The 121,896-nt window shown below is 35.8% G+C and overlaps 2 protein-coding genes and 1 pseudogene across 2 annotated transcripts; 1 reads left to right on the forward strand and 2 right to left on the reverse strand.

The window, feature by feature from the left end:
* Nucleotides 1–19,041: 19,041 nt before the first annotated feature.
* LOC109088360 (von Willebrand factor C domain-containing protein 2-like) lies at nucleotides 19,042–42,651 on the forward strand. The gene is made up of 4 exons (XM_019102512.2): nucleotides 19,042–20,026; nucleotides 21,699–22,170; nucleotides 34,723–34,852; nucleotides 42,143–42,651. The coding sequence occupies exons 2-4, from the start codon at nucleotides 21,781–21,783 to the stop codon at nucleotides 42,292–42,294; spliced, it is 672 nt and encodes a 223-aa protein (XP_018958057.1). The 5' UTR covers nucleotides 19,042–20,026; nucleotides 21,699–21,780; the 3' UTR covers nucleotides 42,295–42,651.
* A 9,563-nt stretch (nucleotides 42,652–52,214) lies between these two features.
* LOC109091153 lies at nucleotides 52,215–79,510 on the reverse strand (annotated as a pseudogene).
* Nucleotides 79,511–80,108: 598 nt separating this feature from the next.
* Nucleotides 80,109–121,394, reverse strand: LOC109091152 (glucosylceramide transporter ABCA12-like). The gene is made up of 52 exons (XM_042764162.1): nucleotides 121,322–121,394; nucleotides 121,110–121,177; nucleotides 120,801–120,922; nucleotides 120,024–120,154; nucleotides 119,754–119,896; nucleotides 117,218–117,382; nucleotides 116,863–117,083; nucleotides 113,062–115,485; nucleotides 112,671–112,774; nucleotides 111,318–111,424; nucleotides 110,897–111,105; nucleotides 110,411–110,487; nucleotides 110,134–110,264; nucleotides 109,581–109,748; nucleotides 109,129–109,293; nucleotides 108,857–109,052; nucleotides 108,573–108,712; nucleotides 107,802–107,921; nucleotides 107,601–107,691; nucleotides 105,956–106,135; nucleotides 105,406–105,694; nucleotides 104,309–104,423; nucleotides 103,895–104,224; nucleotides 102,908–102,977; nucleotides 102,683–102,817; nucleotides 102,400–102,555; nucleotides 101,284–101,467; nucleotides 100,946–101,164; nucleotides 100,256–100,452; nucleotides 99,673–99,830; nucleotides 98,719–98,955; nucleotides 97,786–97,933; nucleotides 97,346–97,592; nucleotides 96,390–96,479; nucleotides 95,622–95,721; nucleotides 94,974–95,101; nucleotides 94,295–94,382; nucleotides 93,659–93,764; nucleotides 92,576–92,630; nucleotides 89,983–90,160; nucleotides 89,475–89,590; nucleotides 88,433–88,592; nucleotides 87,771–88,024; nucleotides 87,483–87,678; nucleotides 86,566–86,675; nucleotides 86,261–86,411; nucleotides 83,303–83,437; nucleotides 82,865–82,968; nucleotides 82,070–82,162; nucleotides 81,792–81,897; nucleotides 81,291–81,428; nucleotides 80,109–80,888 (listed from the first exon to the last, which is right to left on the reverse strand). Exons 2-52 carry the CDS (start codon nucleotides 121,164–121,166, stop codon nucleotides 80,784–80,786), a joined length of 9,849 nt encoding a protein of 3,282 aa, XP_042620096.1. The 5' UTR covers nucleotides 121,167–121,177; nucleotides 121,322–121,394; the 3' UTR covers nucleotides 80,109–80,783.
* Nucleotides 121,395–121,896: the final 502 nt, after the last annotated feature.

The following is a 121,896-nucleotide window of genomic DNA, read 5'->3' on the forward strand; positions in this document are numbered from 1 at the left end:
CTAGATTCTACAAACTGACAGATGAACTTGTGCCAGAATACCTATTAAACCCTTCCTATAGCTCAAATCTTAGAGCATTGCACTAGCAATGCCAACATCATGAGTCTGATTACCAAGGAAAGCAAGAAATGATAAGTACAACCTAAGTACAATAAAAGTTACTTTGGATAAAAGTGTGATAATGTTTCATTTGGCTATAAATTACTTTTAAAACTTCATACATTCCAGGGGAATCAGTCCTACAACTGTTTGAGCTACAGGAAGGATATTTACATTTAGCATTCTTTTTTCCTTACTGTCTGTGACCCTAACAGCTGATGTGTAATTGCTCTAGGCATCAGCAAACAAAACACAGCTCATCGGAACCTCTTAATTAAATTGCTTCCCATACATTAGAGATATGTCACGCCAGCGGGTATACAGTACACTCTGTGCCCCAATACTAGCACCATATGGCTATCAGAAAAGATAGTAAGTGAACACATTTACATTCATATTTCTAAACCTAGAGGCCTGAATAAGTGCATGGACCCTCATTACGTAAATCACATTTAGCTGCTCACTAAAAAACGCACTAATTATGTTACAAAGTTATTATTATTTTTTATTTTTTTGTATATGTAAAAATAATAAAATTATTATTATTATTATTATTATTATTATTATTATTATTATTATTATTATTATTATTATTATTAATAAAGTTAAATTAAATTGAAAAATAAGTAAATATTATTGTTATTTTTGTTGTTATTATTTTTAAAGTTTTTTAATTTATAATAGCAGAAAAGATACCAGGTGAACACATTTACACCTACTCCTATTGTACTTTATAATCCCAGAGGCCTGAATAAGTGCGTGGACCCTTATTGTTACTTTTTACCCTTATTATAAAAAAAAAAAAAAAAAAAAAAAAAAACCTGTGTTATTGTTTGTATTTGAACCAAAGGAATTTTTTTATTTTGATTTTATTTATTTTTTAAATCGTAACTGGGGTATACAATTAATGTACTTATCTGTTTATATAATATATTATATATTATGTAACACATTAACCCAAAAACTGATGGTGGAGAATAAATGTCTGCCATTTGTTACAGGAATATGTTCAGCATATATTTACCCATGGGATTTATTTTATTTATTATTATTTTATTTTTATTTTTTGTCTGTGTAAAGAACATCCGATTTTAGATTAATGAATATCACACAGTGTGCATGTAATAATCAGCACCAGGCATTGTGATTCACATTGTGTTGAACGTATTACTACATTCTACTTACCATAATCTCTTCAAAGGCTGGGTGTGTATAAGATCAAATCTAGAGGCTCATTTTAGCTGGCTGGCCTCACAATTCAGTGTCGGCTGGCAGTTCAGTCAGGACTCCTCCAGATGTGATGTTATCAGGAGGAATGACTTTATCTGATTAAGCAAATCTAAAGAATAACCCAGAGCACAAAAGAGCTTATGTTTCTGTTCCTCCTAAAGGATGTATGGCAACAGAAGGGACATTAGACAGGCTGATCATATTGTGGATATTTTGTTAACTGCTATTATAAATCTTATTTAATGTTTTAGAGGCTTCATTAGCTCACAGTCCACAATGTCTACTTTCATAATGACATTGATTTTTGATACCAGCATTGGGATTTGCATTATTTCAAATCGAAATGTGGTACATTTTTGATACGTGACTTGATTTCTCAAATGCTCAGTGTTATGGCAGTGTCTTACTTAACGCTTGTTCTAAAATTCATAATGACAAGTAATTTATCAGTTCAGAATTTAATACTCAGGTCATAAAATTTAAGCAGTAGCCTACAGAATAAAACCGTTTTAGTACTGCTGTATATACCTACCAGTGCTATACAAATGTATTATGAACAGATGCCGAGATTTTATGGGCTTTATAGAATACGTCATTGGATTTGGATAATAAAATGAATATACCTATGGCTACAAAAATCAATTTCCATATACTATCAAGTTCTATGTACAAAGCTATAAAGCCGTAAACTATCAAAACACAGCTGAATGCAAGATAATTTAAGAAAATGCTTATTGTTTGGGGGGGGGGGGCTTAAAGAATGAAAATAATACATCCCCCTTGTGAAAAGAAAAATGTGAATATACTGGAAAATAAAATGTGAATGATGTGCAACATGACGACAAAAACTGCACTATATTTTTTGCATGCATTAGCTTGACTGAAAAACTATACATTTCTCTTTCATGAGTTGACGCATGGGTTTACATAAAGCTGAACACTTGATCATAAACTTTTCTCACTTTATTATTTGTAAATTTACACATTTAATATATGAAAAGATGTGTGAGTATATGAGAAAAATGTAATTTAATATATTTATTGTTATATAGGGAAAATATAGGAAAATTGATTTTTTTATTTTGTTATTTATTTTTTTGCATAAGGGCATGCACTACTGAATTGTGCATAATACAACCAGTAACATACATTAAGATTAAGAAATATTGTTAATTTATTAACTTTATCCTTAACCTAACGTACACTCTTACAATCGCAGAGACAGTTGGATCATCATGATAAAAGTTCTGTAAAGCAAAAAATAAATCACCTTTGCATTTTAAATATCTAAGAATTCCACTGTCAATGTCACGCCTACTAAAGCTTTACTAGAAGTAAGATGTGGGTGGAGCGCTAAACTAAAACACGCACAATTAAACAAAGCATGAAACTCAAGTTATTATTAGGGCAGACATGACATGACAGTGCATGAAGTAGTGAGCAGAATATCAAAACATTTTCAATTATCCATCTTTACAGAAAATTTTTCAGCTTGCATTATCAAAAGCTTTCCCACTGTGTAAATCTGCATCTTTTTTTTTTTTTTTTTTGCAAAAATAAGTTCTATGACGCTTGGAGGGAGGAACCACTGTGAGCATGTTCTGCTTGAAACCCGCTGCAGGTATTACTATGAGCATGGAGAGAGAGTGCATGCAATACAGTAGGTTTGAATGATTGAGAGTTATGGTCAAATGCACCTGTTGCAATTCTGCAAACTGAGAGAGTGGAGAAAATGTATGAATTAATCTAGTGGGCTTTGAATTGAATCCATGTAGAATTAATCCATCCTATTCTGCCATGTGCTTAACAGAATCCTTCCTATGAGGATAAAGTCTCTCTTGAAAAATTCACTGCATGTAAGATATTTGGCATTTTTGAAAGCAGAAAGTATTTGTACAGTGGGTATCTAGGTTATTATGAAGAGAGAGAAAACAGGATGCCCTCTTTAAAGGAATAGTTTACCAACAAATAAACAAATTCCGCCATTTACTCACCCATGTGACTCATGTTGTTCCTCTGAGATTTTCTCTCTTCTGTGGCACACAAAAGGCAATATTTTGAAAGGGGATTGGGTCAGTCAAGCTTCAAAATGACAAAAAGCACCATTGTTATTTTTTACCAAACCTCTATGACTCAAACAAACAAACAAAACAGATCTTTGAAGAATGAAAAACTGGGGGTATATCTACAGTATATATCTATATATCTGTCACATGTTCAGTTTGTTTTGTTATAGTTTTCCTTGTGTTTCCTGTTTGGTTCCTGTTTTTCCTTATTTGGTCATGTTACTGTGTTCATTAGTTCCTTTACTCATTGCTTTATTATTAGTTAACCTGTATCACCTGTGTCAAGTTTATCACCTTCGTTTGTCCTGTATTTAGGCACCAGTCTGTCCAGTCTTTGGTTGTCCAGTCACAGTTATATCACATTGTGTTTTCTGTCATCTGGGCAGCCCTTTTATTATTTAAACAGAGCTTGGTTTGCACCAGCTGTCTCCTTCACCTTTCTCCTGACACAACCGTAACAGATGATCAGACCTAAAAAGTAAGCGACGCCCCCCTCCCCATTTTAGTTCTGTATTTGAAACTTTTTTAGTTTTTTTTCCTTGTTTTGCCGCATGGAATCTGCTGCGAACGGTTGTTCGTATGGCAAGCCTGCTAGCCCCAAAGCTCACTACAGTGCCTGCTCCTCTAGAGCACCCTCTAGTGCCAGCACCTCATAAGCGCTTTCCTGACTCCTCGTTTACCCCGGGGAGGGCTCCTGACTCCTCGTTTAGCCCAGGGAGGGCTCCAGCCCCAGAGCTCGCTCCAGTGTCAGCTCATCCAGAGTGCCCTCCAGGATTCCTAGTTTTCCCCAAGAAGATTTTTTTTTTTTTTATGGGCATATACCCGTGGCCGAGCTAGCCAAGGCCACGGAGGATCCGCCATGGCCACCTGAGTCCCCTGATCTGCCCTGGCAACCTGAAATGTCTGCTCTGCCATGGACTTCTGAACTCCCTGATCTGCCCTGGAGGCCTCCCGTGTCTCTGTCCTATACCAGCCTCCAGGGCACCCCCCAAACCCCAAAGATTTTTGGATGAACTATGCCTTTTAAGTATTTACTTTAAAAATAAATTAAAAAATAATAATCTGCTCCCATAATCAGCAAATAAGTAAACACGAGTGTATTTAGCGTGAAAGCCTGTAATGCAATTGACCATATGTACTATTACTTCCTGGTTTTAGATAAGCCAGGGCTGCTTTCACCCCAGGCAAAACGGTGCCAAACTTATTTTTTTAAACTGAAATGGTGGTGCGTTGAACACCTTGTTCTGATGACGCGAGAATTGCAACTATGGCAGCTGAGAAGGCCATTCTTTGTGTTCTTTTAGAAATATTTTCGGAGCCTGATAAAATTGGTATAGATATGTATTTCATAAAAAGATGTTACAGTCACTGCCTTTGCCTTACAGAATAAAAAAGAACATCCCAATCAAGTAAAAGGATTTGTGGAAATTGTGGTTCCTAATTATTGTGATCCAACATTTGCCTCGCATTTCAGGATGAAAAGACAAACATTTCAGGTGAAGGATAATCCACCTATTACCTTAGAGACTGTATTATGATCTACCGTTTATGACCTTATTATTTTTATGTGAGTGTTAGGTTTATTATTGCTGATCACTGTTGTTGTGCTATGATATTGTAATATTTACCATTATATAATCGGAGTATAGAAAAGTTTATGAAAGTGTCACTCAACAAGACAATAGCAAAATATATAAATATGTATAGTATTTTTGTTGCATTATTAATCAGTGTCTAGCACACCTTCCTAAGGAAAGGATATGGACCAGAAGACATTGCAATTACTAAATGATATTTAGACAGACTTAATGAAGTTCCAGATCTATACTTGTGCTCTTATTTCAGTTATTTTGCCTTTAATGTAAATAAACATGTGCAAACAATATACTTGCGCTTGTGAATTTATTTTGATGTTAATTACATTGTGCAAGCTGTCTCTTTAATATTGCATAGTTTATATACATATTGCTGCTGATTGGGCTGACATTTTTGAAACACCCACCAAACAAGAGAAAACGCTCTCGAAGTAGCAGTGTTTGACATGGTGATAACCATAGCAATAGACGGGACAAAATATGTGAAAATGTAAATTAAGACTAGAGCACCCTCATTAATTTCAGAAGCATCCTCAGTGATTATTTCTGGAACCTGGTTGATACGCTTTTATTGCATAATTATATACAAAAACAACAAAATACAAATGCACTAAATAAAATTATTTAAAACATGCATATTTACAAATTAAGCACTTAACTAAAATAAGCATTAATAAAATAACTAGAAAATGCTGACTATTCAGCTTCCTTCCATTTAGTGAGAAAAAAAAAAAAAGGTCCTGTTCTTCAGTTATGTGTGGACAAAGTTTGAGCGTGCATACGTAATATCTGAGCGAGAGCAGAGCCAATTCACAAAAGAGCAATGTAAGTATATTTAAAAGCACACGTCCAGTTTTGTGTGAGTGAAGGAAATCTGCTTGCGAGTGGAGATTCGTGCTCGCGCATTAACATGGCTAAAATCAAGTATAAAGAGGAGAAGAAAGCGGCCCTAGGCAGCTGTTTATATGCAAGGATCCGCCCCTGCCAGATGCAGTTAGAAATACTAAAAACAAGCCTATCGCAAGACATCTGGTAGGGGGGGCACCTGGGGTGGCCAGCAAAATTTCAGGAGGGACGGTGCCAACCCTGGCTACCACGTAGAAATGCCCCTGTGCATATGGTCAATTGTACAGCTGATTGAAAGCTTCAACCATCATAATATGCAGATGCAGACTTTGTTTCTCTGAATTTCACTGTAAAAATTACTTTCTTTCACAACCTGAGTATGTTAAATCTCATTTCTGCCAATGTAATATTTCTTTGGACAGTGTTCGAAAATTCATGCCATGGGCCACGGGTAAGTTTTCATTAGCTGAACCTAAATCCCATGTATTATTAATGTGTAAAAAGAGCCTCTTCAATTGAGAGAGGGATTCAAGATGTTGTATTCAATCTGCCTTAATATGTTTTGTACAAGACTGTGGTATTAGCATCACAAAAAAACAGGAGGTTATCTCTATTTTTAACCCAAATAAACAACATCCTCAGATTTAGCGCACTGATGGAAACTAACAGGGAATGGCAGTGAAAGTTGTTTCTAGCATTTTACCAGCACATAAACAGCCCCTACCGAATGCAACTGTTCCAGCTTGTAATTGATTTTCAGAATGTTAAGTATTCAATCTGTCTCATTAGCCAAGTATGATACATTTGTATGACAGCATGGCTGTTTACCAAATCTAAATGAGGGTAGCAATGATTAAAATGAGTAGGATTATTTTAGGTGGAAAATTTTTCATATGCTTTGTTTGTTAAATGAAATGCATCATGGCTGTGGAATTATTCATGTTTCCGGATGTCTTCCAGATCTCAAACAGAGTTTATACCACCTGAACATTTAGTCGGTCGACACACGTTGTGCTTACATGGTTTTGCAATACAATGCCTGGTTCGACTTACAAGCTTTGTGCAAGTCCATCTACTCAAACATCCGGTAACCATGAAATACTTCAGTTTCCCCATCACTGAGTCAAAGAATTAAGCACGGTTTAGAGGTTGGTGAAAATGAAAAGCCATTTATGAATAACCCATAGCCACTCAAACTAACATGCATGCACTTCATCTTACATGCAAGTATGCTTTTGGTCTGGCAAGCAGCAGGCGGAAGCCTTTACAAGAGCAAAACAAGACAGATGCTGAGCACTTTGCAGGCCTTAATGAGAGGAGGCAGTGGACCATGAGGAGTAAAGGACAGGCCCCCTGAGAAAGAGCAGAGTGGGCTTATGAAGAACTGCTTAATGCCTGCAGGTCTCAGTTTAGCACAGAAGATTGCAGGATCATCTGCCAAGCTCTAGTGGTGAACAATGTAACAATATGATCTCAGGGGTGAGGTGGCCGAGGGTTGTCACATTTAGTGTATTAACATGGAATAAGATGAGAAACTTCATACTGTAAACAGCTTCTTGGTCAAGAGTTTTTGTTGTTGTTGTTGTTGTTGTTGTTGTTGTTGTTGTTGTTGTTGTTTTTTTGCCAACAAATTATTCCAGTCAACATGAAACAGTTTTCATAACCCATGTTATTTACATGTATTAGGGATTGATACTGGATATTCAATGAGAAATAAAAAGTACACTCATAAAAAAAAAGTTCCAAAAGAGGATTTTTGCAGCAATACCACAGAAGAGCCATTTTTGGTTTCCCAAAGAACCTTTCAGTTATATAATAATAATAATAATAATAATAATACAATTCTTTTTTTACAATAAAGAACCTTGTGTGTAATGTAAAGGTTACATAGATGTTGCAGGTTCTTCATGGAACATCAATGCTAATATAGAACCTTTATTTTTAAATAGGATGAGAAATTCCATATTGTAAATACCTTTTTGGTCATGGGGTTTTCTTCAACAACAAATTATCATTGAATAAATATTCAAAGAATTATTTGATTTGGATTATTTCAATTTGGAATAATGTTTCTGGTTTATTAATTCTACATTCTACTGACAAGACAAAACAGTTTTCACAAGCCATATTATTTGCATGACCTAACATATTTCTAATTGAAATAATTGAAATTGGATATTCAATGAGAAATAAAATTTAATCAAATGTACACTAAAGTTTTCAAAAGGTTTTTGTAGCATTCTGGGATCCCCTTAAACATTTTCAGAGAAAACTTGTTCGAACAACATAAATAAAAATCGAAAGAACCTTTTTTCACTGTAAAGAACCTTCTGTGGAATAGAAAGGTTCCGTGGATGTTGAAGATTCTTCATGGAAGCATCAATGCCAATGAAGAACCTTTATTTACTTTGGGAACAGATTAAATTGTGAAAAAGTTAAAAGGTCTTCATGGCATCCAAAGCATCATGGCTAGCTTTAGCAGTTAGCCTCTGGTAGATGCCATCACTATACCATTTTCTAGAAACATGCACCAGTGAATCATTTGCAATCAGGCCAGGAACATGTATTATAAAAGCAACAAAGCATTTGATTTCACGTTGACTTTAAATTCTCCTAAATGGCCTCATGTTTGAAACCATGTCTATTACATGCTTCACACTAGCAACTGGCATGGGTACTATGATGCTAATGGACAGGGAGGCCACATGGTTCTCAAGGTCTCCTGCTGTCAGGTCGACTCATACCAAGCCAGTCTGTCCCTGAGGTTAGCCTGACTCACAGTCAACCGTGAAGAAACAGATAGCTGAGAAGAGAACACTGTAAGTGAAGAGCAGATGAAAGGTTAATGTCCAGTGAATGATCTCAGCTGGAGTAAGAGATGGATGGAGAAGCAGAGGGACACATCACAATGTTTTAGCAGAAACAAACAAAAAAATATCGCAAAACGCCTATGACTTCCATAGTGTGGCGCAAAAAACAAACAGTCAAGCCAACGGGGACCATCAACTGTTTGATTACTCACATTCAAAATATCTTCCTTTATTCTCAACAGAAAAAAGAAATGCATATATTTGTAACAACTTGAGCATGAGTAACTAATGCCCAAATTGTTTTTGTTTTTTTTAACTATCCATTTAATAAACACTTTTGGTACTATGTTGGGTCACCACTTGAGAAAATTCGAGAGCCACTGCTACAGACCAGTTAAGTGTTTAGAGAATGCTATTTTGAAAGATACAGATAAACACAGAGAGTGTGTTGCTATGGGGAGAGATCACATGGCACAGTGCTAGACACAAGAAAGAGAGATTATTTTGACAACAAATTAAAGAGCCACATATGTTGAGAGTCCCCTGCAGTATTTGCATCTCTGTTACATTATTTTCTTTTGGTCAACATTAAAATGTAATTCTGCAGTCAGGGCCACGTCAGGGTAGTGCACATGCTCACAGCACATGAACTGTGCCCTCACAGGGGCAAAGGATTGAAAATAACCTGTGAAATATTCATCATCTCAAACCTTCTGTTCTGACAATATTTTGATTATTAAATAAAGTCAAAATCAGCATGAAAAGATATTTCCAACCCTATGTACTTCCTAAAATGTTATTTCCCATAATATATATATATATATATATATATATATATATATATATATATATATATATATATATATATATATATATATATATATATATATATATATATATATATATTCATCTTTCCACATGGTGAATATAAAATTATACATAGATTCAGTTGACTGTGCCAAGCATCATTTAGAGCAGTACTTTGAAACGTATTTATTAGAATAAATTCATTAGTTTATTAATTAGAATAGTTCACCTGAAAATGACATTTAGTTAAATTTACTCACCCTCGGGTCATCCAAGATGTAGATGAGTTTGTTTGTTTCTTCACCTGAAGAAATTTTGAGAAATTTTCCATAACATAATTTGCTCACCAATAGATCCTTTGCAGTGAATGGGTGCCGTCAGAATGAGAGTTCAAACAGCTGATAAAAACATCACAGTAATCCACAAGTAATCCACACACGATGGACTGGAATTGTGACGATTACTTGTGGATCATTGTGATGTTTTTATCAGCTGTTTGTACTCTTATTCTGACGGCACCCATTCACTGCAGAGGATCCACTGAAGTGATGTAATGCTACATTTCTCCAAACCTGTTCCAATGAAGAAAAAACTGACACTTATCTATATCTTGTATGGCCTGAGGGGGAATAAATTTTAATTTTGGGGTGAACTATTCCTTTAAGAACATGTTGTCAATTCCCCATGTCTTATCAGCTAAAAAAAAAAAAAAAATTCACCATCTCTGAGAGAGAACTTCTCCTTAATCATAGATTCAGCCCTTTTTTTCAACAGATTTTCATTCTGTGCCTTTGTAGGAGAAGAATGGGAAGGGTGCTCAGCTATATTTCACTCGGTAATCACAGGGCCTTTTGAGGCAGACTGCGTCACCGTATCCACGGTAACCTTCCTCCATCAGATCTATCTCTGACAGGTTTTAATGAGGTCATCGGGTCCGCCTCAGCATGCAAAACATCACTTGGAATGTACTCTGCCGTTGCACTAAGAAAATCACATCTCCAGCCGGAACTACGACTCCATAAATTATCGCTCTGTATGCTCGCCCCATTACGGCTGTGGCAGTCAGGCAGTCTGATAGTACATTATTGGAGAGGAAGGTTGGACTCACTGTCTGCAAGCTGGATTTGCTGAAAACAGAAATTAGTTGATACGTTTGTCCCCATTAGACCTCTTTTAGGGTCTGGGCTATGAGTGACTAAAATTGGATATAAAGTGCTCTTTTAAACCCAGCCTATAAAAAAAAGAGCACTGTGTATGATCTGGGGAAAAACAGGAATACATGCAAATTATGTAGATGACGTCAAATTGACATTTGAAGGGTACAGCTGAGCTGAAGTTCCCCCTTAAGTAAGAGCTAGTCTCCGGTCCCAAATATAGAAATACATATATCACCTACCAGTCAAAAGTTTGGAGTCAGTGTTTTTTTTTTTTTTTTTTTTTTTTTTTTTTTTTTTATAAATTGTTACTTTTATGCATTAACTTTAACTAACTAAAAAAATAAATTATATATTACACCATTGTGGTTTCCACTCTTAATTAAGGAGTACAAGCTTTTTCTACCGTGAAAAACATGAAATGTTTCTTGAGTAGTAAAGGATAATGTGACACTGAAGACTGGAATAATGGCTGCTTAAAATGATGGAAGGGAAAAATGTCCAGGTGCAGCTTCACTTCAAAGGTCTCAGATGTTCTGGAAGCACATGATCATTTGTGCTGTTAATCTAACACAATATCCATAGAGTAAAGGGGGTTCAAATGGCAGAAGCCTCCAGTGTAATTGCAATCACCAGTCACTCGCCTTCACAATCGTTTGTAAAATACTGACGTTCAACAAGGGGATAATTAAAGTGAAGATGCTGAATTATAAGACCTTTGACACAGGAACATACCTGGCATCATTTAGTATAGCACCCTGTGGTTTCTGTCAGTAAAACGCTGCTTTTTGCAGGTTTGGCAATGTGCCGACAGCAGGAGGCCTGTTGTCAGGGGAGGGTCTAGACAGCTTTCTGTGCATATCCACCAGGAGGGCTGTAATTGGAGCTGATTACATTGAATACATTATACCCATAACAAATGACCTTCAGTACTGGCTTTATGAATCTAACTGATTGAGTGCATTCTCTCTCTGCCCTGCTTGCTATATTTTGTACAGTGCACTTTAGACCACAATTCCAAAGAACAGTTTTCCTAAAAATAAACATTTGGTCACAATTTACTTACCTTCATGACATTACAAACCCAAATAGTGTGATCCTTTCTGTGGAACACAAAAACAAACTTCATGAAAGAATCATAAATGTACTGTAGGCTATATACTGTATAAAAGAAAGTTATTTAAAAAAAAACTTTAGCGTTATAATTTCATATTTGCATTAAATGTCAAAAATGCCATTCCATACTAACCAAATGCAAAGCACATGTCGAAATATGCAGAATGGAGAATGAGATTTTTGCCTGCAACAGATGGAGGATTTTCAGTAATGATTTAAATTCCTAACAAAAACATGGTATGGCTTCAAAAATATAGATTAACATAGCACAAGAGTCAAATAGACTAATATTTTATGATTTTTTTTCTTAATCACTAAAGTTGACAATCTTGCTCACAAAAAGAGCAAGAACGGAAATAATAACAGTATACAAGTTTGGAAGGACATAAGGGTGAGTAAATAATGACATATTTCATTTAAGTGATTTCTTTGAATGCTTTATTCAGAGTGTGTTACCTTACAGTGAACCTGTTTCCTTCACAGCACCAGAACCACAATATATGTCCAGGACTTGAGTGAGAGAGAGAGATTCTCACTTAACCCAATGGAAAAATGCCTACTCTTGCAAGGGGATGATTCCACAAAGACTGGAGGAAGCCTCTGATACCCTGCTGAGCCCAGTCATTGGATTTGGCTTCCATACACATCAATACAACAGTGGCATCTCCAAGAGCTGCTGGAGCATGTGTGTGTCCTGAGAAATGGAAGAAGAACGGGGTCTTTATTTAACTTTATCAGAAAAAGCTGTGTGACATGCTGACTATATCAAAGTGGACAGGACAGATAGGGTTGATCATGAGTCATATGGGAATTTAACAATATACTGTAGTATGCAATTTACAATCTATTGAAAAGTACTTTGTATTTAGACTTTCGAAGTAATAATAAAAAGGGCAACTATTTTGAACATACACACTATTTACATTTTTTTTTTTTTTAAATACCCTGATGAATGGTTTTTAGCTAAAATGCTTTTGCCAAATAACAACTTTGTTATAAATGTTTAAGCCCTGGAGAATAAAGTCTTTTATCATGAGTATATATTTATCTCTTCTGTAATAAATATAAGTAATAATAATAGTAATAATAATTGTGTGTATGTTTAAAAAAAATCACACAAAATGTCATTTGGTTTGATAAAAAACATTGGAATGAAACAAGTGGCACTGAACCAATTCTTTCAAAAACACAAACATTGAAAACTAACAAAGTGACTCAATTTAACTGATTCACTGAATTATTGTCTGATTTGTTCAAAACAGATTCTCACTGCTGTGGCTTTTGGAGCTATTTTCGTTAGTGTCACAAGTAAATATTGTGTCTACAATGTATGTTTCTCATTAATTACCTCTGATTTAATAAACTGTTGTATAAGTTTCACTTGTAAATTTATATTTACATTATATGAATCTAAGTTATGCACATTAGTCATTCGTTAATTGATTAAACATTATCAGTTTAATTGTTTTTCATATTTTTCTTTTAATTGTTTTACTATTATTAAGCTTAAAATAAATAAATGCATGTTATAATTGCAATCATGTAAGTAAATGTCCATATTCTAAAGTATACACAGTAAAGTATACTGTACACATGTAGTGTGTAGAGTACACTGCACTAAAGAATACACATTATGCTGCACATTTGGTGCATTGGTGAATGTTTTACACATTACAGTGTAAATTAAAGTGCATAATGTCTCATTTCTATGAATCTTTTCCAAGCTAGAACAAGCAGTCAACAGAAGGTGAACTTCGACTGAAGCAAAAAAAAAAAAAAAAAAAATGTACTCCCAGAAAACGAGTGAATAATGGAGAGTGTGATGAATTCATTTTATTGCTCTCCAGGGGAGTCCACACCTCTGATGCTGGATTGGATTTGCTACTGAAGGGAAACATGGGACTGTGGCATTTTTGGAGAGGCCATATTTTTCTCTCAACAGTGAGTATCCTTCTATTCTCCTTTGATTAAAAAAGGTCGAGCTACAATTCCACATAAGACATGCAAGACAACAGCCACGTATATACAAATGAGACAATGCATAGCTATTTTTGAGGTGGCCTTGTCCCCGGGCATCTCTTGCTGTGCCATTTATATTGTGGAACTATGAACCAAATCATAACCAAATATAATGCTGAGAAGTTGTGAGTAGTCTATTAATGGAGCCCTAATGGCTAAACCATTATAACGATGTTGAAGTCCTCACTGTGAAATGCATTGCCAAGGCAAAAAGGGCTTTAGGAAATACGCTGCTCTTCCATTAGCTAATTGAATCTGAATGGTTTCTGTGGATGGTCCCTGATGATTTTCCCAGTGATTTGATAAGATCAAAATAGTCTCTGTTTAGCACTCTGATGACAGCAAACAAGAGAAGAGTCTAAACTCTCCTGAGCCTCAGATATACATATGAAAGTTGAATTTGAAAACACCCTAATGGATGATATGCCTTTGTTTTGTTTTTTTGTTTTTTTTAGTGTTTGTTGTTCTGTGAATACAGTCATTTCTAATTTTCTAGGGTTTGGAAGCAAAGCTAATGGATCAGTCAGAAATAGTTGCAGAGCTAATGGATCAGTTGGAGTCATAGTGGTTTGAAATGGCTGTGATGTTACTATTGCAGTGGGAAAGCAACAGAAAACTGGCAAAATTACAGTACACGATTATCCTTTTGTTCCTTTTCTTGTTTCTGAACCTTTTGTTACTCTAAAGCTAGAAAAGACACACATTCACAAGGTAAAGTTGCTCCACAAATTTTTTAGTTTTACAACTGCTTGTATTCTCTGTGTCTGCCTTATTTTTCATTTCTCAATCTTCAACATTGATTTGCCGCCAAAATGGACCACTGCAGTACATGACAGGGAATTGAAGTGAAATGTCAGTCGCAGTCCTTCAGTCTGTCACCCCTCTCCCATCCTTAATTGGTGAGTGTGATGACCTTTCAGGCTGTGCAAGATCTCAGGATAAACAGTATGTGTGACGTACCCTACAAAAATCAAGTTGTTCTGAGTTGGTGAGTGGAATGCAGTGGACATGGAGAAAGTACGGCCATTCATACAATTTGTCATGTATTTAGGATCAGGCCAAATATAAAGTTAATTACACGTGAAGTATACAATAGTGATGGGAGAAATTAACCTTTCGAAACTTTGAATCAGTTGCTTTGTAAAAAGTTTCATTATTTCGAAGCTTCGATACACCAGACACTGGTGACACCTGCAAGTCAAAACTGTGTAAATACAACACAAAACTCAGGTCATGCATGCATATAAACACCTCTTGCAATTAACAAATCATCAAACACTATTAATTTTGAAGTGTTTGTATAGTATGTGTACTTTTATTAATTTGCAGTGCTTGTTTTGTTTGTTTAATAGAGAGCTTAACAGGCCAATAAGAGACTATAACTACAATGCTTCCTTTTTATTATACAAATGTGTCATTCAGAATGTCTACAAATTATTAAAACCGATCTGAGATCAGGTAAAAGAACCCATAGACAAAATTATTTGCAAAGGTTTCGAAGTTTCAAGTCTAGTCAAGTCACCTTTATTTATATAGCGCTTTATACAATACAGATTGTCAAAGCAGCTTTCCAGTGTTAAACAAGTACTTCGAAAGCCCCCCATTTACACTATGCGCTACAAGCGGAATTATAAAAATAAAGCATTCACTGTTTTAATTAGACAGTAAAGAGCCAACATGTGTGGCAAAAACTTCAGGTAAGCTTACCTGTCGAGAAGAAACTCTGTAGAAGCACAGCTCAACTTTTACACTTATTCTACCCCATTGTCATTCTCTGTGTATTTTGGGAAGTTTTTGAATTTTAGCTTGCACTTCTGTAATTGAATCTGAATGTCCTTTTCCCTGCAACACATCAGAAATCATCCCACACCAGCTAAACACCCTTCAGTAGCCACGCCCCAATCTCTTGCTATTGGTTGAGCTGGAAAGAGACTGATGGATCTGATTGAACCGTTCTAAATGATTTGATGGAATCTGGGTGGTTCGATTTTTATTTTTTGTTTTAAAAAAAATCTTACACACTTCATCTTTAAAGGGGTCATGAATTGCCTTGTTTATTATTTTGTGTTTTTTTATTTTGTACTGTTATTTTGTTGTCATTTTTTTTGTTTATAATATTTTTAATAATTTAGAAGTAATAGGCTATTTTCTATCCTGTTTTGACCCCCTCATCTGAACGCTCTGTTTGAATAGGCATGGCGGACTGTAGTCTCGGAAGTAAAGGCCCACTGCTATGATTTGGTTTCTGCGTTTGCCTATCTCCTTATACTTAAAAAACTTACAAAAAACTTGAAACTTACAGGATGTTTTTATAGTACAGTGACCCCTTATATGTCAAAAGATCAAGGGAATTTTGATTTCTCAGTTCATGACCCCTTTAAGGTAAAGGTAAATACTGTTACACACATATTGTAGTTAAATGAATAGTTTATGCAAAAGTGAAAATTTTTCCATCATTTACTCACCCCCACATTGCTTCACTGAAAGTCAATGGGGACAAAAGCCACACTGTACCCCGCTGACTTTAATTGTATGGACAAATGCATTTGAAATACTCTTCAAAATATCTTCTGTTCTGATGAAGAAAAAAATAATGCATACAGGTTAGGAACAACATTGGGGTGAGTAAATGATGACAAATGTTTATTTTTATATTGAGTAATATTATTGTTTTGATGACACTGACACAAAACTTTAACTGACTTGAGCTGAATAATGACACTACTCTTTTCTGCTTATCACTGAATTGAACTTCATAATTGATAAACTTTACACAATTATTTAACTGAATTGAATCAACATTGAAATAACTGAATTACAACACTGGATAGAGCTGCACAATTTGTATTTGCCTCATATTTGATGAAGTTTGCATCATTCATTTGGTTACGGTTCTGTTAATACTGTGAAGCTGCTTTGAAACAATCTCTATTGTAAAGCTCTATATACAGTAAATAAAGGTGACTTGAAATTAAGTACTGCCTTATCAAATCGTTTTCATTTTTCGCAAAGATCAGGTTCAATGGAGACACGCAAATGTCTTCAAAGTCTCTCCAGTAGTTATGTCCTTGCTAAATTGCTGTGTCTGCATGAATCCGCTCTAACAAACTGTGAACTCATACAGCCTCTGCACTGACAAGTGCAATTGTGAAAACCTGGTTTCTTTTATCTCACCATTATAGCTTGAAGACGTTAGATTCTCACACTTGGTTTCACAAACATCAGTTGTATTAAAATCACATAATATCTCAGCAGCTCCTGGCAGACTGTTTAATAAGAGCTTATGCACTAGTGTTATGATTTCTGTAATGAGAGTGTTGACCCTGACCCTGTCTGTGAACCCTTCATAAGTCAGGAAAGGCTGAAGCCAATTAGGGTGCGATCGTTTACAGGGGATGACACCCTCTGAACAAGAAAGTGAGAAAACATGCCCCAATTACCAGCCAGTGATGTCATCACTCGCGGTCAGACACACTTGATTCCTACATGATGTGACGGATGCGCTGAGAGCCCCGGTGCTTCTGTGAGAAACATGCAGAGCAAGTTCATAACAGGGAGGAGGCATAAGCTTCATGACACAACACTCATTCACTGGCTCTGACCAATGATTTCCACACTGCATTTCATATATAGATATGGATAAAGTATTTCCCTTTATTCATTAGCCATCAGCGTAGCCGACTTGTATTTTCTCCAAAGAGAGATTTAGCAAAGGAAGAGAGAGTGAAGGTTAAGCCAAAGGCACACTAGACTCCGTCTCCCCCTGAGGTATGCTTATTTGATTAGAGTCACACTGGGATGAAGACTTTAAGTGATAGTTTCTCATGTTTGGCTTTGCCCATACATACTCTCCTGAAACAGGACTAATGTATCTTCAGGGGCAGATAACCTAGCTGAAATTTCACATTTAAAATCAAAGCGTGTGTCCTTGCTTTTAGATACCTTTCTATTGATTTGTTCTGCTATGTGAACAGCATGTATCTAAGATGGGCTGCCATCTGCGGGTTTAGAAGATGTTTGTATTCAAGGGTGAAACCCACAGAACCCAATCTCACCAAGTTCACCTGTTGATCTACAAGATGATGTTACATAACCCACTGGTATTGTTTTGTCAGTTGCTATGGGTATGTCAATAGCTAATCCTACAATGTTATTGTTTGTTTTGTTTGGACCCATTTTATGGCCCTTGGAAATTATATTGAATGTTCCATTCATTAACAAAATTAGGTGATTGAGCAGGCCCATGGGAGTGCTTTTGCAACAGACTGAATTTAACTGCAGAACTTGGGTGCTTAGTGGTTTCAGTGTCGGAGGTAAACCCAAACTGAGTGTGATTATTCAATAACAGCTGCCAGTGTCACCATTTTTTTGCTGTGTTACCATGAGAACAATAATAATGCAGAAGCTGTATTTTTTATTTATTTTTTGGCCATTGATGTATGAAACAGTGAAAGAAAAAAGAAAAAAAAGGCATAAGCAAACTGAAGTTGCTTGTATTATGCAGTTCTGTGTTCGAAGTCCATTTGTATAATTTGTGCTTTAGTTCGGAGCACATACACTTAATGAGGCATTCCATAAAATGGGTGCCTCTTCTATTATGAAAAGGCAGTTTTAAAATATTTTTAGAGTTTCAAATGTTCTATCAGACAAAGAATGTCTTGAAATAAATTGCATAATAATAAATTGCACTTTGCCATTTTTTGCCAAATTTAATATAAGTTGGGATATAGCTATGCCTTTTAAAAAATAACAAGGTTAAAAGTTTTGCAGTTCATTTCGCTATTGCTAGATAATGAAACTACAAGGTGTTTATTAGAAAGACAATTTAATGCTGATATTTCTACCAATATCCAGTTTTCAATTATCAGTCCTTTGCTGTCCTGGTAACATAGTGGATATTTTAAGATCGCCCCCTACTGATTTTTTTTTATTTATTTATTTATTTATTTATTTATTTATTTATTTATTTATTTATTTATTTATTTTTTTATAAAAGATAAAGTTATAAAAAAGAGAAAACATTTTCTTGTCCTTATTATATGCTGAAAATATGTACAATTTTGAATCAATTTAATTTGTGGGGGCTATGACACATAACCTGAACTGGAAACACAATTTCTAGTCTATATATATGTAGAGAGAGAGAGAGAGAGAGAGAGAGAGAGAGATTTTTTCATCCTAGTGGGAAAGAACACACATACACACACTCAAAAATAAATAAATATCCTGCATTTATGTGTAAAGAAAATAGGTCTATGATAACACAGTTGAAGTTAGTATCAGCTTTTCATTGTTTACACGTGTTCACAAAGGACACAGAAGGCACTATAAACAATGCATGCTTTGTCCACCCTCAGCTCGCTATCAAATACAGTAATGCAGTGGCCCCTATAGGTTACCATCTGCACAACAATTATGCATATTTCTACCCTCTCAGTTTACAATTACCATTCAAGTGTTGCTGAGATCCGCTGTTAGTGACTGGTCTCGATTTAATGACTTCTTTCGATTTACGAATGAAAACGCTGAGAAGAGTAGTAAAAGATTTCCCATGGTCGCAAAATCGTTCATGATTAGAGAAGCAACGAGACGATTGGACCTTGATTCTGTGCAGAATCAAGTGCTGTCCGTGGTGCTGAACTCCGGATCCGGCGCTGTCCGCTCAACGGTGCTGAACTCACTGAGGCGACCTATTGAAGATGAAACGCTCCTCTGTTCTCATTCCTCTCCGCACTCAACTTAGTAACGCTGTCTCAGACGATGCTTTTCTCTCTGCTCCGGCGGCGCGAGCATCTCCAGTGTAGATAAACTTACTTTCGCACTGGGGAAACGTAATGATATCGAATCTATTCTCGTTTACTAACTTGACATCAAATTGTTTTCTCGGCGGATGTGCCGAAGACCAAATGGCGTTATACTGTTCCACCTGCAGTATTTGGGAGTTGATATAAATGCCGCGGATGACTAAATGATCACGAGAAGGAAGTACATTTGTACAGATGTTTTGGATCTTTTTTTCCCCTAACCCTTCCTTTTTCATATTCTGAGAGGTCACTTAATGATCGAGGAAGGATAACTGCGTTTCTGGATATGTCATTTCTGAAGTGGGCATGATCAGCTTTAATTTGTAAATATTATAGACATTTGGATTATCTGTTCTGTTGGAGTAAGCAAATATTTGGAACAACTCGAATTGGAATGGTTGTTCTGGTCTTATTATCACGAAGGTGCACTTGCTCGCTTGATTACGATTCCAACAAAGTGGAACCAGACATTTCAACGCGGTAAGTCTAGTACAGCCGCTAGGTTAAAATGTATTCATGCTCATTGCAATACTTCAATGCAATAATAATTATGACCATGATAATATTAATTATTTAAAATGCATTCTCTTTACATTCAAGGCAGGCTGTCTCTGCACAGATGCATTCAGCAAGCCAGAGGCAGTCATTTTATTATAGACTAGACGTATTTTCAATACTAGACTATCTTTCAGTGTAAAAGAAACTCTTTCTTAAGTGCTTTCTTCTGGCAGCTAGTTTTTTTTTTTTTTTTTTTTTTTTTTTATAAGTGCAGAATCTCACACTACCGTGCCGTTTTATGGTTAATTTCTCATGCTTTCACAAGTGAAGAAGCATTTGGACCGAAGCCCATTACGCACTTGTTAATAACACAGAAACCGTGTCGTTTCTTCAGGCTCTTGGAGTAGGTGAAATTCAGAGCGTACGGACATGGTCAATGCACACCTATCTGCAGTGCTATGAGGGTTTATAAGGTGGAGACCTGTTGTCTTTGATAAACAGATATCCTGGGTAACTTTGTTGAGCACTGTCTATGATGCCTGTGATTAACTGGGTTTTTTGTTTGTGTTGATTTACTGACTTTGTTTTTCGGGGATTGTTTTCCTGTACACACGCCTTTCTTTTGAAGTAATATCCTCACCAGCTCCTGATCCAGAGCTTACTAATACCAGAGCCAACACATACTGTAGGTGGAAAACACACCTCGTTTATATGAACTGACTCTTCATGGGTATCGTCGGTGCATTCTGTATGGGAACAAATGGCAGATCTTTATCAGAGATTAATCTGTATGGGAGACAGGGGAGTGCTGTAACATTGGGTGCGTTTTAACACCATCAGCTTAACCAATTAGAAATGAGTAACAAGAATGAAATCACTAACATACAGTACATGATCACCATTCACACAGCAGCAAGGGGGAAAAATAGTTGGAAAACAAAATTTCTTGACAGGTTTACAAATTGCTTCGCAAATTGTTTGTAACCCTGAACCAGCTTACTCAGATTATTTAATTTAATACACAACATGTCTATTTTGCTTTCTACATGTTTATATCGCGACTGACCAGATGTTTAACCATATATATACATATATATATATATATATATATATATATATATATATATATATATATAGAGATATATATATATATATATATGTATATACACACATACACACACACACACACACACACACACACACACACACACATACATACATTCAGATCTTTGAGAAATGTTAGTATTTTATATTTGTAAATAAAATATTTTGTATAAAAAGTATTTATATTTGTAAAACCAGCATTCCAATATTATTCTGTTATGTAATTCCTATACTTAACATTTGCAATAGAAATGCTTATGACTAAAAGTAAGTTTGACTACCACAACAAATTCATACAGAACATTTAAAACTCACATCAGTGTGAGTTTGTTTATACAGTTTACTGTAGGTTTGTCATATATTTCTAAACTACTCAATTATAGAATAAACACATTTTTACAACACTCCCCATTCATCCCTATACATGGTTACTTCTCTCAGCAAAATGTACGTTGATCATTAACGTATAGTGTGAGGATCTTTTTATTAATTAAGATAAAGAAAATGCATGTCCAGTTATTAAGCTACGGGTTGTTTACATTTCTTTCAGTGTCATATTTGCAGCATGGAGACTTACAACTTAAGGGACCTGAGACACTCTCCTTGAATGCGTCAGATTGCCGCGGCGAAGGATGGGCCCTTTTTTCCCGGCGATTTGCGTCGTGCTGCTCGCCCTGAACGCCGCTGTCTGGCTGGCCTCTGTCGGCCCTGAGGACTATCCCGCCGCGGACGAGGCCGAGAGAACTGCCAACAATGACATCATTTTCGATGACTACCGAGGGAAAGGTTGCGTGGATGACAGTGGCTTTGTGTACAAGCTCGGGGAACGCTTCTTCCCGGGCCACTCGAACTGCCCGTGCGTGTGCACGGAGGACGGACCTGTCTGTGACCAACCCGAGTGCCCTAAAATACACCCCAAGTGCACCAAGGTGGAACATAACGGGTGTTGCCCCGAATGCAAGGAGGTCAAAAACTTTTGTGAATACAAAGGGAAGACTTATAAAATCCTGGAGGAGTTCAAGGTAGGATCACTCTGCCTCCCAATTACCAGAATAACTAAGTCTATGCAAGTATATTAGGCTGCTTTATGAATTTAGCATTGCATTGAGTATCCCACATGCCTGTGGTTAATTAGTAGGCATGTCTTGCACTCCAACTGAAATATCAGCCATGTACAGTGGAAAATCACAAGGATATAACAGAGAATAAGCCTTCCATTATTCTCAAATTGTGGGTGGATTGTACTTTACAATGTTTGAATTTAATAATTAAGCCAGCAAGTTACACACATCAGCCTCAAGACAGCATACATGACAACATATTTCAAATCCTCGCATCATATGTCAAAATCATGAGTGAGATAGACAGTTTCAAGACCACATATAGACTATTGCACCACTATGTCCTCAAATATATGCAAGAAAATTAGGCAGTTTTATGTGTTTGTGTGGGTGGGTCCCTGCATGAGTGGAGTATGTGATATTGTGGGATAGTTTTGTGCTTGTTTTACTTTTAGAGGCTCATCATGATAAGCCCTATCCATCACTATCAACTGTAATTTGATTAGAGCTGTGCTACTGAAACAATCTACTTGACAAAGCAATCCATTTAAAACTAGTGTGCATTTTCTCTTGATTTTAGATTCAAGTTATTTATATTGATCGGAGGAAGAAAGCAAACCCATCAATCATACAACAAAGCACTAAAGCATTCTTAAAAAGACCCATCAGCTATAGATAGATACATGAATGTTGTGCTGCATGATGAACCATTTGGCCAACTTGAGATTCATAAGACGTAGGACTGACAAATAAATTTGATATTTGGTATTTCATGACTGCTTTATCAGATCTAACATGTTGTAAGCTCTTTGGTATTATGCCTCATATCAGCAGAGCACATATTTAACATAAGTATTCTATTAAGCAGTTGCAAATACTAGATATTTATCTAATAATATGTAATGTACTGAAAATAATTCATAACTAACATCAGCAGGACCCTTGTTTACTTTGGTCCATTTCCACTGGCAGGGTTGCAAATAGCAGGTCATACATATTTAATTTTCACATAACAGAAAGACTCTCAGAAGTATTCATTCTCTTAACTCACATAATGATTTTAAGATACGATGTCAGAGAATTGAATCTGCAACACCAGGAAAGCGATTGATGAGATAACAACAGTAAAAATGTTTTACTTTCACCCACAAAGCTCATTTCCAGGATTAACGTGGGCTGTTTCAGCAAGTGCAAACTCTAATATAAGTTTTAGATATCAACGAAGGGCAAAGCAATAAATCATTACACACAAAATTAGTCTTTGGACTCCACCAAGTGCACCTTGTGAGGTGGAAGTGGGCAGGATTGTTTCCTGCACTTGTAAGCACCATTTATGGATTTCATCTCTCTTGAGAACTCGAATTCTGTACCCTTCAGAGTTTTCAGATTCTGTCACAGTAATTTAAATAATCTTAATATAAATATTCATGTTTAAAATTGTATTAATTTAATCCATTGTGACATTTATATTTATTTATTTTTTTGTATTAAAAATGCGATATTTAGTTGTAAAGATTGATGACTGAGCAAAATCCTATTTTCAAAAAGATATTTTAAGATAAACATAAGATATTAAGGAGAAAGAACAGACCACAGGAAATGTTCTTTGATGTTTCTGATATTTTATACTTCACTCACCACATTGGTAATTATGTATTTAATCTTAACTGTAATGCTTTGGATCTTTTTCTCTCTCTCTCCAAAAAACTAAATATAATTAATATAATTTCATCTCATCTTTACATCTGATCAGGCCTTTTTAGGCAACCTGTCTCCCGACATTAAATGTATTGCAAACATTATTATCTTAAACTATATTACCAGTAGATCAAAACCAGAACAATGTTTAATATCAGGATTACAGTGGGGTGGAAAGTCTATGTAATTCACTTTCATCACTCTCTGGGTGATGAATTTCCCATCCGGCAACATCTGCTACATTATCACTCACCAGTTCTGTTGTATCAACATGGGGCTGGCAAGCTTCAGAGCTGCTTTTTGACAAAATCAGCATTTTATTGCAGTACACAGTGTTTTCTTTGAGGTGTCAAGCTATATTCAGTTCCACATAAGTTGGCCATGTCTCTCAGTAAACAAAGACTGAGTATTTAATTTTTTAGAAGCCCAACTAGTGCCAATCAAATTAGAATCTAAAGCTGGCAAGGTTAGAGCACATAATTTAGGCACCAACATCTAAGGAAACTTTTTGTGACTAACAAGAAGGTTAAATTGCATAATTGGCATTAAGGTCTCAGAGACTTTTAATCAAATCCATCTTTGTTAGGTGCCTGATTACCCGACTAATGCATGCTTCAGCTAGACATATTTGCCCATGTAAGTCTGTTGATAAAAAGATCAGGTCCATCAATACAGCAAGTTCTCCCCAACCTTGAGTGGAAGGACAACTTACGATCTTTTATTACCTCTAAAATGGTTTATCTGGCTCTGCTGATTACCTCCCGTCAAAAGAGACCCTGGTTGAAAACCCATAAACAAAGCCAAGCTAATCTTAACTAGCAGAAACCCCTTTTTGATCAGTTCTCTGCTCTGAATTTGACGTGCGCATTAAGCAAACAAGGCATCATCGCTCAATAGTGTCCAGTGAGGTCTCTTTGAATTAAAAAGCAAGTACAGCGGTCCAGCTGCGAATGGGAATCAAAGGGCATCACGGCGCTTGATAGCTGATCCAATTAAGAGAAGCTGACAGGGTAACCTTTTGTGTGGGCTACATTGGCATTTCCTCAGCCGTTCTTTAGCGAGGACTGTATTTACTTGACTCGGCAGGAGTGGGAGGAGCCCCACAGAGATATAAATCTTACACGTGGAGAAGGCTTTTCACTGTAGAATGAGGCAGATCAATCAGTCAGCAGAGCTTTTTTTGTTTCTAATTGCTGAAAATGACAGCCGAGTAACGGATTTTGAAGTGAAATACTTGAAGTGCATTATCAAAGCCATGCATGCTGACCGATGTGTAACCCGGCTTGACCCGGACAGTTATGTGGCTTTTTTAATGTCACGATTTCCAGACTCAGGGTGATTGAAAGAGCTATAGGATTTACACCAACACAACAGAGTTAATCACATCACTTCTAAAGCATGGCAATAGATACTAATACATGTCTTGATTTTTGCAATGTTCCAATGAAAGCTCAGAAAGAGCATGTTCTTATAAGCCTGTCAATCCAAACCTTGAGAGAATAAACTATAATAGCCAATTACTTCACTGCTCTGGTCCTGCACCTTTTCTTTCTGTGCTTTCTGGAGTAACAGTGTATTAGGATGCCAAACCAGCTATTTTAGATCATATTAAAAGGATTTTTTTAATAATTTAATAAATGTAATATTTTTTATAATATAAGAAATGCAAGCACAGTGGTTACAAAAAGTATTTGGACATTTATGCATCACTTAAAAGTGTATATCATTGGAATAGATCATTAATTTTTTTTAAAAAACAAGCAAGCACAAGCGCATACACATACACACACACACATTATGGGTCAGTAAGATGTGACTGTCTTAAGAAGTTAGCCAAGAGATATTCAGTCTTACTTTTTGGATTAAAATGAGACCAATCTACCTTTTAGTCACTGACTTTAAAAAGTTATGACCAGTCTTGAAGAAAAAAAAATATATGACTAACTTTTCAAAATTAGTCTAAAATGATGGTTTACACAAAAGTATTAGGCAGCACAGCTGTTTTCTACATTGATAATAATGTTATTTTGAACATTCTGTTAATTTAGGATTATTAGAATGATTTCTGAAGGATCATGATGACTGAAGTAATGGCTGCTGAAAATTCAGTTTTGCCATCATAGGAATACATTTTTATAGTATTACTGTTTTTACTGTATTTTTGATCAATTGAATGAAGCCTCTGTGAGCATCTTTTTCTTTTTTCTTTATGTTACCGACCCCAAACTTTTGAAAAGTAGTGGGACCAGTTGGTTAATAACTGCATACAATTTAGTTAGTTCTGAAAAAAATGTTTACAGATACTAATTGGTTTATGGTTTAATGCAGAGAAACTGTAAGTGTTCAAATACATTTTGGGGCCACTTTACACAAGAACAACATATATTGTACTGGCAGTGTAAGGATATATAAAACATATGGTTAAGTGGTAAATTTAGCTAATTTTAGGAGCAGTGGGTGCTTGGAGGTAGTGGTTCCTTTTCTGCTATTGTGTTATAATCCCTAAGAGCTCTGAAACTTACCCTCAGTAGGTGTTTCACCTACAGGGTTCCCCAGCAGCCGTGGAAGGGAGCCACTTCACCGCTGCACCCCCAGTCACTGCTCAGCTGCAAGTAAGAGGCCGGAGCTATAGGGTGAGTTCAGATCCCAGGCAGAAAGACTAGGGCCGGGATATGAGCTCTGAACGATCCCATCTGTGAACCTGGGATCACCAGAGTAGGGAATACCTTTGAGAGACGGTGAGCAAATTAAGATCTGAGGAAATGGCTTGTAGATAATAAAATACGCAAAATGAAATTAGACATATAAAGGTCTCATATGTGGGCAGTTTCATTGGATTTTTCTTGCTGAATCCTCCAGCATTCCGAGAAAACATTGTTTTATAAATGAATCAGATAACACTCTTGGCTGTTCAAGGTTTAGAATTGTCTAGTCACAAATATCACTCAAAGCTCAACAAAACAACAGTGCACCGGCATCTCAGAAAAGGCGGCGGTGCATTTTTCATGCTGAATATTCAATGAGGAAATGTCAATTTAAATTCTGTCAAATACAAGGCAGTGTCTATCACTGTCGAGAGGCTGCAACTTTATTAAAACAGATATGTAGAGTAATCAGTTTAGTATGGAAGCTTGTTTTCACCACAGGACAGAAGAATGAAAAAGGTAATTGTGACTTTTCATCTCACAATTTAGACTTTTTTTCTTGCAATTCTGAGAAGAAAAGTCTGAATGGCGAGATACAAACACAAAATAGCGAGAAAAAGTCAGAATTATGAGATAAAAAGTCAGAATTACATTTTTTTTTTTTTCATTCCATGGTCAAAAATAAATAAATAAATAAAATAAAAAATCTGTAGAAAAAAAGTCAGAATTACAAGAAATACATTGTGAGATCTAAACTTGGGATTGTGAGAAAAGTAAGAGTTTACATCTTGCAATTCTATGTTATGTCCACTGATCTATATATTATAGATCAGTGGTTATGTCTCACAATTCTCACTTTTTGTCCTCAGAATTGCAAGAAACATAGTAAGAATTGTGAGATATGAATTCAGAATTGCATGAAAAATTCGGAATTGTAGAATAAAAAGTCATAATTAACCTTATTTATTTATTCTGTGGCGAAAACAGGCTTCTATAGTTTATTGCTTAGAAATCTTTCAACTATAATAAGTATCTCTCTCACATGCACATACATACACACAAAGTAAGTTGCCCTCTCATCTGCATATGCTACAGTGAGCAGTAATTAGTGACTGTACTTGCAAACTCTGACACCTGTGAGAGGAAATAGCTATAAAAAGCACCTGAAATAAATTGCTTAAATTGATTTTCCGATCCAACTGCCTGAGGAACAGCATGGTTTTAATTTAAAACACTGATTAAAAGCTAACAAGTAGGCCGGCAGAAACTGGAACTATGAAATGGTTTCACCAAGTTTAATCTCATATTCCAGTTGCTTCAAATTAAAATCAGTGGTCACTTCAGTATCTTCATTTTCCCACCATCCTCTCTGTCTTGTATTCCCTGATCCTTGTGTTGTTTTAACATATTCACATAGGAATGACCTTTGCAACCCACCATGATCTTTAACATTTTCTGAAAGCATTTTGCATGAGCCTTTTAGTCACCCCTATGTCTGGAACTACATTTCCCAGAATGCTGTCAGAAAGATGCAGCTCAGCATCTGTGCTTTATATCATGAGTATCTGATGACTCAAGCTTAGTGCATACCTGTGGCACCATTAGTGAATATAAACCGTTTTAACATCTTTTTAACACTTTAGAGCCAGCATGCCCACACAATTCTGTGGTGAGGCCCCATAGAGGAAATCCTGCCATTATTTACTCACCCTCATGGTGTTCCAAACCCATAGTTTGGAATGTTTCCCAGATAATAATTTGTCTGTGGGAAACAAAATGAGAATTTCTGTTGAACAAAACAGAAGTGACCATGTCTGTCAAAGTCCAATAAGGACCCAAAACACCATAACAGAATGATAAAAGTGATTGTTCTTATGACTTGTGTTGTGAGTTATGTCTTCTTAAGCCATATGATAGATTTTTGTGACTAGTGTTATCAGTTAATAACTACTTCTAGCCATTGGCCATGAGTCGTATAGTGCCTTTATTTAAGGTTTTTTTTTTTTTTTTTTTTTTTTTTTTGGTGAGGGGGGGTGTCTAATTTTGAACTTGACACTCATGATCACTGTAAAAGTGTTATTATATGTAGACAGGCTGCATAAACAACTATTAAATCTTCTATTTTTTTGTTATACACTAGTATACACTAGTAACAATATATACACTTATGTCATAAATGAAATAATGTGTTTTTATTTATGCTTTTAATTTCCACAGATTTTGTCACACAGACTGATTAAACAAACTAACAAGCATTTTAGACATTTAACTTCTCATGCTTCACAACCATTCATGTAAAAGTCACATACACTACCGCTCAAAAGTTTGGGGCCAGTAAGATTTAAAAAAAAAAAAACAAAGAAAGAAAGAAAGAAATTAATACTTTTATTCAAAAGGGACGCAATAAATTGTTCAAACGCTATCTTAAAAAAATATATAATGGTACAAGATTTCAAATAAATGCTGTTCTTTTGAACTTTCTATTAATCAAAGAATCCTGTAAAAAAATGTATCACAGTTTCCACAAAAATATTAAGCAGCATGTTTCTTGAGCACCAAATCAGCATTTTAAGAATGATTTCTGAAGGCTCATGTGACACTGAAGACTGGAGTAATGGCTGCTGAAAAGCTCTTGAATCTTGGGTGATTCTGAAACAGTGCAGGCCCAGGCTGAAGTCGTCATTGTCCGCTGGAATAGAAAAGAGTATGCTTCCTCATTCTCTGCAGCGTGACTGATTCATACAGCATTGATGAATCTAAATGTAACTGGTCAGGTGTAAAATTAGCTAACTCGTCCTAATACTAGAGGCGTTTCCTCAGAAATGAAATCTTTTTTATCATATGAGCCATGAAGTAATCAATGTAATCGGACAACAGACCAAAAATGTCACAGACGTCCTTTTACACGTGTAACCCTGTGTGGTTACAGAATATTGTGCTCATACAGTCATCTGCCTTTCAATAAATGTTCAGACTGAGATCGCTACCTGCAGAATGCCAAATGCATCATTCAACACTCTCTCTACACCAGTAGCAACTGCTTTAAGACTACATGGGAAGCATGACTTCTCATATATCTTTTTCCTGTAAGTGAACTGCTCTATGTATATACACACACACCCACAGTATATAATGTATTAGATTGATGCATGTAGCAATGTTATAATCGCTAGAACAGGGACCTCATCACCATATGCAGGATTTGCTTGCTTTGGTTTGCATGTTAATGAGACAATAAATAAAGTAAATGAAACCACTATTGGTTACACATCAAAACGAATCGCCAGTTGCCTTGGAAGCAGTACAAAGGAAGTGAACGGAAACATTTTGAATAATTAGTGCTAAGAACTACGAGTCAGTGATCTATTTGAGAATAAATGGAGCCATTCTATGAACAGAAAATAATAATACAAATAATAATAATAGTATACACACACATTAAAATGTTTTTGAGTGAGGAAGCATTATTTGTGGATATTTCACTCAAAAACTGAGGTGTATAAGTCAACAAGGCTAATGATCAATCAGTTCCAAAAGTAAACACAAAACCTGTGCTAATTAAAAGAAAACAATTTGATAAAAAGATTGAATCCGATATTTTTTATGAAAAAAGCTATTTTTTGTAGAATACAGGGAAATGACTGGGAATACCACCAGTGTAACAAGCTGTGGGGGAAAAAATCCACAAAAAGTACAATGATCAAAACTTTTTTTCAATTCCAATGCAATTATATTATAGGCATTATATACAATAGCTACTCTACACTATACACAAAAGTAATAATTCATTTTGAATTAATGTATTTAAGCTTGACTTTTGTGTTTAGTGCATTTGAAATCCTTTTGAAGAAACAACTTAAACCAGTCTGATCCTGGTCTGGTTTGCTGGTTTTGAGATATTTTAGGCATGTGTCAGCTTATCAGTTTAAGAAACCTATATCTAGCAGGTACACCAGCTGAACATCAGCTTGGCCTGGCTTTGAGACCAGCTAGCCCAGCCAAGCCAGCTAAGACCAGTGAGCATTCTTATTCTGCTTAAACTGTATTTTTCAGCAGGAAAATGGTACTCCTTTCATGAAATGACTCTTCATTTTCCTTTCAGTTGTTTTGATTACATTTTTGTTGGATCCATGTAGCAGAATAATATATAATACTATAAGTAGATAATTCTGAGAAGAGTAAAGCCTTTACAATTAGAGTGATCTAGGCCTAGCTACACAAAGAGTCTTTTCAATCTTTTTTGTGACCATCTTGTCCTGTACCGAATGAATGCAATGAATACATTGTAAGGATGGTTTTTCAGTAGTACTGCATGTACACTTTGAATCTCATAATACCCATTTAAGACTTTTCTCAAGTGTCTTTATCAAAGTAAAAGGTTCAAATTCATTGTCAGTTTTTGAGCGAGAATGTAAATCTCAGCATTCTCTACAGTACAAGCTATGAAAACCAGATGCTTATACCCACTGCTGCCCATTGTATCCTTTTTTTGCCTTGTGTTGGCTCTACTAGGAGTTTGGCACAATTACAAATGATTCGTATGGGCAAGTACACAAGCTCCTGCCCCAATGGACCAGATGCTGTTATCAATGGAGAACAGAGGATTATTAGTGTCCGTGCCACTTACACAGTGTGGAGAGACTAAAGGGCATGACCGCTGCCAGGACAGGGGTCCTGATCTCTTGTCTGTCCTTGAGACCTTCAGTCATGATCCACACTGGCATTTACATGAGTCAGTGTTACCTCTGTGAATACAAGAAGTTCATGAATGAAACATTAGTGTGCTACAATATAATACATCACAATGTGTACATTCAAAAACAAGGTTCAAGATCTGAAGATTTTAATTTAGTACATACATAATTGTATTAATAGTAATAATTATGTAATAATTAGTTACATGTTGTTGAAATAAGTCTCTTGCTCACCAGTGTTGAATTTATTCAATCAAAAATACTTAACACTTTTCTACAATAATATATTGTAAAATGTAATTTATTTCTGTGATGGCAAAGCTGAATTTTCCAGCCATTACTCCAGTGTCACATGATCCTTCAAAATCATTTTAATATGCTGATTTGGTGCTTAAGAAACATTTCTTACTATTATCAGTGTTAAAAACTGTTGTGCTGCCTAATATTTTTGTTTGTAACAATGTAAAAATCTCAAAAAAAAAAAAAAGTCTGTAGTAACTTTTGACCAGTTTAGATAATCCTTGTTGAATAAAAGTATTAATTAAAAAAAAAAAAAAAAAAAAATCTCACTGACCCCAAATTTTAGATGGTAGTCTGTGTTGAGTTCATTGGATATACCGGAAAAGCAATGACCATTTTAGTTTGTATTATGTGCTATTTAGAGGCAGTTTTATCTGAAAATAAAATAAATAAATAAATAATTAAATAAATAAATGTGTATCATATTTGTGATCATATTTTGCCATTCCAAAATTAATAAATTCTAATTATTGACATAATATACAAAGTAAAATATACAGGTCTGTTTATATTAAGTTAAGATTTATTTTGATTGTTACTAAGTGCCACAAACTAAACAATTTGATAAAAAAAATTAAAACACATCTAGTGTTTAGATCCTGCTCACAAGCACTCATCCCAATACTTTGTAAACACAACTTGGTTTCCAAGCAGACTGATGAAAAAAACATGTTTCTGCCCACTCACAGAGTATGTGTAAAGTCAGCCAATCATATAAGAGCTTAAAGTCAGATCAAATCACAAAAAGTGCTTTTCCAGTTCTTTGTGCAATATATATCAGATAAGCGGACTATGGCATAGTCATATATATCCTATTTATTAGAACTGTCTAATTTTAACTACTGAAATTCAAAATTAGATATGTTTTATGTTATACAAACACATATATATGCTGTTTGCATAAATTTTCAATCCCCATGCTGCATAATTTCTACATTTGCATAATGATGACAAAGTTGCCTCACAATTGGCCTCTACCTGTGAATCATTAAAATAACTTCCACACTCTCTGGAGAGGAACCCCACAGTTGAGGAACCATTATTCTAAAGGACTTCTGTGAAAATAAAAACTTGAGAATATTTCAAAAATACTACTTGTTGGAGTTTAAATAAGTGCATTAATTAGAATAAAATTGTGCAATATAATAGCTGAGAGTCTGAATGTGCCAGTGGACAGTGCTGATTCAATTATCAGGATGTGGAAGATATAGTACATCAAATCACCTAGACACTTCCTTGAAAAGGTCATACCTCAAAACTCTCTGTGCGTACATAAAGGAGACCGGTGAGAATAACCAGAGAGAGCATATCGATTACTTTGAAGAGGCTGTAGAGTTCAGGAGTTTGAGAATGGAGTAAAGGTGCATTAGTCAACCAAATCGGCACAACACTGGTGTAAACTGTGACACAAATGGGAAAGAAGTACCCATTAAGCAAAAAAAAAAAAAAAAAAAAAAAAGATGTGGAGTTCATGGATGAACAAAGAATAGTTCACCCACAAAATGAACATTTTCTTAACATTTACCCTCAGGCCATCTAAGATGTAGGTGAGTTTGTTTTTGTAATTTAGCATTTTATCACTTGCTCACCAATGGATCCTCTGTAGTGAATGGGTGCCGTCATAATAAGAGTCCAAACAGTTGATAAAAACATTACTATAATCCAGAAGTAATCCATATAACTCCAATCCATCAATTAATGTCTTATTAAGGGCTGTGTGTTTGTAAGAAACAATTAAATCATGGGTGAACTACAGTATTCCTTTAACTGATAGTAATGCTAGAACACATGATTTTGTGGCAAGATTTCAGCCAAATTACAAAACTATTTGGGAAATGCAAATTTAACACTGCCCACCACTAAACATAATTTTACCAGCTGTGAAGTAGCATCGTTTGACTCAACAGCCAAAAAGAATAGACTAAAAGCATACCTGAACTGTGTGGGAAGCTGGTACATACTTACTCCAAAAGAATTAAAGCTGGCTCTGCTGCAAAAGATGCCTCTGCAGAATATTAAAATTTGTGGAATGTTAAAGTAAAACATCTAGAGTTTTTTAAATTATCACATAAAACCAAATTTCAGTGTAGGATTTGCAATTCTGCAAGACAGAACTGGTTAAGGGTCTAAATAGTTCAAAGCACAGTGTGCTATATGGGTTTAAAACTTAGTATATAGTGTATTTTAATACAGACATTCATTGTAGGACTAATCACATATTAATCTGGGCTATCTTCACCAAGAAGAATGCCCTGAACAGGATGGTCTCCGCTTACATCTGTTGTTGTTCACTGGTTAGATACTGCATCTATTTTTAAATCTGGTTTTAAAACTGGATGAATGATTAAATTTAGAGCAGAATGTAAGGGTGCATTAAATTGATCAAAAGTGACAGACATACTAAAGTTACAAAATATTTCTACTTCAAAACAACACTGTTCTTTTGAACTTTCTATTCATCAAAGAATCCTGAAAAATATTTAGCAGCACAACTGTTTTCAACATTGAGAGATTTCTTGAGCATTGAATCTTAATAATCGAGTGATGTTAAAGACTGAAGTACTGGCTGCCGGAAATTCAGCTTTGCAGGAATAAATTACATTTTAAAATGGTAAATTGCAATAATATTTTGATCAAATAAATAAGCATAAGAGAGTAACTGAGGCATCTTTACACAGCCAAGTTAAGGCTACTCTGTGCCTGCTCAAAATTCTGTGTAAAGATCTAATGCTTCATAAAAGCCAGACTAAATTATGCCTGCTCTACTCACCTCAGTCCCTAGTATTAGAGTACTGTATAAAGGTGCAATTGCTGTGTAAATGCATTTATGCTGCACTTCAGTAGCATTAAACAGTCTGTGTACAGCACCTAAATGCCAGTTCAGAAGTGCTTCTGTGCCATCTTTGCAGTGTAAATTTGGCATAAGAGATTTCTTTCAAAAGCATTAAAAATTCTTACCAACCCCAAACTTTTGAACGGTAGTGTAGCCAGAAGGTTGGAGGGATGAGTTGAAAAGGGAGACATGGAGCAGGTACTGTACTTTCATACAGTTTTTATTCAGAATAACATGCATTTATGTATATAAAAATAGGGTATTTTGAATTTCATGTTGACTTTAACTGTGATGTCTTACCTGTAACAGTCTCTCACAGTATCGTATTTCTCTGTCTCCCTAGCCTTCGCCCTGTGAATGGTGCCGCTGTGAGCCAAATAACGAGGTGCATTGTGTGGTCGCTGACTGTGCAGTACCGGAGTGCGTCAACCCAGTGTACGAGCCAGAACAGTGCTGCCCCATCTGTAAAAGCGGTAAGAACGGCCTATTTCCTATTATAGCTTTATGGAGAAGACGAAAATACCTGCAAGGTGTACTTTAGAGAATTCCTTAGACGACTCTCTCCACAATCCCAAAGGAAAGGGAATTATTCCGCTGACTGGCATGTATCAGGGTTCAAGAAATAGCAGTGAGGTGGATGTGACAGTGTGATATAAACAGACAGCTCTATGCACAGGTTGTTTAAAAAACACTAAAACTTTCTATTAGATTTTAGTATCACCAGCTAGCGAGTTCTGATTACCAATCCTCTGCTCAATTACAGGGGAAATTTGGTTCAGATAAACAGTGTCCCATTGATTAAGACCATGCTAAGAAGGATTAATTGGCCAATGGGGACTCCTCTATCTCCTGTGTCTTGATGCTCTAGTCAGCAAGGCCCGATTCCAAAATTACAATTATTGGATTCCAATGGCTCACTGGATGCCAAGGGCAAGAGATATCCCTGAGTCAGTCCGATACAGAGACACAAACACACAAAGTGTAAGCTCAGTGAATGAAAAAAAAAAATCCTTTACTTAATTTTGTTGTACCAGGTCAAAAATTACCAGCCTTTTAAAAATTACTTCTAAATCTCTCATTATGCCAAATCTCGGATTCAATCTTTTATCAACTTTTCTTTCAGTTAGCACAGGTTTTGTATTGGAACTGACTGTAGGCCTCACTGATATGAGCTTATGAACAGTACCTCAGTTTTTGAGGTAAAAAAAGTTTGGATAATTTTCACTCAAAAACTGAGCATAATGAGAACTTTATAAGCAGAATTCCAAAAAGAAAAAAAATTTTTTTAGTCCAATGCAATAATATTAAATAGCATTTTTTGAAAAAGGAAAATCCATAACATGAGGGCTAAATCAACAACCTAAAATAATAATAATAATAATACTTGTGAATTTGTGAACGTTAAAATGTCAAAATTGTTTTTCTTCACTGATATAATAGAAAATATTGTCTTTAATTACAGTAAGTGTTGGTTTTGAAAGGAACATCTGATTTTACTTAAGAAAACTTTAGAGGCATAAAAATAAGAGAGTATCTGACAGCTGTTGTTGACAAAAATAGATTTTAACAAGATAAAACTACATCAAGTTTGCAAACTGCAGCAGAGTCGTCAGTTTTAAAGAAATCTTGCCACTCTTTAGAGCGCCTCAGGAGACATGTTTGAAAATAGATTTGTAAAGAAAAATCTAATCTTCTAAGTGCAACTTTAAAATCTATGAAATTCCCTCCTTTTTCCCTTCTGGCACACATTGACCTACATTCTCCAGGATCCACATTACAATTAGAAGTATGGTGTAGGTATAGTTGCTAAATAGAGACCGGCTGTGACTTTCTGCTTTACTAGCGCAGAAAGACAGCCAGAGATATGCACACACGGATACACAAACCTCGCCTACAGCCTGAAAGAGAACTAATTCAGGCAGACAAGGCACGGTGACGAGCTTGTGGTGCTGGCATTTTAGGGAGGCTGTGGTGGAGCCCGTCCCCTGGAGGAAATAACTAAGTCTGCTTCCAAGATCTTTAAAGGGGTCATATCAGGAGGATTCAAATTTTACTTAATACTTTGAGATAAAAGTACGTATTAAATATATACAGTATATATATATATATATATATATAATATATATATATATATATATATATATATATATATATATATATATATATATATATATATATATATACCTTCTGCCCCAGTTCTGTATTTAAGTAATGTGTTTCTCACTCAAAGATACAGTATACATCAGGGTCAGGCAATATGCAGAACTGAAGATTTGGTTTCAGTTCATAAGCTGGAATTTAAATTGAATTGGCTACATACTACAGGAAGCTAAGATTGAATAACATGAAAAGGAATATAGTAAACTGTAAATCAAATAAATATAAAAGTAATGCATTCTGGAAAAGAAGCATTTTTGCAATCGGTTAAGTTAATAAAAAATATGTATATACCTTTATTCATCAGGGATGCATTAAATATTTGAATGATTTCTGAAGGATCAAGTGACACTTAAGGAATAATGGCTGTTGAATACTCAGCTTTGCACATGAATAAATTACATTTTTAAAAATGATAAACAAGGAAAACAGGTATATTAAACTGTAACAATATTACTATTTTTACTGTTTTCTGGATCAAATAAATGCAGCCTTATTTAGCATAAGAGACTTTCAAAATCATTTAAAAATGTTTTACCGACCCCAAAGTTTTGTATGGTAATGTAAATCAAATACAAACATTGGCAAACTTTTCTAGTTAGAAATGAAAGTTCTTTTAAATTACTTTCTTTTTAAATGTACCTGTTTGCTACCTCAATATAATGCAATTCAATGCAATTAAAAAACATTTTCAATTAAATTCTGGATGGCACAACAACTACTATTTAATTTTAATGGTCACAAAAACTATATTCTGACTGCTTTTGGCACAAACAACTTTACTAATTGTTTTAAGTGGGCCTCAGGGAGAAAAAATAAATAAGAATAGCAATAACAAAATCAATATGAGCACTTTAAAGTAAAACTTTTCAGAGTATTTGCACCATAATGTTAATGACTGTCCTCAAAATTCATAAGAGATTGTTCTATTCCTGTTAATTTTATCAAGGCTTTGGTTTGAAATTACATCATAAAGAGAATATATTATCTAAGAACGCGCTTGGCTATATTTGGTTGCAATTGTAGGAGGAAGAAAATAATTAGTTTGAGAGACTTTATCTCAGTTCAATCAATTCTAATAGCGTTGGTCAAGTGCTGTTCTAAACAGTCTGTCATGTAATCTCCCTCAGATTGTTCCACATGGACAAACTGAGACGGTAAATGTCAAGAGACACTTATCCCAGCACTGACGGAGCTGGCAGAGGATCAACAATGACACTGGGAATGCCAAGTCTCAGTCAATCAAAATTCAGACATGACTGTATCATTTTTTATAGCACAATTCTCAACTTCCATAAACATATAGCTCACATCTGACTCTGTCACATGGCATGTCAAAACAAAAGAAGACTGGGAGGTATCACTTTGTTTCGGATTCTCTCTTAATGAACCTCACAGGAATGCAGTACTTTTTTGCTGAAGTGAATTTGAACCGCAAAAACTCAAAAATAGCCTCAAGGAAAAGTGTGCTGGCTTGCTCCTGATTGCTAATTACCAAATTATGCATCTAAACCTTGGCACTTGAAGCAGCCTTTAAAAACCCATTTTAACAAAAACTTTGACCATCAATACCTAGCTCAGTTGCACTGCTGGAAAGTCAACTGGCCATGTTTCTATGTGGGTGAGCCAATCGTGGGCAACCATCTCTCAGTAGCTTCAGTTGTTACCATAGTAACTGCTTACTTGTAGGTTGCAGGCTAATCTGAGGGCAATGACGTGGGCCTCCACTGCAACAGAGTAACTTCACCTATGATGATGACTATGATCTGAAAATTTAAAGGTGCACAATTAATCAAAATAAAATCTCAATTGCATAAACTACAATATATTTACTACTGTAACTATACAGTTTGTATGCATCGCATGCCTGGATGAAGGAGCTACAGCACACTGTTATGTCTGTATTCATATACTAAACCATGCATTGTTTGAAATGAATAAATCTCCATGCAGAATCCATTTTAGGAAGTGCTCTGAGATTTGTTCACTTTAAGCCCATTGTTTGGTCTCTTCTTCTGTGCATTGTCAAAGCAAAGCACTCCAGGTTCACTTTATTTTCACACTTTTGCCAATATTAGTTACTATAAAAAGACTCAAGAGTTTAACTGGACTGCATTGCAGTGTGAAAGTGAAAATATTTGTCAATTACACCTTAAATGAACCATGGCCAACTGCAAATAGAACTGGCCTTTTTCACTCAGTTCACTTTTGGGACCTTCTGTGAAGAACCGTAAGAGTCTTTGTTTAGAGACAGAAGTAATCACTTGGTGGTTTTAGCACTCCCTGTTCAACATTAGATCTGTGGTTTCAAAGTAGTCAAGGTTTTCCACAGTCTGTACTGTTATTGGACCAGTTTTATTATTGTAAACTAAAACTATTGAAAATCATTTTTATATAAACAAATGCATCAGGACATTTTAAACTTCAACCCATCGCTTCTGGCTAAAATATGAGTACTCTATCCATAATATTGCTTTCTCATTCTAATCCTTTTACTGGCAGTTGTGAATTAATAAAAAAAAACTGCATCTTACAACCTTGTCGCTTACACGATGTGAAATTATATTGTAATCAAGGACTTGATCTTCTTAATAAACCAGTAGTCTTAAAACAGATGTCTGGGCCATTAAGCAATGGCATTGAGCACGATCTTATCCGTTTGGTACCTGTCCACCTGGCCAAGGTGTCCTTGCACTAGTGATGCTCTTTTCTATAGGATGATGAATAACTGCCGTTGGCTAGGCTAGTAGTCACGCATCTCTGTTTCACCCCCCTTGAACGGTTGCTTTTGCACTTTTGCCAACAACTCATAATTTTTACTGATGGAAATCAAATATTTGAGTGCATGTAAGACTCCTTGAGGTCTCTTAGGAGCATGCAGAATATTGTAGGTAGTAAAGCAATTTGTGCACCGCTAACCCTGCCGCCCTATTGCAAGTCTATTAACATGTCTGTGATGTGGTTAAAAGGCAGTCTAGTTGTTTTCCCCCACAGTAAAAGGGAGGTCATGAAGCTTGAACTCTTTTTGAAATGTGCAGCACCACATACTTATACTGACATAAAGTGAGGACTATATTTTAAGGTATACTGCCACATCAAACCAGAAGTACTTTTCAAGGACTTGCTTGTCATCAAGAATGGCCTTACATATATGCTGAAACCTTGCTTCTGTAAATGATGATTTTTAACAGGTGAATACACTTCTTCAGAGCTGATGGTTAACTTATTCAGATCCCATTATCAAATAATCATAAATAGTGCATATGTTAAAAAAAAATGCTGTCTGGCCCATATATGTAGATGAAATTGCTGTTTACAAAGAAATGGTTAACAGTAGCACTTTAAAATCCTCCAGGCTCCACAGAAAAGATGTTTTGAAGTAGTACTTCACTGAGATTGAGTTGACAATTATTACAAAGTGTGAGGGGCTTAAATAATTAGTTTCCAAAAGATTCAATATGAAATATGGGCTCTTGTAGATCATTATTGATGACCAAGATCACAGTCATTATAGTAATCTTTAGTAATATGACCTAATTAATCAGTGTGTGACTTAAACTGGACTATAGTAGATTCCACTGATTGAATAAGCAGATATTCTTTACACATACCTTGACTTTTGTTATAGGTTTTGTTTTATAGTAACCACTGATTGCAGCTTCAGTCCCCCTTGAGGTCACCAGAGGTCAAGTGCTGTAACAGAGACTGTAGGCTATAAAGACAAAGAAATGCACTACTCGCAGATCAATATTAGAATTGCATTGTGCAAGTTATACAAGTCCAGCCTTTAAGAAATCCAAGCTTGTATTTTATAAATGCACACCCTGCTTTTTTACATTTGACCTATTCACATTAGCTTTACCTGCTTTCAATATTTTTTGGTTTTGGTAACACTTTATTTTAGTAACCTTATTACATGTTACATATACATACTGTAGTTATAACAGTAAATTATGCATTATTACATTCAATACCTTAAAAATAAATAACCTGATGCCTTCTTGTCAATTCCTTGCAAGGCACAAATAAAATAATCTTGAGAAACATTCAGAAAATGGTGGCTGTGCTCAGCTTTTAATGTCATGGTTAAAAAAGGCATTACAGGAATCTACACAGAGTCAGCCTATTCCACTTTTGATTTGCTGTCATTTAGGAATGATCATTGCCAATTTACATGGGTAAATATGGGCATAAATGCACAGATATTTGCTAAGCAATTATACCAATCGCTTCAGGTTTAATCCACAGCAGGCCACTAATATCTGCTCATCGGGTAAAGGAAGTGAGGAATTGCATAAAAATTAAAGTGTTCTTGTAAATTATGCTCATAGTAGACCCTTGTAATTGAAGAACACTGTGTGTTTAGTCACAATGACTTTTTTTTAAAACAGTGCTGTTGACTGAATGAAAATCTGCAGAGTTTTATAGAATCGCATTACACGGCTATTTGGAATACTGATTCTGACTGATCAGTCACAGCATCATGTGGTCGAATATTGTTTAATGACTGCTAATCTGTATATTTGACAGTCTCAGCGAACCAGACCAAACAATATAAGTAAAAGCAGCAGTTTTAGCTTGATAGAGCACAAGTCCATGGAACAGAAAACATATTTTTTAAAATTGAATTGTATTTACACAATATTAGCATACAATCTTTAAAAAGTGGAATTCATGACTTGAGAGACTGAAGAAACCATAAGATGCTACAGCCAAACATGTCCATTGTACTATTTTACATACCATATGCCAATAATTAAAAGCTTTAATTTCTTTTTGCGGGCTTTTCTCAATTAATATTAAGTGCAAAATAAAGTTTTATTTACTTGGACTAAAGAAATAATTTGTTTTTAACATCATGTGAACGCAGCAAGGTTTCAGACTAACAGAAGTTTGGGGTCTGTGAGATTTTTTCTTTTCTTTTTTTATTCTCTAATGCTTACAGAGGTTGCATTTATTTGATTGAAACACTGTAAAAACAGTAATTTGGTGAAATATTATTAAATTTAAAATACCATTTTCTATTTTAATATTATTATATGACCCCACATTTTTAAAACGTTTCTGACTACAGCTGGCCTTAACATGCTTTGTTTGAAAGAGATTATCTTAATTATAAGTGCACATATGAGTGATAAATAAAAGTGATTATTTGAAATCAGTTTGGTTTCTTAATCAGTGTACCATGTAATAAGTTCAATGTATTTATAACGGACTGTATTCTGCATAGCTCATGGTCTGCTTCAAGGCCACAATAGAAGAGAATGAGTGTAGTGTGTTTAGATCACGCATAGTGCCAGCATGACTGTTCAGCAGCCCCTGCAGCCTGTGGTGCATTAGAATGCAAAGCATCCCAGTGAGAGAATGGGTGTGTGAGGGAGAGAATTAGAGAGAAAGAAAAAGAGAGAAAGAAAGAGGAGCAAAAGAGATTTAGTGTTACAAAAACAAGCCCATCGGTGCATGGCCGTGAAAATCATCCAAACGTCTGTTCTGCCTACAGAAATCCCGCGAGTCACACTGGCTTCCCCCCCACCCCAAAGGAAGCTACTGTGAGCTCTCGCTCATTCCTGCTTCCTTAAAATCTCCTCCTTTTTCCCATGTGACAGGTCCAAATTGCTTCGCTGGAACGACGATCATCCCAGCTGGCATTGAAGTGAAGGTGGACGACTGCACCATCTGTCGGTGCCACAGCGGGGACTGGTGGAAGCCTGCGCAGTGCTTGCGCCGGGAGTGTCTCAACGGCCAGACGTCATCATAGAAACCCTCCGGAGCTGAAGGAAGGGACACAATGAGATGTGTGGCACTGCTGTCGGCGCAGGGGACGGCCCACCTTATGACAGCGAGGGACTGATTGGCAGGAGCACAATTCCTCTGGCAAACTGAGATGGCTGGACATGCTGAGATACATGGGACATACTGTACACTCAAACACATACACACATAAAAGTCCTTGGCAGAATCATAACAAGTGTCTTTAACTGAGGCCACATTTTTCTCCCGTGATGAGTTCATACTTGGGTGAACCTCATGAAAACATTTCACTCCAAAATCAAGAGAATACAATTAGAAATTATATTTAAAATAAATCCATTAGTTGTGTGTGTGTGTGTGTGTATATATATATATATATATATATATATATATATATATATATATATATATATATATAATTCTCATTTTTCATAAAAATTAACCCAAATTCACATTTTAAATCTGCCTCAAAATTATTTGAGGTTTTATTTGAGTTTTTTGTTTGCTTGTTTGTTTGTAACTCCACATTATTCACAAGGTTTCATTAGTGAAAATATTTTTAATTTATTAAATACAAGAATGTTAAATTATTAAATTATTAAAATATCAAAATAATTTATTATAAATGATAAAATAAACGAATTATATATTTTATGATATATTTATAAATGTAATCATTATAAAAGTACACATACTAATTAACTAAAATTAACCCAAATTTACATTTTACATTTCCCTCAAAATTATGGTGTTTCTATCTCTTTTATTTTTCTCTCTGTAATTGCTATTGTTCATTGTCAAAATGTCTTAATGGTCCTAAAACAGGCTTCATTGTCTTTAGGTAAAATAGTACTACTTTTGTTCGTTTGATTTTGACATCTGGACATGTTCTTGATTGAGATTCACCCACTCGTTTCATTAGTTGCTTATCCCGCTTAAACAGTGCTTGTATATTTCACGTGAAAAAATACCACCTCAGTTCTCTAAAGATAACACTGATCATTTTAGTCTGAGCTTACAGTGAGATATTTTAGCATAGCACACATTACAACATTACGTACACAAAACCACACCTCCATTAGCCCTGTACATACCTCTGTGTTCCCACATTTGTTGAGTATTGATGAGTTATATTTAGTGGTAGTATTACTAGGTGGTATGAACTTGTTCATTAAGGAACAGAATTAATGACAAGTTTGACTTTTTAATGGTTTAATTAGTGGAACAAGAGGGAATAAGGTAGATCTACACAACATGATTGGAAAATGGCCCAAGAGAAACACAGCTGAGAAGCGAAGATGATTCAGTGATTGTTCTGGATAAAGATTCTATTGCATCACTCATGTAAGAAAACTCATATGAGGATGGATTCAGCATTACAGGTGGTAAACACCTTCCATGAATAGGGTACACTACTAAAACTAATTATTATTATTTATTTTTTTTATAAGATATTCAATTTCAAATGAGAATTTTCTTCTTGAATAAATTAATATTTAAAATACATTAAAATAAATTGTAATAAAATTTTGACAAAAATAATACAGCAGTTTTTATCAATTAAATGCAGCCTTAGTCAGCATGAGATATTATTTTCAAAAACAACAATATAAAAATTACCGACTGTAAAATTTTTAACTAATATAATAACAGTTTAAACTGGTTTAGGATTTACTTTGTAATTATTTTAGAGTGAAAACTCTTTCAAAGAAATGTCAAGTAACACAATTTTTAAGTAGAAAGACTGAAACATAATTTTATTGTAAAATGTACTTCAATAATCGTTATATTAACAACTTCGAAAATTTATTTTGTGTACTTGGACAGATCCCAAATGGCAAAAATTATAAATTTCACAGAAAATAAATCCAATAAATAAATAAATAAAACCGCCCATCAATATTTATTTTGGCCTCCATTTATAGTATTGTTCAATATAGGCCATATATTGTACCCTATTCATGGAAAGTGTCACTGAACGTTAAACCTGTGCATCCTATAAATCACTACCCTACTGCAGAGTTTTCTGTTTGTAATACCCTTGTTTTTCTCTCCCAAGCCCAAACAAACATGCTTTCCTAAAGTCTAGCAGCTTGAACTTGTTATCTAAGCAATTAGCTAGCCCACAGCAGTCTACTTTAATTTTCTTTAATCAGGCAATATGCAGTGATAAATTATCCGCCTCTGCCCTCTGTGGTACTGCCCGGAAGACACACAGCCCAGCATGCAGAGGGCTAAAACAAAGGAAGGAATCTGCATACAGTCTGGCGCTTCAAAGCGATGCTCAAACCATTTCTTTTGATCTTCAGCGCATCCGTAACCTCGGCTCACGGCAATTTCGCTCACAGCTTAGAAGGAAGATGATGATCAACTGCACTTTGAGAAGTACTTAAACCAATAAGAACCTCTAAACAGACTCCAAGCCACTTTCAGCCCACATCTGCTGTAGATTTTCCTGTATCGCAACACATCTGTGCAGAGACTCATTACAGCACAATGTTAGCAATGACCATCGTTCAGGTTTAACTAATGCAAAGCTTATAGATCCTTTTTAAAACAGGTGCCTACGTGCCTGATTTCCTTTTTTTTTCATTTCTCAATGATGAATACCAGTCATTAATTCAATGGGAACTTCACCAAGCACCTGCGATTTATCATAGGTATTTTTTCCCATCCAGCAGCATTCATTCCCTTTACCCTTTTGGACTTTGTTTCTAAGCACTGATGGATGAGCTACTTAATAACAGATCTGCAGATTTGGTAATGAGACGACACTGAATGCAACAGCATGACCCGCAAAGGTGCTAGAATGTATATATCTATATATACACATTCACTCACTGCCTTTACTTCATCTTCAGGGTCTCTTGCCTCTCTATATCTCAATGTAGAAACAAAGGCTTGTCCAATAAGTCAACAAATTATTAGGTCTCGATTGAAATAATGAACTGTAAAAGTCCATAAATGACATATAGCAGAAGACAAACGATTATTATACAGTCCCTAAAGTCTTGTTCACACCGGACATTTATTACAGTTCTTAGCATAAAAAAAACCAGATGTTGTGTAGCATCATCTAACACAGAGACAGGGCGATACTAAAGGAAGAGAGCGTGCAGATGAGTACACAAGCTGTCATAGGCGAGAATGTGAAGCACTAAGCACCAAACATGACCCAGAGCTACAAGCAAAGCTCAGGCTTATGCGAGCAGGCGATCTTTTTGTTTCCATGGCTTCTGTTTCTCTTTTTGTCCTAAGCCTTACCATCCCAATGGGTGCAGGGTGCTTGGCTTTCCAAAATCACAGACTTGAGGAGGATTTCTGAGTTAATCAGTTCTAGACTGACACATCTACTGTAGCACCAAAACTTGACCTTTCATGCCCTTGAGAAATTTATTTATTATAATAATTCATTAAATATATCAAATATTATTAATATATTTAATAATTAATTTACTAACTTGTTTAATTGCTATAGCTAGTCTCAGATTTATCATTTACGGCTTATGGCTCTAAAAACTAAACAAAACAACAACAAAATTACGTTAGTGGTAAATCTCAAAAAAATATGTCCTGTTCATATTTCAACCTAAACATTAAAAATTGCACAATGGAAATGATGCCTATTTTGGTATCAGTGTTTGTTGTTGTTGTTTTTTTTTTTTGTTGTTTTTTTTAATTATTTTAAATTATTACTTTAGTTATTTTTTATGAAAATTCAAGGAAATTTTACATGAAATTGTCCTTAAAGCATTGGAACATATATGTGTGTGTGTGTGTGTGTGTGTGTGTGTGTGTGTGTGTGTGTGTGTGTGTGTGTGTGTGTGTGTGTGTGTGTGTGTGTGTGTGTGTGAAAATAAGTCACATTCAAAACATTTAAAAAATAATATAAAACACTGGTAAAGAAAACAAAAGGTTTAGAAACATTATAAACACTTTAAACATGTCCTTTAGTTCCCCCTTACTCCAAAACAAATCCTTTAAATTTAGAAATGTATCAGTAATTTAAGTATGGGATAAATTTTCTGCCAAAAGTATTAAAAAAAATAATAATAATAATATAACAATAAGTGTGAAACCAAAATTTACAAATGCAAGTAAAATATATTGCAAAAAAATTCTAAATGAAAGCAAAGTTTGCAGAATAGCAAACAACAGTCACAGATCAGAAAATAATAAACGTAAATCAAAATAAAAATAAAATATAAATAAATAAAAATGAACCCAAACTTTAAACACATTTAAAATCATATTGCACAAAACTGCAAAATAATCAGACTTGCAAACAAAATCATGTTTTTCTTGATTATATTTCTCTGTTTTTGTGCTCTGCTCATATTGTTATTTTTTGTATACTTGTGCTGTTTTTCCCTTCGCTCGTTTCCATGTTCTGCGCTTGCTTTTCCAAATGTTGTGGTTAGATTTTCATGTAAATCAGGGTGGGCTTAAGCATCATCATTGGTCCACTAGTTCTAGATTGACATTAATGTGCCTCATTAGCTGCAGATGCTCAGTGTTCACTTGTACAGGTGAAAATGGATAACCGTCAGCTGGGGTAACATCTTTCCATACAGGACACTGTTATGTGCCTGCCTTTCACTGCTGTACACCTACCTGGCGAACCATAACCGTTAAATGAGAAAACTGTTAAATGAATTATGAATGAATGCAATATTTTTGCATTGATAGGCTAGATTTGACTACTGATTAACGGGTCCCCTTCGGTAGAAATCACAGAGCGAAAGGGCACTTTAAGGTCAGTGATTAAAGGGATAGGGGCTCAAGCCCCACGGCCCCCTGTGCACGCTACTGGGTGAATTTAACGGCGGTGGGTCGCTAGGATGGCTCATTTAATGGTAACAGATCGCCAGGTAGGTGTACAGCAGGCAGACACATATAACGGTGTCCTGTATGGAAAGATGTTACCCCAGCTGACTGTTATCCATTTTCACCTGTACAAGTGAACACTGAGCATCTGCAGCTAATGAGGAGCATTGGCGTGACGACAACTCTCCTCTTTGACTGACTGGCTAAAGGAGGAGCTGTCAATCTAGAACTAGTGGACCAATGATGACGCTTAAGCCCACCCTGATTTACATGAAACTCTAACAGTAACATTTGGAAAAGCAAGCGCAGAACATGGAATACAAAAAATTAAAATATGAGCAGAAAATGTCTGAGAGCACAAAAAACAGAAATGTAACCAAGGAAAACATGATTTTGTGTGCAAGTTGGGTAATTTTGCATTAATATTTCAGTATTGTGCATCAGGATTTTAAATGTGCTTATTGTTTTTATTGATGCTTTTTGTTTTTAAAAAATGCATTATCAAATTTTTTGATTCACGCTTATTGTTTTTCCATTGTTTGCTATTCTGAAAACATCGCTTTCATTTTTAAATGTTGTGCAATTTATTTTTACTTGGGTTTTAAAATTTTGGATTCAAGCTCATTTTTTTATCCGTGACTGCAATATTTTTGGCAGAAAACTGATCCCATAATTTAATACATGCATGACACATAGTAAATATACTTTTTATTCATAATCATTATAAATAAATATTTATATTTATATTAAATATTTCCTTTTTACATTTAGGAAAGGAAATTGCTTAATTGACAAAATGTATAAAATGACAATACAACATCTAATTGTGCTAAAAATAGATTTAATGTCCTTTAAGCAAAATCTTTCTCTTGATTTTAGGGTGAAACATGACCTGGACTTGCTCTTTTCACAATTTTTGTGAGATTCGCCCTAAAGTAATCAAAGTCTCAGCCTGTATTGAAAGAAAATGTGTCCTGGAATTGTTGTATGAGATAAAACACAGTGTTTGTTTTTTATATTAACCCTAAATGTTCATTAAACTGGACAGCTGTTTATTGTTTTGGCAGCATATTGCACATCATTGGACATCATGAGAGATATTAGTGAAACTGTCATTTATTGATTATTTATTGACAGAAAGTCAGCTGTGGCACTTAAAACTCCCATCTGTCCTCATTTATGATTTTTCCCCCACTGTTCTCTTTTGACAATCACATGGAATTCACAATAGCCAGGCCTGATGACGTGGAATACAACTCATTTGTACTTTTTCACAGAGTCCTGAATCATAACGAGTTACAGTATGTCCACTGAAAGAAGGACCAGGTTCACCTGTGAAGAAATTGTGTTCTGCATCATGCTTCTAAAAAGACCTGATTTTTTGTGCACATGGCCTTCAATGTAAAATGTCAGTTTTGTAAAATAGAACCATTGCTCTTTTTTGAGACACTGACTAACTGTAGCTGGAAGCTGTGAAAGATTGTTCTTTTTTCTAATCAAAACTGTTATATGAACTTGTGCCTGAAAACAAACAAACTACATCTTTAATGGAAGAGGAAAAAAATACTGTTAAACAATCAGCTTTTCTTAATGATGGCACTGAGGGTCAGTACACTTAAAAACAATGATTCTGGCATCTTTTACTCACCCTCGTGTTGTTGCAAAGCCAAAGGACTTGTTTCTATAGGACGTAAATGGAAAAATGTTGAAGAATTGTATTCATTTTCAAATTGTGAATTTCAATGCTCTTACAATGAATGAGAAACTGTAGCTTGTCAAGCTTCAAAAGGAACCCAAAACAGGATAAAACTGAGCCATGATTCATGCGCTACATTCCAAGTCTTTTGAAGCCATACAATAAATAGCTAGAAACAGCCCAAAATATATACAAGAGGTTTTATGAGAGAAGTAGATGTCCAATTAGTGAACAAATTATTCTTTTATGTTGGATCTTTTAACTGTTTTTTTTTTTTTTTTTCAATTAGTTGGTCACGTTAACAAAATATTTCTGAATGATTAATTCACAAAACAGATGCATATTAAGTTCAACTCAGTGTCTCGATTTTGCTTGCAACAGGAAACATCTTACTGGAAGGGAAGATAATAAGTAAATAAAAACAGAAGAAACAAGTTTGTCTTACAAGTCTGAAACAACATAGGGTGAGTAAATGACAGAATTTCCATTTTTCTGTGAACTATTAATTTAAAACAAATTTTACTTACTTATATGCATCATTTAACAGTGCTTTTATTTAAGGTGATAATTATTATTGTTATAATTATAATATTTGTGTTTTATTTTTATGGGACAATACAAAGCCCAGGTGCCCTTCCTAATGTATAAACATGTAAATATCTTGAAGCGTTTAATGTGCATTCTGAATTCAGAGTTAGAAAGAGGATTAAAAACGTGTATTATTTATGAAGACAAAACTATTTTGTTAAATAGACCAAAAAAGTGTTATACAGTAAAAAGAAAAGAAAAGAAAAAAAGAAAGTCAGTGTTTGTATTTATTTATTTTTTTTACCTTCCTATCTTTTGTAAGCATATCCAACTAGCTCATCTTCAGCCAGATGCACAGGGCATCTGATACTGCAGACATGAGCAGTTCCTAAATGCTGACAAAGCAGTGTTTTATAACCAGCCATTCATTTACAGTGTGCAAACATCACATTCCCTCTGTCACAGGGAGAGCCGAGCACATGTTCACTTTATTCTGCTACTGCTAAGAAAACAGTCACCACACTGAGGGTCAGAGAGCAGGAAAGAGAGGAACTCAGACCATTACTTTAACTCCACCACAGGTCTACTCATCCATCATTGTCTAGGAGAGCATTAAAGTGCTGATACAACAGGAAGAAGTCGCACAAAGAAATCCTAGAGCCCCCTAAAAACCAACTGAAGAACTGTAACTTTCATCATAAGTAGCAGAAACACTAGCCAGAACTGAATTGCTTCCAAACATACAGACGGGGAATACTGCAACATCCAGGGAACGCACTATTCAGATGTTTTGAGTTAGCATTTTTAACACTGTATGTCTGTGATTGCTTAAAACGCAATGTGCCCACAAGATCATTTATAATTAAGGAAAGAAATTAATTAAGGAGAGAATCGTACCTGATGCTACTATAAAGAGAATGGGGCTCTCTTTATTGATTTCATTTTCTTTTCACATCAGATAGGATATCAGCAGGAAGCATTTGAACTGCAAACTGGCCAGAAGCCCAAATAATGCAAAAGGTTAAAATCAAATGAAGTGTACTAGGTAGCAAATAAGTAATTTATCAAAGTTACAATGTTCAACATGTCCAAAAAAAATAAAAATAAATAAAAAATAAAAAAACGCTGTGACTAGAAATGCTACTATTAATATTTTTAAATGCTAAATTAGTTATGGGTTTTGTTGTTGTTGTTTTTTTTTTATGGATATTCATTTTAGGACTTCAGGCTAAATATTACATTTAACAGTTAAATTATTAGTGTTTTTTTTTTTTATTTTAAATTTAAGGCAAAGTGAATGCAAAGGCAATCTAAAAAAGACTAATATATATATATATATATATATTAGGGCTGTCAAATGATTAATCACGATTAATCACATCCAAAATAAAAGTTTTGTTTACATAATATATGTATGTGTACAGGGTATATTTATTATGTATATATAAATACACACACATAAATTATATATTTAGAAAATATTTACATGTATATACATTTATATATTTATATTCTTATATTTTATATTATATATAAATATATTTAATATATAAACATAACATATTCTTCTTAAATATATACATGCATGTGTGTGTATTTATATATACATAATAAATATACACAGTATACACACATATATTATGTAAACAAAACTTTTATTTTGGATGTGATTAATCGTGATTAATCATTTGACAGCCCTAATATATATATATATATATATATATATATATATATATATATATATATCTATATATATATATATATATATATATATATATATATATATATAAATGGATTTAAAAATTGGCTATGTGATATGGTGTTTATACTGTACTGTATATCCCTGGCATCATTTGTCAAAGGATGTCTAAGCTGGCCAAAAAAACAAAAACAAAAACAAAAAAAATTGGTAATTTTTCCCAGATGTGCAAGATACACAGGCAAGTCTGAATCTTCCTAAGGCAAATCTAGTCTTGTCCAAATAGGGCTTGAGAGATTGCACTTTCAAGCTGGAATCCAGTTAGAAGATCATTATTCAGATTTACAGTGCAATTTTTCATCAGCCTCTGTTGGATAGTGGGTAGAGTTTAGGTAATAATTATAAATATATATCTCCAGCCTTTCTTTTTAATATGAATTCTGGATAAAAGATCTTGGATGAATAAAAAAGACAGGATTTATATTAATGACATCTTCAGATATATCGTTAACCAAAATCAACATAAGAAACAGCATTGCAAAAAAACAATACATAATAAGAATCTTTGCCCTCAGGATTTAATCTGTCTGCACACAGTACATTGTTCTGTAAAAGTGCATTTGAAAACTCTTAACTCTTAGTAGGGAGATTATAAAGTTTGCAAAGTCAGGTGATAAGAGTTGGGTGCATGTTTCCCTCTACCCACAGGACCCTCAATACCCTCCAATTAATCACCCCATGAAACCCTGTCCACACCACTAATTGCCTCCCTCCACGTCCCTGCAGGACGAGGGCGAAGCAATTTAATGCGGCTCACAGCAATCAATAGCAATTAGGAGCATCCCTGACTAATCCCATTGAAAGCTGCATCTTGGGAGATGGCCAAAGACCAGAAATCTTTCATTTTTTAACCCTTGCAGAAACAACAAGCAAAGAAAACAAAAAAACTGCTTGTTTGAAAGGGCCAACATTTAATTGCTTTTATTTTCTTCATTCATCTCTTTGGGTATTTTTTTTTCCATCTAATCTAAATGCCACCTCATCATCTGTAGAGGCAAAGAAAGCCAGAATCCCATTATCCTATTGTAGACTTTATGAACACCATTTGGTTTTTTAAAACAAAAGCTGTCTATGCAATTAGCATTGCATTTAAAAGTCTGATGAAGATGTAAGTTTTGTCTGGGTGAAAATAAATCAAATTCCCACAAGATCTCTCAATTGTTTGCACTCAAGTTGCGAGTCTGCTCAAAATAGGTCATGTATCCTAACAATGGCAAATGTTTTCATAATTTTCTAGCTTTCAGATGGCATAATTTGTCCCAGAAAAAAGAAAATCAAGCACAATAGACTCTAAAAAAGCAACCAAATACTTTATCCTGAGACTTGCCATGTGCCTTGAATCTTCAGTGGATATTCAGACCCTTTATTTTGCTTTATTGACATAAAGCATGATGAAAACAGCAATTATGATGTCTCTATCTTCCGATAAGGATAAAAACTATTTTTCTCTTATGCAGAAAAAGAAAAAGGATTTTACTTGATGTCATGAAGCTGAAACATAATAATACAGCAAGTTTATGACCTAGTGCTCAGGCACTGGCAGGAGTTGAAAGGCGGCTATGCAGTCCAGAAGCCATGTGGATGGAGCCGACCAAACCTTACCTACCCGGACCTTCTGGGGTTTGTAGGAGCTCTGAGGATCATACAAGATATACTGGGTGCAGAGAACCTGGTCTGAAGCAGGCTGGGCATGGTATGGTGCAGCGCTCAGGGTTTGCATGACATCACTCTCGGGTTTGGGCTGGCGATTCAGAAGCTGTCCTCCTCCTCCTTTCACTAACTGAATAAGCTCGTCTTTAGGTGGCTTGCAGAAGGAGCCCAGCATGTAGAAGAAGCAGCCATCAAAGAGGGGAGGCAGCTAAAGATGTACGAGATAAATCAGAGCGATTTAGTACACAAAGTATTAATAAAGTACCTGAATATATCATTTATGGAATCCTGTAATGACCTGCATTGTGTTTATTGGCATTTTGTTGAGTCTTTGTCATGGTGATAGTGGAAATGACCGGAATTGAATGGGAAAAGAGGGAGAAAGCTGACTGGGTCACAATACAAGCCAGATTTGATCCCACATGAGCCCCAAAGCTCAACATACATCTAAGTGTGCTAGCTGCAAGTCACAGTTGAGAAATAAATATCTGCCTTTTTAAAGGTGATACATAAATATCGGTCACCCTTTTGACCAAGACATTTCCATGGTGTTTCCAGTCCTTCATGATTATTTAATCAGGATTTTTAAATCATTTATAGAGACATTTCTAGCTGATGAAATGCTGAGCTACTGGCCATAGAAATGTACATGACTTTAATATTTTACCTATTTCAAGGTCATTTCCAGGGAATTTCATTTAAAATTCCTTGATTATTCCAGGTTTTCCATGACTGCAGAAACATTTAAATAGAGCCCTTCACAACTAAGAGCAACTAACAACCTTCCACATAGAGATTAGTGTAAAGAAAGCGGTAAGATATGGTTCATTGGGAGTCGGAGCCACTTCTGTGTCATTGATGAAAGCTGCTGCAGGATGTTTGGGGTTAAAGTAACAGGCTTTTGCTCTGGTCTGGATAGCTCTGCAACAATGCCAGCTCAGGGAAGCCATAAGATGCCCAAAGCAAAGATCTACCTATATGGGTCACTGGCACTCACTTATTGAGAGGTCAACATGCTACTGTAGACTCGGGCCATTACAGCCTCACAATAAATAGCTGCAATATTACACAAATAAATGTAGAATTCAACTATGGAATGTGTCCTTTGCATTCTAATGCTGTTGCAGAGGTAACCAGTAAATACAGTATAGCATTTATAAGGCTTATGTTATCTTTGATAAAAATCAGCACAATATGGAATGCAGCAAAAAATATTCTTAATGCTTTTTAGTCTTTTGGCAACATTTAAAATCTATGCATATTTATGCACAGCATAAACAGCAAAAAACTTTTTAAAAAAAAGTAAAGAAAGCATGATTTTTAAAATAGTTTTTCACTAAATGAGCAATCAATAACTACATTCACCAATAAAACAATATCCGTCAACATAGCAATTTATAGTAATATATGTCCACATTTAACTAAATATGCAGCACCATTGAAATGTTTGGGATAAGTAAGATTTTTTAAAAACAAAATTAATACTCTTATTCATGAAGGATGTATTAGAATTGATCAAAAGTGATAGTAAACTTTTCTATTTCAGTATAAATTCTATTTCAATTTTATTTTTATTTATTTATTTTACTTTTACTAATAGATCATGACACAATCCTGAAAAAGTGTTACGATTGACAGATATATTAAACAGCACATGTGTTTTCAACAATAATACTATAATGTTTTTTGAGCAGCAAATCATCACATTAGAATGATTGCTGAAAGATCATGTGACATTGAAGACTGGAGTAATGGCTGCTAAAAAAATTCAGCTTTGCCAACACAGGAATTAATTACATTTTAAAATACATTTGCATAGAAAACAGTCATTTTAAATTGTAATGATATTTCATTTACATTGTTACCCTTTTGTATTGTATTTATGATAAAATAGATGGTGAAATGGTAAAATATTCAATGCAAAAAAATGCCCGATACATATTTTTTTCTGAATGATGCTGTAAATTAATCACCAAATAAGATTTTTCACTGAATCACAGTTTGAACTGATTCACAGAACTGAACTAAACAAACAAACAAACAGAAATCATCATCTTGATGTTCACAATGTCGCTTTATTTTATATTGTGAAAACATTACCTCATCCTACCAAGCATCCAAAACCCTTTGGTTTTCATATTAAAGAACTGCAGAGAGGCTGCTATTAGACTGTGTCGTGAGGCTTCTTAGCAATCAGAGCAGAACACCAAGCTTGACTACTTCACTGCAAAGCATTTGAGTCGTACACCGTGGCCTAGGGAAATCACCACTGCCCTATATTGTCTCACAATGCACAGTCCTCTCATAAAGTCACAAGTGTGTTCCCTCTCTTTGAATCCTCTGTCCTCGGGGAAGTGTGTGACTTTCGAAACAAGCCACAATCCATAGAAACAGTCAGTAATAAAAGCCAAGCCAGCCTGAGGAGAGCAGATCAACATGGCAGATTGACAATGAGAGACCATTAAAGAGCAGGACCAGGAGAGGGTTTCACTCAGCCATTATTCCTCCTCTCTAGAGAGCAAAATGTGTCGATAACTGTTAGACCCTCCACATGTCGGCCTGTCACTCACCAGGCTGCCTTTGTTCACGCGGGCACGCAGGGGGCCGTCACCTGCCTCGTAGTTGCTCTCGCTGACCCAGCTGCCTGCCTGAAGGCTACAACTTACCCCTGGAAGAAAGATTGAGAGTAAGAGAACGAGACATAGCAGACTTACCAGTTATACATCTGCATTTTAAACCTGTAAAGGCTAACATATGAAAAACATTTGCATATGTGTTTTTTGTTGATTATCTTATTTAATACATCAGGCTTTTATGGCCCATATAGTATGAGATAATTGAGAATATGGAGCTCATACTTGAAGATGAAAAAAAAAAATTCAATCCATTAAATGTTAATCTCGAAAAATTTCTAACAATTTAAATATTATTGCATTTACTTTATAAAAAATCATTAAAGATTTAAAGCAAAATGATAAGAGAACCACGACCTGAAGGTGGAAATTTTAAGAATGATACTAAAAGGCCTTTTCCTCATTAAAAACTATAAGCTTTCATTCTATCGCAGAAAGCATGTTGTAAATTGTGTGCAACAGGTTTTTCAGCACTGTTTTGATCATGCTGAGCATTTAGAGGACTTAGAAATATATGTATCAAATATAAAGTTGGCTTTACAGGAATAAAGGTATAGTTGATCAAAAAATGAAAATTTTCATTTTCATTTTTGAAATGAAAACCCTCATGCCATTTAAACCTTGTATGCTATTATTTTTTCCAGTGGAATATAAAAGGAAATATTTTGAAGAATATTCCCCTTCAAAGATAATTTATGGCTACATAAATATACAGGTCCTTCTCAAAAAATTGGCATATTGTGAAAAAGTTCATTATTTTCCATAATGTAATGATAAAAATTAAACTTTCATATATTTTAGATTAATTGCACACCAACTGAAATATTTCAGGTCTTTTATTGTTTTAATACTGATGATTTTGGCATACAGCTCATGAAAACCCAAAATTCCTATCTCAAAAAAATTAGCATATCATGAAAAGGTTCTCTAAACGAGCTATTAACCTAATCATCTGAATCAACTAATTAACTCTAAACACCTGCAAAAGATTCCCGAGGCTTTTTAAAAACTCCCAGCCTGGTTCATTACTCAAAACCGCAATCATGGGTAGGTTGTTTTAGACTGCCGACCTGACTGCTGTCCAGAAGGCCATCATTGACACCCTCAAACGAGAGGGGTGAGACACAGAAAGAAATTGCTGAACGAATAGGCTGTTCCCAGAGTGCTGTATCAAGGCACCTCAGTGGGAAGTCTGTGGGAAGGAAAAAGTGTGGCAAAAAACGCTGCACAACGAGAAGAGGTGACCGGACCCTGAGGAAGACCCCCTTGGGGGACCTGCGGAAGCAGTGGACTGAGTCTGGAGTAGAAACATCCAGAGCCACCGTGCACAGGCGTGTGCTTTTGAACCAGAAACAGCGGCAGAAGTGCCTGACCTGGGCTACAGAGAAGCAGCACTGGACTGTTGCTCAGTGGTCCAAAGTACTTTTTTTGGATGAAAGCAAAATTTTGCATGTCATTCGGAAATCAAGGTGCCAGAGTCTGGAGGAAGACTGGGGAGAAGGAAATGCCAAAATGCCTGAAGTCCAGTGTCAAGTACCCACAGTTAGTGATGGTCTGGGGTGCCATGTCAGCTGCTGGTGTTGGTCCACTGTGTTTTATCAAGGGCAGGGTCAATGCAGCTAGCTATCAGCAGATTTTGGAGCACTTCATGCTTCCATCTGCTGAAAAGCTTTATGGAGATGAAGATTTCGTTTTTCAGCACGACCTGGCTCCTGCTCACAGTGCCAAAACCACTGGTAAATGGTTTACTGACCATGGTATTACTGTGCTCAATTGGCCTGCCAACTCTCCTGACCTGAACCCCATAGAGAATCTGTGGGATATTGTGAAGAGAAAGTTGAGAGACGCAAGACCCAACACTCTGGATGAGCTTAAGGCCGCTATCGAAGCATCCTGGGCCTCCATAACACCTCAGCAGTGCCACAGGCTGATTGCCTCCATGCCACGCCACATTGAAGCAGTCATTTCTGCAAAAGGATTCCCGACCAAGTATTGAGTGCATAACTGAACATAATTATTTGAAGGTTGACCTTTTTTGTATTAAAAACACTTTTCTTTTATTGGTCGGTTGAAATATGCTAATTTTTTGAGTTAGGAATTTTGGGTTTTCATAAGCTGTATGCCAAAATCATCAGTATTAAAACAATAAAAGACCTGAAATATTTCAGTTGGTGTGCAATGAATCTAAAATATATGAAAGTTTAATTTTTATCATTGCATTATGGAAAATAATGAACTTTTTCACAATATGCTAATTTTTTGAGAAGGACCTGTACACATAGCGGCTAATATATTTATTATAATTTTAGTATTATATTATTAGCAGTTAGAGCTGCTTCTTTTTTGTTAAAAAAATTGAATGAAAATGACAGAATTTTTTATGTAAAAGAAATCTGCAGTTTCAAAGCAAATAAGTACAACAGCAGTGATGCAACGCACACTTAAATTCTGCAAGTCTTATGCTGCATTTTATGACTTTCACTAGGGACAAGTAACACAGCAGGACAAGATTTTCAGGCCAGGAAGACGCAAAGCTAGAGGGGATCGTGGATCTCTCTCAACAAGGGTGAAAATCTTTTTGTTCATTTCTGTCAGGTACAATTCTCCACACAAGGTCTTCAGCACAATATACTACAAGTGATCTCAAGGCTGTCTAAAAAACAGCTGCTGCTTCACACACACATATAATGTGCATATATATATATATATATATATATATATATCCTCCATCACAAACCTTCTTTGCCAGCTCAACTTGTTTACAACTATTTGATAGTGTTCTGCTCAGTTTGCCCTAGTTGTACGTCTGGTTGAAATGGCCCTTTCTTGATTGAAGAGCTCTGGAAGAGCAGGCAGCTATTGTCTGTTGTTTCAATGAGAATGATGACAGAAAAAGGACAAGGGGAATAAATGGGCATCTTGTAGAGTGTCTAAAAATACATACAGTAAGAAGCAGTTTAGGAGGAGAGCAAAGATGCTAGCTCGATCTCTCATTGCTTCACCAACTGACAGGCTGTCTTATGTGCCTTTAGATTGAGCAGTTTGAAATTTGTTTTTATTTTAATACTATTTCCAGATGTGCTTGTAAATAAATATGAACTCTATACTATATATAATTGACAAAATTAAGCTGTATTTTCATGTAAATTTACTAAAAGTGACAGTAAGGCATTTATAATGCTTCAAAAGCTTTCTTGTTATTTTTTTTTATTTTTTAGCAAATACTATTCTTTTAAACCTTTTATTCATCAAAGAAACATTACTCTTTTAACGGTGTTATTTATTTATTTTATTTTTATTTTATTTTTTAATCAAATGAATGCAGCCTTGGTGAGCATGCGGGGGGGAAACAGCTTTCAGACTAAACGCCAAAGTTTTAAAGGTGGCATATGACGTTGCTAAAAAGAACATTGAAAAACATGAAATCGCATCATATGACCCCTTTAAACATTAGAGTGTATTTGTATGTGTGTTACACACACACACATATACATATACATATAAATATATATACATATATATATATGAGACATACTATATATATATATATATATATATAAAACTGTATATAATATATACATATAAATAAGAATACACCTTGACTTATTTTACTTCAGTATACCAAAATAGTGTTAATATATATATTATATAAGTATATTAAATGTTTTTATTATACAATAATATAGTAATATAGTATAAAATAATTACAATACCATGTGCAAACAGGCCTGGAATGAAAATAAAATTGTAGGGTAACCAAACATTTCTGTCCACCTCCCTCTGTAGTCCCTAATCATAATGAAAAATTCACTTTAGATAAAAAATGTTGATGCTGAGCCATTAGCAGGATTAGCATTCAAAGTGGCACTGTGTATCTTTATATCCAGCCAAGCCCATGGTAACAGAACACTGATACCACCTACAGTATAGGAGCACGTTCAGACACACGCAGAACCCTCCATAGTAATCATGAACTGTAATTGAACTTCCTCTGCCTCTTTAATTAGAGTGTTCGTTTTCCGGGACCCCGTGAGGGTGGTGGCGGTGAGAATTCTACATCCCGGGGTTAATCCAACTCTCTCTCTGGACGATAGGGCCAGGTTGTTAACCGAGCAGCAAAGATCCATTAGCATATTAGCTAATTAGATTCACGATTATGAGAGAGGACATCGAAGCTCAGTGTGTGTGTGTGTGTGTGTGTGTGTGTGTGTGGTGGGTGGCTGTGGATCGGTTTGCGCTAACAGCTCACACACTCATGGGCACTGAACCGTGTTACATTGAGCCATGGAGACCCATACATAAGAACAGAAAGCTGAGGCACAACATCAACAGCTCATAAAGTGTGGCACAGACAGAGTGCTTAACTGAACCGTGTATACCTACTCACTTACTCACGCACTCATTCTTCCATTTGAGACATTATTTTATTGCTTCACAATTTGGCCCAAAAATTACATTGCGATTAATCTGAAAAAACAAATGTGATTTGAACAGCAATATAATTATACATAGATATACAATATATCACTGTACATTCAATCCTCACACCTACAATCCCTGTCTGTACTCTGCCGAAACTCAAACCCCTCGAAGTCCGACTCTCAAACAATAAGGCCACGACTGCCACACTTTATTTATTATTAGTAGTAGTAGTAGTAGTAGTAGTAGTAGTAGTAGTAGTAGTAGTAGTATTTATTAAATGAATATACTGTACTACAAAACAGAACAAATAAGCTTATTTCTGGAATTTATTACAATATTGTTTATTATTCGAAATATTATCACCATCACTATTCCATCAAATATTAATTAATATTTATAATTATTATATTAATAATCATCTATAATAACATTAGGAATATTACATAATAAAATAAATATGTACACAACATTAAAATATTTTTAAATAATTATTATTAGTAATAACAAATACAACACTGGATATTAGTAAATAATAATAATACTAATAAAACACTTAATATGCAATAATAATAATAATAATAATAATAAATACTACCACTAATAATAATAATAATAATAATAATAATAATGTTATTAGATGTGCATGATAAATAGAAGCAGTTAAAAATGCTTTGAATTACACGAATGTGACAATGTAGTGAATTTGGAGCACCTGAAACACAGAACTGATTTAAATCAAGATGTATCTAGCATCTCCAATATCCAGCATGTAACTTGTCTACTGCAAGACTTTTTGAAGACCCTTTTTTTTTTTTTGAGAACTGAAACAGGAAAAAAATAGGAGTTGTCTGCCATGGGCTGGATATTAAAGATGGACAGTGTTGGGGGTAACGCATTACAAGTAACTCGAGTTACGTAATCAGATTACTTTTTTCAAGTAACTAGTAAAGTAACGCATTACTTTTTAATTTACAAGGAAATATCTGAGTTACTTTTTCAAAAAAAGAAACGCCAGTTTCTTTGTTTTTCCATTTATTGACTGACAAGTCTCCTGTCCCCATACTGAGAGAAATCAGAGTACAGAGGCGTTGTGTGCGCTGTGTGAACATGATGTAGTTCTAGACTAAATGTGAATGTGCATTAATTCATCCTACTCACAAAAAATTAAGAGTTAGTATTCATCAAAATTAATTAAAACAATTAAATGCAAACTTAGAATATGACACAAACCTGCAATAATTTAAATGTTAAATAACACAAATGTATCTAAACCCATTTTATTAACTAGTGTCTTTGCTGCTGACCTTTGATGATCCAGTTCAACCATACTAATGAGCAAAAATGACTTTAGATAAACTAACAATTGTGCTTCATTGTTTTTTTTTTTTTATTGCTGAAGAGTGTTGAACCTTCTTCTCCTGTGTGCTACTGTACAGACGTGAATTTACTTTTCCTTCAGCCTGTGGTTTATTCATCACACTTCTTGGTGTGAAAGGGCTTTTACATTTGCTATAAATAGAACTTCTTATATTAAAAACAATCAAGCCCTGCTCATATTTAAAAAGTAACGCAAAAGTAACGTAATGCATTACTTTCCATAAAAAGTAACTAAGTAACGTAATTAGTTACTTTTTTGGGGAGTAACGCAATATTGTAATGCATTACTTTTAAAAGTAACTTTCCCCAACACTGAAGATGGATAACACATATGTTAACAATAACCAATATCAAAATAGATCTTTTGGAGAACAAACACCAGAAGAACAGCAATGATTCCTTCAGGCTGCATTCGTGCACTTCTGATGTTGATAGAAATAAATTTAGCACGAAAGGCGAACTCTAAATTGGAGCTAAATGAGTGGGCAGCACTTCAGCCATAGACTACTAATTTTCACTATGAAACTGAACTTAAGCTGTGAAAAATCTTACATATGGAAATATGCAATGCTAAAAAAACTCACAGAACAAGGACCACATGCAAAATTCATAGCTGCGTCAAATAGAATAGAATAAAATTATAACCGTTTTCAAATATATGAAAAATCATATAGTCCAATAATATTATAAATATTTTTCATAGGTTTACACTTATTTTATATTGGTTTGCTCAACAGAAATATCCATTGTTCAAGAACCACTCAGAGTAAACACTGCTCACCTACATATCTTTTCAAACCTGGACGCAAGGAACTATTTCTTTGGGGACTACTAAAGTGAAAGAAAATTCAAGAACTCCACCTTGTAGATGGCTTGGGCAGCAGCATCAATTTGTGCTCTGCATTTAACCCATCCGAAGTGCACACACACAGACCAGTGAACACACACACACACACTGTGAACACACACCCGGAGCAGTGGGCAGCCATTTTATGCTGCGGCGCCCGGGGAGCAGTTGGGGGTTCGATGCCTTGCTCAAGGGCACCTAAGTCATGGTATTGAAGGTGGAGAGAGAACTGTACATGCACTCCCCCCACCCACCCACAATTCCTGCCGGCCCGAGACTCGAACTCACAACCCTTCGATTGGGAGTCCGACTCTCTAACCATTAGGCCACGACTTCCCCACAAACTACATATTTACATACATATGTACTACATATTTCTATCATCCAGAAACCTCAGCAATCAGAAACAGACATTCAAATTGTACTAATATTCATTTAAACTTACCTAAGCATAAACATTTGCAACAATCTACTGCTTTAAATCATTACTTACAGCTGAAACGGAGGATCCAGCAGCCGTTGAGGATGCCCTGCAGTGTGGTCAGGGTAGAGGGCATGATAGGAACATCTGGTACAACCACATGGGTGACTGGAGAGACATTTAATCAAAGAGGGAAGCAGTAAATTACTATAAACAAACAAATAAATTACTAGTTATGTAGTAATATATCACATTTGTATTCATTATATAAGCATTGTAATCATTAAAAAATTTACTTGGTTATGTCTAAAGCTCATTTGAATTTATTCAAGATCATCAAATTTGGCATGATGCCCTGGAAAGCAGACTGAAATTTGTTACTCTCAGTGTATTATTTATATACTTTTATAACATTAAGTCATACTTTGAATTAGCCTTTACTGTTATATTTTCAGCTTTCATTTTAGTTTTAGTAATTTTGTTATGTGCTTTCATCATTTTTTTCATATTTCTATTTAGCGCTATTTGTTATTCCAGTTTTAGTCATTTTAGTACTTCAACTCAAACTTATTTCAGTTAGTTGCCAAGATAATATTTCTTTCCTTTTTTTTTCTTTCAATTTTTCACCTAATACTGATATTTTATTTCATCTTAATTTTATTTACTGACAACAAATTTTAATAGTTTTAGTTAACTACACTGAAAAAAAGGGTTTCATGCATCCAATTAAAAAATTTTAGGGTAATGATTCACATCTATATTTTTTAGCTTGAGCCAATAAAAAATAAATAAATTGCCCTTTTAATTGGATGAATCAAACACTTTTTTCAGTGTATATTAACACTGCTCAATGAATGTCAGGAAAACAAAGACACATTATTTAGAGGCTCCTAATACAGAAGTGGTTCGCTACACTTCAATCCCTGGAGATCATTTTAATTCTGGAAAAGGAAAAAACCCAAAAAGCTCTTCACTTTGTTGTGTGACAAACGCACAGAATACATTCTTTGAGAAAATTGCATTTTGCCCTTGTTCAGCTATGTGCAGCGTATGAGAAACTGCTTCAATTACTTTAATTCTACTCTGTTTCAGTTTTGATTGCTTAGAAGATGAGACACTGCACATTGTTTGTCTGATGTTGTGATTTCTGGAGGAGTCGAAAGACTCTGCGAGAGCTACATTTGTCACTGAAAGTCCTGATTTCATAATGTATGATTTCATAATATCGCTCTTATGCTCCAGCTGGATGCCTTGTAATGCTCTTCTATGTGATGAAAGAAAGGCAAAGAAAGAAGAGACACTTCATTTCACTGCTCTGAAAATGTTACATTGTTTGTGTTCACGTGGTGTTGAAATAATCTTATCCTCAGCTTTTTATACTCACATTTAAGATCTGATGTGCATTTAACAATTTATAGTCATATGCCAAATATTTCATAATGTTATGAATTATATGATTATGTGAATGAAAACTGGCAAGTCAAAAAAATCTGTTTGGAAGATTTTCTTTGTCTTTTTGTTATAACATCAACTTTCCTATACTTTTGCTAATATAAATACTTGTACGCTTGTGCATATGTAAATAAGCATATGCTGCCGCCAGATTCATTTGATTGGTCCATTGTTTTAAAAAACAATATCAGACTGTCACTGCACTGTATGTCAGAAGTTAAAATAATAATAAATTGTCCTTTCAACTTATCACACTGTATTAACAGTGTATTTATAAAATAACTGCTTTTACAACGAACTCCTCATATGTGGTTCTTCCAAAACTTTCCATTTTAGAATATTAATTTTACTGTTTTAAATATTTTGTTTGCAACTTATGTTGAAAACTATGAAGCTGTTTTTGCACAGACTTAATTTGTTATGAATAAGATTTGTTTTTAAAGAGATTCATACTCTTATTCAGCAAGGATGCATGATGAATTCAGCCATGACTTCATCAAAAGTGACAGTAAAGACATGTATAAGGTTACAAAATATTTAAAATAAATGCTGTTCTTTACAACTTAAAAAAAAAGACCTGTAAAAATGAAGATTTCCTCAAAATGTTATTGGGAGTAAATTAATCTGATTTATTTTTGTTAGATAATGTTGAAATGTATATTGGATTTATGTTGATGAAATTCAGCTTTGCCATCACATGAATAAATTACATCTTAAAATAGCAAACAGTTATTTAAATTGCAATAATATTTCACAATAACTGCAGCGATGGCAAGAATAAAAGAATTTAAAACATTTAAAAAAAGAAACTTACTGACTCCAAATCTTTGAACCCACTCATTCCTTTACACAAGAACTCAAAGGAGATGTACCTGCACTAGAAAAGGACTTCACTTGTTCCCTTCCAAGGAGTTGAGCTGCTTTGGCAAGCTGCTTCTGCTGAGTCTGCGTCAGCTGACTGCCAATCACAACCACTGGACCCATCTCTCGCACACAGCCTGCAGCCTGCAAGAATACAAATAAACTTTACCGCACACTTCATTTGCATTTATGTTCTTGGCAGATGCTGTCTCAAAGCAACTTTCAAAATGATGTACAAAATACCAGCAATTTGTATCTGTTGGTTTTGAGTATGTTTGCTTGTTAGGCGGGTTTGGGTCATGCACCTTACTGAGGCTGGCAGGAGGGCTCAGGGTGGTTGTTACAGGATGAGGTGCCTCTGGGGCCATTCTTAGGACCTCCTGCATTTCTGCAGTCAGTGCATAATCCACCGGCCACAGGCCAAACATATTCCTGAAAAACACAGACATATGTATAGTTTATGCAAAGTACTCTTTATTGAAAAGAAAAACATTTTCAAGGACTGTATCCTCTAGATGTGTTCTGTTAAGCCTGCTAATGCCTCATACTCGAAGAAAGATTCCAACCAACCGGGAATAAATCAACCTCACAAAATGGCACACTTTGTGGATTTGTCTTGTGGCTTTTGTTTTTGCATGGCTATGAAATTTAAAAGAATGTAAAATGTCCCTTTTGACATTTTATGGTTCAAAAGGATGCTCACAAGTCTTGTCTAAAACAGTCATAGAGGATGGGAGTTTTGTGGCAGAGGGAAACAAAAGATATAAATCTGAATGTAATATTGTGTAATTGGTTAAAAATGCCAGAGATATTACTCCTAATTTTGGAACTTCTATATTTATAACAATACGTTTGGTATTTATAAAGTAAGCAAAATCTTTATGCTTCAATGAGAATTTTAGTATTGCTACATGTCCAGAATATTTTCTATGTTAATTATAATTTTAGAATTTTTTTTTTTTTTTAAATTAATACTTTTATTTAGAACTTAGCTTTTTTTTTTTTTTTTACAAAAAAGTACTCTTCTTTTAAACTTTCTATTCAAACAATAGAAATCAAAGCATCCTGAAAAAAAAAAATTGTTTCCACAAAAATTATGCAGCACAACTGTTTTCAACATTGGCAATAATAAGAAATTTTACTTGAGCACCAAATCAGCAGATTAGGAATTTTAAAAATAATATGATACTCACAACAGATGCCTTAGAAACAAACATAGCATGCATAAAAATTTAAATAATAACAATTTTTAAATGTATATAAAAACAGAGGCATATATACATAAGATACAGAGCAATCAATCAGACATAGCACAGTGCTCATTCCATAAATGCACAGATAAACATATGTTTTGAGTTTGGCTGCTGTATTAGCTCATCTATTCTTGTAATTTCACAAGATATAAACTCACAGTTTTGAGTTATAATGTCATAATCATGAGACAAACTCGCAATTGTGAGAAAAAAAGTCAGAATTGCGAGTTCATGTCCTGCAATTTGACTTCTTTTTCTAAATTGGGAGATATAAAGTCCAATTCAGAGGGGGGAAAAAGTAAGCTTACAATTCTTACAATTGCAAGTTTATATCTCACAAGTCAGATTTTATAACATGCAATTGTGAGTTTAAATTACAAAATTCTGAAAAAAAAAAATCTAAATTGTGAGATTTAAACTCACAATTGCAAGAAAAAAAATACACAATTTTGAGATAAAGACACAATTACCTTTTTTATTCAGTTGCGGAAACAAGCTTCCATACATTTGTGAAAAAGGGCCTAGTAATACACAAGCGATTGCAGATTCTGACCTGGTTTACACAGTGTAACTCACTTAGTATGCAAAACTATCAGATAAGCGAGAGGTTAAGGCCTAGGACAAATCCGAAGATGATCTGTTTGGCAAGCAGTATGTGACAGCCCCTCGTCAGATCATTTGTCGCTGTTGGATGGTAGGGGGAAGAGAGGTGGAAATTAAATAAAGTGGAGAGGGTTGTATGTTGAGATTAAGCTTCAGCACAGATAACACCTGGGGGTCAATTAAGAGGTCCACTGGTCCATAAAATTTCATTTGGATTCATGAGCCACCCTCCCCACCCCCAAACAAGCCCACAGTCTCTTCTCACTCCCAGAGGATGTAAATGATTTTGTTTTGGTGCGACACACAGCTTCTAATCTCAAAAAGAGAAAATCCAATAATGCCAAAGTGTCTCGTACGCAGACACCACATACATGCGTGTGTGTTACCCATACTGATAAAGGGAAGGTGTGCATTCATCACCTCCAGCAAAATAAGACACTCCGTGCGGTTAAAGAGTGATATTAGTAAGCTAAAACCTCTCAGCAACAGCATCCATCTCGCAGTTGACAAATCAGACACAGATGCCAGCGGTAAAAGGGACCAATGAATCACAGATCAATGGAGATGTGAAAATTAGTCCTCGGAGGTGCTCCAGCTGTTCCTGTCCACATAACCAAACTAATCAAGAATGGTGGCGCTAAGCGTTAGAGCTCGCATTACATCAACAAAACAAATTGAGCTTATGCAAGCCGAATCCATCTAAAATGTTCCGTTCTGAAGCCAAGTAGTGAGCTGCCTTACTAGGTGCCATCTTAATTATGCTGCCTCCTAGGACACTTCCTTCAGAGAAGGCAATGTCAGAATGGAAAACAAGAAGCTGAAAAAATGCAAGATTAGTGGTGGCCAAAACGGATATTTCAATGGCTGTTGCAGACACTGACAATCAGCCAAGCAGGCATTACTAATTCAGAAAGTTTATATATAAGGCTACTGTCAAAGTGGGATGAAGCGATAGTGGATTATAAATGTACACTAACAAATAACTATGAACAAATATACTACCAATAAAAAGCTTGGGTAAAAAAGTACTTTTATTCAACAAGGATGCACTCAACTGATCAAAAGTGACAGATTTCTGTTTCTAAAAAACGTTGTTCTTTTGAATGTTATAGACATTAAACGCATCACGGTTTCCTAAAATAGAAAAGTTATTTTAAGTTGTAATAATATTTCACTATATAATTATTTTTACTGTATTTTGCTCAAATAAATGAAACCTTGGTGAGTATAAAAAACTTCTATAAAAATAATAAATGACCCCAAATTTTTGAACACTAGTAAATAAACGTTTAATTTAAGAGCATAAGAACCTTTAGAACCATTTAGCATTAAAAAAAAAAAAATTATATTAAATTGTGATAATTTCTCACAATATTAAATTTTTACTGCATTTTTGATCAAATAAATGCAACCTTGTTGAGCATAAGACTTGTCTTTCAAAAACATCAGAAATATACTGATTTTTTACATCTGGAACAATTTAGTATTAAGAAGGGATTAATTGTATTGAATTGTAATAACATTTCATACTGCCTCGGTTAGCATAAGATACTTCTCTGAAAGACATTAAATATCTTACCAACCCCAAACTTTTGCATGCTACTGAACAACATCTCATTAAAAAAAAAAAAAAAAAAAGTTATCAAATTATTTAGATTTTACGTTTAAAATGATTGGCTAGTTTACCTAATAATTTGATTGCCATGTATTTTTATGCTTTAAAGCAACACTATGTAACTTTTCCTGTGTTCAAAATTTGCAAAATGTATATAATGAGCGAGTACATCATAAATTCATCTACCAAACTGCCTTTTTGTCTTATCCCAAATCACTATGGTACATTTATAATAAGTGATTCTTTTTGGACTTTTGTAGCCTGTTTGGGTCATCGCCGTTGCGCTAAAATTTACATAGTGTTGCTTTAAGCCTACCAACATACTCCATATTTTCAAACTACTGAAATCAGTGAGTCGAGTCACATTTCGTGTGCAGTGCTGTTTGTGTGATGTGTAGCGAGTATCTGTCCACGTAGAGCGTTCCAAATCAGTCACTCATGAGGTTCTGTGACAGTTAGGATGCTGCTTATTTAGCTCACTAGAGCTACCGGCTCTGTCTTGCTTGTACTTGCTACCCTCACGGTGCCTCAAGGAGCGCCTTTTCAGATCTGAAAAGCATTAAAGATTACTGCTGGTACTGCAGGGATGTGCCAGTCAATTCATACAACACATTACAGAGAAGGCTCTGTCCACAGCAGTTCCACCCGTAGCCCCACTGCTCCGATTCCAGACCGCAAGGAGTGAAAGTGATTGATTATGTGTGACAGGAGTGGATTGCTTCTGTGCAGTGCTTCTATGACAGAGCTGATGCTTCACTTCACCATTGACTAACGAAGCATAAATCTGCTGATGCTTTATGCGCTCCCAATGTACAGCACAGCACTAGTCAATCAATGTACAAAGGGCAGACAGACAAAAAGAGATGCAGAGACGCATGCAGAGAACTCTTGGGATGAGCATTTGTTCATCTGGGTTCACTGCCAATCTTGGGAAAATAGAGTTCATTAAGATAAAGGGCATGTGGGAGGAAGCGGAGCAGAAGTTCCCGAACATTTCTACACCAGGTACACACCATAGCTCAGTCACAAGTTACAAAATATGCACATATAAAATGAAAGAATAAAACACTATCACATAACTGGACTAAGAATTATAAGTGATGGTATACCATCCAACAGAAGAAATATGTCAACCTGTGGAGATTTTGCAAATTTTTTCTTTTGTAGCGCTGAGGTGTAGTGACAAGCAGATAAACTGACTTTTATCCCTTTAATAGTATTCGCAATAAATATTTGATGCTAGATGTATTCATTTACGACAAATCCTATTTTTGGTTTGTGTACATAAAACTTCAAATTAAAATCAATAATTAAATAAATATCAAATGAGATTAAGAACTTTTAATTTGTAAAGTTATCATTTCAGTAGATGGTGCAAAAACCTTAACAAAAATAAAATAAGTAAAAAAAAAATAGAATAAAAAATTATATATATATATATATATATATATATATATATATATATATATATATATATATATATATATATATATATATATATATATATATATATATACACACACACACACACACACACACATATACATAAAATGTAAAATGAAAAAAGAAAGAAATGAATACTTGTATTGGGCAAGGATTCAGTAAATTGATCAAAAGTGACAGTAAATACAATGATAATTTTATAAATCCTGAAAAATAAGCATATATATATATCCATTTGAAAAGAACTTCAAAACTTTTGACTGAATTTTACAAAAGATTGCCATTTCAAATATATCCAGCTTCCACAAAAATACTAAGAAGCAATGTGAGGTCAAGTACTCACAGGACATTTTGGGACGTGCCTCGTTCAACCAAGAGCTTGACCCCATTCTTTACAGCATCATGCAGTGGAGATTCCTTCTGATAGGCTGGAGTGTTCAACAGCGCCCCCTACTGAAGCAGTTCCTCTACCACTCCCAGGTGACCCAGATTACAAGCCTCATGCTGCAAAAACAAAAACACAAATACAATACATAATTGTCTTAGTAGCAGATATAACAATGTTGTCATATTATAAAGGATAAAAGAGCAATAGCATTATTATTATAGTTTGGACCTAATAATTCCCTAGAATCTACAACTTGGCAAAGGCATTTAAGCTAAACCTGTGAAATTTATGACTGAGGGGAAATGCAGTTATATATTCACAGAGATTTTTCTTTAAGAAACTGAGAACATGTTGTGGTTCATTATTATTCAGTTGTGAAAGGTTTTTCATAGAAGATTTATGATTCAGCTGTTAAGAATCCCCTTTCCTAATTCTCAATTCGAAAGAAATAATGATGCATTATATAAACTGTAAAGTACATTTGTAACAATTTTTCAAGCATAAGGAACCTGATCTAGGGGTCTCACTTGCAGGGGTCACTGAATATTTCTCAGTGTATGTTCACTTATTAAAGTACATTTCTGGAGAATCACAAATCATAGAGGTTATAAAAACAATAATATAATAATAGTACTGTACTGTTAAGGAAAGAAAGATACAGTGAAATATGGTGTAAGCATTGTCTATAACGTTATATGGGGTAAGTTGTCACAATGAAACCTGCTATTAAACAGTTTATTGAAACATTGAAGCATTGACAATTTAAACAGTGAAACAATTAAAAAATGCAACTTAAAAATATCTAAACAAATTCATATCCTTTAACGTGACAACTTGCCCCAAACAACACAGTTTCAATTTTCAGTAAGTATTGTGGTGTTTACCCAACAGCTTGCAAAAGCATGATCATTTTAATTGTGATGATGCCTTATTTTAGAGGACAAAATTGCAAAAATATTCTTAATGTAATAAAATATAAAAAATATATATTATAGAAAGCAAACAATAAAATAAAATATTAATGCTTGTTGCACTGAATTTATTTTATACCTTTGTGTGGAATGTTGTCACTTCTGAAATACTGCACTAACAGTAACTGTACAAGCTTATTTGTGTAGCAAAAGATGAAAAAATTGCACTACCAGTGTTCACATTTCATTTTACCATTTCCAAATGCAAAAAGCTACATTGATCTTACACTTCATCGGCTAAATGGAACACAAGACAGAGGATTTCAACAAATAAAAATATACAGGATAAACATTTGAAAAACAACCACAAACACAGAAAGGTCATGGTAAAATCTACAATAACCATTAAGATGATTTAGTATTCAGTGAACCTACAGCATTCTGCTAGGATAACATATATTACTGTACATACAGGGAAAAGCTTTCCAACCATTTTCAGCCCAGACAACCTCGAACAAGAGACAAGGATGTTATGTGTAAAAGATTTATGTAGGATTGTGTGTGATTTCTCTTGGCTCACCAGTGGTGTCCAGCCTGCATTGTCCTTCAGGTTGGGGTTGGCTCCCTGAGCAAGGAGCTTACGGACCTCCTCCACATCACCCTGTACAGAAGACCAGGGTCAAAAGGCCTGTGGTAGCAGATATTGATCAACCAGACTCAAACACTGACCTAGCATCAATAATTAAGTGATCAAAATGACACACTGGAATGATAACAAAGAACAGTCTCAGATACAAGCAAACCACCAGTTTAAAAAAAAGAAAATAAAAAAATATATTGCTGGTTAGTGACAAACAAATTGGTCACATGGACTGGAGGAGGAAAACATTTAAATTAAAATAATATAATGTGTATATAATGGGCTTACAGACTTGCCACAATATCATTTTTTTTTTTTAAACATCTTATTACTGGTTTTACCTTTTGGGTTTCAGTTTTTTTTTCTCCACACATTCAACTTTTACAGTTTGTGCTTGTTAAGCATGTCGAGTTTATTCATTTAGGGCATTTCCTACACTCTGGTATTCAGTTTCGCTTTAAAAGCTGTTTATAATGAATGGCACAAGAAATTTGGTTTATTTCATATTTATATCTTTCATTCTTGTTCCATATACCATAAAAATTTGAAGGATTTTTGTGAAGCAAGGGGAACTAAAATAAAAAAAAAATAGTTTTATTTACCAGTACTTTACATTATTTCTCAACGTAATAATAAAATATGAAATTAATGAAATAACTTTTTTTCCACAAAATATAGTAAATACAGGTCACAAAAAGTGATAAATAGCAGACATAAAAAAAAAACATATTTATACTACTTTGCTAAAAAATTAATAAAACTAAATTTAAAAAATTTAAATGTTACAAGTTAATTTAGGCATAACAACATTACAATTGAAGTATGAAAATTTTAATTTACTTGCTAGATTTTATATATATATATATATATATATATATATATATATATATATATATATATATATATATATATATATATATATATATATAAAACAGCTTTAATAAATTATGTTTTTAAATTTTAATTTTAAGTGAGCATTAGATGATAAAAAGGTCACCTAAATGTAAAAACAGGAAAAAATGCATAAATAAAGCATGCACAAATATGCAATTATCAAATGAGTTGATCGATACAGAATACCACTTAAAAAAAAAAAAAAGTAACATGGTACCAATATAGTGTAATTCTACTGTACGTATCAACTTTTAAATGGGAGAAGAAAATATTTTCCATGTCTTGATGTAAAGGTGGTCTTGAAACTATATTTTAGCACAAATTTATGTCACTTTGAAACCCTATTTTAGCACAAATTTATGCCATTTTGCCAACATGCGGATATGAGTGAACACAAACCTTTATGGCAGCTAAGTGCAGTGGCGTCTTTCCGTTGTGGTTCCTCTTCATTTAAGCGGGATTTGCCTGTTTGTGTCTCACACTTGAAGACTTCCTCCCAAGGTCAGGGGTAACTGGTGTGATTGGGTTCACATTGTGCTTCTTACTGGACTGTCTGGATGTTCTCAGACTCTGAGAGTGGTCTTCAGTTGAAGCAGTTTCTTCTCTACATGATCTCTTCTTCCATCTTGAAGTCGTTCTGGGTTGTTTTGGCGTTCTCTGTGGATCATCACTGTCCTGATCCTCTCTGGTTCTCTTACGCACTCTGGGAAGAGAAGGCTGAGGAGGCCCTGGAGTGTTTTCATTGGATTCTTGTAAGATATCAGTGATAGGCTCAACCTAGGGCAGGGTGATATATCGAACTATATGATCATGCGTATCTAGTCAGTAAAGCCGGTTCCCTGATTAGCGCTAATCAGGGAACCGGCTTTACTGACTAGATACGCATGATCATATCGTTCGATATATCGCCCAGCCCTAGCTCAACCTGTGCATCATAATATGGTGAACTCAAACTGGCAGAGTTTTGCTTCTCAGTGTCTTCAACTTCCAAATTCCTTAGGATGCTTTTTTGGGGACCGGTAATTTGATTCTGTCCTTGATGGACAGCCTTATGAGTCTCCTCAAGTTGGCTGTGAGGGAAATGGAAAGTAACTCTCTTACTGGACCTCCTGTTGTCATCCACAGAGCTCACTCTCTCGTCCTCTTCATCCTTCTCATCTTTAGCACCTTCTTATCCAAAGGTGCACTGCTGATTGATAGCCTCTAGCTTCAACCTCTTACATTCGTGCATAGTCTTAGTCCATGTTTTGGACCTTTGACCACCACCGGTTTGTTTGCAGGTTTGGCTGATCCTTTTTTTCGTTATTTTCTTATTTGCCTTCCCCCGTGGAGGGGAGGATGACCCAGACTCCTGGGAGGAAGTGGTGAAGTTGAAGACGGACAGGTCTTTGGAAAAAGATGATGGACTGGCTTTTTTTCCCTGGACTTCATTTGATTTGTTTGAGTCAACAGGTTTCTCAGTGCAACAGCGTACTTTGCGACTTTTCGGGCTAAACCATATTTTGATGTTCTTCTTATTCTTAGGGATAGACCTCTCATCCGACTGTATGGTATTGGTGACCATGGCTAATGGAATCACAAAAAGAATCACATTGCACCATTAATTAAAAAAAAGAATAATTATATTCAAATAATATTTATATTATTTTTTTATATTCAAGTATTAAATAAAGGACACCATAACTTAAAAACACCTCTACAATAAGAAACTTGGATGTTCATTCAGAAAGTATGTATTAAAAAAAAAAAAAAAAAAAATACTGAAATGAATTTAAAGTCAAATACTCAGGCGGTGTTGCAGTGCTCAAAAATAAATAAATAAATAAATAAATAAACAAATAAGTAAAACATTTTTTTTTACATTTAATTTAAGTAGACTATTATATATTCATACATAGTCTTTTAAAATATATACTGTATAATACTATTCTAGTTATATTATAGATAACTAAATAGAAAAAAAATACTTTAAATAAAATACAATAATAAAGTGGAATAATAAAAACTGTAGACATATTTTTCTTAAATTTATTGTTTTAAAAATAAATTATGAATATTGTTTTCTTTTAGTTATAGAATTTGACATGATTGAATTCATTATTATTTTATATTACATAACCCTGAAAAATGGTTTGCGTACACTACGAGTTCAAAGTAAAGATAATATTTGATATATTTTCTGAATTGTTAGATGAAAATTATAGATGTTTTTCAAAAATGTATGGAACAACTAAAAACACATTCTATAGTAATTTGGCTTTTTTTTTTTTTTTTTAAAGATATCTCCCTTCCATCATCTCAGAAATCCTTTGCATTAAAAAAAAAAAAAAAAATAGAATAAAATGCAAAGGGGTACTGAGCACATTTATTTGGTGGTTTTATTCGCTTTTCCTGTCTAGCCATTGTCTTTGATGCTACAGCAGCACCAGCATGAGTGAACCAGCATGACCTCTCCAGAAATTCAATCTCCTGTGCAGCATTAAATGCCCTGACCCCTGGGGCACAGACCTGTCTGTCAGACAGCACATCTCTCTAACATTGGCAACAGCACCCCAAGCTCAGAGAAAATTTCTAAAGCTACTATGGAAAATTACATTGCATAATTATAGTCATTACCAGTCTCCGAGTTCAGTTGGGGAATTGTGTGTTCAAAAAAAAGAGAACATCAATTGAAGAAGTCCATAGTGTTCAGTACATTACATTAAGAAAAATAACTTTCTTACTGTACAATACTACTCAGAGCATGTACCAAAAATCTGCATGATTAGGGACTCCAGTTATGAGCACACAATGAACAACCTCAAGTGTGATACAAGTAAGACTTTATTAACTACATAAACACTTAAACTGGTCTAACATACACACACGCGCATATAGTTGAAATAGGAAAAAGGGTTAAAGCTTAAACAGTAAAGAGAAGAGAAAAATAAAAATGTGAAGCTATGGTACAATTTGATATTCAGCAGATCTGCAGCCTGAAGGAAACATCAGTTTCTTAGTTCACTTAATGTATCAATTAATAAGACTAAATTTGATACTTGCATGTCCTGCCTGTTTGAAAGAGAGTCCTGATGCACTTTGGGGCTCCAGTAGGTTGGCTAAAGTTAGGTGATGAGAAAGAACCATTTCGAGTCAGAGGATCTTGATGAATGGAAAGACTAGGCCAGAAGCCTGGCGCAGACTTAAGGGTTGCAGAAGAGTTTCTAGCTCATATCCTTATCTTCTTTGAATCTAACAGAACCGCAGACTGTGTGAGTTATGTGTTGGAGCCCACCGGGCATGCCCGCACCGGCTCCAGCTCTCCACACGGACCGCAATCAGAGTTTCGATCCACATTCCTTTGAGCAATAAAACTAGTGTTATCAGATAGTTTGTCTTTGGTTGCTATGGAACCAGAGGCCTGTTCTGGCTTTTTTGAGGTGTTAGTTGAATTTGGAAGAAAGGGTCCATAGACCCTTTGGTTAGATGAGGAGGCATTAGATATTATTTGTTAAATATAACTAATAGTTGTGTGTCTGACTGGTGCAAATGCTACACCCCATATCGTTACAAACCCATAAAAGCTTCGTTCATCTTCGGAACACAATTTAAGATATTTTGGATGAAAACCGGGAGGCTAGTGACTGTCCTATAAGACCCTTTCACACTGTACGTTGGTCCCGGAAAATTGCCGGATCACCTTCTGTGTGAACGCAAACACGTCCCGGGATTGATTCTGGGATCGATCCCGGGTTGGGGACCAAGTAACATTGCTGGGTTCAGTCCCGGAACGAGCTCTGTGTGAACAAAAGCCAGAATCAATGCCGTAAAGGGTGCATCGTAATGATGACGCACGTTATCGTGCGACTCTTTTACCAGGTGTTTTGAAGGCAGATCAACGTTTGCGACGAAAAAATATATGCAAACTGTAATGAACCAGAGATCAGTTAGCAACTCACTATCCGTGCTGAAGCGGAGATCGTTCGCCAGATTAAGTGAAAGTTAACGTGCCTAGCGTTTTCTACTCCTGATGTCACGTGTCATTACAGGACCTTTACGGGTTGTGTGTGACCACATGCACAGATTCCGGGAAATCACTGGCAGTGTGAATGAACTAAAATCTAACGATCCGGGAACAACTTCCGGGACACATTACCCATGTATTATCCGGAATCTCCGTGTGAAAGGGGCTATAGACTGCCAAGTAACTTACACTTTCAAGGTCCAGAAAAGTATGAAAAGCATCATCAGAACTGTCCATCTGCCATCAGTGGTTCAACCGTAACATTATGAAGCTATGAGAATACTTTTTGTACACGAATAAAACAAAAATAACGACTTTATTCAACAATTTGTCTCCTCTGTGTCTCTCCACATCAACGTAGCACCATTTTGGAGAATATGAGCTGTACGCAGGCAGCTTACGCTCTTCTGTGTCAGCCGCGCCACAAGGATGCGCTGTTTTCTTTCAAATCTAAGTGTAAATACACGTTGAAAATGTATTCTTGTGTCGCGGCTGACACAGAAGAGCGTACGCTGCCTGCGTTCAGCTCATTCTCCAAAATGGCAATCCTCTGTTTGTAAAATCCAAACAGAGCAGACAAATTGTTGAATAAAGTTGTTATTTTTGCTTTATTTGCATACAAAAAGTATTCTCGTCGCTTCATAACGTTACGGTTGAACCACTGATGGCAGATGGACTATTCTAACGATGCTTTTTATACTTTTCTGGACCTTGACAGTGTATTTTATTTGGCAGTCTATGGGACAGTCACAAGCCTCCCGGTTTTCATCAAAAATATCTTAAATTGTGTTGTGAAGACGAACAAAGCTTTTATGCATTTGAAACGACATGGGGGTAAGTGATTAATGACAAAAATTTCATTTTGGGCTGGAGTATCCCTTTAAGGGACGTAATTATAATATACATGTCTTAAAGTCATAATCAGGGTCGACTCTGCACCAAAGGGGGCGTTCAAGGGCCAAGCCCCCCAGATGAGTTACTGTGCCTTCCCTTCCCCTCCCCTGAACGTGAGCGAATTCAAAAGTGAAATCAGTGAAAACTGAAAGCGAAAAGAGAGTGGCGCATTCAAAAGTAATTACACACACTTTCGTGAGCAGGTGAAACCCACTCACTTAACATCCAGACCTCGCCTAGAAATATAAATGCTAAGAATATAATTTATATGCTGCGGAGCCGGCTCTGGTTAAAATTGGTACTTGATGTCATGATGCGAAGGACTTCAGGAGGGACTCCAGTTTGAACCAGCATGAGGTCCTGCACAAGATCTATAGGACAGACCACATACATACAGTACGCGATTATATACTTATTAGGGCAAGGTGATATAATGGGGGAGAAAAAAATACAAAAATAAATATTTATATAAATGCATACATAAAATACATAAATATATTTATTTGTTTGCTTATTTTAATCTACACTGAAATAAAAAATATATTGTTTATCCTGTTAACTGTCACCCCGTCCCGTATACGTTTACATCACTAAATCCTTATCTAATCATGATAAACTATGTATCGTTGGAAAGGTCTAAGACTCCTAAATAGATATTTTACCAATGTTTTTTGTTAAAAATTATGTAGGAAAAGTAATAGATTAATTTATGACAAGAGTGCACCCTCAAAAATCTACATCATAACAGGAGTTCTGACCTTGTCAGAAAAAAAGTCTTATTCTTTGCCTTTTTCTCTATCACACTTTAGAAATAATCAGAAATGATATATCAACTAAAAATGCAAAATCTCAAAATTCATCCTTTAAAACCTATTTTAAAATCAGTTATTGCATTACCACGAAAATGGTACATCAATATCATGTTATAAAATATTTTTGTTCATGAATTATAAAAATTTTAGTTTGGAAAGTGCACTTTCAAGTCTATGTTCAAAAATGTGAGTGACAGTTAAGGGGTTATTATACACACACATTTATTTATTTTTTAATATATAAATGTATACTTTTTATCATAATTTATCATACTTTTATTATATTTAACATAACTAAATAATAAAACTATCATAATTATAAATTTATAAATTATACATATACCACAAGTATCACATACACACACACATTGTGGACTGTAAAGAAAAAGTTTTCTTTAGAAGTGCATAAGTATATTGCTTATTTGAGAGATAAAGGCTATCGCATGTACCACTGCCTTGAAAGAAGAAAGCAAACTGTATTTAACAAGGACAAAGAGTGAAGTGGACAGCCCTGATGCACAACACTGCAGAAGGCAAGAACTTCAGAGTCTCTAGCCTAAGCAACAGACTCCTCACTGATGCTCAGCTGCCAGCTGAGAAGAGTTTGGCCTTTTAAGAAGAGTTTCATAGATAAAACCACATTTGAAATTGGCACATGTGAAGGAAAGTGTAAAATGGGTGAAATAACTTCAAAACTGGATGTTGAATTATTAGAAAAGAGTACCATGTAAAGGTGAATGCAAGTTTGAGATGCTGAAAGTCCATACACCTGTATAGGAAGTGCTGCAAAAAGCGTGAGATGAATCATTATCTGAATATCTATCTCTGACTGTTAGAATATATCTGCTTAGCTATCACTGTTTTCAAATGGAGATTACTTTCATTACGATTTCACTGTTTTAAGAATGTTTGAGATATTCATGACATAGATCTGCAGTCCACAAATAAGTTACCATTTCAGAATGATCCGAATCAATAAAATCAAAGGCAGGGAGCAACAAACATCTCTAATTTACTTTACCTGCAAAGCTGCATAATTAAACCACAATGACTTGGACTGGGCAGAAAGATTTTGGCGTGTTCAGACGTCTGAGCTGCTTTCATTATGAAACTAACGCACAGCTGCCTTTTTAAAAACAGTCCTGGTTCATGTCACAGGGTTTGACTTTATGACATAATTATCTTTCTTGATCCATAATAACAAAGCAATACAGCGATCACAGTATTTCTTACAGACTTGTTTTGCACTTACAGACCTGCTTTGAAAGTCACTCCAACAGCGTGGGTAGCGAAGGGGAGGAGCTTAGCGAACTTTTGCTCTGATTGGTCAAATGGGGCTTTAATTATGAAGTGCAGTAGTGCGGGCCTTCCATTTTTTGTTCTTCTTTTATCACAATGTTGCAGCGAAGTTAATGTATGAGTTAATACAAAATTGCATAATTTTTACTATTAGTGCTTCTAAAATTAATAAAATGGGAAATTTATTAACAAATAAAATCAAAATATTTTATCAAAACGTTTTCTTGATAATTTTAAATTGAGTTAACTACCATGGGTAGTTTGTGATTGATTAATTTTCTTAAATGTACAATAGTGAATAGTGAATTTAATAATTTCCATTTTAATTTACTAATTCAAGTACAGTTCCTAACCCTATATCTATTCCAGTCCATCAGATGTTTTATGTAAATTTGCTTTAAAAATCCATCTGTAAAATGTAGTGGAGATAACCCTTTTCTGTAGGAAAAGACAGAACATGCCTGAAATGCAGTCTGACCATTGGATAGCTCATTTACACAGCGCTCAATTTTCTATGCAAAGAAATTGCATACCTCAACTCATGACATAAAGAACCAATTGCACTACATTCAATAAGACAAACGCTCAACAACTGCATGTGAAAAATAGCTTTAATGTAAAAATAAGCTTGGTACATTTTTAAAAGAGGAACTGTGCCTTGAGGCAGACAGAGGAAAAGGCCAATGAAATATTTAGTACATTCTTGCACAAGAGATGTGCCTTCAGAGAAAATATTAATGAGAGTGAAGATGTGCAGACATTGAAGAATCATTTATACCTTGAAGCCAAAAAGGTCTTTGTGATTTATATCAACCCCAGAAAAGAGCTGCATCAGAATATATATATCCTGTAGAGCTAATAAAATAAATAAATTACTTTGAGTCTTTGAGTGGACTTGTTTGATGACAAATGAAAGACTAATGAATTGCATCAAACCATGTAAACTAATGCAGACTTTCTGCATATCAGACCTTTTAAAGTGATACAAATAGCAGCCAAATTCAATAAAAAGGTCATAGAATGTTGATCAATATTTGAACCCAAGTGTGGAAGACCAGAAAGAGTAAATTAATACATCATTTTCATATAGATCCTCAATAATTATCCATAACATATTTGGCCACTTCATTATTCAATGCAAAATAGATACTTTTTGTCTTTCATTAAAATCACAACACTAAAATATGATATAGCCTATAAAAGATTTCTTATATATTAAATTAATATCTTTTTTTGAGGTTCATTGATTGGTATAATGTGCAAGTATTTCATCGGTCCAAAGCATTGTACGAGTCTAGACTGTCAATGTCCGTTCCTTCAGTGACTTCCTGTTCGTCTGTGTCTGTCTTCCCCATGGCAAAGTTAATGAAAACCTAAGGAGACAAGTCAAGACAATCGTTTAGTCTCCACACCACCACCTCTGTGTCTCTTTTCATTTCTCTCCACTTCCTCCACTAAGCATCCAAGAACTATTCACTTGCTTACTCTTTAAATCCTTTATTCACCATTCATAGACAAAAGTAATAATTTGTCATTATTTACTCATTATTTATTCACATTTCAGTGTATTTTGGTCTTTTCCTTGCACATTGACTTCAAAAGTTATATGATATAATGTAAGGTCTTTTATAGCTTGACAAATCACTATGAACTGTAGTTGTATTGAAAAGAGCTGTGTGAAAATTCTTCAGACAAAAAAGATCTTCCTTTGTGTTTCACAGAACAACAGCATGAGGGTAAATAAATAATAACCCCAGTCATCTTATGTATCTTACCTCATCCAGAGTGGTCTGGCTGACTGAGAAGTGTTTGATTTGCAGTACATTCTTGTTGGACTCTAACAGACCAAAGATTGAAGCCACACCCCCGGGAGCAACAGGCACGTGGTACTCCACCATATTTGAGTGATGATCTTCATGGACAGAAAGATGGACAATATTAATTTATTACAGGAGACAACAAAAATACACTTTAAACAGTCACATCATAGATTTTAAAGATTTTCTTCCCCCTTAGGTTACAAATAATGTAAGTAAGGTTTGTTTTGTCCCGAAATAATTACATTTTTATGACCATTTCCACACCCTCTCAGACCCATGAACCGGCTGTTTTATTTTGCTGCTGTGCCTTCAAGACTTATGTAAACGCCCTATTTCTACAGTATTTGAAATGAGATACGGCGTATTGCTGTCAAGTCAATATTCTGTACTTTTAAATAACTTCAGCTTCAACTTTTCAATAACTTTAACTTCATTATGATGTGCTCTGTTTCTCACCTTCAGGAACGTGCTGGGGAAATTCTGCTGCATGAAGTTACTGATCATATCTACATCACAGGAGGCTCCAGCTAAGTACATCTTTACTGTGAATCCTTTGCCAAACCTGTCAGATGAACAGAGATTATTTTATCACCAGGTATAAAATTATGAAGTGTCTGCAAGAGATATCAGGCTCCAGAGCAACAATAAGTGTGGAAAACAAAAGGAGATGTGAGAGAACCAAGGAAAATAATTGGCAGGAGGAAACACAGGATACAGAAAGATAAACCACTGACCTGTTCTTGATGTGCTGTAGGGAGCCGAGACATCTGAACTGTCCTTTTACCATTATAGCCAGACGGGTGCAAAGGGCCTCACACTCCTCCATGCTGCAGGACACAAATACACATTGCTGAAACTCTCTATTCAACTCTCTCAAACCCATCAAAACTGACAAAAACCTTTTGTAGAAACGCACCATACTTAATGATCACACACATCATAAGAGATACATGGTATCTTAGTATATAATATATCACTGGCTTCAAACTTCAAAGCTTTTTAAAATCAATTCAAAGTTTCAGGCAATGCTTAGTAAAGCCAGTAGTCAAAGTTTGTCTTAACAAACTTTCATTTTGTCTAGTTTCCACTGATAACTGAATACAGAAGCCCACTATAAAGGCAAAATGCAACACTGAAAAAAAAAATTGCCAGGGTATATTTATATATGTATTTATGTATGTGTAAATATACATATATATATATATATATATAAATATAAACACACAGTTAAAGCAGTGCATTAATATAGAACGATTGATTAAACTGACTTGGAACTACCTGTGCATTAAATGGTTATAATGCATACCTGCCAGCCAATCAGAATATATATACTGCACATACATGCATATACATACATATAGGTTTTATTTTTCGTTTCATTTTCTAAAGAATGTTCTGAGACTTAGCACCCCCTAAAAAGCTTGAAAACCCTTGGTCTAAGAGACTTGATTTTGGCTAAATGTGTCATTACTACAACCTGTTTGTTTGAAGGAAGTGATGCAGTGTCAAAAGTCAGAAGCAATCATTACCTGTGTGATGTCAGGACCACAGCACATTTGCCCATCACTTGCTCCGAGATGATCTTCCAAAGATGACGTTTGGAACGTGGGTCCATTCCAGAGCTGGGTTCATCCTGAGAGGTTAGAGGAGACATGTACTGTAAGAAACATGTGGGATGTTTCTCTGCGCTTACAGAACAAAAGAAAAACCTAATGCAAAACCCACACACTCTCCAGGTAAATGCAATCATGCATTGCACCAAGCCAAACTTTTATGTCAGAATAACAGCACAAAACAGCACACCGACGCTTTTCAGAGGAGTTTGTAATAAGGGTGCAACATTTTACCCATTCAAACCCCTCTAAGCAAACACTCAAGACAACATGCAATATAGTGATTTATAGTGTAGCTGTATGAATTACTCAACAGTAACTAGTTTCAGCTTAGCATAATGTGCATTTGCTCACCAGGAGAAGGATCTGAGGGTTTCCGATCAGGGCCAAGGCTGTCGACAGCTTCCGGCGTGTTCCACAACTATAGCTCTCACTTGTGTTGTGTCTGTGGTAATTCAGCTCCAACTTTTTCAACAGATAGTTCACAACCTAAAGAAAAACAGATCAAATAATGAGTTGATCATAGTGAGTATTATAATAATGTCATGTTAGATAAGAAAGAAGATATTTTGATTTTCTTATGCAAATGCAAGTGCTGTTTACACACGAAAATTCACAATTTTAGCATGCTGTGGTTGGTTGCCAGGACGTTGCTAAAGTATGTGGTTGCTGGATATATAATTTCAGTCTTTTTAGCCAAATTGTGCACCCCTACAAACAAGCACAGCAAACCAAGTCATTTTAAATTGCAATCTGTAATCAGAAAAAAAAAATCACACTTTGATTCACCCCCCCAAATCAAGCAGCTTTAAATTTAAACATTTTCAACACTTATAGTTCTGTCATAATTTCCCTGCAATTTATTTTTGCTTAACAAAGCCATAATTGTCCCCAAAAAGGCTTAAAAAGTTGTTCTAACACATCAACTGTGTGGTCTTGACATCATAATGAGTCACTTTGAATAATGTTTTGCTTAAATGCCTGTTGACATTTGACCCCACACAGAGCACGTCATGGGCTCAGCATTCATTTAACTAATTGGATTCATACATCAAAGGATCCAAGTAGACATTCTATGAATTTAAATAGCTTCTCATAAACCTGCAAGAAACCATAAAGCACTCTAGGTCTAACATGAGGTTACACACACCTACAGATCATCCTTTTGGGTCGGCATTGTACAGCACGCTTCCCTCAGGACATCAAAATTTACCAGCCGTTTCCTCTAAATCCTCTAATCCAAGTTAATGGGCCAAACCGCAAAAGCCATTTCAAAGTTTCAGCAGCTTTTACACAAAGCCTTGGTAGCCAAATGATGACTGATGGTATTCATAGATTGTTAAGTCAATTCCTTTTCTGTCCTTTTTATAAAAGGGTAACGTGCACTTCATATCAGCTTCAGGGTTACTTCAGCCAAACATGAATATTCTGCTATAATTTACTCACCCTTATGTCATTTAAAACCTGTGTGACTTTCTTTCTATTAACATAATACAAAAGGACAACTTGTGTAGTATGTTCAGGAATCTCTCTTTCTTACAATAAAAGTGGATGGTGACCAGAGACTGTCAAGCTCCAGAAGGGAAAAAAGCAGCAGAAAAAAGAAGTCTATATGACTTGTACATTACTATTAATATGATAAGTCTTCTGAAGCCAATCGATAACTTTGTGTGAAAAACAGAATAAATTATTCCCTGAAAATGCCCTTGGTCACCATCCGCTTTCACTGTATAAACAAAAGCAGCATGAACATTCTTCAAAGCATTTCCTTGGCAGAGCGAAAGTCAACATGAGGTTGAGGAAACAATGGATTTATAAAAACGTAACAACTATAATCAATTACTGTAGCTGGAAAGCTTCATAGAAAGCATCTTTATTTTGACTTTTATCTACAAAGAGACTCCCTTTTCACAATTTCTGTGGATGACTCGCCTTGGAGAAGGTTCGAAGACTGTATAAGATTATATACTTGGTTAGCCTTCGGATTCTTTCTCCGCAGGCTAACCAAGTATCAGTAGAGACAACACTGAATTACTTTAGAGGAGGGAAAGAGCTTGCCAGGAAGGTATATGCGTGTTACAGGCATGTGCTCATAACGTCATAAATGTGTGTCACAGACTATGATCATAATGGAGTTGATATATTCAGTTCAAACATAAGCTTTCATGATCAAAATATTGTGCAGATGCAATACAGAGAAATTAGGCATAAACCAATGTGATTTATCTTCTAAACAGTTCTCCTTTGAGTCTTTAGCGATTTAGCTGTTGAGAACAGCACAGCTGGTTCTGCATGACAAAAATGGATGCCTTTGTTTTAAAAATTTGATCTAGAAGCTCATTTATACCATACATTTACCTATTTATTGAACATTGGTGTCTTTTCTCAAATTGACATTGTTGCTGTTTTATAAAAGCAATAAAGCTATGATTCACTGTTACACATAGCCAACACTAACACATTTTAAAAAAAAAAAAATTTATAGGAACACTATTCCAACTTAAACTAATTTTCATAATAAGTTGCTAAAATGACATTGCAACTTTTTATGCAAGCTATATTCCCTCAGACCAGTGTTTCAATCTTTATGAAAACTGATCAAGAGCCAAAACATTTTGCCAATCTGCAGCCAAAGGCAAGTTTTATAGAAGTGCTTTTTACCAATAATCCTGAGAGAATGCAAGATTAATTAGCTTCCTCATTAATCAATGTGGAGGAGAGCCAACCATTTCCTGTCAAATGCAATACTCGGACTATACCAAACTAAGATCTGTTAGCATCTTACTGAGAAGTCCAGCAGGGATTTCCAGGTGGGTCAATGATGGGCAAAAGTGGTGAATTTAAGAGTTAAAAAGTCTGGTGGCAACAGCAGCATCTCAATCAAAATATCACATATATGCCGGTCCTTTCAAAATGACTGTTAAACCTCCATTTGCTGACATGTTTTTACGTGTGTGGAAAGCTATAATCAGGGTAGAGTACCACTTGACGAAAAACAGATGCAAAATCTCTCTTAAAGTGTTAAATGATGTCATTGGGTTGTGAGATGATTTAACAGACAGCTGTCTGTTTTACCTTATCTCTTGCTTCTCATTTCAAATCATCAAATACATTTAATGCTTACTGCCCCCAAACTTTTGAGTTCTTGAAACTGGTAATTTGACTAGTATCAAATACTGAAATTTAAGTAAATTTGGTGACAGCCATGTACAGGTATCATCACAACAGAAAACATGCATTTCTGTAGGTCACTTTGATAAGAAACTGGCTTTTGCCAGAAAGAAACAGACAATGATATAGCTGTGACCTTACCCGGTCAGTCTCCCTCTTGGAGATGCCCTTGATGCGGGCGTAAAAATAGAGATGCTCTTCTCCAGTCAGGAGGTCATCCAGTGCGTCCACCTGAGGGCAGTAACCAATGTTTATGCCCTCTCTCATGCTGTCTATGATGTCAACCATTCTCCTGAGGACACAGGCCAGGGAGATTTATGAAAATGCAATGAAACCAAACACAAATGTCTAGTAAAAGAGTCTGAGTGCATCAGAAGAAGATGGTGAGCAACAGTAAAAGTACCAGATCAAGATTTTAAAGGGGAAAAAACAAAAACAAACAGTACCCGTCAATGTCACGGATCCTGGCCGATCCATCGGTGGGGCTAATGTCTCCTGTCAGCATCTTGAAGGTAGTCGTCTTTCCTGCACCATTTACTCCCAGCAATCCAAAGCACTAAGGAAGATATTGACCTTTCATTTATTTACACTGAATGTTTTGCTTTCATCGATTATTCTTAACAGCTCAACAAATCTTCCATGAAAAACCATTCAGAACTGAAATATAATGAAGCACAGTATATGCCAAGTGCCTTAAACAAGATTTTCTGGGAATATATAACTGCATTTCCCATCTGTGACCACATCTACATACACATTTTCAGATAAATAACATATTCTGTTATATTCACATATTCTGTAAAATATAATTGATTTTGTTGTTTTGTTTAATGTTTGAAATTGATTTGGATTTACCAAATCTACTCTACATTTCTGGACTGGAATCCTAATACTAATATGGAACACCAACTTTTCACAATCCAATAAATTTTGCAACTTGATATTTTTGTGGAAACCATGATAAATTTTTTCAGGATTCTTTGATGAATACAAAGTTCAAAAGAACAGCATTTTTTAAAATAGAAATCTTTTGTAACATTATAAATGCCCTTACTGTCACTTTTGATCAATTTAATGCAACCTTGCTGAATAAAAGTATTATTATATTTTTTATAAAACAATCTAAACTTTTGAAATGTAGTATATCACAGTTTCCACCTAAATATGTTTAAGCTTTTAATGTTAAACTTATGAGACTTATGCTAACCGAGTATTAAGAAACCGTAACTTTTCCAAACTTGTGACTAGTAGTGTGTCTATTGCATTAAGCAAGTAAAATGGGTTGCAAATACCAACTTATGTTTACTTTTAATACTGGAATATTCTTTTGCATAATAAATATTAAAATAGAAATAGCACAGACCTCGCCAGCTGGGATGCCCACAGACAGCCTCTTCACCGCCTGTACCCTCTTGTTCAGGTTTTGGTACACCTTAGTCAGATGTTTAACCTGCAGAATATCAGCACTAGCATCCCCCCGGTCCACACGCAAACGTTCAGCCACCACATCTTCATCTTCATTGGGGCTATAGCTCTGAACAACGTTCTTCTTCCAGCATCTATGAAGAAATACACAAATGCACAACACATGTAAAAACAGTACCACTGTGCCAGTCACTTTGAATCCATAGTGCCAGAGCCTCAGGTATACCTGACTTTGCGCAGGAGTGTCTTGTTAAGTAGCAGGCGAAGCGTGAAGCAGATGAAACCCTGCAGGAACATGGAGATGTACATCCAGCCCAGAACATCCAAGCTGAAGGGGTTCTTGTAGGCGTCCACTCCAAAAGCGCTCAAGATCTGCACCTGCATGTCAACCCGTGCCAACTCCATCAACCCATTGCCAAAGCTGAACTGAGGGAAGACTAGGAATATGTTGCTCATGGTATGGTACACATTCTGGATGCTCTGAAATGGACAGTGAAAGCAAGTTAGAAAAGGAAGAACGATGTGCAAAGCTACTTAGGTCTATTTAATCATCTTATTTCCCTGATGATAAAGTTTGGGGTCAGCAAGATATTTTTTATTAAATTTTAACTTTTATTCAGCAAGGATGCATTCAATTGATAAAAAGTTACAATCAAAACAGTTGCTGATATTTCTATTTAAACATAAATGCTGTTTTTTTTTTGTTTGTTTTTTTTACTTTCATCAAAGAATGCAAAAAAAAAAAATTATCATGGTTTCCACAAAAATATTGAGCAGTGCAACTGTTTTCAACATTGGTGATAATAAGAAATGTTGGGGTTTTTTCCTTCAAATTTGGGGTTGAATTGTGACATGGTTATATTAAAGTCACTCTGACTCTTCTCTCACCGGGTCATTCTGGTTGAGCTGACCCAGGAAGTAAAGAATGGATGTGGAGATGATGGTGTTGACACTGATGAAGAGATTGATGCAAACATAACCGATGAAGGCCATCTCTGTATCCTTAAATACCGCAGACAGAAGGTACATCCAAGGGAAGGTGGAGAAGCTGAAAAGAAACCATGAAATCAATGTGGTAAGTGGCAAGCTTCAAAGACACATCTAAAGAGAATAATTACAACATGCATGAAGACAAAAGAGTCATAGTAGGTCTTCTGTTTTGAGTTTAGCAAAGAAAGAGAGAATATATTCCACAGTTGAGCTAAGAGTAAAGATAAATGAGTTAATCTGTTTCCTCTTTGTGAAGCATTCTCTTTCCTCTTCAACTCCACAGAATGATCTACTTTTTATTCATTACTCTTGGTGATTGGGGTGGCGGGGTCAAGGAAGAGGATGTGTTTAAACTGAGGGGGTACCACACGTGTGTGTATATGTGCACATTCCTTGGCCTGTGTGCGTGTATTGTTAGTGGTGGAAAGTCCAAACTGCTCAGCTAAACAAAAGCAATTAAGCAGGTTGAAGGGAAAGTGGTCAGATTGCTGTGATGTGTGGTTATTTATGGGCCGAGAGCCGGTGAGCTCACAGGCGGATGAATGCGAGCCAGACTGCTGACTTCACACAATGAAGGGCCTCCCAAGCAGCCTGGAGCTCTGAAGCCTAAAGAATGACTGTGAGTGGCCTCACTGCTCTCCACACTGCAATTAACTGGGTGACGGAGTGTGTGAAATCGCTTCTTCAGAGCCCAGGCCTTTCCAGGAAAGCTTCGAGCTGCTCTCCTCATTCTAGCTGAGAGCCCGGTGTTTACCTGAAAGACGACGCATTAACCAAAACCTCCCCTTTTGCCAATGCTGGGACGTGTAGCATTTGCTGAATAACACATTCATGAAGCTCTAGTGCCTTGGGAACCTGTCAGCTCTGAGACGTTCTAATGAGACGTCTGTCTTGTGACAGGAAAATCTCTGATGGTAAAGTGACTCTAATGTATGCTGACCCAAATAGCACCAGCAGAAGTGTGACCGCGCCGAGGTTCTGCTTTTCTGTGAACGCTGGGAGCTGGAACGCTGCTATCATCGCCACCGAGAGGACCACGGGAATCAAGTAAAGAGTCTGCAATGACATAGGAAAGACCTTGTAAATACAAACAGTCTCATGTAATATGCATATTAAACACTTTTGTTAATTTATATTTATGCATTTGGTCCTGGTAATCAAACCCTTGGTGTTGATAGCACCATGCCATACTGTTTGAGCTACAAGAAGGCTTGTATATTATTACGGAGTAATAAATAAAGGATTTAGCATATTATTAATATTAAATTAATTATAGAATTGACGATATAATATTAATCTTGTAACTCAAAAATGGTGCAGGCACAAATGGGTATGGATGTGGTTTGTAATTTCTTGATCATGGTTTTTGGATTTTTTATTTGTTTTTTTATTTTTTCAGATCAATACAACAAATCTCAGATGAATTCTATCAACTATTCCTGAAGTACCATATCATAGAAGAAGTTGATGATCCAGTAGAAAGGTTCGCTGATGCCAGAGATCTGCTGGAGTCTCTTGGAGCCTGTGTGATGTTCGTGAACCTCATAGATGACAAAGCTGGCAGTCATGATAGAGTATCCAGTGAGGACACAGATCGCAACCAGGATGCTGACCAAACCACCCACCCTTGAGGAGACAAAAAGATCTCAATCTTAAAGACATGGAAGACATGTGAGTTGAGAGTATCTGACTTCATGTATCCATTTATATGAACTAGATTATACATTGTTGCATTTTATATATATATATATATTTATATATATATATATATATATATATATATATATATATATATATGTTGAAAGAAGTATTTTATGCTCACCAAGTTTGCATTTACTTAATCAAAAAAACAAGACCTGAAATACATCTGTACACTTTATACCCACACCAGCAGAGCACCAGATATTCTACAACAGTGGTCAAATGCAGTGAGAGACTTTTTAAATGCATGTCATTTTGTTTTACCCTGACAATACAAACTGCACTTCATATTTCCTACAATCTCTCACATTCTCTTCAGTCAAGCTTGATGCATTTACACCGACACCAGACACATTGAGGAGAAAAGATGAAAGCCCTAAGAATTAAGATCTCTCTATCTGTGAGAATTGTATAAGACAGAGTCAGAGACGATCAAGTGCTCTGTCTCAGCAGGACACTTCTTCTACCAGACACCAGCTGAGCTTTTGCCTTTAATGCTGCCCCTCTGCATCCCATCTCTGCTCTCAACAACTGTGCATCCAAAAAAATAACTAGAATGGAGGACAAATAAGAATGAACTCATCTCAGGGAAAGACAGAAGACCCATAACACAGAGAGTTGGGCCTGAATGCAGAAGCGAGGATAACTTTATATTCAGATAAGTTGGGCTCAGTTGGTTGATCTATGAAGTCAAAGGATAAGAAACTACTAGATTGAACTAGATTGTTCTTTGAATCCAACGTGGCCATCTGAGGCCAATGAAGTCTGTTGGACATGGCCTATTTTAGCTATAATTCCTAAATACAATAAGTCATTTTGATTACATTCATTCTCACTTAGAGAAAACTTTTCCAGGCAGTTGGTGGCACTATAAAAATGACAAACCTCATGATAAAATGGTGCTATACTATGGTTGAAACACTTGAGATTGATTTGGTCCCAACTAAGATTACAACAAATGTATAATTCAAAAATATGGCTACCATCAGACAATCAGATTTCATCAGGTATGAGACAGGGTTAGCAATCACTCATTAAAATATGTTACTGAAACATAATCTTGACAGTTTTTGAGATTTTGAAGTAGATTCAATAAAGTGATGCAGGGATGACGTAATTTTTCTCATTTTAATATCGTCTTCACAAAAGAGCACAACTTTAAGGAAGGCTGAAGCCTAAACACAATTGGGAGAAGTAAAAAGTTAAAGGAAGGCTATAAAGAAACTATACCACAGTCGCATGACTTCATTGTTACTACCACTACATTTCCAACAAATCTTTATTTAAAATCTACAAGTTGGGAAAAGGTTTGCTTTAGAATAGTTTGCAAGACCATGAGTAGAAAACGACATGGCAGTAAAAACGAACTATAGACTAGATGTAGTTTAATTTAGCCACTTGTTAGCAACTGCCTTTTTAAAGACACGTAAAAGCTTTAAAATAACGAGTGGGGTTTTACTGATGTATACATTTTGTAGAATACAACGTGAAAATATTCTGAGCTTGTGTTAACCTCAGAACCTATTTCAGCCATTTAATAATACATAAAAATACATAAAAAATTGACTTGAAAAATATAACTGGAAGTTCAAAAATGCAAACCCAATTCTGGGTTTATAGGAGTCATTCCTGCAGCACTCTATTGGTACTTGAAACAGCTGCCTAAGGCTGTTACCAATATGGCCACCAAGTGCTTGACTTGCCTTAAAGGGACTTTGCTTTTGATATAAGTGTCTTGTATTTCTGCTCTTTTCAGCTACTCACAGAGGCCTTCTTGAGTAGCCAACCTATTCTTCTTTATTTTCTTGCCTTCCCTGCATGTTTTCTTCCCTCTCAAGAAATCCCTTTCTCAGGCCTAAGAAGCAGGCGTCAAGCCAGACTCATTCCAGCTTAGAGAATTAAACAACTGCGCTCATTTTACAGAGCGTGTCTTTCAAATTTAGGCACAGTTGAAATTGCCCACAGTGTTCAAAATACCGGCATGTTTGGGTGGCAACGTTGAATCAATTAACCTCCGAACCACCTTCAGAGTAAACACGCATTATATTGGGTTAGTAATCAATAAGCCAAGCTCAGGAAAAAAAATCAAAGAGGAGTAAATACAGGAGTCAAATTGCATTAGTTCAAGTGCTCCACTAGAATGAAAATGTCAGAGCAATGTTTGCATATCTTATCTAAAGCCCATCATTTGGCTGATTGCTTTCTTTTCCCCACCACTGGGTCTGTGATTTTGTACCGGCCCTACTAATACGCTCAGTCTGTATTTGGTCCCACAGAGTACTTTATCTGCATTAGCTGCCAGACAGAAGGACGTGTGTGCATATGTGTGTGTGCTCTTACATGACATCCTCATCTTGCACTTGGCCAGGGTAAGGGTGGCTGGATATGGAGATGGCTGTAAAGAGAGATTTTAGCACATGAGAAAATATACACTTGACCGGCAAACACGTGACCAGCCGTCTGCTCCTCCCATGAACCTTTTCTGAATTTATGCTCTGTTTTGCCCTGAATGACTTCACCGGATACATTTGAATGAATGCATCCCCCCTTTCCATTATTGACTGGTGGGATTGCATTAATCTTGCCTAGAGGCGGACAGTGAATCTCAGCCACTGGGCCAGTCTGGCAGTGTTGAAATAAGACCAGCTCTATTCCTTCATTTCAGTTTTCAGCACCTCTAATTAGCATTCAGATCGCTCTGCCTCATGGTGGGAGACAGAAAAGACACACTGCCCCCTGTAGAAGGGTAGTGGAATTACATTATTTTCAGCCTCAGAGGGGAAGGATTATTTCGGAAAATTGCAAAAAGAATATTTGAAATTAACCCAGTGGTTATTGATATGTGAAAGCAAAAATAACTTGCTCAGTCTCTCAGAAAATCTTCTCCTGTCTAAGTGGGCGGCTCTCGCTCAGAATAAGCGGAATAAGTGGATTAGACCCTACGTGGCAAATCAAAACTTTAGATATGCAAGTCTAAGTGCACATTAGCTCAGGACATAACACATTTCAACTGTTAAACACTTGAAAATTACTGGATATACTGTACCATTCAAAAGTTTGGGGTCGGTAAGATTTGTTGCTTAAGAACGTTCTCCTTACTAACAATGTTGAAAACAGTTCTGCTGCATAATATTTTTTGAGGAAAAGAGAATATATTTTCCTCAGATTTTTATTTCCAGGATTCTTTTTGACTAGAGAATTCAAAAGAACAGCATTTATTGGAAATATAATTTTTCGTAACATTATATCTGTCGATTTAATAAATCAATTTAATGCATCTTTTTTGAATGAAAGTAATTTCATTTCTTTTAAAAAAAATACGTTACTGAAAACAAACTTTTGAACAGAAGAAATTTTATAGATTCTAAGAGAAAAATAGAATCTACAAAACGTTACAGGATTAGAGAGAGAGATTTAACTAACTATATTGTTGTCGTTTCTCTGGTGGCAGACTGGATCTCAGGATAAAGTTGTTAAGGCTGTTGAGGTAGGCAGGCATGGTGTGGTGACCTTCTGGATTATACCAAACCTGTGTGAACACAAATATTAATACACCGCACAACAATTCCCTTATAAAATCCCCTTGTAAAGGCTCTGTTCTAAAATGTTCTGAGCTGCATTGCTTTGACATGAAAACTAACAACCCAACATTCTAACAGGCGTAAAAAATGAATAAATAAATAAATAAATAAAAACCCTAGCTGGATAATAATATTGGGCAAAACCGTACATTCGTGGATCTGAATCATTCGTGATTCATGAACTTCTCTCCTGCTACATTCACCATCTTGAAAGGATTGTTTTTTCTTCACAAAGAATGTATGCAGTATTGCCTTAAAAGTTTGCCAAAAAAGTATCTTAGAGGGCAACATAATTATGCTGCCTACCTTTTGGAACAGCTTTCACATCAGGAGGGTGATTAAGATGCATTAAAATGCTGCCTATGTGGCAACTTACTTGGTTTTGGAACAGAGCCTGTTAGTGTCTACATAAACTGCTACATTGGGACAATGAGCCACTTTGCCATTGTGGCTATGTAATATCACTCATCCAAATTACCTTACTAAGTGTTCTGTTCGCTGGCACATCTAACATGTCCATCTTAAGATCAATGGGAAGAGACTTTCCAAAGTCCCAGCCTCCATATCTGAAACAAAGCACAAAACAACGTACATTAGAACTCATAACACCAGGCTAGTGTAACATTTTGTTCACATGTCGTATACATTTACTGGATACTGGATTTTTACATATTAAAGCTCAATTTATTTAACAATAAATTTAGTGTTTTCAGACACTAAAGACCTTTTCCTGATTAATAGTTTTATGCTTTTGTTGAATTCTCACTCAATTTATTGTTGTGATTTGCCTTTTTTTATTACTATCACCACCACACAGAGGCAAGGCTGGCTATTATATTACTTTTTTTTGGAAGAGCAATGTATGAATAATAAATGCTAGCCTTACTATTTTAGGTGTAATAAAGTAGTTTCATGCCAGCAGCACACCCCAGTGCTGTGTGCTACTTGACTAGGATGGAAAATGTCAGCCGGTCGGAAATGCCACAGCAAAGACGGGGTAAACCGTAAAGTGCTTCCTGTTTAATTATTAATCAGCCTACTAGCGGTTCATAAATTCCTTAATATTCCACCTCACCATATTTTGAACTTGTGACATAAAGGAATTATCTTTCGAAATTAGTTTAATGCTGTGGAGTGCTACGGGCGATAAAATTCACCTGTTTCTGATGAAGTCATTGGCAGTGGCCAGCAGGTAGTCCTCTATGTTGATGCCTGTCAGGTTGTAGACAATCTGGGATGATGGATTTCTTTTGTGAGGTGGTTCGTAATCTGATGCAGGACATGACTGAAAGTGAGAGAAAAGTGAGTGAAATTCTGAATAGACACCATGATACAGTATTGGGAAAAATTTAACAATTTGCTCTCAGATTCAAAGAGCAGAAATGGCCACGCCCCACATGAAGCTGAATTGAAATGACAGGATGAAGAACACAATTTTGGTGAATGATAATGTTTATGTCATTTAAACTGAAAAATTGAATCATTATTTTCTCATTTCATTATTTTATTATTATAGGATTTTTTTTTTTTTTTACATTTTAATTATTAAACATTCTGTGTTTCTACTTTCTTAATTTAGAATTTTCATTCTGTGTTGTACCTTGTTTCAAAGTCGGTAATTGAATTTAAAAGGCATTCTGAAATCAATTCTGAAGGGAGTGCAACCCTGCTGTGATCAACAGTCTCCTTCACACTATCAAAACACTAATGATCTTTATCAATATTTAAATGTGCTGAGAAGCACATTATTGAGGATATGTAATAATGTTGTTTGTGTTATGATGGTTATGCTCTGTTTGACCCACCTGCACTTGGTTGCTACACTTGCAGGTGGTAAATGTAGAAGAGCTGTTGCCTCTGGAGATCCAGGTCTCACTTCCTATAGTATGTCTCTCTTTGCAAACCCTGCAGAAAAATAAATGTTTTCTTGTAGCAAAAAGAAGAAGAATACAATATTCTATGCAAAGGAACAATGTGATGATTATTTGGAAGGTATCAGCGAGAAATCGATCCTATAAACAGGAAATGCATGAGAAATGCAAATGACCCCAAGTTGAATCTCACAAAAATATGTGCAGTGAGGTTCTTCTGTGAGATTTACACCCATATACAGGAGCATTATTATAAGCTCTTACAGTGGAATTACAAAAGACAGAGCTTTCAGATGTGTGGGTGAAAGAGAGAAATAGAAAAACAGAGAAGAAGAAAGTAAGAGAGTGTTTGTGAGTGAGCTACAGAGTGAGGAAAAAGAGATGGGAAAAAAACAGTAATGGAAAACTAAAAGTGGCACATTAGTGTGATGAAATTGACCAGGAACACGAGAAGACCCACTGATACAAGCAGACAGAGTATCAGAGTCCCAGGGCTCGGCAAAAGAGATGGCGGCCAGAGCTTAGGAACAGACCTGCGAAGATCAGAGAGGCTGAAATCATAGCCGGCAAAAATGAAAGCCATTTGCAGTGCCTAGGTGAGCTGATGCTGTGGTATGTAATCACTTATGGCTTAGAGTGGCCTGCAGTCTGATTACTGAGCTCAGAGTGCTGGATCACTAAGACACATGGATGATTACTTACGAATCTGTGGGGTCTCTCATGCAGACATGGTCAACACCTGGATAGGACATCATGGAATCTACAAGACCATCAGCAGCAGGATTCTGATTACTGTGGAGGGAACGTGCAATGGCAATGTTTAATGCTGGGTGAAATATTAAACATTTACACTATATTTGATATTACTTGGTGACAAAAAACAACAACAACATAAGAATAAGTGCAATGCTTCTATATGCTTTTCTTTGGCCATTAGTTGCATCAGCAAAATGTGGAAATTAGCTACTTGTTTGCCAGTGGCCCATAATAAAGAGAGGTATTTTAAAAGCATCTCTGTCATAAACCACATTAACAGTAAGGAAATCAAAAAATTCAGATAATCAATGTTGAATCTGTCTTTTGTGTCAGTCAATGAGTGATTCGTTAGCATCATCACTCAAAAATGTTCATGCAAGTCTAGGTGAGGCATTTTACATGCTTTAAAAAGCTGTAGTAAAATATACAGTATAGTAAATTCTGCTGTTTATTGTGTCTTTTTGCATAAATAAAAATCATTACATTTAATTAATTCCTTGTGTTCATTAACTGAAAAACACTGAAGAAAAAATCTCAATCTCAGATGTGTTACATTTTACTGTAGTTTACTTGCATTTATAAAAATCACCCTTTAGGTAATTTCAAAGCAATAGTAAATAAATAAATAAACAACTAACATTAGCAGGTTATAAGCATTCCTACAGCTCAAACAGCAGAGTATGGTGCTAGCAATGGCAAGCTCATGGGTTTGATTCCCAGAGAATGCATGGACTGATGAAATGTATACTGTGAATGCAATAAGTTACTTTGGATAAAAGTGCCTATAAAGGTAAATGAACAGATTATTACACTATAAAACAAATTTAAAATATGGGTATTTCAGCAGTACCCCTATTTCTTTTTTGAATCATAGGCAAGTTACAGAACAAAGTGAGTCTAACCTGAAGAAGGTATACTGTTCATCAATGTGGTACAGTGCAGGAGAGAGCACAATCTTAGGAAAGTGCTGAAGATCGCTCTTGATGGAGCCCAGGCCCATGGCAGCAATTACAAAGAGTACAGGCAACACCACCTGGGAGAACAGCCCCTTCCAGTCCCTCCTGGAATGATGCACGCGTTTCAGCAACATAGCCCTCACCTGCTGTGCAGTCAAAGCAAGCCCACGCACGGTTGAGGTCCCAGTGAGGCCTATAAGAGAGAAGAAGAGAGTGTGCCACATGAGACATAGGCAATCATCTCAACCGCTTCAATCCAGGGAAATTCTGAAGATGAGCTTTCAAAGTTCAAAGCTTTCAAGGGGTAATTGGGAAAGTACAGGTCATGGAACTAATATTCCACAAACTGCTGAAAGAAACTAAACTAGTCATAAAAGCCCACTTACTGGCTTTCTCTCCGAAGTACGTGCTGTTGAGATCGTCAGGAATGCTGTCTCTTGATGCAAATATGTCATTCGCAGTCACAGACTCCGATACAGACCAGGTTTCACTTTCTGTAGGCTCCATGTTGTCTCGAGTCAACTGCAAGAACACCTGAAGGAAAATACAATGTCTTTCTGAATGCACTTGGACAGGGTTGGATCATGTTTTCCTATGGCTTTGTTAGGTTAACATTAGGCTCCCAATTTACTAGCAATTACTGAATGAAGATTGTAAAATCTGCACCATGTAGAATGTGTAGACACTGGTGGCAGTTTGTGATTTGGAAATACTGAAAACAGCATGCAATTTGTTTCTTAAAGGCAAAGTTCAATGAAAAATGGGAATTTTGTCATAATTTAAAGCCTGTTTACACCCAGGATGATAACTATAACAATGGCGATAATCTTTATAGTTATCATTCTTGATGTGAACAGCCACATACTGTACACACGTTGGACTGAGAGATTGAGATTATTTAAAAAACATCTCCATTCTGAAGATAAACAAAAACAAACAAATATTCACTGAGAAAATAAAACTTTAAAAGCCTCAGCAACTCCAGCTGGTAGCCATGACTGTCAGGTTGGGAAATCCTGCATTAGATGATTAAAATTAATAGCCTACACAAATCTGTTTATGAATGGATTTTTTTCTTCAGTACTTTTAATAGCATTTCAATAATTAAATATCTCCCAGCTCTACTTAGAATCTTTGGAGTGAAATTGCACTGTATGAGTCAAGAGTCCTAGGGAACCTAGTACGGTTAAGCTTCCTTTGGCAGTGTTGGGCTTCACTGCTTGAGGCTTTAAAGGTTGCTGGGCAGGCAGTCTGAAGCCCAGCAGAGCTGGCCGAGTCCATAATCCAGTGCTGCATATGGGTCTTCATCTGATAATTACCTCTTCCAGGGTGGTGTCAGAAATGCCATAGCAGCCCAGCTGAAGCTCGTCCAGGTTCTGGTCCAGACCGGTGAGCAGAGAATGGTACGCAGCTGCATTCTGGGGGGTGTACGGTGGGAGGGCGTAGACCAAATCACCCACCTCTCCCTCCTTCTGCTGAGCATCAGGCAGGTAGGATTGAATGAAATCCCTGAGTTCTTCAATGTTCAACTTTTGGTTTGAATCAGGAGTCTGAACCTGAATCAAAAACATATAAATGCATGTTGATAATACGACAAATTATAAAATATACATTCTGGAATACCACAGTGACACATATTACCACAGTAATATCACGGTATATTAATACAATAATCATTATATACCACTGCATATATACACTAATGTATAAAAGTTTGGGATCACTAAGTTTTTTTTTAGACTTTAAATTTTTGAAAGAAATTAATACTCGAGCAAATGTATTAAACTGATCAAAAGTGACAGTTAAGACATTAATAATGCTACAAAAAGATTTCTATTTCAAATAAATGCTGTTCTTTTGAAAGTTATATTCATCAAAGAATCCTGAAAAAACTGGATCAAAGTCTCCACAAAATACAGATAAAATATAGCAAATAAAAATGAAATATCTATTTTCAGCTTTGATAATAAATGTTACTTGAGCAGCAAATCATCTTTAAAATAATTTCTGAAGGATAATGTGCACTGAAGATTGAAGTAATGACTAAAATATACAAAGTATATAAGATATTTAAATGGGGCAAAAAAAGGGAAACATTGAAAAAATCTAACCAACCCCAAACGTTTAAACGTTTGTGTACTAGAATATCAGCTTATCTTGGTATTAATCTTACACCATTATACTGTACTCCAGTACTACCATGGTACTTTTTATGAGGGTTGAACTCAAGTAAGAGCTCAGTTGCAGTGAGTGACATAAACCATGGAATGCACCTTCTTTGTGAGGGTGAGGTTGTAGCCCTGAGCCAGCTTGTCTTTGAGGTAGAAGGGCGAACCACAGCACTTGAGGCCTCCGCGCTCCAGGAAGGCAATACGGTCACTGAGAACTTCAGCCTCATCCAGGTGATGGGTGGAAAGAATGATGGTACGCTCTGGACAGTTAAACAAAACCAACACAGAGGCATGTCAAATCAAAGATCCACTGATAAAGGCAGACAGAGAGAGAAAGGCTCTGAACAAAGAACTGATGTAGAAAGATAACATAGGAGAATCTGACATGACCCTCTTTTACAGTCTTAAATCCTTGCTCGAGATAAATTCGCTAACTGTCTCCAAGGAAGATAATTAAACATCAGAGGGAGCATGACGGATAACAATCAGTCGTTACTACATCTGCGTCTGGATTTTTCCCTGTCTGGATTTGACTGCACGCACCTTGAGAAAATCCATTCAAGCCTAATTAAATTCTAAACCAAGTGTCAGATACCCGATAACGACAAAGTCCTTTGGGGAGTTTGCTACAGGTACAAGTCAGGAGATTATTTTCACTCTGGTCTGAATTGCAAGGGGATTTCACCTTTCTTGTGCTGAAGGACAATGTCCCAGATGCTGCGTCTGGAACAGGGATCCACCCCGGTGGTCGGCTCATCTAGCACCACCAGCCGCGAGCCTCCAATGAAGGCAATGGAGATGGATAGCTTCCTCTTCATACCTCCTGACAGGGTGCCGACACGCTTGTGGCGGTGAGAATGCATGTCTGTTTCCATTAGGATTCTAAGAAAGGAAACCATGTTAATGCATATTTCGAATTTAGCTGTTACTCTTACAGTATCCACAGTGATTTGAGGTAAAATGCCTTGCTCAAGGGCACAGTGTGTTCATGGACCATCCATTGAGGGATCTGAACCTACACACTTTTAACAGCCCATACATGTAAGTAGTACATGTAAAAAGTACATGTAAGTTGCCCTCTTTTTTGTATCTAAATGTTGTGTTTAATGCTGCTGAAGAATCACTGTTTTTTATATAATAAGCATCAGTGTAGTTTGACTTTGCAGCTGAACTACTTTAAATTATGAGTAGGTTGTAGTGTGGGAAGCTTCAGCTTTAAAGTAGTTTAGCTTCCCCAACACCATTAAGGGCACAGTGAAAACCTGCATGCAATATGAGTTAAGATAACATATAGCTTCTGTAAAAAGTTAATTTCTCTAAGGGAGTGTTACAGAAGAACATAAAAACATACTGTAATAGGAGTGCTGAAACTTACCTTCGTACTTGTTCGTTCACTTCCTGTTTGGTCAAGTGGGGAGCTTTGATCTGAGCATAGAGCAGCAGGTGTTCCTTTGTGGTAAGGTGATCGAACAGGACATCATACTGCATGCACACACCCATCTCCTTACGCACATCATCTATGGATGTCTGCATATCCATCCCATACACCTCAATGGTGCCACTGGTTGGTGCAAACAACCCTGTCAGAAGTGACCTGAAACAAGAAAATACAAAAATATGAAAATGAAAATTTAAAACTATTTAAAAATAGTTTTCATGCTTATTAAAACCAATGGCATTTTTTAAAGATGCAGTGTGCTTTTATGCTCTTACATAGTGGTGGTTTTTCCAGCTCCATTGTGACCCAGCAGAGAGGTGACATGTCCCTCATAGAAAGAAAGGTTCAGGTTGTCTACAGCATGCCGGTTGTCGTAGGTCTTTGTCAGGCCATACAGTGAGACTCCAACAGGCAATCCTGAGAAGTCGTCTTCTCCATTCTCCGCCAAGCTACTTTTACCTACGGGGGGAAAATACAAAATAGATAAAGAGAAGCAAAGATGTTAAAATATCACACAGAAATTCAAAGGATACAAATTTAGCGTACAGTTACAATCTGTGTCACTTTCAAATAAGGTAGAGTGTGCAAGTATATTTGAGCAAATAAATTTCTCAGATTTGTTAGATAAGAGATCAAAAGCTCATAAGTTTGGTCAGTAATATTCTATCTTTTCTGAAAAAAAAAATAGACTTTTATTCATAAAGGGACATTACATTGCTCAAAAGTGACAGTAAATACATTTACAAAGGGTACAAAAAATAAATATTTTTCAAATAAATCCTGTTTTTTTGAAATTTCTATTCAAAAAGAATCCTAAAATAAAAAGGTATCACAGTTTCCACCAAAAATATTAATATATTATATAATATTATATTACTGTTTTCAATACTGATAGTAAGAAGAGATGTTTCTTGATTACCAAATCAGCAAATTTGAATTCAGCTGTCATCACATGAATATATTACATTTTAAAATATATTAAAATGTACATGTACAACAACATGTATTTTAAATTTTAATATATTTAACAATATTACTGTTTTTACAGTATTTTTTATTAAATAAATGCAGCCTTGGTGAGAAAAAGCACCTTCTCTCAAAAATCTTACTAACCTCAAACCTCTAAACGGCAGTGCAGGTAATCTACTGTAATGTAATATTTAGCTACAATATAACACGTCTTCCTCTGTTTCTACTTCAGTCTATAATCACTGCACCAATTAACTAATCTAATTTGCATTGGTTAAAAAAAAAATTTAAGATGGCACCACAGGCTGCCACAGACAGTTATCAAATATATAGATATGCACTCATGCAAAAGTACTTTCCCGCTCAGTGCTGCTACAGACCAATCAGAATCAAGTATTCCAAAGCACTGTGTAGTAACGTACCTTTGCTCTTGTCAGTGATGTTTTGCTCCTGCATCATGTTGGTAAAGAGCAACCCTCTGCCTATTTTCTTTGGTGTTCTGCTACAGCAGCTGAACATATCTGTCCAGAAGGACCGAGTCACTGGAAAGTACCACGGAAGACCAATGCCATACTTTCCTAATTAAGAGAAAAATGGATTAAACAATAATATTAAACCTCAATTTGTAAAAATGAATAATGTTTCTTTTTGACTAACCACACAAACAAAAAGGATGAGTTTCTCAACTGAGCAGCTCAAACATACCTGGGAAGACCATGCGGATGTAAATCCCAATGATAAAATATACTACTGAGTCAATGAGGAGCAGCCAGCAGAGCCAACCGAAGGAGGAAGTGTCACCAGCCAGAGGAGAGATATACATGTTGCTCCACTGGATACCTAGGTGTAAGTACACAATGCATTCAGTCAGTGTAATTATCCCAAACAAACACTAATTACAGACAGTGTGAGAGGTTTGTGTCAACCTACCTTCTTCCTGTTTTTCATAGCGGGAAATATACTGGCTGGCATAACTGAAGCATGTCGGAGAAAAGAGACTCTGTGGACCAAAAACAAATGCAGTGAGATTTATTTTACAGTTGCTAATCGATTAAAACATTTAAAAGACTAGTTCACCCAAAAATCTAATTCTGTCATAATTTACTCACCATCATGTCACTTACCTTACTTTCTTACAAAACCTTACATTCATACAAAAGGTGAGTTGTATAAGTAGTTAAAAAAAAAAACATGGTACATGGTATATTAGAATATGGTAAATAAAAAAATAATATTTTTCTTGGGTGAACTCTTCCTTTATTTGTGAATATAATGTAGTTAATATGCTAATTCATTTGTTTTGTTTTTATGTATTCATTTGTTTTGTTTTTGTTGTTTATATAATATTACATGTAAAGATCTTTTTGCCGCTGCCACAGCCTGCGCATTAGCCCTCTGCTGGTGTTCGCATTAACATTTCTATGAATGACGCGGTTTCACATTTGTGGGTGATATTTCACTTGTGGAGCTGCTATGATAATTAAATTTCACCATACAAAGAATGGAAATGACTTTTACTAAATGTCCCGCCTGGCTTTGATTTATAAATGAATTATCCGTAAAGAATTTCTTCCTGCATTTTCTGAGAAAACATGCTGTTCTTGGGACTTTTGTGTGTGTGAGAGAATATTTGGTCCCTGCAGTAACAGTAAAACCTGAAACCTATCTTGAGGGAAGTGAAATAATAAACATACTAAATAATGTCTAAATAAAAATATATAAAATGCAAAAAGGTCCCCACTACAACAGAAGTTTTAGAAATTTTAATGTCAAACTGAATATCATTTTTTGGCTGCATTAATCATATATAATTATTCTCATGCATTAATATGTGAACTGTAATAGGCCTTTTTAAATATTTCACAGTGTGACCGTGCAATGATGTTAAATTGCAAACTGATTTAATGCAGTACAGACCAGAGCGCTCTTCACACTGAAGGAAAGATTGTCCTCCAAGTGGATCAGCACGATGAAGGGGAAGAAACAGATGACATAGATAAGGCTGCCGCTCAGCCCAGCGATGTTGGTCTTATCGAAGAAGGAGCTGACCAGGAAGCTGATTGCAAGGACACTGAAGCCATAGTCGCTAAGGTAGAGGAAGAGAACGAAGCCATCGCTGTGAGGAAGGATGCCGCCAGCTTTCAAAATGATGGTGAGGATGATGACGGTCACCAGCAAGAACACAGCACTTTCAATTAACCAGGCAAAGAAGTGGCTGATGGGATTGACCCCCATCATTTTCATGTACTGTGGGAAGAGTGAAAAGAGATTAGAAACCTAATTAAAGTTTGTGGGAAGAGACTAAAGAAAATATATGTTTTGGTTCCATACCTCATGAAGTCGCAGTTCTCTCTCGTGGACGAGTTTCTTCACAAAGTGGGCAACAAACAGCACCCAGCAAGTCATGAGTGCCATTGGGAAGGCAAAAGCGAGGCTGTTGAGATACCTGGGGGGTAGAAAGATTTGAGATTAGCAGGTGAAAGGTATATTTGTTATACACATCAATCTATATAACTTCAAATGTTGAAGAAAGAGGAACTGATGAACTGATTAGCTTAAGTCAAGTTTCTCTTTGACTAATGTTGTAATTAAAAGTCTAATTTGGTGACCGACAGCATTGATCTTCTGCAACTAATTCAGACATTCATTTGGTTTGCAATCTATTTTCTATGGAAAAAAGCTTGTCACTTTATTGCATCCATCTTTTCATTCTAGCATCTGTTAGTGTTATTTTAGTATTAAGAATGTACTGTTACACGATTTATATTTTCAGTTTTCATTTTTCATTTGAATTTAATTTTAAGTGATGTTGCCATTTTTAGTTTTGTGTTTGTTTTAGTTTTGTTTTTATTATTTCTATTTAGCTTTAATTTATAATTACTATAGTTTTATAAGCCAAGACAAGATTTATCCTAATAATTATATTTTTTCACCTAAAATTTATATTTTATTTCAGCTGTACTTCAAAGACCAAAAAATATTTGTAATAATTCTCTTACACCGGCATCTATCTAAAAGCCACCATCTAAAGCCACCTTTACATAGCAAAAAATAAAAATAAATTATGTAATGTTATTATTAAGTAATGATGAGTCTCATACACAGCCAAAAGAAAATTCAGTGCCATGACAACAGCTCTGATCCAGCACTTCATCTACACAGAACCAAAGCCAAACCTAAGCTTACAAAATTGTTTTGCTGCCTTGCAAGCAGTGCTGTTTCATTAAACAAATGCAAATATATTATTTTTATGAAATACTAGATGTTCACCCTACTAGAGAAATTTCTAATAAACAAAACGGAGCAGATGTTCAGTGTTGGTATAAACTGTTGATTATCTGTTCAGATACCACATCTTGTGTGACCATCTCAGTCTTTATATGAGACGCTCAGTGTGTATGTAGGGTCTGTGCTTTTCAAACACTCACTCGTCCTTGTAGTAGCAGGGATAAGGGAACGCCTGCATCTGGACCGCGGGCCCATCCATGGCTTTACCCGTCTGCATTTCGATGATGGCTCTGTCAATGCTCTCCTGCAGATACACGAAGCCTCGGTTGTACCTCTGGGTCTTCGTTGACGACATGAAGGCATCTTTCACCCAGAAGGGATTCCTTGCACGGTCGGTGCGCATTACATTCTCGATGTTCATTCGAATGGTGTAGTCGATGTTCAGGGGCAGGCTGCTGGAGGTCTCCTCAGGAAGTTTGAAAATAATGCCTGTGAAGATGAGCAGAGCTCATGTGTATAAAAGGGAAGTGATCTGTTGTCATAGTAACCTCAGAGGCCTGCTGCTCCCCGATAACAGTGGAAATCTATATCTCAATGGAATTGAATCGAATTGCATTGAATTACTGGCTTTAAAGTGCCTGTGGTGTCCTCAACAGAGAGTATCACCAAACGCATGAGTGAAGTAGTCAGTTGAAGAGGTATCTCCTGATGAAAGAGTGTGTGTGCATGTGTGTGTGTGTGTGAACTCACTGGCGTAGAGCTCGCGGTTTTGAGCCAGTCTCTCTGCCTGCTCGTCGAGTTCATCAGTGGAGTTGAAGGCTCTGTAGCGGTCAAAGTTGACACAGGAGGAAAGGTTCATCATCAGCATGGAGAGGGTGGTGATCTGCTCCATGATAAACTTGTTTTTCTCTAAAAGGACTGTCATGTTTGCTGCAAAGAGAGTTAGAAAAACTGTTCAAGCCACTGCAGATTTAGAATAAGACACACTTGGGTATATAGAAGCAATGCATCTCTGGCACTTGTCATGATTTGTCAAGTGCTCGGCTATAAAACTCTATTCAGACAGGGATAGTTTTCCCAGAGGAGGTTAGGTAAATTTGTGTCTCACAGACTAGTCCTATTCTGAGAGTAATTTTTTCTCAGGGAGACATTAATCGCCAAGTGAACCGTTAATGTCTGTTTTTCTTCCCATTGGTAACAGTTTATAGACTAACTCCAGGGTCTTGTGGTTATTTAATTAGTAAATCTGAATTTGCAAGAAAGAACTGATAGTAAAAACTATTTTTATATAAAACTACTTTATTAGTATTCATTCATTCATTCATTCATTCATTCACAGTGTTGGGAAGGTTACTTTGAAAATGTAATGTTACAGATTACAAGTTACCCTATTTAAAATGTAATAAGTAGTGTAACTATTTCAATTACTTTATTAAAGTAATGTAACTGATTACATCTGATTTCTAAATTTCTAACAAATGTTTTCAACTGTTAATCATTTTCAAACATTTAAACCAGGGTTAAATTTACAGTAATACTCAACACTAATTACTGTCAGACTTTCAAAATCCTTCATCACTTGAATTAAGATTATAATAATTTAATTTTAAAGCACAGCCACTACAAAATCAGACTTTAGCTCCTCTTTTTACTTTAAGGTTGAATATAGATTCAAAATCATAACAAGAAATAATTTTGGCATCTAACAATACCTTGGAAAAAATCAGTTAATCTTAAAAAATAAAGCATATACATTAATCAAAATAGGAAATAAAACAGTTATTGAACAAGCATGTAAACTATTCTGTCAAAAACTCCTGAAACATAGGTGTCAATGCAAGAGAGTGTGTGTGTGTGTGTGTGTGTGTGTGTGTGTGTGTGTGTGTGTGTGTGTGTGTGTGTGTGTGTGTGTGTGTGTGTGTGTGTGTGTGTGTGTGTGTGTGTGTGTGTGTGTGTGTGTGTGTGTAAATATTCAGATGTAACCCGCTTTGTAATTGAAAAAAATTTCATAAGTAACTATAATTGAATTTTGCATTTTTTTCTCAGTGATTGTACAGTTACATTTATTTTGTAACTAAATTATGTAATGTTTGTATTATGATTCTTGCCATGATTAAGCAAAAATTATGATTCAAGATAAATTTCTGTAAGTTTAAAATAATGAGAAACTTTATCATAATTATGAGTTAACGTTATTTAGGGGGAAAAAACACTTCATTATTATGATATAACATTTCACTATAGTGCAAAGCTTTCTCCTGATAATGACACAGTAACTCATAAATATTAGAAATTTTCTCGTTATAATAACATCCCATAATAATGAGAAACGTTCTTCTAATAATAATACTCCATCACCATGATGCAAGCATTGCATGCGCTGTTGAGAACTTACAGAATTGGCTGAGAGTTGAGCTCATTTGTGCAACATCAATGCCGGTCTGAGTCTGAATGAAGTTTTGGACAAAGGGATTGCGCAGAGAATTCTGTGAAGAGTAGTTTGATTAGGAAGCAGTTAATGCAGTATTGGGGAAAAAAATTAATGAATCAAATAAAAAGTGTTTATTTGATTTTCTCTGGACTCATTGTAGTATACCTGAAGTATCGGCAAGGTTTTTGTCAGGATGTCGGCAGACTGCAGCACATATGACGATGATTCTATCCACTCTGATGCATAAAGCTTTAGATCACCAAACTGGTGCAGTGTAGAATTTGACTGAAGGAAAGAACACAAAAACACCAAATTTTACAAGAAAACCCAATATTTTGCTTCATGACTAGACTACACGTCTATATCTTAAAAGAACAATTCGATATAACTGTGCATATGTAGGTCAGATGACCAGATTTATGCTGCAGTCCATCCTAAGTCAGAAACAGAATATTCCTATATATTTTATCTTTGCATGTATCTGATTCTCAGCAAATACGTCTCCTAGCAACCGTGGAGAATAAATGACGTTGTACAATGCTAACCGTACAATTACTAACAGAGAAGGTCATTTACCATGTTTTTCACACCTGTCTCTGCAAACATTTTTCATCATCATGTAATGTAGGAACAATTGTTTGTTTCACGTAAACTACACTTTTCCCTTGGTGCTGTCATTTTTGATGTCATACTTTCACAACGAATGACATTTTCGCAGCACTTTATAAATTGGAAATCAAAGTTTTTTTCAGGCAGAGAACTTTTGAAATATGAACAAAACACATATCTAAAAGTGGCCCAAATTGGATCCAATCACACATTTTTGCTTTTAAATATACATGCAAAAAATTTGAATTATCTCTGTGTCTAAAATCAGTGAAAAGCATAAATGTGGCCTAGATGCCACATATTTATTTGTGAGATGTGAAACAGCACCTTTCTCATGATCTCTCTCGTCACTGGTGTGTCTGGTGAGTACAGGACCTGTCCTAACAGCATGGGTTTGAGGAATGCCCAGGCAACCGCACCGCCTGTAGTGTTCACCATATCCAAGTAGAGGTTCATACAGAAGGGACCTGGACATAAGCAGTATATTAATTAAGCCTGACCACAGCACTTCATCAAACTTAACTCAATATGCTGTAAGCAGATTCTCGACAGGTCATTATCATAATGCTTTATTGCACATTTAGCTGTGTGCTGAGAATATGGGTTCATACTAGCATCGTGTGGGATTTTGAACTTTTTAATCAGCTCTTCTCTCTTGTGGTCCGTCTGGACAGAAGGATCAGTCTCGGTTACGATAGGAACTTTTGCAATGGCGAACAGTGTCAGGATGCCGTTTTTGCACAAGGCACGAGCGATGGTACTAAAGGTGGCCCTGCTAGACATGGTAGACCGCTTTCCCCTCACCAGCTGTGGGAGAGAGAATCCAAAGACACATTTTAAAATAAAATAAAATAAAATAAAATAAAATAAAATAAAATCTTACACCGTGGAACTCTTGGTTGGCCACCAGGTTTAGTTCTCCTATGTTTGTCAGGTATTCCTGCAGTTTGTTAATGGCAGGTACCAGTTTGTGCATTATGTCCGTCAAAAACTTCACCATCTCTAGCATGATTCCCACCAAATCCTGAATTTCTTTGGACAACACCAGCTGCAACAAAATATCATAGGGATTTTAAAGTAAAACTATTGGTATATTGCATGATATAGTTATTTTCTGGAAAATAAAAAAGGTTTATATATGTATATTAAAAATATAAATGAGAAAATGAGAAGAATCCATAATTATAAAAGCACAAAACAGCAAGCATTATTATTTCGTTTCATAGTAACTATATGCAAAACATTTCTTGTATTTAAGTAACAACAGAGAGATGCAACATTTCAGTTTCATTGGATGTACAATATATACAATACATTCTGTGCCCAGCTCTTTACCCTGAATAAAGCCGCCTTCATGTCCACATGACGAAGAAAGATAACCGTGATGCTGTACCATTCATGTGACAGTTCACAGAAGGTGCTGAAGATCTCCTGCCCTGTAGGGTCCAGTTGCAAAGACGAGGGGTCTGAGCACTGGTGCAGGTTTGCCAACCATGCCAAGATCTGTGAAGAGGGGAGAGATGACAAACAGAACACATTATAATAAAAATGCTCTCTACAAGACTTCACACTGGTGAGAGACTGAGATATATGTTACTACATATATGTATTGTGCCTAAGCAGCTTCATCACGAATAAAGCACGATCACGATACAACCCTCTATGAGCAAGCAAAAGGCAACCATTGCAATGAAAATGTTCAATGTTTAGGTAAGATCAATAGGAAGGGGAAAAAATCCTTGGGAGGAACCAAGACTAAGCAAGGGGAGCCCATCTTCCTCAGTATAAAGTGATTTAATTTATTTTTGTTTCTGTCTCACACTGTGTGAAGCCATGGTTTTTGGACACTTCTTGATCCCCTCTGATGTATGCATGAGTTGTGTTGTACCTGCATGTTGTTTCTGGGTAGAGAGTAATCTAATAGAGCATGAAGAATGCGAGGGGGAAAGCTGGTATACCGCTCAACATCCTGAATGAACAGTGTGGCATTTTTCAGCAGCTCAGAAACTTTCACTTCAGCTGCCAGAACACAAGACAAAAGACAAGTGAGAGAGCAGGAATGCATGCATGGCATGGTTGAAACAGACTGATTGGACCACCATCTCATAGCTAAGGAACACTTGTGTTTCCGCAGTTCTTTTGCTTGAAGCAACAGCGGTACGTACCCGGAGATGTAATATTGATATTAAGAGTTTTCAGAGTTGAGACGTCGAAGCCCACAATTTCAGAGAGAGTTGATGTCCTTTATAAAAGAGAAAGAGAGCGCGAGTGATTGAAACTATCAGTAGAATTCCTGGACACAGACTGTTCAAAATGTGTAACATAATTATACAAAATGTTTATAAATATTATTTATATAAAATAGTTATATGAAAAATAATATTATGACAATATAGTAATTATCATAAATATAATAGCAATACTAAATAACATGAAAAACAGTGATAAACAGTAACATCAGTTTGCTCAGCTTGAAGTTGTGTATGCTAGAGAATGTTACACTAACAGCACATGTTGAAAAAGTAGCTTGTTACTGGAAATGCTACATTTCACTCTACTAAAAAATACTTTCACTCTACTAAAAGTTACTCCCCAACATACATAATATAAGCTGCAACAACAAGGTTGAAGGTCATTATAGAAAAAATTACCAGTCCACTTCAGTGTTGTAGGTGCTAGGGTCTCCAACAAAAGTCTGGAAAATCAGATCATAGATGTCGGTGCTTTGGTTCACCAGGTTGTTTGTGAGCACATGGAAAGCCTGGATTGTGGGAACAACAGTGTCGCATAGCAGTCTGGGGCCCAGAGGAAGAAAACTGGTGATCAACTGCACAGAGGCCATGTTTTCCAGAGCGCACACCTACATTATCAGGAAAGAAGTTGGATTCAGAATACTTTAAATATAGGATACGAGTCATATGGACTAACAATATTCTTTGTATTCGTATTGCAACTTGGTATGGCATGAGCATACCAATAAGTAAATACTGAAAAGATGTTAATTTATGCTGGCATATTCTTTTGAAAAAGTTTTATATCTAAACCATCTCATCTTAAAACCAAAAATCTCACCTTAGTTAACAAGTGGTCCAGTATTATGCCCGAACTCTCATTCGCCCAGTTGGCTGAGACTAATTCAAAGGCGGTGTTTAGCACTTGCAGTAGAAGATGCAGATTTTCTGCAGAGAGGCAAGAGAAATGGAAGGGAAAAAACAAAGATCAAGCTTTTGCAGAGCTAAAGTAACTTATATTCCCTACAGGCATCATTACTTGCACCTAACTCCACTTTCAGGCCAACCTCACAGTGCAGCAAGCAGCAAATGATCTAGCAAAGAATCTCCCCTTAGAAAAGAGACATTGAAAGCTCTATGGTGCCATGTGCTGATTTAGATCTGACAGCACTTACATGTGCAACACCTTAAGCAATATAAAATATCAGACACTTATGAGGGAAATTAAATGCTCAACAAGACATCAGCTTTATTAAAGAAAATACAAAGCAAACTGAGAGGCTTTAAAAAACAGCTTATCAATGAAAATGAGGGAGTGCTGCAGACAAAGAAAGTGAGGAGTGAAAACTGTGGATCTCCAGAGGGGGAAAAAATGGTGCACTCTTGAATAAGATAGTTAATGTAAAAATGAAAATTATTCATTTGAACTTAATCAGTACTTTTGTCTTGTTATCTGATAAATATATATGTTAAAACAAGAAAATTTTATTCCAGAAGCAAAAAGTAATACTTGACACTTGTTTTCAAAGCATACAGTGTATCTTAATTAGGTTTATTCTTTTACCCAAATGTTAAATTATTTTCTTGCTTAAAGCACAAACATCACTAAGTTTAGTAAAATCTATGCCTAAAACAAAAACAGAAAATACTACTTGCATGCAGGTTTGGAATGACCAAAAAAAAAAAAAAAAAAAGTAAAAAATGTCCATTTAAATTTTTGGGTGAGGTAGTCATCTAAATAGATTGGGTTGATAATTTAAAAGAGAGTAGTGGATAGGAAAGAAACATTTGCTATTTTAAAGAGCACAGGCACTGTAAAAGGCCTTCAAACTCTGTCTAGCCACATGCCTCCTTGCTGAATATCACAGAAAGCTGACTTCACACCTGCCGTTAACTGCACTGCTATGAAAACCACCAAATCTTTGGAATGCCATAAACAAAAATTACTAAGGATTACTTAGAGTAATTTATTCAGAGGGAGAACCTGGAGTCTGTAACATTTACTCTGGACATGCATCTTGTTTTTGAGCTAAACAAATATAATTTATGCAAAGAAATAATTATGTATTCACATGGCTTAATGCAAAATACTTATAAGCACTATATGCAACTGTGGGAGCATAAGATTGTGGAAATAAAACCCCTGAATGAACGGTGTTATAGGTCAGTAGATCTTGCGAGATGATTTATGTACCTTGGGATTCGTTGGCCAGACTTCTCATGATGGTCTTAATAAGAGAAGAATACTGCAGGTCTTCTGGAAGGCTATTAGCGAGGTTTGTCAACAGCACAGGCAGCCTATGTAAACAGAAAATTTTAATTAACTAACAAAATGTTATTCTTTCTGCTGAGTTAGCTTTATCAAAATGTACTTCTATGGATTATGATCTATTTATTTTCATGAACCTAATAATGTGTAAGAATGTGTTCTTTTCAGAGTCATAAATAATATTTCTCAGAAGAAGTAAGCAATTATGCAGGGTAAATGCCAAGTAATGAACAAGTAAAAGAGATGGAAAACTAGGCCTTGTTATGAGCTCATAACCAGAAACCAGCCTTGGGAGCAAAACCTCAATGAAACTCACTTGTCGGTCCAGTTAGTGTCATTCATCTCCAGCAGATGGCTGATATTCATGCTAGAGGCCCCCAGCACTATTTTGGGGAGTTCAGACTCCACACTGCTGCTATTGCCCAGCGAGATGAGATTTTGGATGGTGTGCAGTAGCTGCTGGCTAATATCAGCTGCTTGGGTGAGAGGGTTTTGGTCTGCTCGGATGATCATTAGGATTGTCTTAAGGGTCTGCTCTAGGTCACCTATAATGCTGTTGGAGGAGTTTGTGTTCATGTGGTGCACCATGGCCAGAAGGTTGTTGACAGAACTTGCAACCTTAGATACAGCCCCACTGGCATCCCCAAAGGTGCTGGTGTCATTTAGAACAAAATATATTGTCTCCATTAAGTTGAGTGTGATATTGATGTATGGCCGTCCCTCAACAGGCATTATCGAGTATATGGAAGATGCAACCTCACTTAAAGAGTTCACTGCTTGTGAGATTTGGATAGGGGAACCGGATAACATAAGGCCTTGGTAGAGACTCATGGACACTTGATTAGACACGGTCATCAAGATGTAAACAAGGCCATCTGGAGTCATATGCGTGGATGTCGGATCATGAGTAATGTTTAGCGAGTTAAGAAGAGACTGTGTAACCAGCTGGGAGATTTCTGGGAAGTGGGATGTGATTTCTGCAGTGCTGGATACTTTCGAGAGGGCTGTGAATAGAGCCGATTTGATAGCAAAGAGGTACATGTGCGTTTCCTTGGGGAGAACAACAACCATCTGATTGAACGTCTGGGTCAAAAGCATCTCCCTCTCAGCATTGCTGCTCAGGCTATAGTTTGACATGGAGAGGTTGAATATGATGTGGGTGGCCATAGCACTGCTAAGGAGGAGGGGATGGGTGACCTCTTGAACATATTGTCCATTTGGAAGAGATGTAATATTTGAGAGGGCAAGAACATGGTTTAGGGAGTTAGAAATCTTGCTGGTGGACATCATGACCTTTTCTATGTCTCCGGGATATGCCTCGAGCAATGCAAAGGCTTGCATCATTTGTCCAGATATGTTGAAATACACAGCTACCTCTCCAGAGAAAAGTGAGGTGAAGGCTTCTGCAGTTTGATCAACAGCTGCCAAATAGGATGCTATGCTCATCTGCGACCCTGGACTGGAAAATGATCCAATTATGTTTTGGAGAATGCCAGTGACCTGAGGGCTGATGTCCTCGCTTTCTTCAAAATTCTCGGTAAGGATGCTGTTGAGCGCCGTGAGGAATTGGATCGCAGTGTTGGTGTTATTTCCATCCTGTGAGATGATATTTGACACCGAAGCTTGAAGTTGTTGGGCCATGTGCTCAATTCTTTGAAGAATGTTCAGAGGTGGCTGGTCGGATAGCACCATGGCCATGTCTATTGTTCTTCCTAGGCTCTCTGCAAGTTTCTCTACTTTATCAAGGTCCTCCACTCTCCACCCTTCACTACCAATGTCCATGAACATCTCCAAAAACTGCTGCCCATTGCTAGGGAGTGTCAAGAACGACAGCACATTCAGAGCTGTGTCAATGGTTTCCTCCTGACTTGTGCCTCCAGTCATTTCTTTCAGATAACCCTTCAGGATGACACCCAAATCTGGATTTGCAAAGAAAACATGGATAGTCTCCATAATTTCAGTCGAGGTAGGTGGAATGGAAAGAACTTCAAGCAAGGCTTGGTAGTCAATGTCAAGAAGATCAAGGAAGTCATCCACTGGCTCTCTCTGTACTTCGCTAGCAATTCTTCTGGCATTTCTTGTGTAGGACACAAGACCTTGCAGGTCCTGTCCCTGAGCAATTTGCATTTTAAGTGGGCTTAGATATTGTTCCACAGGGTCGAAGAGGTCACTGGTTAGTTTGATCTGTTTCAGCATGTACAAAACATTCCCAAAAAGGTCTATAAAGGTTTCTGAGAAGCACGGTAGTGGCATCTTGGTTAGGGCATCTCTTACTATCTCGTATAACTTGCGCAGGATCTCCAAAACAAAATTTAGCCCAGTGTCTTGAGTAGTGTACAGCCAGTTGAAAAATTCAACAGTTTTCCATAGGGTGCCACTTGTATCTTCCAAATACAGAACTTGCTGCATTATTCCATAAAGGGTAGGCCAGTCTCTCAGTAATCCTGTACCAATGATTTGCTGGATAACCTCTTTTATTAAGCTGTCAACTGTGCTTCTATTTGGGTTCATAAATATGTCTCCACTCAGAATATAATTAATGGTTTCCTTTGTAAAATTCATTCCAGTGAGCGTGATCTCCAGAGCCTGCATGATGATCTGAGGGCTTGCAGTTGAGTTCTGGAGGAGAATGCCATTCTGGAGGATGACCTCTATAGTTTTTCCAGCTGCCTCAATGTATGGCGTCATCCAGGGAGCTTCTCTCGTAATTTGATCCAGAGCCATTTGTACTGAGGAGAGGCTGATGAATGAGAGAGAAATTAGTATTGCATGTTCAAAAAAAAGTTACAAAATAATAAAAATGCCTCTTTAAGGATCCATTAATAGCTGGATTAAATAATGGACTGTTACGAACCATTACGAACCATTACAGTCCAAGATACTTAAAGGGCTACACTTCTGCAAAAATGAAAATTTTGTCATTAATCACTTGCCCCCATGTCGTTCCAAACCCGTAAAAGCTTTGTTTGTCTTCGGAACACAATTTAAGATATTTTGGATGAAAACAGGTAGGCTTGAGACTGTCCCATAGACTGCCAAATAAATAACAGTGTAAAGGTCCAGGAAAGTATGAAAAGCATCATCAGAATACTCCATCTGCCATCAGTGATTCAACCATAACGTTATAAAGCGCTGAGAATACTTTTTGTACACGAAGAAAACAAAAATAACAACTTTATTTATTTGGCAGTCTATGGGACAGTCTTAAGCCTCCCTTTTTTCATCCAAAATATCTTAAATTGTGTTCCGAAGAAAAAAACAAAGCTTTTATGGGTTTGGAACGACCTGGGGGTAAGTGAATAATGACAAAATTTTCATTTTGGGATGGAGTATCCCTTTAAATGTAGAGTTAATGAGATATTTTTAAACTAGATTACTTAGATTTAAAAGCTGCACAACATTAGTCCATATTTCATCTTGATTTTGCTCTCCATTTCAGCGGGCACTCACATTATATTAATAGAATTTAATATTTATAATAGACTTTATTTATAATAGACAATTTCCATCATGTTTCATCATCAATGATCTACAGTGAGTGCATAAATGTTTCTGCAGTCTTACATGATTGATTCGCCCAGATATGCACAAATGCATAATTTGATTCCTATCAGTAGTCAGTTCATTACAGAGATGAGCACATAATGCAGAATCAATTTAAGTGCAAGGAGATATCAGAATAATAGAAACTACTTTATCTGCTTAAACCTGTTTGGAAGCAAAAGAGTCAAACTGAATAAATCAACTTTAATGCAAATTTAATTACTCTTACTTAGTTTGTTTGCATTATTCCAGCCCCTGGCCCTTATGTGTAATAACTGCAAATCTCTTAGCAAATTTGAGAAAGTATTTCAGTAATATAATTAGGCTATTGATAATGTCGAGGTATAATGGGAGTGTAAGTGCAGGCAAAATTGTTGCACATTTTGTTGTTGGCAATTTAGTCAAGCTATACAGTTTGAAAAATAATAGTGAAAAGCTCAATAGTGTTTATCTTCATAAAAGATATTTCTCTGTTATGAGACTGCCATTTGTTTGCTGTCATGTAATAAGACTTGGGGCATGTATCATAGTAAGAATATATGTTAGTGTAAAAATGACTCAAGCGCATTAATACCTTTGGTAGAGCTGCATCTGGAAGAGCTGGACATTCCAGTCAGCCTGGTTTGTTAATTCTAGCACTGAGAGGTTGGATAGCATTGATGTATAATGCAACAGGACTTCTGTAAGGTGATTGCTAGCAAAGGTACTGTTCAGGATTGCCCCATAGAATGTCTCCAGTGACTCTGCCATCATTCCTGCAGTGGCATTTTTCCATAGAGGGTTCATTGCCATTCCCTGTTTAGAAACACAGAGGGACAGTCTAAATCAGTCTTTAGTGCACACTACCATCTAGTGGTGACATATGATAGTTGCATTTGAGATCCATTAAAAAAAGGCTGCTATTGTAAAACTGGACCTTATCGCCTCACCGTCATATTAAAGGCTGGAGCTGGTTTATCAAAGGCTGCTATGACTGGCAGCAGGCTGATGTTACACCACAAAGCAACAGTGTCTTCACTTCCAGAACCAGCTCTGACATCCTGCCATATTTGCTGCAAGTAGCTGCAGTTCAGGCTCTGACCCCCCAAACCAGCCTGAGGGGTGAGCATCAGAAAAAAAGATAATTATCACAGAAGTCTAACACACTACTGTCTAACAGAGAGATTGCAAGAGCAACAGGGTGGCGACGAAACTGGAGATAAGATCGTCACATTCACAGAGACACAAGAAAAACTACAAACAGATATCCTTAGTTTGTCAGGGTGGCAAAAAGTTTGGACCATAGATCATACATTGGGCCCAAGGGAAGGGGAGGGGGACCCATTCATGATCTTGTTTGATGCCTTGTGAATTCAATGATGTGATATTTGATACTATCATAGACAAAGCATTCACTGAACATGTAGCAGAGAAGTAGGGATAAATGACTCCTGGCAGGATTTGAGCATCTGTTGTAAAAGGAAACCAAATTCTCTCTAGGGATAAAAAGCAGCACCTAATGCGTGCTAGCTAATGTAGGCTAGCTGTTTATCTGTGATTAATACACTTCTTGGCACACTGAGTGGGCCTTTTGGGCCAAGGTTGTTGAATTTATTTCAGAAAAAAATAAGAAGTCAGAAAATTTCCAAAACATTTAGTTGATGCCTATGCCTGTTTGGAAACACACTAATTAACAACTAGTCTGACTGATGGCTGAAGGTCTGGAATCCATGGCAGCTTTCATTGGCCAAGGCCCACCCATTAAGCCGTTTGACCTACATGTCAAACAACAAATAGTTTGTTTTGTTTCAGCGTCACGTTTTGGGGCATGGAAATGTCGCCACAATAGCAGACCGGTGTTTAAAACTCTCAGACGTATTTTAAAGATTCTATGCCGCAAACTTTAAATATTTCACATACTTTTTAGAATCCAGCGTTTAGTTGATCCTAATAAGCTTTCGTCGTCACAGTTGTAAACACGACGGCTTTCTTCTTTTGTGAGGGAGTTTGGCGCCACGGTATCAAATTTACAGAGTTTCGATTAATAAAGCGTAATTTTCACACAATTACTTGAAGAATATCATGTTATGAATTCAAAACAATATTAATATGCTGGGAGATTTGAACACTGATGCTTTTGAACATTAGTATCACACATATCCAGCTTCATATCTACGGGTTTTCATAGGCGGTAGGTTTGTTTGGTAGCTCACGGAGTATGGAGGCATACTTGAGAGGTGATGAGCTGCGGATTTGAATCCTGTGTAACCACAGTTCGACAAAGCAGTTCAAATCTACATATAAGCAAGTTCAAATGGCACGGTTGCATCAACATATGTGTTTTTATATCAGTTTTGCATTTGTAAACACTATCGGACAGGTTTAGGGTTGGGTTTGGTGTAGGGCATATTTCCAAGATGATAGAGCATTAACTTTTAGCGAAAGTCCCTGGATATTTGATTTCTGAACCGCGGCAATACGTAGCAGAAGCAACATAATTAAAACACAGCAATACGTACCTATATCAACATAATAAAAAACGTGCCAGAGTTCATGAATTGAACCGGTGTTTTAGCGCCACTCAGTGGACATTTTTCTTTGAAACTGCGGCGAAACATGCAGTAAGGTATGTAAAAATGGTGTTGCACAAAAAGTGCACAGATGTACATATTTTTATGAGACCAAGTTGCTTTGCTATTGATGCAGTATGTGTCATAACAAAGAAGGTCAATTATTTCTCAACAATCTTCAGTGGGATTATATAGAAATTCCAGCTCACCAACCCTCTATTAAATGCAAAAAAAAAAAAAACCTGCATTCTTTACATTGTTTCAGAAACATCTGTATCAGAGTTGCCAAGTTCGCAAATTTTACACGACTTTGGGCTTCTTTTTTTTTGTTATGTCGCATAAAAAAATCACGGGTTGCGTTTTTTTGGGCTTATTTTAAAAAATATGGTTTCTTTACATTTATGGTCGCTGTTTTTCCAATATATTGTTGGTACTGTCTTCTCGCAGCTAATAGGCAATCGGTGTAATAATAAAGGTGTGGTGTAATTCGTCATCGTGCATCGCGCCCCCTCCTCCCCCTCTTTGGAGTAAAATTGCGTTTAGCATGCAGACATGTGACATCGTAATCAAAGCGATGATGGTTATTAGATATTAATATACAAAATATACAAAACTATTCTGCTCGCAGGTGATCAGTGGACAGTGTGTGCCCTCCTGCTTTGTTAGTTTGCTGATTTTTGTAAAATAATTTCTGTTTTTGCTCTTCAAGCTCAGAGTGGTTTGAGTTTACTATGTTGCAGGCTCATTTATTGATAATAAACAATTGCTAATAAATAATACTGATGATAATAAATAATACAATAACATTGGGCTTATTTTTGGGCTTGTTTTTGAAGCTGCGGTTGCTTATCTATCTTGTTGGCAACACTGGTCTGTATAAGTCCCCCATATCAGTAGATAGGAATGTTGTTCTAACCTGCAGAGCAGCTTCTGCAGTTGACACAAGGGCCTGTGGCAATCCACCAACAAAGGAATGAGAAGTGAAACTGCTTGTGTTCATAACATGAAAAATGCCAGACAAAAGGTTGGACAATGGCTGCTGGAGGACATAGAGGAGATCTGAGGAGAAGAAAGCATTTGCATTAGATGCATACAGTTCAGATCTGAAAGAAATTGTCTGTAAACATGAACACCTACTCTGCAATTCTTTCGCAGCTGTATTCAACAATAACACTGCTTTTCTCACCTGTTTGTGCCTGCATGTTGTGAGTACTGATGACAATGGCTTGTTGAATTGTGGACACGACAGTCGGCAATGAATCCCACATAGGAGTAGCTTCGAAGGTTGAAAACAGAGCAGCCAACATGTCCTCCAACCTGTTGTTTAACAAACAGTCAGATTGACATTCAAAACTAAGAGTCAACAAGAAATAAATCTATTTTTAATATGTATGCTCATCGGTTTGACTGGTTTGATGGTATGCTCATTAATTTTGGTAAGGACTGTCACACCTACTAATTGTTTGTGTGGAAATCGTGAGGTGAAAGACTAATCAACTGCCTTAAATTACTTTCGTAATTTAAAAGTGATTTAAGTGTGGAAAACCCCCAAATGTTTGGCTATAGAATTATCATAGATAACAATCAGCTTCTTTGGATTAATCAATATATATATATATATATATATATATATATATATATATATATATATATATATATACATATATATATATATATATATATATATATATATATAATATATATATATATATATATATATATATATACATATATACATATATATATATATATATATATATATATATAGATATATATATATATATATATATATATATATATATATATATATATATATATATATATATATATATATATATATATATATATATATATATATATCATCATTGTCAGTGTATCTGAATGTTATGGCCATCTCTCTGATTCTCTTGACTATATAAATGAAGCTTTCAACAAAAAATAAATAGTGGGATGGCAGCCTTACTTGTCAAAGGTCAGCTGGTCAGCACTCCCGGAAAGGATCTGGACCAGAACACCTACAGATTCTGTGACCGTCTGGGCGGACTCATTCATGAATGGTGACATAGTGCCCAGAAAGACTGCAAGCTGAGACATCACAAAAGAAGTTAACAATAACACATTTATGTTTGTGTGTGTATTATATTGTTTTTATTAGTGCAATAAATCAACATATATCATAATATGGTGACATTTTCCTGTCAAAAGATTTGAAGATTTGTTGGTTGTGAAGGACCTGTCAGTAACAGGCCTTTGAGAAATAAAAGCAATTTACCTGTTCTGTTATTTCATTTAGGTTGCCAAGACTGAGGTTTCCTAGGTTGTGCCACATGTTTGTATATCCTGGAGAAAAAAAAAATAGAGTACATATATCTATGACAACTTGATTGAATAAAAAAAGAAAAAAGGCTTTAAAAAGTTTTATTTATATATGGCCACACTAACAAACTGTTTTGAACCCCAACAAACACCATACAGAAAACTTGCCTTCATTTGAGTTTAGAATATATTCTGTGACCTTAAATCACAGATATGATGGGCTGAGCTGTGTTGTTTGATGTGTTTTTTTTTTGAAGTTATTTCTTAATATTTATAATGATGTTAATGATGATGGAAATGAAAACTGTCATGACCTGTGCATACACAAATACATGTACTGCATATACACTAACATTCAAAAGATTGGGGTCAGTTTTTGAAAGTCTCATCAAGGCTGCATTTATTTGATCAAAAACAGTAAAACAGTAATAGTGTGAAAATGTTTTATAATTTAAAATACCTGCTCTTTTTTAATATATTTTGTAATTGTGAAATATATTTCTGTAATGGCAAAGCTGAATACAGCAGTTGTTGCTCCAGTCATCGGTGTCACATGATCCTTCATAAATCATATGTAGATGTGGTGCTCAAAATCATTTCTTATTATTATAATTGTTGAAAACATTTATGCTCCTTAATATTTTTTGTGCAAACAGCGATACATTTCATATACATTTTTGTCAGCATTTTTCAAGTATAAAAAGTTTAAAACAATAGCATTAATTTCAAATAGAAAGCTTTTG

This window comes from Cyprinus carpio, chromosome A9 (genome assembly GCF_018340385.1).
Source record: "Cyprinus carpio isolate SPL01 chromosome A9, ASM1834038v1, whole genome shotgun sequence".
NCBI lineage: Eukaryota > Metazoa > Chordata > Actinopteri > Cypriniformes > Cyprinidae > Cyprinus > Cyprinus carpio.

What these genes read in the sequence shown, in the direction of transcription:
- LOC109088360 (XM_019102512.2), top strand. Translation starts at nt 21,781, where the DNA reads ATGGGCCCTTTTTTCCCGGCGATTTGCGTCGTGCTGCTCGCCCTGAAC. An exon ending in AAATCCTGGAGGAGTTCAAG is followed by an intron (nt 22,171 to 34,722) that starts GTAGGATCACTC and finishes CTGTCTCCCTAG; the next exon opens with CCTTCGCCCTGTGAATGGTG. An exon ending in CTGCCCCATCTGTAAAAGCG is followed by an intron (nt 34,853 to 42,142) that starts GTAAGAACGGCC and finishes CCCATGTGACAG; the next exon opens with GTCCAAATTGCTTCGCTGGA.
- LOC109091152 (XM_042764162.1), bottom strand. Translation starts at nt 121,166, where the DNA reads ATGTGGCACAACCTAGGAAACCTCAGTCTTGGCAACCTAAATGAAATA. An exon ending in CCAAGAGGGAGACTGACCGG is followed by an intron (nt 83,438 to 86,260) that starts GTAAGGTCACAG and finishes GTTTTTCTTTAG; the next exon opens with GTTGTGAACTATCTGTTGAA. An exon ending in GTGGTCCTGACATCACACAG is followed by an intron (nt 82,163 to 82,864) that starts GTAATGATTGCT and finishes TGTGTCCTGCAG; the next exon opens with CATGGAGGAGTGTGAGGCCC.